Source organism: Heterodontus francisci, chromosome 6, assembly GCF_036365525.1.
Source record: "Heterodontus francisci isolate sHetFra1 chromosome 6, sHetFra1.hap1, whole genome shotgun sequence".
Classification (NCBI taxonomy): Eukaryota; Metazoa; Chordata; class Chondrichthyes; order Heterodontiformes; family Heterodontidae; genus Heterodontus; species Heterodontus francisci.
The window spans coordinates 67,423,909-67,546,021 of record NC_090376.1 but is presented as its reverse complement, the minus strand read 5'-3'; the positions used below and the strand labels follow the sequence as shown (position 1 = coordinate 67,546,021).

The window sequence follows — 122,113 nt, the reverse complement described above, 5'->3', positions numbered from 1 at the left end:
TAGTCTTTTGATGGGGTGTTGTCTTGACAAGTTGAGGGTTTCAATACCTTGTTCTGCAGGCATGGTGCCGAAGAGGTTTCATGTCAAATTATGCCTACATTGCTGTATCAATCAGGTATCCCCCTGACCTTCCTCCATTTCCTCATCATTATCACCATTCTCCTCCTCCAAATATAAGTAAAGAAGAAAGACTTCCATTTATCAAGCACCTCTCATGACCTCAGGCCATCACAAAGTACTTTATAACCAATGAAATTCTTTTGATGTGGTGTCATTGGGTAGAAAAGGATGCCTAATGGAAGGGACTTTGGAAGTTTGGCAGTGGGTATCAGATTCAAGAGATGAGAAAAGTAAATGCTATACCACCAGAGAACAAACTGTAGTCTGCAAAATCCAAGTTCAGCAATCCCTAGCACCACGAACCTCCATAGCAAATGGATGAATGAAGCTAAAGCATTTCAACTAGCATGTTTCAGTAGCACAGCCATAATTTTGTTATTGCTGGTTAATTTTCAGCAGGCAAAGTGGGGGAACGAGGAGCAGGGAAAATACCAAAGCCTTACTGCTGAACTCTAAATTGGGAATGAAGCTGGACTCTTCCTGGTCTGCTTATTATTGTGATGTCCTAGGGACTGGAGTGTGGTTTAGCCGAGTTTGATATGAGGCAAAGATAGAGAGACGAAGACTGCAGCAGTTGAACATAAAGGCTTCTCTTATATTCTGTCTTAGTTTTACTTATTCTTTGCCATTGTGTTCTACGGCAGTCTCTAGAGTACACAATTTACAATGCAATTGCGATTTCAAAACACTACACTACAATTGTCTTAACTATCTGAGTATTCATGGATTATTTCAACAAAATGTAATGCATGTTTCTTTTCAGGAACACTTGAATGGGAAAGAGAATTCAACTGGAATGAATCAATCGCTTCCTGTAAATAATCCCATTGCCCAGAATCAGAAACAATTTTATCATCGATTTAAACTAAATATCCACACAATCTTATTTATTGTGAGTACTAACATCTAAACAATTTAACATTTCTTACCCTTGTATTTACTCACCACTGGTCTCAGACTGTGTGGCACCAGTAACCATCTCAAATCTCCATAAATGACCATCTGTTGAGGTTGTTAGGACACATTCAAGACTGTGCCAGTGAGAGTCTCCCTCCCCTCACTTCCTCCATAATTGTGAGTATGTGTCTAGTCTACTTGTTGCCCATCATCATTGACACAACTGAAATCAGGTTGACAGCAGAAAGGGGAATTTAAGATTACTTCCCATGCCTAACTGGACTTCACTTGCCAGTTACTGCTGCTGTGCAATGTGGTACTGCACCATCTGTAAAATGATTAGATTTCCTGCCCTAGATAAATATGTAAGAAAGTAAACAGAGTAAATGTAGAGCACTGCTAGTTACTCATATCAATGTTTTTGCAACATTAGTAAAGACATACATTTTGACCCTTGAAACTTAGAAAAGTATGATTCAAATGAATGAAAGTATACTACTATAATGGCCTTACTGAATATGAAAGCTGTGAGCATATTTTCTGGTTAGCAGGATCATTCTCACCAGTGTGGAATGATCATACATGATTCAGGAAATTAGGCAGCGTCTATATCGTGTAATCTTGTATAAATTGGACAGAATTTCACCTTTGCAGCCAGGCTTGAGGACCAGCCTCATATAAATAAATGCAAGTTCTTTTGTTCTTCTAAAGCTATCACCACCAATGTAAGATAATGAAAATGAGGCTTAGGCTAGACTAAAGCCTAGCTGCGAAGATTACATTTTATCCAATTTAGTCTAGCCTAAAGCCTCATTTTCATTATCTTACATTGGTGGTGATAGCTTTAGAAGAACAAAAGAACTTGCATTTATTTATATGAGGCCGTAGAGTTAAAATGTCTCATGTCAGAAAGCCGGGGCAAGTGTCCACTGATGCATCAAGCAGGCCTTTCTGAGGCAACAAATATGTCAATTTTCCTGTGGAAAACAAAGAACAGTACAACACAGGAACAGGCCATTCGGCCCTCCAAGCCTGCGCCGATCTTGATGCCTGCCTAAACTAACACCTCCTCTTCCGGGGCCCATATCCCTCTATTCCCTTCCTATTCATGTATTTGTCAAGATGTCTCTTAAACGTCGCTATTGTACCTGCTTCCACCACTTCCCCTGGCAGCAAGTTCCAGGCACTCACCACCCTCTGTGTAAAAAAACTTTCCTCGCACATCCCCTCTAAACTTTGCCCCTCGCACCTTAAACCTATGTCCCCTAGTAACTGAATCTTCCACCCTGGGAAAAAGCTTCTGACTATCCACTCTGTCCATGCCGCTCATAACTTTGTAAACCTCTATCATGTCGTCCCTCCACCTCCGTCGTTCCAGTGAAAACAATCCGAGTTTTTCCAACCTCTCCTCATAGCTAATGCCCTCCAGACCAGGCAACATCCTGGTAAACCTCCTCTGTACCCTCTCCAAAGCCTCCACGTCCTTCTGGTAGTGTGGCGACCAGAAGTGCACGCAATATTCTAAGTGTGGCCTAACTAAGGTTCTGTACAGCTGCAACATGACTTGCCAATTTTTATACACTATGCTCCGACCGATGAAGGCAAGCATGCCGTACGCCTTCTTGACTACCTTATCCACCTGCGTTGCCACTTTCAGTGACCTGTGGACCTGTACGCCCAGATCTCTCTGCCTGTCAATACTCCTAAGGGTTCTGCCATTTACTGTATACCTCCCACCTGCATTAGACCTTCCAAAATGCATTACCTCATATTTGTCCGGATTAAACTCCATCTGCCATTTCTCCGCCCAAGTCTCCAACCGATCTATATCCTGCTGTATCCTCTGACAATCCTCATCATTATCCGCAACTCCACCAACCTTTGTGTCGTCCGCAAACTTACTAATCAGACCAGCTACATTTTCCTCCAAATCATTTGTTTATACTACAAACAGCAAAGGTCCCAGCACTGATCCCTGCGGAACACCACTAGTCACATTCCTCCATTCAGAAAAACACCCATCCACTGTTACCCTCTGTCTACTATGACTGAGCCAGTTCTGTATCCATCTTGCCAGCTTACCTCTGATCCCGTGTGACTTCACCTTTTGTACCAGTCTGCCATGCGGGACCTTGTCAAAGGCTTCACTAAAGAAGGAGTAAGTCAAGTGGGACAGCGCTGCTTACAGGTGGCTGGTTTCCCAAAATGTTGGACTACCTTTATGGCGCACAGTAACTAATAACACAGGCTAATAACTCCAACAATTACCTCATTTCACATATACATTTTGACGTTAGACTTACTGATCTATAATTCCCTAGAACTGTTTTATCTCCCCTTCAACCCGTTATATTCCAGTCCTCTAGATATAAAAACCAGCATTCCATTAGACTTCTTGATTACTTTCTGTACCTGTTCTTGGTATTTTAATGATCATCTCTTTGGACCTCTGCTACTTCTATTAATTTGCTATTTTGAATGTAACCTGTTCTATCTTTATGTTCAAGGGGATGGCCTAACATTTGCCTACATTGAAATCTATTTGCCCCAGTTTTGACCCTTAACTTAATTGATCAGTATTTCTTTAATTTTATGCTTCCATTTGTACTGCTTACAATGTCACCTATATTTGTGTCATCAGCAAATTTGGATACGTGACTTTCTATCCCATTATCTTAAGTTGTTAGTAAATATGTGAATAGTTGAAGTCCCAACAAAGAACCTGCAGCACACCACTAGTCACATCCTGCCAATACAGTCCCTGTGCATTATCTTGCCAGTCAGCCAATTTCCTTAGGTTAATCATTTGCCTTGAATTCCGTGTGCTTCAACTTTAGTTAACAGTCTCTGATGAGGGACTTCACCAAATGCTTTCTCGAAGTCCATATAAATAACATTCATAAACGTGTCCCTGTCTACCAATTTAGTCACCTCTGCAAACAATTGAATCAGGCATGACCGACCCTTTACAAATCTGTGTTGGCTGTCTCATCAGCTGAAAATTTTCAAGGTGTTCAGTTACCCTATCCTTAATTATAGACTCAAGCAATTTCCCAGTAACAGATGTTACACTAACTGGTCTTTACTACCCTGGTTTCCCTCTGTCACTTTTCTTCAATAACAGCGAGACATGAGCAGCTTTCCAATCTAAAGGAGTGATTCCGGAGTCAAGACAGCTTTGGAAGATTATAGTTATGGCATCCGCAACGTTCTCACCTATTTCCTTTAAACACCGGGATGCAACCCATCTAGCTATAGGGATTTTCACTCTTTAGTACCACTATTTTCTTCATTACGGTTATTTTGCTTAAGTTAATTTTGATGAGTTCCTGTCACTGATATAATATTAGTTTCCTTGGGATTTCCAACATGCTGATTACCTTATCTGTAAATACTGACACAAAGTAATTATTCAACATGCCAACCATTTCCTTATTTTCATTTGCAATATCAGTATCAGTTTCCAAGGGGCCCACATTGCTCCAGACCACCCTCTTATTTCCCAATATAATTGTGAAAAAGATGGTATTGATTTTGATATCCTTTGCGAGTTTCTTTTCATACTTCCTTTTTGGAGCACTTCCTGTCTGATATCACCCTTTCCAGTTCTGTGTATATTTCCCATTCTGTGCTTTTTTTTTTTTGCATTTTGTATGCTTTTTCTTTTAGTTTTATGTTGTCCCTTCCTTCTTCCTTCTTTGGCCTCCTTATCTCGAGAGACAATGGATATGCGCCTGGAGGTGGTCAGTGGTTTGTGAAGCAGCGCCTGGAGTGGCTATAAAGGCCAATTCTAGAGTGACAGGCTCTTCCACAGGTGCTGCAGAGAAATTTGTTTGTCGGGGCTGTTGCACAGTTGGCTCTCCCCTTGCGCCTCTGTCTTTTTTCCTGCCAACTACTAAGTCTCTTCGACTCGCCACGTTTTAGCCCCGTCTTTATGGCTGCCCGCCAGCTCTGGCGAATGCTGGCAACTGACTCCCACGACTTGTGATCAATGTCACAGGATTTCATGTCGCGTTTGCAGACGTCTTTAAAGCGGAGACATGGACGGCCGATGGGTCTGATACCAGTGGCGAGCTCGCTGTACAATGTGTCTTTGGGAATCCTGCCATCTTCCATGCGGCTCACATGGCCAAGCCATCTCAAGCGCCGCTGACTCAGTAGGGTGTACAAGCTGGGGATGTTGGCCGCCTCGAGGACTTCTGTGTTGGAGATACGGCCCTGCCACCTGATGCCAAGTATTCTCCGGAGGCAGCGAAGATGGAATGAATTGAGACGTTGCTCTTGGCTGACATACGTTGTCCAGGCCTCGCTGCCATAGAGCAAGGTACTGAGGACACAGGCCTGATACACTCGGACTTTTGTGTTCCGTGTCAGTGCGCCATTTTCCCACACTCTCTTGGCCAGTCTGGACATAGCAGTGGAAGCCTTTCCCATGCGCTTTTTGATTTCTGCATCTAGAGACAGGTTACTGGTGATAGTTGAGCCTAGGTAGGTGAACTCTTGAACCACTTCCAGAGCGTGGTCGCCAATATTGATGGATGGAGCATTTCTGATGTCCTGCCCCATGATGTTCGTTTTCTTGAGGCTGATGGTTAGGCCAAATTCGATGTAGGCAGCCGCAAACCTGTCGAGACTCTGCAGGCACTCTTCAGTGTGAGATGTTAAAGCAGCATCGTCAGCAAAGAGCAGTTCCCTGATGAGGACTTTCCGTACTTTGGACTTCGCTCTTAGACGGGCAAGGTTGAACAACCTGCCCCCTGATCTTGTGTGGAGGAAAATTCCTTCTTCAGAGGACTTGAACGCACGTGAAAGCAGCAGGGAGAAGAAAATCCCAAAAAGAGTGGGTGCGAGAACACAGCCCTGTTTCACGCCACTCAGGATAGGAAAGGGCTCTGATGAGGAGCCACCATGCTGAATTGTGCCTTTCATATTGTCATGGAATGAGGTGATGATACTTAGTAGCTTTGGTGGACATCCAATCTTTTCTAGTCGTCTGAAGAGACCATGTCTGCTGACGAGGTCAAAGGCTTTGGTGAGATCAATGAAAGCAATGTAGAGGGGCATCTGTTCACGGCATTTCTCCTGTATCTGACGAAGGGAGAACAGCATGTCAACGGTCGATCTCTCTGCACGAAAGCCACACTGTGCCTCAGGGTAGACGTGCTCGGCCAGCTTCTGGAGCCTGTTCAGAGCGACTCGAGCAAAGACTTTCCCCACTATGCTGAGCAGGGAGATTCCACGGTAGTTGTTGCAGTCACCGCGGTCACCTTTGTTCGTCGCTTATCTCTTTAGTTATCCATGGTTGTCTTTCTATCGTTCTTTGCCCATGAAGGGTATAAACTGATTCTGTATTAATTGGATTATTTTTTTGAACACCTCCCACTGATCTGTTGTTTTATCCACTTCGTAGGTTTGGACAGTTTCTGTCTCATCCCATTGAAGTGAGCCTTCCTTAAATCTAGAATCATATTCGCCATTTCGCGTTTCTCCCTTTCAAACATTATGTTGAGCTTGATCATATTATCACTATCAATTTTCATGCACTGACAGATTGTTAACTAATTCTGGCTCATTACTCATTACTGAATCTAATATGCCTGACCCCTTGTTGGTTCTCGGACATATTACTGCAGAAAACTATCCCAGACATAGTCAAGAAATTCGCTACCTTTCTGACATGTGCTAGACTGCTTATCCCACTGTATGTTGTTAGGGCCACGTGGTATTACGTGAGTGATTCCCACTGTTCAACTCCCCACCTGACCACAGCAAGTGTATTTGTATTAAGAGTTTAGCCCCTTGGTGTTTTATTTTTCAAATAAACAGACAGCAACATGTTTTCAAGTAGGTTTTAGAAAAAAAACAAAGTCAATTGTTTATTGATCAATACGCCTTATAACCTCACGCATTCACTTGCGCGTGTGCACACATACGTGAACGCACACGCAAATGCATGCAAACACGCATACAAACGTGCGCACAGGCACGCTAACGCTCACATGCACACAAACATGTACAAAGAAACAGATAGAGAAGGGAACCAGGTAGGCGGGTTTTAGCAGGGCAAGAAGGATTATGATAAACCTGTTGAATTCTCTTGAGATTGATGTTATAGAGGGTTGCAGCCCTGAGATGATTGCAGATTTCTCTCTCGATCTGAAAGTTCTGTTGAAAATGGTGGGCACTTCTAGTGCTCTCTCTGCTGTATGGTGTGGATGTCGGATTTTTCAGTAGGGCATGTGCTTTCTGGCTTGCTGGAATGCCAGCAGGAACAAGTAGTTTCAACTTCTGGGCCAGTCTCTCTTTTTTTTTCTCTCTCTCTTCTCTGTGTATGTGTGTGTCCCTCTCTCTCTCTCTTTCTTTTTCTGGCTGTCTTTTTGAAGGTAAAACTGTCACTTCTGACCTCTGTTAGGAGACTTTCTGGTTTCTCCCCCATGGTGATCGCACAATGTCCCAGGATGTGGCTTCTTCATGCCCCTTTTATTTTGGAAGAATACATTCAATTCTGGGATGTTCTTCGGATAGATGTGAGATGGGTTTCATTATCACCTTTTGGCTTTGAAGATTTGTCCTTTGTCTTTGTCAGACTATTTGAATACACCATAGGTCAATCCCCCTTTTTTCGGCCATTTTGGACCATTGTCCAATTTTTAAAGACAAAGTTCATTTATTCATAACTCTTCATAGTTACTCCATGAATGTTGTATCATCACACCTCCAATGTGCATGACAATATGAAAGTTAAAACCCCCATTAAATAACCCTGCCTTTGCTACATGGTTGCTTGTTCTCTGCATTCATATAATCTACCACTTCATAGCTGTGAACAGGGAGCCTATGCACAACTACTATGCACTACAATCTTAATTCCTTTTCTATTTCTTTTTTAAAATTCATTTCACAGGATGGGGTGTTGTTGGCTAGGCCAGCATTTATTGCCCTTGAGAAGGTGGTGGCGAGCCGCCTTCTTGAACTGCTGCAGTCCATATGGTGTAGATACAACCACTGTGCTTTTAGGAAGGGAGTTCCAGGATTTTGACCCAGCAACAGTGAGGGAATGATGATATAGTTCCAAGTCAGGATGGTATGTTGCTTGGAGGGCAACTTGCAGGTGGTGGTGTTCCCGTGCATGTGCTGCCCTTGTCCTCGGCGGTAGAGGTTGCAGGTTTGGAAGGTGCTGTCTAAGGAGCCTTGGTGAGTTGCTGCAGTGCATCTTGTAGATGGTATACTCTGCTACCACTGTGCATCAGTAATGGCTTTGCCATTGAATGTCAAAGGGAGATGGTTGGATTCTCTCTTGTTGGAGATGGTCATTGCCTGGCACTTGTGTGGCGCGAATGTAACTTGCCACTTATCCGCACAAGCCTGAATGTTGTCCAGGTCTGGCTGCATATGGACACGGACTGCTTCAGTGTCTGAGAAGTCGTGATTGGTGCTGAATATTGTGAAATCATCAGCGAACATCCCCACTTCTGACCTTATGATGGAGGGAATGGAGGGAAGGTCATTGATGAAGCAGCTGAAGATGGTTGGGCCTAGGGCACAGTGGCGCAGTGGTTGGCACCGCAGCCTCACAGCTCCAGCGACCCGGGTTCAATTTTGGGTACTGCCTGTGTGGAGTTTGCAAGTTCTCCCTGTGTCTGCGTGGGTTTCCTCCGGGCGCTCCGGTTTCCTCCCACATGCCAAAGACTTACAGGTTGATAGGTAAATTGGCCATTATAAAATTGCCCCTAGTATAAGTAGGTGGTAGGGAAATATAGGGACAGGTGGGGATGTGGTAGGAATATGGAATTAGTGTAGGATTAGTATAAATGGGCGGTTGATGGTCGGCACAGACTCGGTGGGCCGAAGGGCCTGTTTCAGTGCTGTATCTCTAAACTAAAAACTAAACCCTGAGGAACTCTTGCAGCGATGTCTTGGAACTGATGTGATAGACCTCCAACCACAACCATCTTCCTTTTTGCTAGGTATGACTAACCAGTGGAGAGTTTCCCCCCGATTCCCGTTGACTCCAGTTTTGCTAGGGCTCTTTGATGCTATACTTGGTTAAGTGCCTTGATGTCAAGGGCAGTCACTCTCATCTCAACTTGGCAATCAGCTCTTTTGTCCATGTTTGGATGAAAGCAGTAATGAGGTCAGGAGCTGAGTGGCCCTGGTGGAACCCAAACTAAGTGTCAGTGAGCAGGTTATTACTAAGTAAGTGGAGCTTGATAGCATTGTCGATGACACCTTCCATCGCTTTGCTGATGATCAGCAGTAGACTGATGGGGTGGTAATTAGCCGGGTCGGATTTGACCTGCTTTTTGCGTACAGGACATACCTGGGCAATTTTTCACATTGCTGGCCAGATGCCAGTGTTGTAGCTGTACTGGAACAGCTTGGCTAGGGGCATGGCTAGTTCTGGTGCACAAGTCTTCAGTACTACAGTTGGGATGTTGTCAGGGCCCATAGCCTTTGCAGTATCCAGTGCCTTCAGCCGTTTCTTGATATCACATGGAGTGGATCGAATTGTCTGACGACTGGCATCTGTGATGCTGGGGGCCTCAGGCGGAGGCCGAGATGGATGCTTGTGCTTCAGCCTTGTCATTTGCACTGATGTGCTGGGCTCCCCCATCATTGAGGATGAGGATATTTGTGAAGCCTCCTCCTCCTGTTAGTTGTTTGTTTGTCCATCACCATTCACGACTGGATGTGGCAGGACTGCAGAGCTTAGATTTGATCTGTTGGTTGTGGGATTGCTTAGCTCTGTCTATTGCATGCTGCTTCTGCTGTTTGGCATACATGTAGTCCTGTGTTGTAGCTTCAGCAGGGTGATACCTTATTTTTAGGTATGCCTGGTGCTGCTCCTGGTATGCCCTCTTGCCCTCTTCATTGAACCAGGGTTGGTCCCCCGGCTTGACGGTAATGGTAGAGTGGGGTTATGCCAGGCCATGAGGTTACAGATTGTGGTTGAATACAATTCTGCTGTTGCTGATGGCCCACAGTTAGAAATCTATCCCATTTAGCACAGTGGTAGTGCCACGCAACACAATGAAGGGTATCCTCAATGTGAAGACGGGACTTTGTCTCCACAAGGACTTTGTGGTGGTCATTCCTACCAATACTGTCATGGACAGATGCATCTACAACAGGTAGATTGGTGAGTACGAGGTTAAGTGGGTTTTTCCCTCTTGTTGGTCCCCTCACCACCTGCCACAGACCCAGTCTAGCATTTATGACCTTTAGGACTCTGCGAGCTCAGTCAGTAGTTGTGCGACTGAGCCACTCTTTTTGATGGACGTTGAAGTCCCCCACCCAGAGTACATTCTGTGCCCTTGCTACCCTCAGTGCTTCTTCCAACTGGTGTTCAACATGGAGGAGTACTGATGCATCAGCTGAGGGGTGGTGGTTGGTGGTAATCAGCAGGAGGTTTCTGTGCCCATATTTGACCTGATGCCATGAGACTTCATGGGATCCAGAGTCAATGTTGAGGACTCCCAGGGCAACTCCCTCCCTACTGTATACCACTATGCCGCTACCTCTAGTGGGTCTGACCTGTCGGTGGGATAGGATATACCTGGGGATGGTGGTGTCTGGGACATTTTCTGCAAGGTATGAGTATGACTGTGTCAGGCTGTTGCTTGACTAGTCTGTGGGACACATTTCCCAATCTTTGCACAAGCCCCCAGATGTTAGTAAGAGGAACTTTGCAGGGTCGACAGGGCTGCATGTGCCGTTGTCGTTTCCGGTGCCTAGGTCAATGCTGGCTGGTCTGACCTGTTTCATTGCTTTTAGACATTTATCCAGCAGTTTGGTACAACTGAATGGCATTTAAGAGTCAACCACATTGCTGTGGGTCTGGAGTCACGTGCAGGCCAGACCAGATAAGGACGGCAGATTTGCTTCCCTAAAGGATATTAGTGAACCAGAGCTATTTAGACAGTCCCACTCTACTGCTCGACTCTCATAGTCCTGCAAGTCTATTTCCTTCAAGTGGCCATCTAATTTCCATTTGAAGTCATTGATCTCTCTGTTTCCATCACCCTCATGGACAGAGAGTTCCAGATCGTTACCACCTGCTGCGTTTAAAAAAAAAAAGTTCTTCCTCATATTCCCCCTGCATCTTTTGCCCAAAGCCTTCAATCTGTGTCCCCTAGTTCTTGTATCATTAGTTAATGGGAACAGATTTTTCTTATCTAAGCCTGCCGCAATTTTGTACACTTCTGTTAAATCTCCCCTCAATCTCCTTTGTTCTGAGGACTGCAGTTTTTCCAACCTAACATGGTAACTCAAATTCCCCATCCCTGGAATCTTTCTGGTAAATCTCCTCTGCATCTTCCCAAGGGCCCTCACATCTTCCTAATTTATGATGGCCAAAACTGGACGCAATGCTCTAGTTGGGGCCAAACTAGAGCTTTATCAAGGTTCAGTATAACTTTCCTGCTTTTGTACTCAGTGCCTCTATTTATGAAGCTCAAGATCCCATTTGCTTTACTGACCACTCTCTCAATATGTCCTGCCACCTTCAAAGATCTATGCTCACGCACTGCCAGGCCCCTCAGTTCCTGCACACTCTTTAGAACTGTGTCATTAAGTATATATTGCCTCCCCCTATTCGTTCTGCCAAAATGCATCACCTCACACTTGTCAGTATTAAATTCTATCTGCCACCCTTCTGCCCATTCTGCTCGGCTACCCATGTCCTGTTGCAGTCAGTTCATATCATCCTCACTGTTTGCCACACCTCCAAGTTGGGTGTCATTGGCAAATTTGAGATTCTACTCTGTATTCCAAGATCCAAGTCATTTATATATAACAAAGAAACAGTAGGGCCAGCACTAACCCTTGGAGAACGCCACTGTCTACCATCTTTCAGTCTGAAAAATAACCATTTACTACGACTTGTTGTTTTCTGTTCTTAAGCCAATTTTTTTTTATCCAATTGGACACTGACCCTCCTATTCATGAGCCTCTATTTTGTTAACCAGCCTTTTATGTGGTACCTTGTCAAAAGCTTTCTTAAAATCCATATAAACAATCACTGCATTCCCTTCATCAACCATCTCTGTTACTTCATCAAATAATTCAATTAGGTTAATCAAGGATGATCGACCTTTTACAAATCCACGCTGGCCATCCTTAATTAATTTGAACCTCTAAGTGTGTGTGATTTTTTTTTCCCCCTTGATTATTGTTTCTAAAACCTTACCCACCACTGGTGTTAAATTAACTGGCCTGTAGTTGTTAGGACTGTCCTTATACCCTCTGTTCAACAAGGTGTCACATAGGAGCAGGCATAGGCCATTCAGCCCATCGAGCTTGCTCCGCCGTTCAATACGATCATGGCTGATCATCCGCTTCAATGCCCTTTTCCCACCCTATTCCCCATATCCCTTTATGTCATTGGTATTAGAAATCTGTCAATCTATACTTTAAACATACTCAATGACTGAGCTTCCACAGCCCTCTTGGGTAGAAAATTCCAAAGATTCACAACCCTCTGAGTAAAGAAATTTCTCCTCATCTCGGTCCTAACTGGCTTCCCCCTTTTTTTTGAAATTGTGTCCCCAACCAGGGAAAACATCTTACCTGTATCTACCCTGTCTGAAACCTACAAAATACTTAAAGGGATAATGAGATCACCTCTCATTCTTTGAGACTGTAGAGAATACAGGCGCAGTTTTCCCAGTCTCTCTTCATAGGATGAGGTTACTTTGTTATGACCAACCGCTCCAGTCAAAGCCCCCAATCAAAATATACGATTCTGATTGTGATGGGAGAAATGCACTGTAAATTCAATCTCGTTCCTCCACAGATCGCCTAACATATCATTTTAAACCTTCCAAATTAAAGAATGGCCCAGCCAAATTGTACCATCTATTAACCCCCGAATGAGGCTAACCAAACCAGGTGTCTTTAAATCAACAAATTAACTGTTTAATTAGAAAAAACAAATTCTTAAACACTATGAAGATATAAACAACATTTAAAATTGAAAAAATTAGAGTCCTTGCAAATTCACAGTCCAATGTTGCTTGAAGTCCTCCCTGCCGTCCGAAGGGGAGAAAAGGTTCTTCAGCAGTAAAACAGTCAGTAGTCTAATTCTAGTAGTAGGTGATGCTTTCTTTCTCCAGGGGTGGATTTCAACAATTAACAACTTGCAAACACTTTCAGTAGAATCAATCTGACTTTAGAGTTCTTGCGGGATAAAAGATTGTTACAGTCTAACTTCCCTTCCTTCAGTTTAAATTATCAGAGATCTTTTTTTTAAGTTTGACATTTTTAGAATTTTGAGAGATAATTAAACAGACTAAATTCTCTCCTTCAGTTTAAATGGGCTGAGAGCTCTTCTTTCAGGTGCTCACACCAGCTGTCTGTCTGAGTTCTGTTAGAATGGACTGTCTTCAACTAAAAGCCAGTTCAAAAAAATTGCAACATTGTATATCTGGTCCTGGGTCCCTGAATGTTTTTGCCACGTAACCAGGATTCATTCTCTGAAGCTGGTTGGTTTCCCCTCCATATGGTTGTATCCAACGGCAACCAAAATGCATTTTCGCTAACTCCTGAGGCTTGCTGGTTCTTAAAGCAGTACGGCTCCTTTTGCAGTCTTAGAGACACACCACATATTCCCCGGAGAAAAAAAACTACAGGACCATGACAACTTAAACACAACATAATTATGGTAAGCTAGGCACTTAACTGTTGAACCAATTGTTATCTTTAACTTTGTCAAGTTGTGATTATGGTTGCTTAGATATTTCCCTATGCATGTTTCTCTTATCTGTTCTGGTTCATTTCACACTATTAGATCCAGCAGTGATTCCGTTCTTGTTGGGTTTCTCGGGTACTGGGTGAGAAAGGAATCCAGTACACATGGCAAAATCTGAATTCCCTTTTCCATTTTCACTGCCTCCTCTTGCCAGTTTATTTGGGGGTAGCTGAAATCTCCTGTGTTTATCCAGGACAAACCAGCCCGCTTGATTGGCACCCTGTCCACAAACATTCACTCCTGCCACCACCAAGACACAGTGGCAGCAGTGTGTACCATCTACAAGATGCACTGCAGCACCATACCAAGGCTACTCAGGCAGCACCTTCCAAACCCACGACCTCTACCACCTGGAAGGACAAGGGAAGCAGATGAATGGGAACGCCATCACCTGCAGGTTCCCCTCCAAGTCACACACCATCCTGACTTGGAAATATATCGCTGTTCCTTCACTGTTGCTGGGTCAAAATCTTGGAACTCCCTTCTGAATAGCACTATGGGTGTACCTACCCCACATGAAGTGCAGCGATTCAAGAAGGCGGCCCACCACCACTTTCTCCTGGGCAATTAGGGATGGGCAATAAATGTTGGCCTGGCCAGCGATGCCCACATCCCATGAAACGAATAATAAAAAAAAAAATTCTGTGTCTTTCACTCATTTTTTAGATCTACCTACTTGTTTCTTCCACCACTTGCCTTTCATTGTTTGGTGTTCTGTAGTATACTCCTGTTAGTATGTTTGATGCCTCTCTTTTTTTTACTGCCATTATGTTATCTGTAATTAGTACAGCTATCCTGCCTTCCCTTCTTCCTTCCAAATACGTTTTCACCTTCAATATTTAACAATTCTTTTTTTATGTTGCCATATTTCAATTATTCCTATTACATCTGGTTTCCCTCTATGAATTATTGCCTCCAGTTTGCCCGTTTTGTTGCTGATCTGAGCACGTTGTTGTACAGACAGTTTAATTTACTTTTATTAATCATTCCTCTTGCCTTTTTAAGTTATTTTCTACTTGTATTCTGTTTATCTGTTCCATCACTGTTAATGCTACCCTTACTTCTTATCTTTATCTGACCTTTACTTTCATCTCCTATTTCTTTACAAGATCCCTACTCTCATCTTATGGCGGATAAGACATCCTTTGTGACTTTGACAAAGGTAAAATACCTGCCTTCATCCTTCTTGAACTGACTGCAGTCTTTGCTGCTACACCATCCTCCTCCAGTGCCTCTCCTCCATCATTCAATTGGGTGGGACTTCCCTTCCTTGGTTCCATTCTTATCCATCTGATTGTAATGTTATGACCAAGGTGGGAAGAGTGCACAGTCTTTCTCTAGTTCTACTTCTCCACAGGTCACAACATATATTTAAATGTTTACCCAGTTACCGATGCAGCCAATTATATACTCTATTTTAGTTTCAGAATAAAATCCACCAACCAGGGTCCTTTTGTAAACAACAGAAGTATCAATTTATTATAAAACAAGACTTAGTCAATAAAGATGCAAAGCTTTAACACAGTTTGTAATATGATAGTAAATATATACATTCCCTTCTAAATATCACACACACAAACAGATACTCTCATGCTTTGACCAAAGTACTTGTTAATTCTTGAAGAAAAGGGATATGTTATGTTCCAGATGGCATAGAGTCTGGCGTCCAAGTACCCGTAATCAGGTCACGGGGATCTTTTCAGAAGCAATTCGTTCAGGAGATATCGAGAGGAAGTCTTCCAGAAGCTTTTCAGGAGAAATGCGGCATCAGGCATTACAGCTATCACACACAGGATTTTTTTACAGGGTTTCTCAGAGAGGTGGAGAAAATATGAGCTGGTTGTTTTCTTTCAGAAGGCTACAAACCCAACTGACTCAAAACAGTATTCAAAAATGAAACCCAATCTTGAGACTTAGCTGTTCGAACGCATCCTCGGCTGGCCTCCCACATTCTACCTTCCCTAAACTTGACATCATCTAAAACTCTGCTGCCTGTGTCCTAACTTGCACCATGTCCCATTCACCTATTGCCCCTGTGCTTGCTGGCCTACATTGGCTCCTGGTAAAGCAACACCTTAATTTTAAAATTCTCTTCCTTGTTTTCAAATCCTCCATGACCTCGACCTTCCGTATCTCTCTCATCTCCTCCAGTCCCACAACCCTATGAGATACCGGCCCTCATCTAATTCTGGCCTCTTAAGCATCCCTGATTTTAATTGCTCCACCATTGGTGGCTGTGCTTTCTGCTGCCAAGGCTGTAAGCTCTGGAATTTGCTCCCTGAAACTCTCCTCTTCTCTACCTAATTTTTCTCCTTCAAGATGCTCCTTTTAGCCGACCTCTTTGACCAAGTCTGCCCTAATATCTCCTTATATGGCTGTGTCATATTTTGTTTTGTCAGTGTCCCTGCGAAGTACCTTGGAATGTTTTATGCAATGTGGTTGACTCTTACATGCCCTTGAAATGACCTAGCAAGCCACTCAGTTCAAGGGCAATTAGGGATAGGCAATAAATGCTGGCCTGGCCTGCGACGCCTACATCCCATGAATGAATAAAAAATAAAATCGTGTTAAGGTGCTATATAAATACAAGTTATTGTTGCACAAGGACATAAGACATCGGAGCTGGAGTAGACTGTATGGTCCCTCGCGCCTACTCCTCCATTCAGTAAGGTCATAGCTGACTTCTACTCAATCTCCTAATAGGAAAAATCTCTCATTCCAGGAATCAAGTTCCTGAACCTACAAGTTTAAAGTCTTATCCACAGCCTTATTTATGCTTTCCGCTAGGACCTTGGTCCCATTTCAATTCAGTGAGACCCTGTCCCAGTGGTGCAGCTCCTCCTGTCCCAGTGCTAGTGCCAGTGTACTGTGAAATGGAACCCGTCCTTGCCACACCACTTGTTCAGCCATGTATTCACTTTCCTGATCTGGTTGTGTCTTTGCTATCCGAGCCACATGCTAATTGGCAATCTCAAGATTACCACAACCTGTGTTCTGCTTTTTAATTTACTTTCTAGCTTCTGATATTACCTTAGCAGGACCTCATCTCTTTTCTTCCCTATGTCATTGCTCCTGACATGAGCCACAGTTGCTCTGAGATTTACTTTACCCTGACACCAGGTAGGCCACACACCCTCCTGGAATCTCAATCTTGACTCCAGAGGATGCTATCTATCTCCCTAAATAGCAAATCCAATGGGGATTATCTTCATTTCAGGGGCACTGAAATGCAATGAGGAGGTAGTTATGCTTCAGTAGTTTAGAGCCCTGGTCAGACCCCATCTGGAGTATCGCTTTCAATTCTAGGCACTGCACCCCCCAGGAGACATTTACTTTGGAGGGGTGCAGTACAGAATCCCTAGAATGATCCTGGGGGTTAAAAGGTTAAATTGAGTACAGGTTGCATAAACTTGTTTTCCCTTGAGTATAGAATAATGAGGGATGACCCAGTTGAGGTATTTAAAATGATAACAGCATTCAATAGGATAGAGAGAGAGATTTTAGTTCCACTGGTGGGGGAATGCAGAACAAGAAGGCATAATCTTAAAAAAAAATAGAACCAGGGCATTCAGGAGTGAAATCAGGAAGTACCTTCACATACAAAAGGTAATAGAAATCTGGTAATAAAACTCTGCCCCACTAGCCCCCACCCCCAGCCCAAATGGTTGTGGATGTTGTCCCAAATTAACCTTTTCAGACTGATCTCATTAAATCTTTGTATAGGTAAGGGTAGAAAGGAATATACATCAAAAGTCTGGAGTTGAGGTACAGATCAGCAATGATCTAACTGAGCTGTGGGACAGGCCTGAGGGGCTGAATAGCCTGCTTCTGTACCTATTTTCTGGAGTGTTTACGTGTGACTGAGTGAGTGACTAGGAGAGAAAAATAATAGGAAAAGGAGGGACCGTTCCCTCTGCGATAAGCTGGTCCACTCCTTAATCACCCCAAAATTCCCCTCCCTTTCCCATGGCACCTTTCCATGCAAGCACTAGAGATGCAGCATCTGCACTTTTAGCTCCTCTCTCCTCACCGTCCAAAGCCCCAAACACTCCCTCCAGGTGACATAGCAATTTATATGTTGTATTTTTAGTTTAGTGTACTGTATTCACTGCTTACACTGCAGTCTGATGTAAACTGAGGAGACCAAACACAGATTGGGTGACCACTCTGTTGAATACTTCCATTCAGTCCACAAGCATATCCTTGAGCTTCTGGTCACCTGTCATTTTAATTCTGCAACTGGCTTTCATGCTAATCTTTCTGTCCTCAGCCTCCTGCAGTGTTCCAATGAAGCTCAACGCAAGCTCAGGAACAGCACCTCATCTTTCAATTGGACAACTTACAGCCTTTTGGGCTCACAAGTTCAACAATTTCAGACCATAACCTCTGCCCCCATTTTGTTTATTTTTTTTCCTGCTGGTTTTAGTTTTGCTATCTTGTTTTTCATTTTTTGCTTTCAGATGATAGCTGTTGATCATTCTGCCATTCACACCTCCTCTAAATGCATCTTTTGTTTCTTTACTTGTCTAATAATAGTATTAATAATACTAATAAATTGTTTAAAATTGCAGGCCTTCCTCTTGTGAGGGCTTTCTCCTTCTTGTTGGCATATTGTTCTGAAACCATTGCAGTAATGTTATGATATTGAAAGAGAACATGGAGTGATGCCCAAGAGTCCACGCTGTTTTGTAGCTTGAGAGAATAAATGTACATGCATCATGCAGTTCAATTTTGTTGGAGCTTCTTATAGGGGCTCACCTTAACTAGTGCCCATGAGACAACAGTTCCAGTTTTAAGTTGCAGCCAAAAAGCTTGCTGTGTTGCACCAGGAGATGGAATGCTTTTCCTGTATCCTTAATCAAGTTGTAAGAGGTTGAGTATAAAATGACAGCAGCCCAGGAACATCCAGCGGGATCAGTACTCCTAATACATGAGTAAAAAACTCTCAGTACGCTGGTCCCACAAACTGAGCTTCAGATTGCAAAATGTCTCCATGTATTGACTAATAAATTCACTTTGTACAATACAGTGCACCAACCTACATTTTAAAATTATAATGCTAAGTTTCAGAAAGGAAAAATGACTGCAAATAAATGAACTGAAATGAATGACATAATACATATAAAAATAATTATTTCAGTGAATTTGTGTTGTATATGAACTAATGAATAGCTAATTTCCTTTTTGTATTGGGTGCTATTACAGAAGCAGCAGCAAGTGACTTACCATCATGAGGGTTTCTTCTGGAGGTGCTGGTTTACAGACCAGTGGGTAGAAGACACAATCTCAAAATTTATTTTCAGTGAGTGAAAACTTGTGTTTTGAAACTATGACACTGTCTCATTCAGTCGTTAAGGGGCTGATAATGTGATCACAGCTGTGCAGTTCCTGCTTTTCCATTTGCATGAGCTCATGACATTTAATTATTTTAGTTGTGTTTCCAGCCAATAGTGTATGAAGTGCTGGGAGAACTACAGAGATTGGTATCTCAGCTAGCAGCAAGAGTAAAGTGGTTGTCTACTGAGTGTTGCCATAATTTTGGCTTTGGTCCATTGTTGGACACTAGGGTCTTGAAATGCCAATAGGGCCCAGAGTGCAACCTGTGGGATTGTAATTCTGGATGGAATCTGGGTCCACAGGGATTCTGTCTCATTTACTGAGGCCAGCAATATTCTCATGGGGGTGAGGGTGAATCTTCTGCCTGTTTCCCCTCCCATATCAAATCGACCTGTCTGGGGTGTAGCCTGACTACACTGGGACTTCTGCACAATGCGCCCTCAAAGCCTGAACAGATCTCTTTCCAGCTGAACTTTTGAAGAGTTTCCAGGATTACAATTGTAACTGATTGTGGAGGAGAAGAGTTATTGTCTTCATTCAGCTATTTTAATCCATATGGTAAAAAGGAGCCTGCAAGCTGCTTCTTACTTGATAGTCAGTGCGTGTTGCACTAATGCGTGTCATGTTACCACCCCCCCCCCCCCCCCCCACAACCATGTGTTTCTCTTTGGTGGTAGAGGCTAAAGAACATTACTTTTTAAGCTAGTGCATCTATAGATTCAAAAATTGATCTATCTGCTTTTTCTTTTGAAAGTTAAGCTCAGATTTCAAGGCATTTTACTATTTTCTGGTGCTAATTGCAATCTGGCTGTACCTGACCCTTGAAATACCATCTGTTACAGTAAGAAAATGTTTGTCTTGTAGATTGCTTTAATGAGTAACAACAGTGTAAATTCAGCAAAATGAGATTTGCAGCATGGCTGAACGTTCAGGGGTTGGATTTTCACCTGGGGTTGTCACAATCATTGGCTGTATCTTGAGTCGAAGAATAGTGTGAGGTTAGGATGGAAATAGCTTTTGCATCGTTACGACCAAGGTGGGAAGAGTGCACTGTTTTTTCTAGTTCCATTTCTTCTCCACAGGTCACAACATATATTTAAATGTTTATAAAAAGCAAAATACTGCGGATGCTGGAAATCTGAAATAAAAACAAGAAATGCTGGAACCACTCAGCAGGTCTGGCAGCATCTGTGAAAAGAGAAGCAGAGTTAACGTTTCGGGTCAGTGACCCTTCATCGGAACTGACAAATATTAGAAAAGTCATAAGTTATAAGCAAGTGAGGTGGGGGTGGGACAAGAGATAACAAAGGAGAAGGTGCAGATTGGACCAGGCCACATAGCTGACCAAAAGGTCACGGAGCAAAGGAAAACAATATGTTAATGGTGTGTTGAAAGACAAAGCATTAGCACAGGTTAGGTGTTAATACACTGAATATTGAACAGCAGCAAGTGCAAACCTGAAAAAAAACAGTGGGTAAGCAAACTGAACAAACTAAGATGAAATGAAATAAATGCAAAAAAAAAATTGTAAAAAATGTAAAAAAGAATGTAAAACAAAAAGGAAGAAAAAATAACTAAAAATGAAAGTAAAATGGGGGGCTGTCATGCTCTGAAATTATTGAACTCCATGTTCAGTCCGGCAGGCTGTAGTGTGCCTAATCGGTAGATGAGATGCTGTTCCTTGAGCTTGTGTTGATGTTCACTGGAACACTGCAGCAATCCCAGGACAGAGATGTGAGCATGAGAGCAGGGGCCTTTGCGTGGGCTGCACCCTCCTGCTGTTTTGCCTGCGGAGCATATGGATCCTCAAGAACCGGATCAATTATATAAGGTGAACCATCCCCATCTCCAAGTTGCAATTAAATTCAGTTCCTTCACTTCTTCGAAGGTTCCTAACTGGGCAGGGATTGTTGTTGACTGGTACATCAGGTGCTTTCATGCATCAACTATGTGGCATGGCATTGCTCCTCTTAGCTTCCACTAAGAGTGGCGCAGCATGACCCCATTCAGATTGTAAACAGCTGCATCGATTGGCCCACCAGCCTGATAAACTTTACACACCTACCATTTCTGGTACCCTCCTCACACACGGTGACTGGCGTGCCATTGCTCCTTCAGTCACACAAAGAAACAATGGCACAGAGTGGCCACAGTTTAGAGGGAGGGTACGCAGTGCCCCACTTCATGCCTGCAGAATTGTGCTGCCAGTAATACCATCCCTCCTCCCACCTCCCTAAAAGTATGCAGAGTTGTGCCCCTGGTAATGCCATCCCCCCCCCTTCAACCTCCCTTCATGCCTGTAGAGCTGTGCCCCTGTCTACCAGAATTGTTTGGTACTGTCTCCGAAAATACAGACTTCTGCTGTCCCGCTAGCTTTGCCTAGCATGTGAGAGATGCTCGTTCGCAGAAAAATGCAGAATTGTGGACTGAGAGGCAGTGGGATGTATAATGAGGCAAGGTAAGTAGGGATTTTAGTATTAAAATTGGTGGGCCGCTACAAGGTCCCGCCGCCGCTGGTAAAATGAGGCGGGGCCTTCCCAGTGTTGGGGAGTTTGGCGGGCTACTCGCAGAAGTATTTTCCAGGCACCCCTGCCATGACCCCTGATGGGTGGGGTGGGGGGGTGCGGGCTGGTAAAATCCAGCCCAATCACTTGCAATGGCATTGCTTCCTGCTCCTGCACCTTTACCTCTGGTGTCCCCCAAGGATCTGTCCTTGGCCCCCTCCTAATTCTCACCTACATGCTGCCCGTTGACATCTGAAAGCACAGCATCAGTTTTCACATATACTCTGATGACACCCAGCTCTACTTCACCACCACTTCTCTTGACTCCTCCACTGTTGCTAAATTATCAAACTGCTTATCCCACATCTAGTACTGGATGTGCACAAATTTCCTCCAATTAAATATTGGCAAGACTGAAGCCATTGTTTTCTGTCCCCAATCCAAACTCCTTTTCTTAACTACATCCCTCTCCCTGGAAACAGTCTGAGATTACGCTAGTGTGTTTGCAACCTTGGTATCATGTTTGACGTTGATGAGCTTCCAACCTCACATTCGTGCCATCACCAAGATTGCCTATTTCCACCCCATAACATTGCCCTACTTCGCCTCTGTCTCAGCTCATCTGCTGAAACCTTCATTTATGCCTTTGTTACATCTAGACATGACTATTGCATTGCGCTCCTGGCTGATGTGTCTCATCCTACCCTCCATAAACTTGCGGTCATCCAAAACTCTGCTGCCAACATCTTAGCTTGGATAAAGTCCCATTCACCAACGCTCGCTGACCTACATTGCCTCCTGGTCAAGCAATGTTTTGCTTTTAAAATTCTCATCCTTGTTTTCAAATTCCTCCATGACCTCACCCCTCCCTACCTCTGTAATCTCCTCCACACCGCTCCAAGATATCTGCTTCCCCAATTTTAATCCCTCCACAATTGGTGGCCGCACCTTCAGTTGCCTAGACCCTAAACTCTGAAATACCCTCCCTACACCTCTCGCCTGTCTACCTTGCTTTCCGCCTTTAAGACACTATTTAAAACCTACCTCTTTGACTAAGCTTTTGGTCATCTGATCTAAATCTCCTTTTGTGACTCAGTTTTAATAATGCTCCTGTGAAGTGTCTTGGGACATTTTAATAAGTTGGAGGTGCTTTATAAATATCAATCGTTGTTGCCTTTAAGGCTGATGATGCACATTACTTTCCACCCATCCTTTTGGTAAGCTTCTGTTTACGTGCCCAAATTGAGCTTGATATCAGTTAAGGTTGGGCTGAATTTTATCTGGCCAGCAGATTTGGGGTTTGGGGGCATAGGGGGTTCTGAAAAATTGGGAGGGGTCACATTCGTCTGGAAACCTAATATCGTAACTCGGTTCCAGACTTTGTCAGCGCTGGGAAAGATCCAAGGCGGTATTGCCGCTATGACGCAGCTACAATTGCCGGACAGATATTTAGCATGTATTTGCATTGGCCTGACTCAGATTTTATGGGGGGTTTCCAATTTATTGAACGGTGCATGGGGTATCACGTGCCTTCAGGTCCCTGGTAGCTGAATGGTGGTGGCACGGAAGTGAATCCTCAGAGCTGCATGGGAAGGCAGCCATGGGGAGTGCTGGATGAATGCAGGAAGGGGAACAGGGGTGCAGCAGACATTGCCCATCAGCCCTCGTGGCAAGAGTGGACCCGAGGGGCTACAGTCCTCGAGGCAAGAGTAGGCCGAGGGGCTACAGTTTTCGAGACAAGAGTGGGCACAGAGGGGCTAGCGTGGGTGCAGAGGGGCTTCCACCCTTGAGGCTAGCGTGGGCTTCATCTCGGGTGGTGGGCTTTTGCAAGGGTGGGCGCTGAGGGGCATTAGCCCGTGTTCATGGGGAAGTGACAAGGGGAAGGTTCCAAAGGCCTTTCTCTCTCCTGCAACAGCGCACAGGATGGGGAGCGACCAACTGGCATGGGGCTTTGTAGATCCCTGGGCTCCGTAGCAGAGACTCAGAGGGAGGCAAGGCCTGGCAGCAGCTGGGCAAGCTGGTGAAGATCGACTAGGGGAGCCACAACAGCTGACAGCGCCAAGTAGGGCCGATCTGTGGCAGATTGTGTACTGGACCAGTGTCAGTTAAAGCCTGGCCACCCAACCTGAACCTGACTAGACCCGACTACATGTTTCGGGGTCGGGTCGGGTCTATATTCCGAGTCCAGCATTCAGGCTTGGATCGGTTCGGGCTGGACAGTGCTGCTTCCGGGAAGTCGCGGGATCAAGCTTACCCGTGATTCTCCACAACTCCAGCTGCAGGAATAGCCTGCTGCCGGAACAGATGAAGGAGATTCGTGTCGGGTGGGGCGTGAAAAGAAATTAAAGGGCTCGGGCCAGGGTCGGATTCAGATTGGCTGTAATCGGGTCGGGCCTGGTTTGGGTTTTAATATTATATCCGAGCCAGGCTTTAGTGTGAGTTATATCCAGATAGCCACTCGGCAGTGTTGGTGATGGCTGCGGCTCTCCAGGGAGGGCGTCACCGACTTGTGCGCCATGCTACAGGACAAGCTGCGACCCGTAGGCTTTGGTGGACACCCAATGCGTGTGGTTCTGAAGATCACTGTGGCACTCAACTTTTATGCATCTGGCTCTTTCCAGTAATCTACTAGGAACTTGTGGGGTGTTCCAGGCAGCTGCCCATTGTGCATCAAGCAGGTTACCAATGTCCTGTTCGTGAGGGCTGGCGACTATGTGCGATACTGAACTGACCCTGACAGTCGGGCGGAGAGAGCCATCTACTTTGGACCATTGCTAGATTCCCCCAGGTACAGGGTGCCATCGATTGCAAACATGTGGCCATCAAGGCTCCAAGGAAGCAGCCAGCTGCCTTTATCAACAGGAAGGGCTTCCATTCCATCAACATGCAACTGGTCTGTGACCACCGGAACCAAGTCCTGCAGGTCAGTGTGTGCCTGCTTCCCAGGAAACAGCCACGATGTTGACATACTTTGACAATTCCAGGTGCCACAGCTTTTTGGGCCTCCCCACTTGCTTTCAGGGATGGATTCTCGGGGTCAAGGGCTATCCCTTGCACTGCAGCGGAGAGGTACACTTGCCATGGCTACATCTGAGCGACCTTTGATCAGGTCATTGGGCTGCTGAAGATGAAATTCCGGTGCCTGGATCGATCCGGTGGAGCCTTGCAGTATACTCCAGTGAGGGTCTCGCCTATTGTGTTTGACTGCTGTGCTCTGTACATTCTAGCACTGGCCTGAAAAGGACATGATTGGTCACCACTCCTCATCTGACAAGGAGGATGCCGAGCAGGCAGCACGGGATGATAAGGCCCTTGTACCAAAGGTGAGGGCCATTGAGAGACGTGTAAGGGATGCTCAGGGCAGTCTTATACCTGGTTTCTGCCACTGTGTGTCGCCTCTTTCCTTTTGTACACCCGCGCCTTGTACCCAGGCTCACCAGGTGTATGTACAAAGCTCATATGCCCATATGCAGCCTGCCCCTGCATTGGCAATCCATTGAGGGGGCAAGTGTGAAGGTGGCATCTGACAGGGCAGCAGGAAAAGCATGAGAGATTCTCAGCAATGAAAATGATCTCCATTTATTGAAACATTCACAATACCCAATAACAAGACTAAGTTGCACGCACCCTTGAAACCTCTAGTATCCAGGTGCTCTTCCTCACGCTTCCATGTGCTCATACACAGTGCTCTCCCTGCGCTGGCAGCTGAGGTGGAGGCAGGCTACTGAACATGCTGCTTCGTGGCCTGGGATGATATTGGTGGGTGTCCTCTGGCTGCCTGAGGCCTTGAGGGCCCCGGTTGGCTGAGGGGTTCCTGCACAGGTGCAGGAGCCTCCTCAGTCGTTGCAGCTACTGTTTGCTGGCTGAGGAGCCACTGTCCACACGGAGTGCCTGAGGGGAGCCCCCAGATGTGGAGGTCAGCCTCTCTTCCTCCCTTTCAAGGCACACTTGTACCTCCCTGCTAACCTGAGAAAGGCGAGGAGCCTGGAGAAGACTCCAAGTGCCTCATCCTTCTCTCGCCTTGCCAGTGCTGTGTTGAACTCATGGCTAAGGTGAAGGCATGCAGGTCTGCACACATCTCTGGGATCTGGCTCTCCATCAGGTTCTCCAACCTCTTGATGGAGGAATCCATCCATGTCTCAGGTGTGCAAGCACATGGCTTCCTCCATCAAGAGATTGGAGAACCTGATGGAGATGCTTGCACACCTGAGACATGGATGGATTCCTCCATCGCCTGCTCATGACTGCACATTGTCTCGGGCTGCTCCGCCAGATATTCCCTTACCCCTCTCTGCAACAACTGCATGTTCTGTGCTGCTGACACCAGAGGCTCATCAGCCTGTGGCTGTCAGTGGTCGGCTGTCATGGCCTCTGCTGCTCAAATGCGTGTGTGGTGCTCTCACCTACTTGTGACCCTGCAACTAAGCCCGAATGCATACCCACCCAGGTGAGAGTATCTGCGCTGGTGGAAGTTGCCAGGGAATGGTGTGACAGTGTACCCTTTGAGAATTCTTCTTCCTCGTCCTCAGAGGATGATGGGATTCCAGCGGCGCCAGTAGACGATCTTCCTTCGGAGGTGCCAGAACCTGCATGAAAACAAACATTTAGAGGTTCAGCTTCATGGACCTGCATAGTGGCGCAGTGGTTAGCACCGCAACCTCACAGCTCCAGCGATCCGGGTTCAATTCTGGGTACTGCCTGTGTGGAGTTTGCAAGTTCTCCCTGTGTCTGCGTGGGTTTCCTCCGGATGCTCCGGTTTCCTCCCACATGCCAAAAGACTTGCAGGTTGATAGGTAAATTGGCCATTATAAATTGCCCCTAGTATAGGTAGGTGGTAGGGAAATATAGGGACAGGTGGGGATGTGGTAGGAATATGGAATTAGTGTAGTATTGGTATAAATGGGTGATTGATGGTCGGCACAGACTCGGTGGGCCGAAGGGCCTGTTTCAGTGCTGTATCTCTAACTAACTAAGACCAACCATGCATGATGTGGTTCTCTAGAAGGTCAGTGGTCGTCACATGACCACAATGCCCCCTCACTCTCTTGGGTGGATACTCCAGTCTCTCCATCTGCTATGGAGCACATTAGTTCCAGGGCCACCGCCTCTGCCGGGATCAGTTCTCGGATGCCCAGAATCCCACCTGCAGTCTTCACCCTTTCCCGAATGTTGTGGGCCTTTCTCTCCTGTGAACAGAAAGAAGCAGACTGTTAGTCTTCCCACAGAGACCAGCATGGCACTTGTTCTGGTGACAGTACTTTGGCCGCTGGTGGGGACTCCTGAATACCTCCTCTTCACATCCGCTCTAAAGGGATGTGCAGGGGGGCCGGCAAGTACAGAAGGCTGTCTTAATCTACTGTTGCCTGAGCCATTTACCACCCCCTTGGCAGCCACTACCTGACCATGTCACGCTCCCTCCAGTGTGGCCATATGCAAGCCCCAAAGATGGGCGGGAATGGAGGACTCACCTTGGCAGAGTGAAGGTGGTCATTGACCCTCTTGTGGCACTGGACCCAGTTTTGGAGGGTGACTCCATGGCTGCTGACCTCTACAGTCTTTGTCCAGGCTGCTTGGTCAGGCGGAAGGGTCTCTTCCTGCCATCCCTTGGGAAGAGAAGCTCTTGCCTTTCCCTTACAGCCTGGAGGAGAATCTGCAGGGAGGAATCGCTGAATTGTGGGGCCACCTGATGTCTTTTGCTTGACATGGTCCCTCTTGGCTCCCAGTCGGCTCCCGATCAGCTCCTGGCCCTTATGAGGCTTGATTTGCAGCAGAGGGTCTCCAGCCATGGGGTGTCTGCAGCACGGGGACTCCAGTCAGGGAGGTCAGCAGCACGGGGACTCCAGTCAGGGGGGGTCAGCAGCACGGGGACTCCAGTCGGGTGGGAGGGGTGGGGAATGTCAGCAGCACAGGGACTCCAGTCAGCAGCACAATGGCAAAGCAACAGCAAACTCACAAAGTGAAGCTGCAGTTCAAGCTGGGCTGACACTGCTTTAAATATGGTGCTAACAGCTGCGTTCATTTCAGCTGACGACGCCATTGGTGTTTCGTCGCGCGCTTCCACCCTCCAATGGGACGGGCCCCATGCCTGCTGCATTCAAATGGGCCAGCCACCGTGCAATCGCCACACACGTGGCAATGCCAGCCCCAACTGGTGCCGCAACCATGACGGGCTGATAAAATTCTGACTAACTTGATCGCATTTTTTGAGGAGGTAACAAGGAGAGTCGATGAGGATAACGCATTTATTGTATTCTGCATGGATTTTAGCATTGGCTTTTGAAAAGGTCCCACATGGTAGACTGTTCAGAAGTTTAAAACCCAAGGGAAATTGACAAGTTGTATCCAAATTTTGCTCAGACGCAAGAAACAAAGGGTGGCAGTTGGCAGGTGTTCTTATGACTACAAGGTGTTTTTCAGTGGAGTTCAACAGCGCTCATTATGAGGGTCCTTGCTTTTTGTGGTATATATCAATGATTTTGGACTTAAATGTAGGAATCATGATTGAGAAGTTTGCAGATGATACAAAAGTTAGCCATGTGATTGATGTTGAGGAAGAAAACTGTAGTCTGCAGGAGATATCAATGCACTGATCAGGTAGGCAGAAAAGTGACAATGGAATTCACTCCAGAGGTCATGCATTTGGGGAGGGCAAGCTAGGTAAGAGAATCCACGATAAATAAGTATAACGAAGCAGAGGGACCTTGGTGTACATATCCACAGACCCTTGAGGGGTCAGGTAAAGGACAGGTAGGTAAAGTGGTTAAGAAAGCATATGAGGTACTTTATCAGCTGATCATAGAATATAAGAGCAGGGAGATTTTGCTAGAACTATATGAAACCCTTCTTAGGCCATAGCTGGTGAACTGCGTACAGTTCTGGTCACCACGATCACCTCATTACCAAATGGATGTGATCACACTAGAGAGGGTGTGGCGGAGATTTAAGGATGTTGCCAGGACTGGGAAATATTAGCTATGAGGAAAGATTGGATAGACTGGGTTTGTTTTCTTTGGAACAGAGGAAGCTGAGGGGAGTTTTAATTGAGGTGTATAAAATATGAGGGACCTAGATAGAGTGGATAGGAAAGAACTATTTCCCTTAGTAAAGAGGCCAATAAGGGCAGGGTGGGGTGGGGTGGGTGGGTGCATAGGTTTGAAGCAATTGATAGAAGGAGTAGAGAGTAGTTGGGGTTTGGAACTCTGCTTGAAAGGATGGTAGAGGGAGAAATCCCTAATGCATTTAAAATGTACTTGAATGTGCACCTGAAATGCTTTAGGCTATGGACCAAAAACTCAAAAGTGGGATTTGGCTGGAAAGCTCTTTTTCGGTTGACTTAGATGCGATGGGCTGAATGGCCTCCTGTGTCATACATTTCTATGGGCTGGATTTTAAGAGAGATTGGCAGCGAGCTCAAAAAGCTGCTGCCCGCCTGTGCGGGCCACACGCCAAAGAGCCGCCGCAATCTCCCGCGCGGTGGCTCATTTAAATAGGTGGAGCGGCTCCATCCCACCAATCATGTGGAGGGGCGGGCTGTCCGTTGCCGGCACTGGCGCCATTTTTAGAGGGAAGTCAGTCTGCTGGCAAATTAAAATTTTTAAAGAAGTAATCCCCCAAATTAAATAAATACATTTCTAACACCCCTTTCCCACCCCACAATAACAATTACAGAAACTATTTACCCTCCCCCCCCCCCCCCCACCACTGTCTCCCCAAAACACCTACCTTTTACATCTGACCTTCCCACCACAAACTGCACAGAGTTTAAAATTTAACCCTTCACGTAGCCCCTACACTCATTACGTTTATTTAACCCCATTCCCCCCCCCCCCCCCCCCCCCCCCCCAGTGTGGTGCTGCATTTCCCCGGACGGGGATTTGAAGGTGCAGGAGCACTGGCAGCTGTGCTGAAGATCGGCTGGCCCTCAAGATCGCAGGTAAGTCTATTTGAATGCGGAGAGCTTGCCATGGAGCCTCGCTGCCGCCAGGAGGATTGGGCTGGTCCCTCACGGCATCGAGGTCCGTGGCGGGCCTCATCCAGAGCTATTTTCAGCAACCCCCCCCGCAGTACCCGAAGCCTGGGGGAGAACAGAATCCAGCCCTATGGTTCCAGTAAATAGCAGAGTTAGCCCTTCCCAATTCATTCAAATCCAAGGCTTGCACATTTTAGTCCTGCTATCTCAGGGCCAGAATAGAAAATTTCCAGCCTACCAACTCACAATAAACATTCGGGCATTTAGATGTCATCCCTCAAATTTTATAGACAACTAAAAGTCACGAAGAAATTGAATGCACCTCAATATGCAGAATGCTATCCAGATATATTAGACTCAAGCGATAGAGGACTATTGAATGGAGTAACAAATGTTCTATAGATGAGTAGAACTTGCCAGAAGTATTTGACAATTTTGGCAAAAACAAAATACTGCGGATGCTGGAAATCAGAAATAAAAGTAGAAAATGCTGGAGTACTCAGCCGATCTGTCAGCATCTGTAGAGAGAGAAACAATTAACATTTCTGATGAAGGATCATCTACCTGAAACGTTAACTTTCTCTCTCCACAAATGATGCCAGACCTGCTGAGTATTTCCAGTGTTTTCTGATTTTATTTAACAATTTTGGCCAGGTTATCTGCAGTATCTGTCCTCAACAACTTTTATTCATTTTTAAAGTTTTGGCACACACAATACAGCTTTCCTTTAAGGTACACCTTGGTCCACATTGAGTTCCAGATTGCCTAGGACACTGGGAGGTAGCTGGTAATATTAGAATGACTTTAGCCCCAAAGGTTCTGTCCAAGCAGCGTGGCAACCAAAAAAAAACTGTTGTTCCCGTCTCTTGCTCTGATCTGAAAACTAATTCTCAGCAATGTTTTCTTAAAAAATACACTGACTTCATGTCGCATGACTCATTTGTGTCATGTCTCAGTTAAACTTCTAATAGTCGATTCTTCAGTTTAGTTGTCAAAATATATGTATATTCAACAAACAAAATATATTATGGCACAGGTAGATGTGACTGATTTTGAAACTGTAATGTCTAGCCAAACTTTCAGTCGGTGCATCTAAGGGCCTTGACCTGAATATCATAAGAAATTCCTGGAAAATCCAATTTATTCCCTCTTGTGCTAGCCTTATAGCTCCTTTGGCTAGATGGCTAGAGTGTGATACAGAAAGACACCAACAGCATGGGTTCAATCCCCATTCTGGCTGCAGTAGTTCCTGGAGGCCTACTTCCTCGCCTTGCCTCACGCTTGTAGAGTGATGGCCCTCAAGTTCTAAATTACCAACTGTCTCTGTCTGTCTAATGGGGAGAGATGCCTATAGTACTTTGGGGCTACGGTTAGTCTTGTAATGGCTGGGAAAGACTGACCTGCCATGTCAAATTCCAATTCAGTTTTTTTAATTTGATAGTCTGCGAATGTTATTAATACATTGATTCAACTAAACAGATATTAACGTGTCTACGTTCTCTTTTTAGTTAACCAGCCCCCTTCAAAATGCTGTATACATGCCTATTATTCCCCATTTCCAAGCACCAAAGGGAAAACTTCCTCTGAATTTGAATCTGCGCAAGGTAAGCACTTTTCGAGTTGAGAATTACCATAGAATATATTATAGAAAGAAAGCATTTTATTATAATTACCCATTAACGTATTTGCTCACTCCAAGTTTTGGCAGATAGAACTAAATTTATGTATTTGCACTGTGTTTCTGTTTACAAAATGAATGTTTAAAAGTAGATTCAAGTGTGAATTAAGATGATTATCATCTCTAACAGTCTAATAAATGTAAGCAATTAATCTCATAGCTCAATATTGCCCCACCCTGAAAAACAAAAGACAACAATCTTGGCAATTTCACAATCTAACTCCTGGCTAAAACTAACAACGTACAGTCCATAATTGGGCTCTGTACAGCTTTTTGTTTGGGTGCCTCGAGGCTTGTTAAACTCCCAAAATGGCACCTATGGCATGCATCCACACTTCTGGTGGGGGGAATACTGGAAGTCATATATATAACGGGGCTAGCATGCACACACCTAACAACTGCCAGCAGCATGCAGCGCAGGCAGATCAAGATGTCAGTCAGCATGTAATACTGATCTGATGCCCACACTGTCACTTTGGAGCTCCATGCTCCATCCTACGACCTCTCATAGCTTTTCACAGCTGAACATGTATTCAACGGCATGAAGGAGGCCCGTCCCCCACAATCTGCTCTATTTAAAGGGATCATCGACTACTTGCTGGATTATTTCTTCAGGTAAAAATTGAGAGGGAGAAGGTACTGGAAAGGCTGGCTATGCTTGGGTAGATAAGTCACCTGGTCCGGATGCCATAATCTTCCAATCTTTCCTAGAGATGGAGAAAGTGCCAGAGGATTGCAGAGTGGCAAATGTGACACCCTTATTCCAGAAAGAGTTAAGGACAGCCTTGTTAAACTGACTGGCCTGTAATTAGTAGGAGTGGTGGGTAAGGTTTTAGAAACAATAATCGGGGAAAAATTCAGCAGGCGCTTGGAGAGGTTTGAGTTAATTAAGGATAGCCAGCATGGATTTGTAAAAGGCAGATCATGCTTGACTAATTGAATTTTTAATGAAGTAACAGAGAAGGTTGATGAAGGGACTGAGTTGGATGTTGTCCACAAAAGGCTGGTTAACAAAATTGAGGCTCCTGGAATAGGAGGGTCAGTGTCCAATTGGATAAAAAATTGGCTTAAGCTCAGAAAACTGGGAGTCATGGTAAATGGTTATTTTGCAGACTGGAGGATGGTAGACAGTGGTGTCCCCCAAGGCTCAGTGCTAGGACCATTACTTTTTTGTTATATACAAATGACTTGGATCTTGGAATACAGAGTAGAATTTCAAAATTTGCCAATGGTACCAAACTTGGAGGAGTGTCAAACAGTGAGGATGGTCCAAACTACCTGCAAAAGGGCATAGATAGGCTAGCGGAATGGGCAGATGAGTGGCAGATGGAGTTTAATACAGATAAATGTGAGTTGATGCATTTTGACAGAAGGGATAGGGTGAGGCAATATAGACTTAATGGCTTAGTTCTAAAGAGTATCCAGGAACAGAGGGATGTGGAGTGCATGTGCATTGATGTTTAAAGGTGGCAGGACATATTGAGAGAGTGGTTAGCAGAGCAAATGGGATCTTGGTTTGGTTTAGTTTAGTTTAGAGATACAGCACTGAAACAGGCCCTTCGGCCCACCGAGTCTGTGCCAACCATCAACCACCCATTTATACTAATCCTACACTAATTCCATATTCCTACCACATCCCCACCTGTCCCTATATTTCCCTACCACCTACCTATACTAGGGGCAATTGCTAATGGCCAATTTACCTATCAACCTGCAAGTCTTTGGCATGTGGGAGGAAACCGGAGCACCCGGAGGGAACCCACGCAGACACAGGGAGAACTTGCAAACTCCACACAGGCAGTACCCAGAATTGAACCTGGGTCACAGGAGCTGTGAGGCTGCAGTGCTAACCACTGCGCCACTGTGCCGCCCATAAATTGGGCTACATAAATAGATATATTGAATACAAAAGCAGGGAAGTAATTTATGTGAAATCTTTATAAAGCTTTATAAAGGCCCCAGCTGGAGTATTGCATCCAGATCTGGGCACCACACTTTAGGGAAGATGTGAAAGTACTTGAGCGGGTGCAGAGGACATTTACCAGAATGGTTCCAGGGATGGGGGATTTTAGTTACAAGGTTAGGTTGGAAAAGTTGGGATTGTTCTCCGTCCAGCAAAGGAGATTGAGGGGAGGTTTGATAGAGGTGTACAAGATTATGACAGACTTAGATAAGTTAGACAGGAAAAACTTTCCCATTAACTGATGGGACAAGAACTGGGGACACAGATTGAAGGCTTTGGGCAAGAGATGCAGGGGGAACATGAGGAAGAACATCTTCACGCAGTGAGTAGTTAAGACCTGGAACTCTGCCCATGAGCATGGTGGAAGTGGAGACAATCAGTGATTTCAAAAGGAAATTGGATGGACACTTGAAGGAACTAAACTTGCAGGTCTACAAGGATCGAGTGGGGGAGTGGGACTGACTGGATTGTTCTGGGCCGAATGGCCGTCTTCCATGCCGTAAATGGCTCTTTGGCTATTGTAGCAATTATATGCATTTCCATATTATTAAATTTTCATTAGTCTTCAAGGAGTGATCTGACTGGTGCTAAAGTACCTTTTTGATGTCCTAAAAGTTTGTGTATAAAGCAGTTCCTTACAGTCATGGGTTGCTCAGTGAAGCTTCCTCTTGACATTGAGCATGATTGGGAGAATAAGCAGAGGCCAGGTAGAGCAGGACAAGCTGCTAGAAGAGCGAGGAGGAGGGGAAAAGTGCTCTCTGCAGAGGGTTTTTAGAGAGCAGATCTTTTGGAGAATGGAGTGCTGTGATGTCCTGGAAGCCCCTTTGCACACTGGTATTTAGAGCTATGATGGCAGTTGTCTGGGCTTGCATGGCAGCAAGTTGATCCTGCATGATACCCGTCTGAGCTGTCACTGCACCTCTCAGACATTCCATGGAAGCTGCTTGTGCTGCAATGGAAGCTGAAGCTGTCAGAAGCTTCAGCATGGTTGGTTCCACAGATGTACTGCTGTAGGTAGCCAACTGCTCGTTGTTGGAAATGATGGGCTCCAAGCTCTGTGCAAAGTCCTGTGCCAAGTTGGTGTTGCATTCTTCCCTACTACTTGACATTGAATGCAGACTTTCTGGCAGGCTTTCCAGTGCACCAAGCATCTGGGTGTGTATGCCCATCAGCCTTGTTCTGTAAAAGCAAAATATTCCAGATGCTGGAATATTTGCCCTTCTGAAATAAAATCAAAAAGTGCTGGCAATACTCAGCAGGTCTGGCAGCATCTGAGGAGAGAGAAGCATAGAGTCATAAAGTCATAGAGTTATACAGCACAGAAACAGGCCCTTCGGCCCATCGTGCCCGTGCCGGCCATCAAGCACCTATCTATTCTAATCCCATTTTCCAGCACTTGGCCCATAGCCTTGTATGCTATGGCATTTCAAGTGCTCATCTAAATACTTCTTAGAGGCAGGTACCCTCAACCACCCCTTCAGGCAGTGTGTTCCAGATTCCAACCACCCTTGGGGTGAAAACGTTTTTCCTCAAATCCTCTCTAAACCTCCTGCCCCTTACCTTAAATCTATGCCCCCTGGTTATTGACACCTCCGCTAAGGGGAAAAGTTTTTTCCTACCTACGCTATCTATGTCCCTCATAATTTTGTGTACCTCAATCAGGTCCCGCCTCAGCCTTCTCTTCTTTAAGGAAAACAGCCCTAGCCTATCCAGTCTCTCTTCACAGCTGAAATTCTCCAGGTCAGGCAATATCCTGGTGAATCTCCACTGCACCTTCTCCAGTACAATCACATCCTTCCGACAGTGTGGCGACCAGAACTGTACACAGTACTCCAGCTGTGGCCTAACTAGCATTTTATACAGCTCCATCATAAGCTCCCTGCTCTTAAATTCTATGCTTCGGTTAATAAAGGCAAGTATCCCATATGCCTTCCTAACCACATTATCTACCTGTGCTGCTGCCTTCAGTGATCTATGGACAAGTAAACCAAGGTCCCTCTGACCCTCTGTAATTCCTAGGGTCCTACCATCCATTGTATGTTCCCTTGCCTTGTTAGTCCTCCCAAAATACATCACCTCACAATTCTCAGGATTAAATTCCATTTGCCACTGCTCCGCCCATCTTACCAGCCCATCTATATCGTCCTGTGATCTAAGGCTTTCCTCCTCACTATTTACGACACCACCAATTTTCGTGTCATCTGCGAACTTACTGATCATACCTCCTTTATTCACATCTAAATCTTTAATGTACACTACAACAGCAAGGGTCCCAGCACCAATATCTGTGGTACACCACTGGTCACAGGCTTCCAATTGCGAAAACAACCCTCGACCATCACCCTCTGCCTTCTGCCACTAAGCCAATTTTGGATCCAATTTGCCAAATTGCCCTGGATCCCAAGGGCTCTTACCTTCTCGACCAATCTCCCATGTGGGACCTTATCAAAAGCCTTACTGAAGTCCATGTAGACTACATCATCTGCTTTACCCTCATTTATACACCTGGTCTGTTTCAGGTCTGTGACCTTTCATCAGAGTTTTGCCTTCTATAGCCTGGTCTATCAAAGTCATTATCTGAGTCCTCTGCTGTATAACTGTGTGCGACCTCGCCCTCTGGTAAGCAAGTGCCTGTGCTTTCCCCCTTTCCAGGCTGCAGCAAACTTGTGCGCAGTGACACCACATGTAGATCTGCCTCTAAATAATGTGCAGTGTTAGTATCTGAGCTGATGTCTCCGACTATGCAACCGTCCCTATCTTCTTGCTCTTCCTCCACTGCCTGGGCAGATTGCTCTTCTTGAGTATCTGAAAGGAAAACTGGACAAGGGTAGGATGGTGCTGAAGGGTGAGGAGAAAGTAAGAAGTGCGTGCTTACACCATCAGCAATTTTTCAGTCAGAAGAGATTGTGCATGCTTCTCCTCTTCTGTTTAGGTCTTGCTGCCTCTGGTTGTGCGCCATGTTCCCCTGCAAGAGGGAGGGAAGTGTGTTAGAGTTCTGTACTGTGTTTGGGTGATGTAGCTGTCGTGGTTGAATCGCTGTCTGTGCGTGCAAGCTGTGTGATGTGGGTGTGAGGCTTGCAGCAGTGATAAGTGTGTGAGGGTGCACTGAAGCATATGAATGTTAGATATGAGTCCTGATTGATAGAGATTTGTGGTGGTGAGTGATGGGTTTGCGGTGAACTGAGCAGTGGCTGATGCTAGTGGTGCAGTTGGTAAGATGTGCCATTTGCAGATGCATTCTCTGACCACTTGTGTGAGATCATTTAACCTCTTTCTGCACAGCATCCATGTCCTTCGAGCTATATTCCTGGGATTGACCTCTGTTGCTATCTCTTGCCACTGCCTTCTGAGCAAAAGCCTCAAGGACTTCTTGTCACCTTGAGGATACAAGATATGTCTCTTCCGTTCCACCTTTTCAACCAAGACCTCCAGTACAGTGTCTGAAAACCATAGTGCACTCTCTCATCCATGACTAATCATTGTTGCTTGTTGCATAAACGATTATTCCCAAAGATCTCAGCACCTCCAGCAGTCACACTGCACATTCCTTTTAAGAGTTTAAATAGTGCTAGGCACACATGATATTGGGCCCCCGGCTGATGCGTGCTGCCAGTGAACAATGTGGGGAGCGTTGGCTGTACGCAGAAATCATGGTAATGTGCGGGTAGCACAAAGTTGACATCCTTCCTGCATTTCAGTCAAAGGTTGTGGATTAATTGCGCATTGCGATCCCTGCAATTTTTTGGGTTATCCAATTTAACTTCCCCCGCCCCCCCCACAAACCAATGTGTTCACTGAATGCTCCTCCCCACTGGCAGCTTAGGAGTATGGAATGGATGTTTTTAGTAGACCTAATACTTGAATCGCTGAGATCTTGGACTATGTTCCAAAGAAAGTTAGCGAGTGGTTATGTTGTGCAATGCGCTGCAAAAATTAGCTATCAATAAGGAGATGTATTTGCTTAAAGATGAGGGCCAACTGCAAGCCCTGGTAACCTAAGAGGAAGATAATGATGGGCAGAGGCAGAGCAGAAACTGCAGAAAGCAGCACTGTTCCCTAGACTGTGATTCAGGGGTCCTTTTCCTGAGGTAGGCCAACTAATTAATTGGGCGTCCTTTTCATAGTTTGTTTTCTAAAATTAGCTTTCCATTATTACTGTTTATTTGGTAAACATAAATTTAGAAGGAAGACCATGACTTCAGTGTTTGTGGGAAATTCAAGATATTGTCTTGTGTCCAACAGGAAAATAGCATGGATCTTATTTATATGGATTTCCAGAAGGCATTTGATAGAGTCCCTCATAAGAGATTGTTAACTAAAGTTAAAGCTCTTGGAATTGATTGCAAATTATCAACGTGGTTAGGAAATTAGCTGAGTATCAGGACACAGAGAGGAGGGATAATTGGTAGGCACTCTAATTGGAAGGATATGACTTGTGGTATGCCGCAAGGATCTGTGTTGAGGCTTTAACTATTTCACTGTAGTCAGCATTGTAGGCAATGTAAATGAATGCATAAAATTACAAAGAAATATTAATGGGCAAAGCTGTGGCAAATGAATCTCAATTTGGCAATTGTGAGTTCATCCCCTTTAGATCTGAAAGGGCTAGATAAGAGTACTTTCTAAGTGGTAAAAAGCTAGAAACAGTGGAGGTCCAAAGAGATTTGGTGGCCCATGTACTTGGATCATTAAAATGTCATGGACAGGTACAGAAAAGTTGGCCTTTCTATCAAGAGGGCTAGAATACAAGGGGGTTGAAGTTATGCATAGCCCTAGTTAAACCACACTTGCAGTACAATGCTGTGTTCTGGGCATCATACTTTAGGAAGGACATATTGGTCTTGGAGTAGGTGTAGCGTAGATTTGCGAGAATGAGACCAGTGCGCCAAGGTTTAAATTAGGAGGAGAGATAACACAAATTAGGGTTGTATTTTCTTGAATTTAGAAGGTTCAGGGGTGTTTTTAATCAAAGTTTTCAGAATATTAAAGGGATAGGGTAGATAGAGAGAAACTATTTCTGCTGGTTGGGGAGTCTAGGACAAGGGGGAGATGGCCTAAAAAATTACAGCCAGGAGTGAAATTAGGAAACTCTTCTATACGCAAAGGGTGAAAGAAGTTTGGAACTTCCTTCCACTAATCTAAGATTAATAGATTTTTGTCAACCAAAGGTATTAAGGGAGATGGGGCAAAGGCAAATATATGGAATTAGGTCACAGATCAGCCATGATCTCATTGAATGGTGGAACAGGCTCGATGGGCTAAATGGCCTCCTCCTGTTCCTATGTTCCTCAGAATGAAAGTAAATTGCATGTTTAATGTGATGCGTCACTATCTTTCTGTTGTGATAGACGTGTTGGTGCAACATGGTCTTTGCACTGTGGTACACCAGTAACCTGTCTGTCAATGTAGAAATCAACAAGCGCATGGGAAAGGCGTCCACTGCTATGTCCAGACTGGCCAAGAGAGTGTGGGAAAATGGCGCACTGACACAGAACACAAAAGTCCGAGTGTAACAAGCCTGTGTCCTCAGTACCTTGCTCTATGGCAGCGAGGCCTGGACAACGTATGTCAGCCAAGAGTGATGTCTCAATTCATTACATCTTCGCTGCCTCCGGAGAATCCTTGGCATCAGGTGGCAGGACCGTATCTCCAACACAGAAGTCCTCGAGGTGGCCAACATCCCCAGCATATACACCCTACTGAGCCAGCGGCGCTTGAGATGGCTTGGCCATGTGAGCCGCATGGAAGATGGCAGGATTCCCAAGGACGCATTGTACAGCGAGCTCGTCACTGGCATCAGACCCACTGGCCGTCCATGCTTTAAAGACATCTGCAAACGCCACGTGAAGTCCTGTGACATTGATCACAAGTCGTGGGAGTCAGTTGCCAGTGATCGCCAGAGCTGGCGGACAGCCATAAAAGCGGGGTTAAAGTGTGGCGAGTCGAAGAGACTTAGCTGTTGGCAGGAAAAAAGACAGAAGCGCAAGGGGAGAGCCAACTGTGTAACAGCCCCGACAACCAATTTTATCTGCAGCACCTGTGGAAGAGTCTGTCACTCTAGAATTGGCCTTTATAGCCACTCCAGGCACAGCTTCACAAATGACTGACCACCTCCAGGTGCTTACCCATTGTCTCTCGAGACAAAGAGGCCAAAGAGAAGACTTCTTGAGATGTCTTCATTTAATTAATTAACTTGATTATGTTATGATCCTGTCGTTTTTTTTTTCCAGGAAGAATGCTGTGTGCCTTTAAGGCCGGAAAAAGAGCCGTATTGCTTTAAGGCAGCAAGCTCTAAAGACTGTCAAAGAATGCATTCTCGTTGCCTTGGATACAGCAATTTGGAGACTGTGATTCAAAGGGTGCATTCTCGTTACCTTGGATAGAGCCACTCTAGATATTTGAATACATAATTACACTATCACCCCTGTGCTGTCCTGAATGCTGTTGTCTTTCAGCTGAGATGAGCACCGAGAGATACATTTGTTACAGTTTAATTTTGAACTGGCTTATAGTGCAAACAGCCTGTTCTAACAGAGGACACAGACAGGCAGCTGTGTGCCAGCCCATTTAAACTGAAGGAAGGGAATTTAGTCTGTTTATTTATTATTATTCTCTTAAAATTCTAAAAAGTCAAGCCAAAACAGAGATCTCTGATAAAAACTGAAGGAAGGGAAGTTAGAGTGTGACAATCTTTTATCCCTCAAAAATTCTAAAACCAGATTGTTTCTATTGAAAGTGGGTACGAGTTATTGATTTACTGTGGTCATTGCTGGAAGAAAGAGGCGTTTGAAACATGGGGTGTTGGACTGTTTTCCTTTCCTCATCGGACCCTGGAAGATTGCGTTTGGACTTTAATCAGAGGATTGTTCATCGGGAAGTGTAAATTTGCAAGGACTTTATTTTTTTTCTATTTTAAATGTTGTTTATATCTTTGTAGTGTTTATGAAATTAATTTTTCTAATTAAACAGTTAATTTGTTGATTTAAAGACACCTGGTTTGGTTAGCCTCATTTGGGGGTTAATAGACGATACAATTTGGTTGGGTCTTTAATTTAGAAAGTTTAAAATGATATGTTAGGCGATCTGTGGAAGGACAGAATTGAATTAACAGTGTGTTTCTCCCACCACAATCAGAATCGTATATTTTGATTGGGGGCTTTGACTGGAGTGGTTGGTCATAACGTAATAATTGTGGGCTCACTCGAGATTTGAATCACATATTCATTGGGTTCTTATCTGTGGATTTGAATCATATCTTAATTGGGGGCTTGCTCGCTGTTGAATCATATTTAATTCATCCAGCCTGCATGTTGTTTTGATATAGCACACAAAGCTTCTGCTAGTTCCCATTTTTTGTTTTATGCAAAGCTGACTTGAGAACCTGTAAGCAGCTAAAGTTCCTAGAATTAAAGGATGAGAAAAGGAGTTTGACCCATCAGGGAGCCAGTCCTCCAGGTACTCAGCGAGAGGATCAAAGGAGAAAAGGACAGCAGAATGCAAGGCAAGAATGGACCCCAGGGAAAGAAAAGGGGAGAAAGAGGGGAGACAAAGAAAAGGGGATAGTTAAGTTCGAGAATGAAAAGAGAATAAATGAACAAAGCTTTGGGGTAGGGTGTTGAGCAAAAGAATGCAAAGGTGACTGGGGGAAAGGAGGGGAGAATGGAGGGAAATTAGGACATTTTGCATGGCCTTGCTTGTGCAAGGGTGCTGTTTTTTATATATCAGGCTTATATTTTTTTGCAGTTTATTTGCAGTTAACTCACTGATTCCAGACATGTGTCTGGACCCCAGCTCCAAAAAGTTAAATGTTACTGCTATACAGTATGGTTAGTGCATGATCAGGGTTCCACCTCAGGCAGGCATAGGAATATACCATAAGCAAGAATAATAGTAATTCTCTATTTGATTGACTATTTTTTTTCTTTAAATTGAGGTGTCTTTTGAAATTAGAGTTGACCTTTATGCAAAATCTGGTGATATTCTTGTAAAATGTGCAATGAAACAAATATATAGGGGAGAATTTTAACCTGCCTGATCCACTAACAGCACAGGGAACCCAGAATATGGAGTTCCCTTGTATGCTACCGGGTTTAAACTCCACAGCTTGCAGGGAACTCTGACTTTCAACTTTTAATTCCACATTATGCGTGTGACATCAGGGACCGGTTGCCCGCCCAGAAGCCAGCCTGATTGACTGTTTTGGCTTTCAGTCGGGTGGGTAACAGTTTAGAGCAGGCCGCAGGACCATCTAAGTCCACACCCCAATTAGGGGTAGGGGTGGGAGGTTGATCTCTGGATGGGAGGGCCTTCGTGAGGTCTTGGTGTTGGGGAGGGTAGTTGGAGGCCTCGGTGTGGGGGGCGGTGGGTGGTGGCAGCGAGTTGGAGAGGAATTGAACGTCTCGGTTTGGGGAGCTTGTCAGGGGGTATCGGCGGCCTGGGTGATGGGGGGCAGTGGAGATTGGAAGGGGAAGGGGTATCCATGTGCGGGGGGCCCAACTAGGCACGATGGATCCAGCAGGTAAGTGCAAAGGCATTTACCTCCTGATCTAGCAGTCCTTCATCTCTTTAGATGTTGGGTTTCCCAAGGCAATAAATAACAATGAGGCACACAGCCTCATTATAATATTTAAAGTGCCAGCCCATGCCACCTTGGTGTGTGTTGTTCAGTCATGCCCCCATCTGGCCTCTTAAAGCTGGTAATGTGCGGGTTGGGGACGGGATTCAGACTTTTAACACTGATCTAAACTGCCATTTTTTGGGCGTTAAAATTTCTCCCATATATGCTTTTTGTGTTACATTTTTGTATGGTTTTCGAAGTGCTTGATGTGTAGAAAGGTCACTCTGAAAAGCAAAACGTTGTTGCATTAAACTACTGCACATACTGGGGAAAAAAATTACAGAATTGTTGTACAAATCTGTGTTTGCATTCAGTAGATGTTAGTGCAAGTTGCAAAGGTGATCTCCAGCAGCAGTGTTGTTAGATGAACCCCTTCAGCACAGTCAGAATGAGGACCTATATTTACATATGAGAAAAAATTATTAAATGTGATTAACTTGTATTATGTTTTTCCAGTTTATCGTCGTTGCTGGAGTGCATTGATGCTTGTGGCAGTAATATTTAATACAGTTGGATTCGTTGCCATCACTCTGAAAGCATTTTGTCAGAATTATAGGATGTATAAGGCTATGGGAATAATATTTTTGCTGTCTGGTAAGTAAAAATGTTTTAGTTCGGTGTGTTGCTTTATTTGCGCCACCTAATGTAGATTTTGGAACAGAAATAAAACACGGTGAACTTCATTGCTCATCAGCGATGAAGTCCAAAATAGTCTAAGTAACAGCCTCTCACAAAGCCACGCTAACTGGTGAGGATTGCACAATGTTTTATGTTCATATGCATGTCTTTTTAAATAAAATGAATTATGACTATTTGGTGATTTTGGAATGATAGACTTGGTTATGGAAAATAACTTCTGCTTTCTGACTGTCTTATTCAGTTTGAAATGGGGGAAGGAATGAATATTTAAAATTTTGGGATAGATTGTGTCCATGCTGTCTGGGCATTAGCTATTACTTGTGTAGAGCACAAGAGGAAAATTAGACTGGGGTAAAAATTCCAATAACATACCCTGTATGACTTTCTTTCTTTTCATATAAACAAAGAAAACATGTGGTATTATCCATTATGAGTGTGCAATCCTCCCAAACTGGTTTTCTGCTCTTTGCTGCACACCACCCAAGGATGTGCTTTACGTTCAGTCATAGAGACAAAAGACTATCCCTTCATGTTCTCTGTTTTTCCAGTGGACCACTTAGAGAACAGGTAGTTGACCTGCTCTGAGGCCACTATTTTTACCACAAGTTATGTTCAGTAGCCACTGATTTTATAGCTCCCTATCCTTGGAATTGCACCTCACTATTTGTCCTGGATGATATGACCATTGTTCATGGGTTGTGTGGAGTCTATCAAGTCAGGGATATCTTGAGGAGGTCATTGCTAAATTTTAGTCAGCAATAATAAATTTTACAGAGATGTAACTTTGTGGACTCCATGCAGCACATGAAAACATAAAGCTAAACTTCCTTTCATTCAGTTTCCCCACCCTATCACCTGTCTCACAAATTTCCCTTCTAATTCCCTCCGGCACTTTCCAAGCTCATCTTGACCATGAGACCTGCCTCACGCTCTATTGATTCCATTCCCACTAAATTCTTGATCACGCTGTGTCCCTTTGTGGTATCCATGCTAGCTGACATTAATATTCCCTGGTTTATTCTTCTTGATGGACATAATACAAGTCCAATAACATAAGCATAACACTACCACATACTGAGACCTGGAGTAAGAATCCTGAGAACATGACCTCAAATTCCAGCATGGAAGTTCAGGAATTTGGATTCATTTTTAAATAAATAAATACATCTAGAAATAAAAAAGCTGGTGTCAGTAATGTGACCATGAAGCTATCAGATTGTCATAAAAACCCAACTGGTTCGTTAATGTCCTTTAGTAAACGAAAGTGCCCATTCTTACGTGACCTGGGCTAGATCTGACTCCAGTCCAACATGAATGTAACTGTCCTCTGGCCACTCAATTGTATCAAACTGCTGCAAAGAATACTATAGTGGTTCAAGAACAAAGCACACCACCATCTTCTCGGGACAATGAGCAATAGACAATAAATGCTGGCCTTCCCAGTGATGCTGACATCCCTTTCAAAATTGGCATTATCACCATAATTCTCAAAAAACCCACCTTTGACCCCTCTGCCCTCGGAACGTGCCATTCCAAATGCAACCTCCCTTTCCTCTCAAGTCCTAGAACGTGTCACCTCCACGATCCTTGCCCAACTCTTCTGCAGCACCCTGTTTGAATGGCTCCAGTAAAGTTTCTGCCTCTCCTACAGCACTGAAACATCACTAACAAAAGTGATGAACAACATTCTCTGTGACAGTGGCAATAGTGCATAATCTCCCATTGTCCTCTTTGAGTTTTCTGTTGCCTCATCCATTAAGGTTTCTGCCGCCTCATCCATTAAGGGTTCTGCCTCTCCCAATTCAGTGGGACTAGCTTCATTTCATTTCACTCTTGCCTATCCAAATGAGGACAGAGTATCCCTAGCAATGACTTCTTTTCTACCCCAAACATTGTTACCTCTGGATCTATCCATGACCTCCTCTTCATCTTCATTTATATATTGCTCCTTTATGACATCATTTGCAGACAGGTCAACATCTCAGCTGCACCTGTCTACTAGCCTTCTCGATTCCTCCATGACATGCTGTCAGACTAATCATTGAACATACATTCATGGATATGCTGTGATTACCTTCATTAATGTTGGTGATCACATGAATACAATCAAGGCCCCAAATTGGCCGCCCTGATACATTAAAGAAAATAGGTGGGCAGCAAGAGCTGCTTGTGCTGCTCATTGGCAGCTAGCCTAGCAGCAAAGTGTCAATATTGCGCTTTATTGGAGCTTCCACCGTGTTGGAGCTCTAGAATAAGTAAATGAGCACACAAGGCAGCCACTAGAGGTTGCACAAAGATGATTTGTAGATGCGCATCAGTCATTTGTCGAATCAAGACTGGAGTCTTCTGAAATAAAATGTTTTATTTTCGTATAGCTGTTGATCGAAATCTTAGTGGCGTGTCAGGAGCATCCTTGCAGTTGTACTGTTGAGGGCATTGATATGATGGGTGTGAGGACTGGGTCAGATGAAAGGAAGGAGCGTTGGTCCTCTGGGAGGAGGAGGGATGGTTCAGGAGAATCTCTGCTCACTAATTTATTGCCTTACTGCTCTGGTAGCTCACTCCAGTTCTGGGCCTTGTTCTTCCTTTGCATCCTCTGATTCCTCATCCCCATCATCTTCCTGCTCCACTTTTTCTCACCTTAAGAAACTCTAAGGCACCTTTGCTGCATGCTGTGCAATAATACAATTCAAACAATTCTGAATATTAATGCTTAATGTGCACTGTACTGAAGGTCTGCTTCCAAGCTGTCCAGGCAATAGAACCATTGAACAAATCTTTGGCACCTTGAAACAATCAGAACCCTTGTTGCTGAATGGTTCTTGAGAGGGTCTCAGAGGGTCGTCTTTGGAACTCTCATCCTCAAAAGGCGATGGAAGTAGAGTCTTTGAATATTTTGAAGGCAGAGGTAGATAGATTCTTGATAAGCAAGGGATGAAAGGTTGTTGGGGGTAGGTGGGAATGTGGAGTTGAGGTTACAATCAGATCAGCCATGATATATTGAATGGCGGAGCAGGCTCAAGGGGCCGAGTGGTCGACTGCTGCTCCTAATTTGTATGTTCGTATGTTATCGGCACTTTACCTGTGCCCAGATTCCTTGAATCAGTTGGTGAGGGGATAGTACATGTGCCCCAGCAGCTAGAATGGTCGGGGTGGAACAGAGGGAGTATTGTGGAAGCCATCTCAGATGCTGCCACGAAATCAGAAACAGACCTGCATGACACAAACAGTAAAACATTGAGCAAATAGAAGTGCATCCTGTTGAGAAACATAGCTGTTACCTGATGGGGAGTATGTGGGGCTATGTATGAGCAGTCAATGAGGCCTGCACCTGTAGGAATCCTGCAATGCAGGCAAATTCCTGTGTTCGTTCTTCCTGTCGGTCAACTTGGTTGCGGGACAACTCAATCGCCACACAAGGAGACTCGGGTACAGGTTTCGATCGTTTATTCAAGAGTATGCAGGGAGAGACTATCTCGGGCAGTCTGAGCTAGCACTCTGATTTACACTCAAAGTTGTCAGTTTATATACATTTTGTGTCACACAATATGATTATACAATGAGTAGTTTATCATGTAGCTCTCTGATTAATCAGTTTTGTCTTTATCACATTAGCTAGACCTTCCACGACTTGTGGATTGTGCAGTCTGGGCCGCGTTCTGGTTTCAATCACTCCCTAATCTCGCCACTAGCAGCTTGTTTGTTTATTTCTCATCCTACCTGTTGTATATTCTGCTGAATTGCCTTTCTAACTCTCGTGTTATTTCTTCTTAACCCCTTCAACTTTCATGGGGGAAGCTAATGAATTGTTGTCACCTCACAAACTGTGCATCAAGCTGCAGGCATAAAGGTTTTGAGCCCCAGTGACCCAACAGGCAGTACAATGCAATATAAATCCCAGTGATGGGCCCCAGTTGTCTCAAAAGGTGGCATACATAAATGACTGTCGCCCTGTTGAATTGCAGCTGCTTTAAAGACTGTGTCTTTGAGGCTCAGGTATGAGGTTCTGTTCCTGAATACCCACATGCTGCCTGCACCCTTGCGCATTTATCCTCCTCTAACAACCTGTGCAGGTCTTTGCTGCAATCCTTGCTTCTAGTCCTTCTGATTTGGTAGGTCCAGCAGCTTTTGGATGTTCAGTAATTCAGAACACGAAAATCCTGTGAAAAAGTTCTCGAGCTCCACCAACTCACTCTGCAAAAGTATCTAAAAAAAACTTGTCAAAACAGCTAAAAACATTCTGGAAGCTTAATGGGACTAACTGGAGAATTTCCTTAATGGAGATGAGGATCCCTTTAAATGCTGCTTCCAAAAGCTGCTTGCCAGTTGTTCCTGTCAGGAGCAGAGCATGTATTAACATTTAAATATGGTGCCCGTATTTGTACTGGTGGCTACCAGGGAAGCCTACTGTGCGGCTGAATCCATTTGGCGAAAGGCATGCTTCCAACTCCGTTCCGATGCGGAGCATCACACTCCAGAAGTTGACTTTGTGGTACCAATTTTGGGGAATGAAAATTTGCAAAACATATACCAATTTCTACCTCCATATCTCTGCCACAGACTCCTGGTCAGTGTCTCAGGCTGATCCAGATCATTTACAATCTCGATGTTCTACTATTTTCCACCCCAGTCTAAGTTCCCATTACTAAGTAGTGCATTCTCTCCACTGCAAAAAGATCCTACACCCCCCTCTGCGACATTGCCCACTTCAGTCCCTACCTCAGCCTATCTGCTGCTGCTCTGAAATCCCTAACTATGTCATTTTTGCTGTTACAACCAGGTGCGAAGGGGTCTAGGGGGTTCCCTCTCAGCCTTTGCCTGGTTTAACTGTAACAGGGTTTAATTTTTAAACACCGTGTTTTTAGCTCCCCCTTAGTGAATCTTTGTTCACTGCTCCAATTTTAAGGCAAAGAAATGAAATAGGTTTCCTTAGATTTAAACAAGGAAGGTAGAAGTTTATTAATCTCAAAGTCTAATCCGGTTAATGGCTACAAATATGTGACACGACCACGCTAGCATGCATACGTGATAAACACATGCGCCAATAGAGACAGGAAAAGTAGAACATAAGAAATAGGAGCAGGAGTAGGCCATTTAGCCCATCAAGCCTGTCCCGCCATTCAATAAGATCATGGCTGATCTGTCCCAGGCCTCAACTCCTCTTTCGGGCCTGCCTCCCTCGACTCCCCGAGATTTCAAAAATCTGTTTACCTCCTCATTAAATACATTTAGTGACCTAGCCTCCACAACTTTCTGAGGTAGAGAATTCCAGAGATTCACCACCCTCTGAGAGAAGAAATTCCTTTGCATCTCAGTTTTAAATGTGTGACCCCTTATTCTGTAACTATGTCCCTTAGTTCGAGATTCCCCCACCAGTGGAAACATATTCTCAACATCTACCCTGTCAAGGCCCTTAGAATCTTATATGTTTCAATAAGATCATCTCTCATTCTTCTAAACTCTAATGAATAAAGGCCTAACCTGTTTAGCCATTCTTGATTAGACAACCTCTTCATCCCAGGAATCAGCCTAGTGAACCTTTTCTGAACTGCCTCCAATGCTAGTATATCCTTCCTTAAATACGGGGACCAAAACTGTACGCAGTACTCCAGGGGTGGCCTCACCAACACCCTGTACAGCTGTAACAAGACTTTCCTATTTTTAAACTCTAACCCCCTGACAATAAAGGCCAAAATTCCATTTGCCTTCCTAATTACTTGCTGCACCTGTATGCCAACGTTTCATGTACAAGAACACCCAGATCCCTCTGTACTGCAGTATTTTGTAGTTTTTTTTTAGAGATACAGCACTGAAACAGGCCCTTCGGCCCACCGAGTCTGTGCCGACCATCAACCACCCATTTATACTAATCCTACACTAATTCCATATTCCTACCATATCCCCACCTGTCCCTCTATTTCCCTACCACCTACCTATACTAGGGGGAATTGCTAATGGCCAATTTACCTATCAACCTGCAAGTCTTTGGCATGTGGGAGGAAACCGGAGCACCCGGAGGAAACCCACGCAGACACAGGGAGAACTTGCAAACTCCACACAGGCAGTACCCAGAATTGAACCCGGGTTACTGGAACTGTGAGGCTGCGGTGCTAACCACTGCGCCACTGTGTCTTTCTCCATCTAAATAATCTGACTTTTTATTCTTTCTACCAAAGTGGATGACCTCACACTTTCCCACATTGAAATTCAGCTGCTAAGTTTCTGCCCACTCACTTAACCTATCTATATCCCTTTGCAGATTCTTTGTGTCCTCATCACAACATGCCTTCCCACCTATTTTTGTATCATCAGCAAATTTGGATACACTACACTCTGTGCCTTCCTCCAAGTCATTAATATAGATAGTAAATAGTTGAGGCCCTAGGACCGATCCTTGTGGCACCCCACTAGTTACGGCTTTCCATAGTAGTACATTGTTCCAGCAAGGATAAAGAAAGTCCAACAAAGGATAGCAAATCCAAACCATGCTGAAAAATACCCATTAATCCCGACTTTCTGCCTTGAGTGTGTTAGCCAATCCTTAATCCAAGCCAACACATTACCCACAATACCCTGAGCTCTTATTTTGTGCAATAACCTTTTATGTGGCAGATTATCAAACACCTTCTGAAACTCCAAATACACTACATCTACTGGTTCCCCTTTACCCACTCTGCTTGTTATATCCTCAAAGAACTCTAACAAATTTGTCAAACATGATTTTCCTTTCATAAAACCATGTTGACTCTGTTTGATTGCTTTATGTTTTTCTAAATGTTCTGCTATTTCTTCCTTAATAATGGACTCCAGCATTTTCCTAATGACAGATGTTAAGCTAACTGGTCTCTAGTTTCCTGCTTTCTGCCTCCCTCCTTTCTTGAATAAGGGTGTCATATAAGCGATTTTCTAATCTGCTGGTACCCTACCGGAATCCAGTGAGTTTTGGAATATTACGACCAATGCCATCACTATCTCTGCAGCCACTTCTTTTAATACCCTTGGATGCAGGCCATCTGGTCCTGGCAACTTGTCTGTCTTTAGTCCCATCAGTTTGTCAAGCATCTTCTACCTTATGATAGAGATTGTTACAAGTTTCTCCCTCCCATTTACACCTTGCTCATCTATTATTATTGGGATGTTTATAGTGTCCTCCACCGTGAAGACCGATGCAAAATATTGGTTTAAATTATCTGCCATTTCCCTGTTCCCTATTATTAATTCCCCAGTCTCATCCTCTAAGGGTCCCACACTTACTTTAGCTACTCTCTTCCTTTTTCTATACCCATAGAGGCTCTTACTGTTTGTTTTTATATTTCTTGCAAATTTATTCACATAATTAATTTTCTCCCTCTTTATTAGTTTTTTAGTCATCCACTGCTGGTTTCTAAAAAATTACTAATCTTCTGGTCTGCCACTAACTTTCGCCGCTTTGTTTACCTTTGTTTTTGATTTGATACTCTCCTTAACTTCCTTTGTTATTCATGGGTGGTTCATCATTATTTTCGAGTCCTTCCTTCTGACCGGAATAAATGTTGGCTGAGTGTTATAAAAAGAAGGAATAAAGGGGAAAAGTTTGAGGCAAAATCTATTAGTTACAGTCCTTTAAGTCATGTGGAGTCTTTGGTTGCCGGTAAGTCTTGCAATTCGTTGGGGCCCAGTTCATGCTTCAACATGTTCCTATGTAGGAGTTTTTTCTGTCTTCAGGTTTATGTGTCTTCCGTGGGTCCGGTGGCTTAGGAGAAAGCGAGAGAGAGTGACAACCAGGCGAGAGCTTTGCTTGTTTTTCCTTCAGTTGCACAATGCCTACTGAATTCAAACTGTCCTGTGGCTAGTTCAAATAACCTGGACCAGCCTGTCAGTCATGTGACCAGCTGGTTTAACCAGTCCTGGCTCTGTGGATTGTATTATCTTAGGGCCTGGAATGTGCTTCCTTACACCTTCAATGTCTGGTGATCAAAATCCATTTGGGTTAATTGGAACAAGGAATAGCCTTTTGACTCCACAAGCAGCGAATCTTAGTATGCAAGTGTCCGTCCAGCCCACTGCCTGGTGATCTTCAAACAAGTCACTTCTTCACTCCAGCAACAGTTTAAACTCAATGTTCACATGACAAAATTAATATGCTTCATTCTTGGCAGGTGGGGGTCTGCATGACACCTCCACACACAGCGGAATGAAATGTGATTTTTAAGAAGAGCATTTCATTAAAAGGGATTAGAGAGAAGATAAGGACAGGCAAACATGCATGCATCTCTCTCATTCATTCAGAACCCTAACAATTGTTACAGCCTGTCTTTTCTGGGTAGTAGTGCTGCTTTAAACTGCCCTTTTGGCATCCCAATAAACATAGAAAAATTATAGCACAGAAGGCGTCAATGCCGGCCGAGAAGAAGAAAAAAAAATAGAAACTAGCCCCCCAGTCTAATCCCACCTTCCAGCACCTGGTCCGTAGCCTTGTAGGTTACAGCACTTCAGGTGCATGTCCAGGTACCTTGTCAAAGAATTGCAGGTTTGTGCCTCCATCACCATTCCTGGCAGTGAATTCCAGACACCCACCACCCTCTGGGTGAAAAAGGTTTTCCTCATGTCCTCTCTAATTCTTTTACCTTAAATCTGTGCCCCCTGGTAATTGACCTCTCCGCTAGGGGAAACAGGTCCTTCCTGTCTACTCTATCTAGGCCCCTCATAATTTTGTACACCTCAATTAAGTCACCCCTCAGTCTCCTCTTTTCTAAGGAAAACAAACCTAGCCTATCCAATCTTTCTTCATAGCTGCAACTTTCAAGCCCTGGCAACATTCTTGTAAATCTCCTCTGTACTCTCTCCAGAGCAATTATGTCGTTTCTGTAATGTGGTGACCAGAACTGTATGCAATACTCCAACTGTGGCCTAACCAGCGTTTTATACAGTTCCAGCATTACATCCCTGCTTTTGAATTCTATACCTCGGCCAATAAAGGAAAGCATTCCATATGCCTTCTTCACCACTCTATCTATCTCTCCTGCTGCCTTCAGGGATCTGTGGACATACACTCCAATGTCTCTCACTTCTTCTACTCCTCTCAATATCCTCCCATTTATTGTGTATTCCCTTGCTTTATTTGCTCTCCCCAAATGCATTATCTCACACTTCTCTGGATTGAATTCCATTTGCTATTTTTCCGCCCACTCAACCAAACCATTGATATCATTCTGGAGTCTACAGCTATCCTCTTCACTATCAACTCCACAACCAATTTTTGTGTTATCAGCAAATTTCCTAATCATGCCTCCCACATTTAAGTCCAAATCGTTAATAAATACCACAAACAGCAAGGGACCCAACACTGAGCCCTGTCGAACGCCACTGGAAACAGCTTTCCATTCACAAAAACGTCCATCGACTACTACCCTTTGTTTGCTGTCCCTAAGCCAATTCTGGATACAACCTGCCACATTCCCCTGAATCCCATGGGCTTTCATTTTACTGACCAGTCTGCTATGTGAGACCTTGTCAAATGCTTTACTAAAGTCTATGTAGACCACATCCACTGCACTACCCTCATCAATCCTTCTTGTTACATCCTCAAAAAACTCAGTTAAGTTAGTAAGACATGACCTTCCCTTAACAAATCCATGCTGACTCTCCCTGATTAATCCATGCCTTTCTAAGTGGCAGTTTATTCTATCCCTCAGAATAGATTCTAACAATTTACCCACCACCGAGGTCAGACTGACCAGCCTATAATTATTTGACCTATCCCTCACACACTTTTTAAACAATGGTTCAACAGTCGCAAACCTCCAATCGTCTGGTACCTCTCCTGTATCTAGTGAGGATTTGAAGATGTTTTTGGGGAAGTTCTTTTTTGCAGTTTGCACATTTCCATGACTGCCTAAGGGGTCTTTGTTCTTGTTGAGGTCTGCAGGGGCAGGGTTAGGTTTAATTAGCCCTAGGTGGGAGTTCTGCTCAGGGGCAGTGGGCGGTTCCACTCTGAACTCTCTTTCAGTGCTTCAGTGAGTCATTCAAGGGCTTTTCACCTCATGGGTTGGCCGGTTCCCTTTTTTCCTGGCTGTGGGGGTAGATTCTTTGCTAATCTTCCCTTTGTCCTCTGTGACACTTCTGCTTGCAGGTATTTGTCAAGATTCTACTGCACTCCCCTGTGGCACTTCGACTAGGTGAGGCATCACCCTCGGTTTCTCTGTCCTCTTGAGGACTTTCTTTGCCTGTGCAGGTGCAGGAAAATGCTGTTAGCAAATCTGGTGGGGTGCTTCTAGTGTCTGTATTTACATAAGAGGATGTGGGGTCCAATTTTTCAAACATTTCGGGTTGGCTGACCGGACAGTAGGGAGTTTCATCCGGGGTTCTTCCTGGACTTCCTTTGACCTGTTATCCTGGTCCCATTTTCCCCGTTCCTTTCTAACCTGGTGCCTGCCTGACCACTTTTGTTCTCGGCAGGGGTCCCTTACAGTTTACCAGCCCTCTGCTGGAGGTTCCTCCAAACACCGATATAGGACTTAGGGGTGCAGATTTCACTGTAGGTTGGGGTTTCCCCTCAACCTGGCACATGTGGCAACTCCTGCAGTACTCCACCACATCTTTGTGGAGTTTTGACCAGTCAAACTGCTGTCTTATGTGGGCTTTTAGTTTTAGTTTAGAGATACAGCACTGAAACAGGCCCTTCGGCCCACCTAGTCTGTGCCGACCATCAACCACCCATTTATACTAATCCTACACTAATTTCATATTCCTACCACGTCCCCACCTGTCCCTATATTTTTCCCTACCACCTACCTATACTAGGGGCAATTGCTAATGGCCAATTTACCTATCAACCTGCAAGTCTTTGGCATGTGGGAGGAAACCAGAGCACCCGGAGGAAACCCACGCAGACACAGGGAGAACTTGCAAACTCCACACAGGCAGTACCCGGAATTGACCCCGGGTCCCTGGAGCTGTGAGGCTGCAGTGCTAACCACTGCACCACTGTGCCGCCCTCATGTCTATCCCGACATGTACAGCCACTGTAATCTCATGGGCCATTCTTATTATTTCTCTCCGGTACCTCTGCAGCACTACGAGCTGGTGAACCACTGTCCACTCCTTGCTCTCAGGTCTGTGAGGAGAACTCCATTTCCTCATCAGTACCTCATTCCTTAAATATTAGGAATCAGGGACTCCCTCTGCTTCAGTTTCAGATTGGGCAGCCTGTGCTAATTCTCTCAATACTGGGTCAGCTCGCTGAGCCTCAGCTAGGGAAGATCCATTTAATTCATTCCCTGGGTCGTCTAGCTTTCCAAAGAAAGTCTCAGATGGATGGACCTCATGGCCATCTGCCTGCAGTGCCAATTCAGTCTCCTCTGGGGGAGCTGGTTTGATTATGGCCTGACCCACTACACATTCAGGGAAACTGCAGGGGACCGTCTCCTGCCACTGTTCTGTCTGTCTGACCACCTGCAGTCTCTCTTTCACTACTGGGGAAGCTACCATCTTCATCCCCGCCAGATCATTGCCTAGGAGCAGGTCAACCCCGTCCACAGGCAAACTAGGGACAATCCCTACGATCACCGGTCCCAAAACTAGGTCGCACTCCAAAGTACAGGCATACACTGCCCTTCAATACCATTCACCACCATTCTGGAGTTTACTGCACTTTCTGGGGAAAAGGTCAGACCTTTACCCAGTAAAAGGGATCTAGTGGCCCCTGTGTCCCTGAGGATTACGATGGGCTTGCTTGACCCACTCGAGGGTATGGGGTTACTCTCCCTTCCTTGTGTGCATAGAGAATCAGATGGGCGTCAACGATTCCATGTTATTGTTTGAAGAAGAGCAGAGAATTCTGTTACTGCCTTGGTCAATATTCCTTCCGGAACCATTATCTACTTAGTCATCTCATTGCGTTTTTGTGATATTCCTGTATAAAAATGACTCCCATGACAAGTAACTTATTGTTTTTAAGGTGTTTTTCTAAGAGATGTGGTAGCACGGTATAAGTGCGAGTCTTAATGTAAATTTAAGGAGGTTATTTAAATTAAATAATGATCACAGACCCATAGGGATTTTTTAAATCGGCAAGTCTAACTGGGATTAAAATTTACTAGAATTTTTATTATCAGCCACAGATATGTCGAAGACACAACTATCAGAAGCAGTTAATGATTTGTGGAAAGAGAATCTAGCAAAGGGAGACTGGTGTGACAGTAAACCTTGTGACTTTTAATCTCAAGATATTGTAGCGAAGCAGTTAAAAAATGTAAATAGACACATAACCAGAAGAGTAGATTACAAGTCGATAGAAGTAGTGCTGAGGTTTTATGATGCACTGGTATGAACTCACTTTTAGTACTGTGGAATTCTAATCAACACACTTCAAAAGAAACATACCTACATTGTGGAGGGTGAACAAAGAACAATACAGCACAGGAACAGGCCATTCGGCCCTCCAAGCCTGCGCCGATCTTGATGCCTACCTAAACTAACACCTTCTGCACTTCCGGGGCCCATATCCCTCTATTTCCTTCCTATTCATGTATTTGTCAAGATGTCTCTTAAACGTCGCTATCGTATCTGCTTCCACCACCTCCCCTGCTGGCAGCAAGTTCCAGGCACTCACCACTCTCTGTGTAAAAAAACTTGCCTCGCACATCCCCTCTAAACTTTGCCCCTCGCACCTTAAACCTATGTCCCCTAATAACTGACTCTTCCACCTGGGAAAAAGCTTCTGACTATCCACTCTGTCCATGCCGCTCATAACTTTGTAAACCTCTATCATGTCGCCCCCTCCACCTCCGTCATTCCAGTGAAAACAATCCGAGTTTTTCCAACCTCTCCTCATAGCTAATGCCCTCCAGACCAGGCAACATCCTGGTAAACCTCCTCTGTACCCTCTCCAAAGCCTCCACGTCCTTCTGGTAGTGTGGCGACCAGAATTGCACGCAATATTCTAAGTGTGGCCTAACTAAGGTTCTGTACAGCTGCAACATGACTTGCCAATTTTTATACTCTGTGCCCCGACCGATGAAGACAAGCGTGCCGTATGCCTTCTTGACTACCTTATCCACCTGTGTTGCCACTTTCAGTGACCTGTGGACCTGTATGCCCAGATCTCTCTGCCTGTCAATACTCCTAAGGGTTCTGCCATTTACTGTACACCTCCCACCTGCATTAGACCTTCCAAAATGCATTACCTCACATTTGTCCGGATTAAACTCCATCTGCCATTTCTCCGCCCAAGTCTCCAACCGATCTATATCCTGCTGTATCCTCTGACAATCCTCATCATATTCTGCAAACTCCACCAACCTTTGTGTCGTCCGCAAACTTACTAATCAGACCAGCTACATTTTCCTCCAAATCATTTATATATACTACAAACAGCAAAGGTCCCAGCACTGATCCCTGCAGAACACCACTACTCACATCCCTCCATTCAGAAAAGCACCCATCCACTGATACCCTCTGTCTTCTATGACCGAGCCAGTTCTGTATCCATCTTGCCAACTCACCTCTGATCCCGTGTGACTTCACCTTTTGTACCAGTCTGCCATACGGGACCTTGTCAAAGGCTTTACTAAAGTTCATATAGATAACATCCACTGCCCTTCCTTCATCAATCATCTTAGTCACTTACTCAAAAAACTCAATCAATTTAGTAAGACACGACCTCCCCTTAACAAAACCATGCTGTCTCTCGCTAATACGTTCGTTTGTTTCCAAATGGGAATAAATCCTGTCCTGAATAATCCTCTCTAATAGTTTCCCTACCACTGACACAAGGCTCACCGGCCTGTAATTTCCTGGATTATCCTTGCAACCCTTCTTAAACAAAGGAACAACATTGGCTATTCTCCAGTCCTCTGGGACCTCACCTGTAGCCAATGAGAATGCAAAGATTTCTGTCAAGACCCCAGCAATTTCTTCCCTTGCCTCCCTCAGTATTCTAGGGTAGATCCCATCAGGCCCTGGGGACTTATCTACCTTAATGCTTTGCAAGACACCCAACACCTCCTCCTTTTTGATAATGAGATGACTGAGACTATCTGCACTCCCTTCCCTAGGCTCATCATCCACCAAGTCCTTCTCTTTGATGAATACTGATGCAAAGTACTCATTTAGTACCTCGCCCATTTCCTCTGGCTCCACACATAGATTCCCATCTCTGTCCTTGAGTGGGCCAACCCTTTCCCTGGTTACCCTCTTGCTCTTTATATATGTATAAAAAGCCTTGGGATTTTCCTTAATCCTGTTTGCCAATGACTTTTCATGACCCCTTTTAGCCCTCCTAACTCCTTGCTTAAGTTCCTTCCTACTGTCTTTATATTCCTCAAGTGCTTCGTCTGTCCCTAGCCTTCCAGCCCTTACAAATGCTTCCTTTTTCTTTTTGACTAGGCTCACAATATCCCGTGTTATCCAAGCTTCCCGAAACTTGCCAAACTTGCCTTTCTTCCTCACAGGAACATGCTGGTCCTGGATTCTAATCAGCTGACGTTTGAAAGACTCCCACATGTCAGATGTTGATTTACCCTCAAGCAGCCGCCCCCAATCTAAATTCTTCAGTTTCTGCCTGATATTGTTATAATTAGCCTTCCCCCAATTTAGCACCTTCACCCGAGGACTACTCTTATCCTTATCCACAAGTACCTTAAAACTTACGGAATTATGGTCACTGCTCCCGAAATGCTCCCCCACTGAAACTTCGACCACCTGGCTGGGCTCATTCCCCAATACCAGGTCCAGAATGGCCCCATCCCTAGTTGGACTATCTACATACTGTTTCAAGAAGCCCTCTTGGATGCTCCTCACAAATTCTGCCCCATCCAAGCCCCTAGCACTAAGTGAGTCCCAGTCAATATAGGGGAAGTTAAAATCACCCACCACCACAACCCTGTTACCTTTACATCTTTCCAAAATCTGTCCACATATCTGCTCCTGTACCTCCCGCTGACTGTTGGGAGGCCTGTAGTAAACCCCCAACACCGTGACTGCACCCTTCCTATTCCTGAGCTCCGCCCATATTGCCTCGCTGCATGACCCCTCTGAGGTATCCTCCCGCAGTACAGCTGTGATATTCTCCTTAACCAGTAATGCAACTCCCCCACCCATTTTACATCCCCCTCTATCCCGCCTGAAGCTTCTAAAGCCTGGAACATTTAGCTGCCAATCCTGCCCTTCCCTCAACCTAGTCTCTGTAATAGCAACAACATCATATTTCCAAGTACTAATCCAAGCTCTAAGTTCATCTGCCTTACCTGTTATACTTCTCGCATTGAAACAAATGCACTTCAGACCACCAGTCCCGCTGTGCTCAGCAACATCTCCCTGCCTGCTCTTCCACTTAGTCCTACTGGCCTTATTTACTATGTCCTCCTCCTCATTTATTTCACCAGCTATCCTACTGCTCTGGTTCCCACCCCCCTGCCATACTAGTTTAAACCCTCCCGAGTGACGCTAACAAACCTTGCAGCCAGGATATTAGTGCCCCTCCAGTTTAGATGCAACCCGTCGTTCTTGTACGGGTCCCATCTGTCCCTGAAGAGAGCCCAATGGTCCAGATATCTGAAATCCTCCCTTCTACGCCAGCTGCTCAGCCACGTGTTTAGCTGCACTATCTTCCTATTTCTAGCCTCACTGGCACGTGGCACAGGGAGCAATCCAGAGATTACAACCCTGGAGGTCCTGTTTTTTAATTTACTACCTAACTCCCTAAACACCCCTGCAGGACCTCCTCACTCTTCCTGCCTATGTCATTGGTACCGATGTGTACCACAACCTCTGGCTGTTCACCCTCCCCCTTCAGAATGCCCCCTGTCCATTCAGAGACATCCTTGACCCTGGCATCAGGGAGGCAACATACCATCCTGGAGTCTCTTTCACGTCCACAGAAGCGCCTATCTGTGCCCCTGACTATAGAGTCCCCTATAACTATTGCTCTTCTGCACTTTGTCCCTCCCTGCTGAACAACAGTGCCAGCCGTGGTGCCATTGCTCTGGCTGCTGCTGTTTTCCCCTGATAGGCCATCCCCCCCAACAGTATCCAAAACGGTATACTTGTTAGAGAGGGGGATAGTGCAAGGATTTCTAAGAAGAATAACCATGCGAGATGAACATGCAGGGTTACGGGGAAAAGGCGAGAGAATGACACTAAGTAAATTGCTTTTTCGGAGAGCCGGTGCAGACACGATGGGCCAAATGGCCTCCTTCTGCGCTGTAACAATTCTGAAACTTGATAATTCGATGAAATTTTCCTGCACTTGCAGCAGTAGACTTCCTGGGTCTCATGTTTGCGGCAGTTAAGGCCACAGCTTGTTCAGCTGTGCTTTCCATCAGGGTCCCTTTACTGAGAGGATGTGCTCTGCTTAACCCTACAGGTTTCCCTTTAGTTTCCAGCAGTCAGCTCTTAAATGTCCTGCTTTATTACAATGGAATCACGCATGTCTCCGGGTCTCACTGCTACTTATAGCACCTTCCTTTTTGGCTGGGGAGGGCCCCCTGTGTCTCCTGCTCTTCTTCCCCTCCCAGGGCTTCTATCACCTTCCCACCCTTTGTCCTTTTTGGATTTGTGGGGGTGATTAGGAAAGGTTCTCCCCTGGGAATCCAACTTATAAATGAAAGCAAACTCATTGGCCAGGACTGATGCCTACCGGGCTCTAGGAGCCTTCTGCTTTTCTGCCTGTGTCTTTATGGAGATTGGGAGAGAGTTTTTAAATTCCTCTAATGAGATTACTTCTCTGAGATTTTCATAGCTGAGCTGTACTTTAAGAGCCCTCATCCACGGGTGAAAAACCAGCTGCTTATTTCTCTCAAACTCCAGGTAAGGGAGAGAGTAGGTCCCCTTAAGGATCAGTGTGGTAATCTATGTGTGGAGCCACGGGAAATGGGTGAGGTCTTAAATGAATACTTCTCGGCTGTATTTACAGTGGAGAAGGTCATGGAAGCTAGTGAGTTCAAGGGAGGGACCAGCAATATCCTGGAGCATATCAACATTACAAAGGAGGAGCTGTTGGAGGTTTTGAAGCGTATTAAGGTGGATAAATCCCCAGGGCCTGACCAGGTGTATCCTTGGATGCTATGGGAAGCAAGGGATGAGATTGCTTGGGCCCTGGCAGAGATTTTTGTATCATCCTTAGCCACGGGTGAGGTACCGGAAGACTGGGGGATAGCTAATGTTGTGCCTTTATTTAAGAAGGGCAGCAGGGATAAGCCAGGGAACTACAGGCCGGTGAGCCTTACATCAGTGGTGGGAAAGTTATTGGAAGGGATTCTGAGAGACAGGATTTATATGCATTTGGAAAGGCATGGTCTGATTAGGGATATTCAGCATGGCTTTGTGCATGGGAAATCATGTCTCACGAATTTGAATGAGTTTCTTGAGGAGGTGACCAAGAGCATTGATGAGGGCGGGGCAATGGACGTTGTCTACATGGACTTTAGCAAGGCCTTTGACAAGGTCCCGCATGGTAGGCTGGTCCAGAAGGTTCGAACACATGGGATCCAGGGTGAGCTAGCAAATTGGATACAAAATTGGCTTGGTGATAGGAGGCAGAGGGTGGTCGTGGAGGGTTGTTTTTCAGATTGGAGGCCGGTGACCAGTGGTGTGCCGCAGGGATCAGTGCTGGGCCCTCTGTTGTTCGTCATATATATTAATGACTTGGATGTGAATGTAGGGGTCATGATTAGTAAGTTTGCAGATGACACCAAAATTGGTGGTGTGGTGGACAGTGAAGAAGTTTGTCTAAGGTGACAACAGGATATAGATCAACTGGGAAAGTGGGCAAGGGATTGGCAAATGGAATTTAACGCAGACAAGTGCGAAGTGATGCATTTTGGGAAGTTAAATCAGGGCAGGACATATACAGTGAATGGCAGGGCCCTGGGGAGTGTTGTTGAGCAGAGAGACCTTGGGGTACAAGTACATAGCTCCCTGAAAGTGGCAACACAGGTGGACAGGGTGGTGAAAAAGGCATATGGCATGCTTGCCTTCATCAGCCAAGGCATTGAGTACAAGAGTTGGGATGTCATGTTAAAGTTGTACATAACATTGGTTTGGCCATATTTGGAGTACTGTGTGCAGTTCTGTTCGCCGCACTACAGGAAAGATGTGATTAAACTAGAGAGGGTGCAGAAAAGATTCACAAGGCTGTTGCCTGGTTTGGAGGGCTTGAGTTATAAAGAGAGATTGGATAGGCTGAGTCTGTTTTCCCTGGAGCGAAGGAGGCTGAGAGGGGACATAATAGAGGTATATAAAATTATGAAAAGCATAGATAGGGTAGATAGCCAGCGTCTGTTTCCCATGGTAGGGGTGACTAAAACTAGAAGGCATAGATTTAAAGTGAGAGGGAGGAGGTTTAAAGTGGATCAAAGGGGTAGATTTTTCACACAAAGAATAGTGGGTATCTGGAATGAGCTGCCAGAGGAGGTGGTGGAGGCAGGAACAGTAGCAACATTTAAGAGGCATCTAGACAGGTGCTTGAATGAGCAAGGCATAGAGGGATATGGAATTAATGCAGGCTGGTGGGATTTGTATAGATAGGCATTATGATCGGCATGGACGCGGTGGGCCGAAGGGCCTGTTTCTATGCTATACGACTCTATGACTCTATAAGTTTGATCAGCTTGCTTCTTGAGGGTTCTAAACTTTTTGCGATAGGCTTCCGGTACTAACTCATATTCCCCGAGGATAGCATATTTTGTCAGTTCCTAATTTGATGAACTCTCGTCTGGCAACATGGAATAAACCTCATGGGCTTTTCCAGCTAATTTACTCTGTAACAGCAGAGTCCAAGCCTCAGCTGGTCACTTTAACTGCCTTGCCAGTTTTTCAAAAGACACAAAAAATGGTTCCATGTCTTCCTCATTGAATTTAGGGATCAGTTGGGAGAGTTTTAACAATTCTCTACCCAGCCCTGAATTCCACTTCTCCATATTGACCATGCTTTCACTGGGGTTACTCTGTCACCCCCTAGTTAACTCAAGCTGCCTTAGCGCTCTCTTTTCGCATGCTTTTTGCAAAGTTCTTTCTCTTTCTCTCTCTCTCTCTTTCTTCTAATTCCAGTTTCCTCTGTTCCAATTGTATCTTTGCTAGCAATGCCCTGTCAGAGTCTACTTCTAATCCTGTTTCTCCTTCAGATTCAAGGGAAAAATGGTTGGCCACTAGTCGTAGGATTTCAGACTTCTTAGCCTTGCTACATAGTGATTCCGCACTGCTCAGCCATTTTCCTCAACTCCTCCATAGACAGTGCTGTTAACTTATCCCAAGTTACTTCACCCTGGCTTGGGGATCTACTAGCTTCAGTTGTATACATGTTAGTATTCTAACACACACAACCACAAGAAAACCTGTATTGAAATCTTTTCTCTTGTTTGATTGGGAACAATTTGACTTCCCACTTCCAATTTCTTGTTTGTCTGTAGGTAAAATCTTGGACGCTAGCCCCCAAATTTCTGTTATGATGAGGCGAGAAGGGGTCTAGGGGTTCCCTCTCAGCCTTTGCCTGGTTTAACCGTAACAGGGTTTAATTTTTAAACTGTGTTTTTAGCTCCCCCTTAGTGAATCCTTGTTCATGCTCCAATTGTAAGGCAAAGAAATCGAACAGGTTTCCTTAGATTTAAACAAGAAAGATAGAAGTTTATTAATCTTAAAGACTAATCTGGTTAACGACTATGAATTTGCGCACAACCACACTAGCATGCATAAACACACACGCTGATAGTGACAGAAAAAGTAGGTGGAATAAAGGGGAAACGTTTGAGGCAATATCTGGTAGTTACAGTCCTTTAAGTTTGATGTTGAGTCTTTGGTTGCTGGTAAGTGTTGCAATTCATTGGGGCCCAGTTCACACTTCAACCTGTTCCGATGTAGGAGTCTTTTCTTTCTTGAGCTTTATGTGTCTTCCATGGGTCCGGTGGCTTGGGGGAAAGCGAGAGAGAGAGACAACCAGGCGAGAGCCTTGCTTGTTATTTCTTCAGTTGCACCACTGCTTTCTGAATTCAAACTGTCCTGCGGCTGGTTCTAAAGCCCTGGGCCATCCAATTAGTCATGTGACCAGCTGGTTTAACCAGGCCTGGCTCTGTGGATTGTATCATCTTAGCAGGGCCTGGAATGCGCTTCCTTACACCTTCACTGTCTGGTGATCAACATTCATTTGGGTTAATTGGAGCAGGGAATAGTCCTTTGTCTCTACAAGCAGTGTTTCTTCGTCTGAAAATGTCTGTCCAGCCCAGTGTCTTGTGATCTTCAAGCAAGTCATTTCTTCACTCCAGCAACAGTTTAAAATCAATGTTCATATGACAAAATTAATATGCTCATTCTTGGCAGGTGGGGGGTCTGCATGACAGTCGCATTCAAATTCAAGTATTCCAGTGCTGTCCTTGTTGGGCTGCTGAACTCAATATTCTGTAAACTTCAACTGATGCTAAAATATTCTGCTGTTTGTATCCTATCCCACAGCACGTGCAGTTCACCGATTGCCACTGTTCTTCGGGATCTCTGTTGGCTCCCAGTCCTCTAATGCCTCAATTTAAAAATTATTATCCTTGTGTTTAAATTCTTTCTATTTCTGTAGCCTCTTCCAGTGCTACTATTGAAACAGTCAAGATTGAGATCAATGGGTTTTTGTGGATAAATGCATTGGGGAACTTCGAGAAAAGGTGGGTGAATGGAGTTGAGGTACAGATCAACCATGATCTAATGGAATGGTTGAACAAGCTTGAAGGGCTAAATGACCTGATCCTGATCCTATGTTCCTATCCTCCATGAACTCTGGTCTCTTGTGATTTTCCCCCTTTGCCCCAACATTAGTGGCCCTGCATTCAGCCACTTAGGCTCTACACTCTGGAATTCACTAACTAAACCCCACCTCTTTCTCATTCTTTAAGTCCCTCCTTAAAACCCATTTCTTTTACCAAGCTTCTCATCACTTCTAATCTTTTCAGCTTTGGCTTGGTGTGTATTTTTCCATGAAAAGATATAATAATGTAAGTTCTGCAGAAATAAATAAATAACTTTCTAATATCCCAAATAAACTCTCAAAGAGGAGGAAAAATAATTTCTTGGAAAATATACTAGACTGCTTAACAATGAAAAGTCTTCATATTCAACAGAGATGTCTACTGGGTCAGTCAAAATGAACTGCTTAAAATTTATCTGAAAGCAAAATGCACTTTTTTTTAAACAGAGTAAGCTGTTTTGAATTGTGAGAAGATTTAATAAAGTCTAAAAATGAAATGTTTTAATTTAATTCTAATCCTCACTCTTTTATTCAGGTGCTTTGTTCACACTGTCAATTATCATGTATACCTGCTGGATATCAGCTGTTTCTCAAATGCAAGAAATTACAGATTTTGACCTTGGAAAGTTCGAAGTGAAGTATGGCTGGTCGTTCATGACAGCTCCTATTGGGATATTCTTCTCTCTCATTGCAGGCTTGTTGTTCATTAAAGTAGCTGGTACTGCTGATCAGGGAGGAATAAGCATCATTTAAATGTATATACTGCACAACCAATCGCAAAATGTGAAAAATGCCATTATTGCGATAAAAAAGCATTAACTTGATAATCTGACAGCTTGTAATCATAACTGCTCTCAGCATGCAGCTTCAGGATTTTAACTGCATTCTCCATTCTTAATGTGTCATTAACGAAATGTTTGATGTTGCTAAAAAGAGATAGCTGATATGATTTGCTTCAGTTGTCTTTTTTAATTCTTAAGATCATGCTTTAGGGGATCATAACATTGCATTAAAATTCTGTTGTAAGCAGCTAAACAGTAATTTGAATTATCAGATTTCAGCACAGTTGCTGTGTATGTAAATTCATCAGTAACTTTTTGAGTTGACAGCAAATAAAAAGGATAATTCAGAAATGGATAGCTGTCAAAGTATAGAATAGGAAACAATGTACACAGGAAAAGAACCACTGGAATTTCAAACAAAGGCAAGAATGTTCCCCACTTGAAAAGTTTTCAGGGGGCAGGTCCATTTCCAGGTCCTGATTCCGCTGGTTTCTGCAGTCTAGCCACCAGCATGATCTTACAGGAGCTGGTCAATTAACAGGCTGTCTCCACATTTACCATCCAATTAGGGACAGCAGGTGGCACACGGATGTGGGAGGGCCAATTGGAGGAACCCTAAGGAGGGCCAGCCAGCAGCCTCACTGGGAAAGGTGGTCTCTGGAGAGTGAAAGGGTGTCACACAATGGAGGCGCTCGTCTAAAGGTCCAAATGACATCGTATGAATAATGATCAGAACCATCTCAGGGATCAGTATTTGGTGCCGTTTGCCCAGCATACATGTGGATGCGCAGCTTACAGCCTTTTCGGCTCATTTTTACTGATTCTGAAAGATTGTATGCTGGCACTCAAACCTCCCACTGTCAGGCTGCCTCTGATGCATTGCTAAATTCCTGATAAAATGGTGGGCCTATGCACTGTTGGTAATATTTCAATGCATTGCCAGAATAGGTGCTTATTGTCCTATTAATTACTTTAATTGGCTACCTGCTGCTGCCAGGTGGGCAGCTATTGCCTCCAGGAAAAGGGCAAGGTGGTGGGAACACGGGGAGCTGGCCCAACCCATGCTGCATTCCAAATTTTCACACCCATCCACCCCCCCTCCCCCATCCCTCCGCCCCCCTCCCCACGTCTCCACCAAAAGCTGCCTCCAGCTAGAGTTGCCTACATTGAGCTATTTTGGGCAAATTGTTGCATCCCCAAAATTTGACAACTGTGAATAATTTCAGGTGGACTTGCCCTTTGGAAGCTGTACACATGGATATGCATTTTAAGCTCTTCTGCCTACAAATCAGAGGAACTATTGCACCAAAGCAAAATACTGTGGATACTGAAAGTGTGAAATAAAGGCTGAACATGCTGGAAATACTCCGCAGATCTGGCAGCATCTATGGAGAGAGAACAGAATTAACGTTTCAAGTCTATGAATGGAAAAGATTCGAGATGTAGCAGGTTTTAAGGAAGAGGCAGGGAAAGGGGTGGAGGGAAAGAACAAAAGGAAAGGTCTGTGGTAGGATGGAAGGAAGGAGAGATTAAATGGCAAAAGGGATGATGTTGCAAGGCAAAAGGAGATGGTAGTGGGACAGTGGTGCAGTGGTTAGCACCGCAGCCTCTCAGCTCCAGTGACCCGGGGTTAATTCTGGGTACTGTCTGTGCGGAGTTTGCAAGTTCTCCCTGTGACCGCGTGGATTTTCGCCGGGTGCTCCGGTTTCCTCCTGCAGCCAAAGACTTGCAGGTGATAGGTAAATTGGCCATTGTAAATTGCCCCTAGTGTAGGTAGGTGATAAGGAATATGGGATTACTCTAGGGTTAGTATAAATGGGTGGTCGTTGGTCGGCACAGACTTGGTGGGCCGAAGGGCCTGTTTCAGTGCTGTATCTCTAAATTAAAAAAAATGTTAAAAAAGTGTTATGTTGTTTTCCTGGGTGCCCAAGGAAGGGAATTGTTTTCTCACTTGCGCTTCGCATTTGATATAGAAAACAATTTTCAAACACAATGTAATTTTCTAACTGTGAGCTTTGTATTATCTACTTTGATAACATAGCTGGATTTTATTTTGATACAATTTCATTGTGATAATTTTTTTTCCTTATAACGGTTAATATTGTACAACTAAATAAACTAACATTAATGTTGCCATTGTATCATGCTTTATTGAGCTAAAATGTCAGAAAACTCTTCTCAACAAATTATTTTGAAAGTGCAATTAGTGTTATATGGGCTAACATGGCACCCATTCTGCAATAGTAGTAACTGATAAACAATCTTGAAATGAGTGATTAGATTTTGGGATAGTATTGGCTAAGAGAGAAGTATTGGCCATGGCACTTGGAGAACTTCCTGCACTTCTTTAATACCATGTCTGGCACGAGGGAAAAAGTGTAACTCATGCTTAAGGATGAATCACTTCGTAAAGATGTGCAGGTCATCGAAGAAGACAGCTTTGTCAGTTCGACACGTGGTGGAACCTATTCTGGAGACCAAAATATGGCATGTGTATACTATCCTGGACAGTAAAGTGCCCAGTCCTATGTTCGAGGAGTCACATCAAGAATTGCGCATGTAGGTAGTTTGGGGTGGTGAGAATTCACTTTACTTCACCATTTACTTTATTTATTCTGATGCTAACACATTAGTAAAGGAGTCAGCTATATTTTATATTCTATACCAATCAGTCACAATTAATCCTAGAACCTTAATTAAGTTAAGCATGTATTGTTTAAGTTACAGGCGTGATCAGCTTATGTATAAGTTTAAACATTCCGTTCTTTTGTAATCTGCTGTGGTCAGAAGAGCTGGCCATCCATGTTAAGTGAGGCATTATGAGCTCCAAGTAACCCTTCGTTAGTTCAAGGCTGAGAAGCCTTCACAGGCAACATTAATCAGATGGTATCTCTGAAAATGAATGAAGTTTTGTGCAGAAGAAAATATTTCAGCCAAAGTGTGTGGGCCTTTAGACAGTAGGAGTACTCCTTTTATCATGTTGCTGAGGTGTCTTATCTCAATTTGAAGATGTAATTCATAGTCAATCTAATTAGGTTAGTAACAGATGGAGCCAATTACTAGGTCAGCTTGTCTCTGTTTGCTAAGGGGTATGATGATCAAAAAGAGGTTAAAACAGGAGTCACATTAGCTTTCGATGCGCAGAAACAATAGAAGACTTCAGAGACAGAACCACGGACCGAAAAACAAAGAACTTCTCCACGTGACGAAGGATCAAGACCAAGAAAGAGAGAGGACCTTTGCGTCGATCTGCAACCAAAACTCGACCACGAAGTGCAGCTGCAAGAGCTGTAAGGTTATCTTCCTAAGTTTAAGTATAAATTTACTTCTATTAAACTTTCCGGACTACTATCCAAGTATCCTGTTGGATTAATTGGTTAAGTCATTCTAATGCTATATCTACTCTGTTGCTCCTTTGGTCTCACCTCAACATCATAACTATCCACGCGAGCATTGCCAAGGGGACATCTCCAAGGACTGGAACCCGCTTGCAGATGCTCACCAACATCAAACGGTGCAGTTTGGAAATCCAAAAACAGCACAACTATACTGTGCCTTCACTTCTGTTCTCTGGAGAATCGCTAGCACCACAACAAACCAGAATGGACAGGTACCCCCATGAGACCAAGTACTCCTTCCCCAACAAATCCTCGACCTTGAGCCCCAGACCTTCAGACGCAGAGGATGAGGAGAGGCAAAGGACACACAATGTCCTGAAGAGGCAAAGGAGGAATGAGTTGAAGCAATGTCTGTTGGCTCTTCGAGATGAGGTGCCGGAACTCTCCAAGAATGACAAGGCCTCAAAAAAGGAGGCAGTGGCGTAGTGGTAATGTCACTGGACTAGTAATCCAGAGGCCCAAGCTAGTGCTCTGGGGGCATGAGTTTGAATCCCACCATGGCAGACGGTGAAATTCAAATTCAATTAATAAATCTGGATTTGGTCTAATTGTGACCATTAAACCATTGTTGATTGTTGTAAAACCCATCTGGTTCACTCATGTCCTTTAGGGAAGGAAATCTGCCATCCTTACCTGGTCTGGCCTACAAGTGACTCCAGACCTACAACAATGGTTGACTCTTAAATGTCTTCTTAAATGGCCTAGCAAGCAAGTTCAAGGGCAGAGATGGGCAATAAATGCTGGCCTTGCCAGTGACACCCACATCCCATGAACAAATAATAGAAAAGTGGTGATCTTGAGAACAGCAACAGGCTGAAGGCAGAGAGGGAGAAACTTCAGAAAAAAACAGCAACAGCTTAGACTCAAACTCTCTGTCAAACCATTGGAACGATATGTGGACTCTTAAGCTTCTGCATGTGTAAAATTTCACAATCTCTATCCATGTCTAAATAATTTGGATGCGATCCAATGTTATATATTTTTACTTTTAGCATACAAGACTTATCTTTGAAAAGAAATGGGATGTTGTATGATTGCCTTTAAGAATGATGTCCCTTTAAGATCTTAGTATGCTAATGAGCCAAGCAGCTGGATGTATTCATGTGACTCAGAGCCAGAGTCACACTGCAACACCCAGAGTAAGGTTCTGTAAATAGTTTGTACTTTATATAATAGTTTAGCTGTAATAAACCTGTTTGAGGTCTTCAGCATAACTGGACTCCATGCATCTCATTTATATTGTATCAGACAACATAAAGAACTCATTACAATGTGCAGATCCCAACTTTATCCTATACACTAAGGTACGTGCAGTGCCAGTATCTGAGCTGATGGCTGCAAGTTTCCGATCAAGTGAGAGTGCTTCTTCCTCAGAGATCTGTAGCAGCTCTTATCCTTTCTCATGAGGATTTAGTGACTGGCCAGGCAGCAGTTTGTGGATTTCTGAAAGCAGAAATGCAGAAGAGGGAGGTTGGTGTGAGGGAAGGGGGCTGGACGGAAAGCGAGAGGTCCCTGCTTACACTACAACAACTTATATTTATAAAGCACCCGTACCATAATATAACGTCCCAAGGCACTTCACAGGAGCATGAGAAAACAAAATATGACACTGAGTTACATAAGGAGATCATAGGCAAGATGACCAAAAGCTTGGTCAAAGAGATAGGTTTTAAGGTGTGCCTTAAAGGAGGAAAGCGAGGTAGAGAGGCTGAGAGGTGTAGGGAGGGAATTCCAAAGCTTGGGCCTAGGCAACTGAAGGCTTGTCCGCCAATGGTGGAGTGATTAAAATCGGAGAGTTCACGATGCCAGAATTCGATTAGCACAGATGTCTTGGGGGGTTGTGGGACTGGAGGAGATTCCACAGATAGTGATTTGAAAACAAATATGAGAATTTTAAACTCAAGATGTTGCTTGACTGGATGCTAATTTAGATCAATGAGCACAGGGCTGATATGTGAACGGCACTTGGTGCAAGTTAAGATGCAGACAGCAGAGTTTTGGATGAACTCAGGTTTGTTGAGGGTAGAATATGGGAGACCAGTCAGGTGTACATTGGAATAGTCAAGTCAAGAATTAACAAAGGTATGAATGAGGGTTTCAGCAGCAGATAAGCTGATAAAGGGGCAAAGTCGGGCGATGTTGTGGAGGTAGAAATAGGCAGTCTTAGTGATGGTGTGGATATGAGGTTGGAAGCTCAGCTTTGGTTCAGATAAGACACAAAGGCTTTGAGTAGACTGTTTAATCTCAGACTGTTGCCCAGGGAGAGGGATGGAGTTGGTAGCTAGGGAATGGAGTTTGGAGTGGGGACCGAAAATGATGGTTTCAGTCTTCCCAATATTTAATTGGAGGAAATTTATGCTCATCCAGTACTGGATGTCAGTAAGCATCTGATAATTTAACAACAATGGAGGAGTCAAGAGAGGTGGTGGTGGGTAGAACTGGATGTTGTCAGTGTACATGTGAAAATTAACGTTGTGCTTTTGGATGATGTCGCCAATGCACAGCATGTAGATGAGAAGTAGGAAGGGGCCAAGGATAGATTCTTGGGGGATACCAGAGGTAACAGTGTGGGAGTGGGAAGAGAAGCCATTGCAAGTGATACTCTGGCTATGATTAGATAAAGAATGGAACCAGGTGAGAGCAGTCCCACTGAGCTGAACAGCAGTGGAGAGGCATTGGAGGAGGATGGTGTGATCAAATGTGTCAAAGGCTGCAGACAGGTCAAGAAGGATGAGGAGGGATAGTTTACCTGTGTCAGTCACATAGGATGTCATTTGTGACCTTGATGAGCTGTTTTGGTACTGTGGCAGGGACGGAAACCTGATTGGAGGGATTCAAATATAGAGTTCCAGAAAAGATGGGCATGGATTTGCAAGGTGGCAGTATATTCAAGGACAAAAACACGAAATGCTGGATTCACTCAGCAGGTCTGGCAGCATCTGTGGAAAGAGAAGCAGAGTTAACGTTTCGGGTCAGTGACCCTTCTTCGGAACTGACAAATATTAGAAAAGTCACAGATTATAAACAAGTGAGGTGGGGGTTGGGCAAGAGATAACAAAGGAGAAGGTGCAGATTGGACCAGGCCACATAGCTGACCAAAAGGTCACGGAGCAAAGGCAAACAATATGTTGACCAAAAATAGTATATTCAAGGACTTTGGAGAGGAAAAAAAAGGTTGGAGATAGGGCAGTAGTTTGCAAGGATATTTTTTGAGCAGAGGGTTGATGATGACAGATTTAATGGACAAAGGGACAATACCTGAAGAGAGAGAAACGTTAATAATATCAGCTAACATGGGGACCAGGAGGGGAAGTTGAGTGGTCAGCAATTTAGTGGGAATAGGGTCGAGGGAACAAGAGATGGAACTCATTGAGAAGATGAGCTCGGAGAGGGTATGAGGGGAAATAGGAGAGAAACTAGAGAAGGAATTGAGCTTAGGGCTAGGGCTGGCGGGGGTGTTGGGGGGGGAGAGTACTTTATAGACAGTTTGGCCCTTTGGGCTAGTGGAAGTGAGGGATGTGGCAGATACAGCTGATTGGATGGTCGTGATCTCAGTGACAAAACAGTTCCTGAGCAAATTGCACTTATTGTTGGAGGAGTGAGGGGAGAAGGGTTTAAGAAGACAGTTTGCTACAGAGAAAAGAGGTTGGAGGGGTTACCTTTGCATGTCAGGATGATCCTGATATAGTGATCAGCTTTAGCAGGACTTTATATGGTCCAGCCAGATCTGGCGGTGGATGGTTAAACCAGTTGTCTGTCATATCAACACTATCTGCACTTTCACTATCTACACTTTCACTTCATGCAAGATGAAGTGAGGTGTGTTATGGCTAAGTGAGGAAGGGGGGGGGGGGGGGGGTCACAGTCGCACCCTTTCCCTTCCTCTTATTTGACCACAACAGGGTTTATCCCTTTTAAACAGTGGTTGTGCTTACCACCTCTGTGAGTGTTTTACCTTTTACCTTTACTGTGATCATGAAAGAACCAATCGGACAGGTTTTCTTGAATTTAAACAGGGAAGAGGTGAATTTATCATGCTTAACACTCTAACCCCAATTTAAATATAATAAAAAATACACAAGACATTCACACACACATTCACACAAGAATCACACACACACACAAAGTGGAAAGTAGGTTTTTGATTAGATTAAAGCCCAGAATAAATAAAATTTAAATACACAGTTTGAGGTTGGATGATTCAGTGATTGTCCAGCTGGAGTTGTACTCTTAAAGTCCTTGTTTGGTCAAAGCGCACTTTGTGATTGGCCTGCTTTGCTCAGGGATTTCTTGAAGGCAGACTGGTAGGTAGCTCTCTTCCCCTGGTCTCTGGCTGTAGCAGTCTGTAGGCTTTGAGGGTCCACAGTCACAGACGATTTTCAAACTTGATGTTTTCTAGAGAGAGAGAGAGGGGGGGAGAGAGAGAAAGAGAGAGAGAGAAAGAGAAGCACGGAGCCTTCTCTGCTGCTGCACATTCAGTTACTGCTTGTCTTCTATGAGTGTAACAAAACTCCCAGTTTTTTCAGAGATGGACAGATGGATCCCTCAATTCCCTTTGTTTTTAATTTGGTCCAAAGTCCAAAACCCAAAACCTCTGTTCGGTGGGGTTGTCATTGTTCAACCTCTGGAGGGACATCTCCACTTATTTTTGCCTCAAGATAGCTTTGACTGTCCTGCTAATGAAGACGATTTGCAAAAGATACTCAGTTAGCCAAAGCATTGTTCTGGCTGGGATTCTTGTTAGACTTTTGTCTGCAGTTCAATCTCCTGGCATTTCAGATGCAAATTGCAGTGGTCATCTTGGCTGCTAGTTTTTTAAAAGGTAACTGTAGGATGTTTTCCATTAAAAGTTTAAAGCGAGTTTCTAACCAATGATTAGCTTTGGGGTCAGGCCCTGATCATTGGGTTATTCAATTGGTAGATCCACCCTGACCTCACTTTTAGCTTTCTGGTGAGTCACATAAGTGTCGTTTATTTTAGGGCATTTTAGTTTCCCTTTCCCCTTTATTGTGGGGAAGGTCTCTTTGCTAATCTGCCCCATGTCCTCTGGGACATTCCTGCTCGCAGATGTCTGTACAACTTTCACTGCACTCCCCAGCGGCAGTTCAACGAGGTGAGGCATCACCCTCATTGTTAGTTTGCCTTTTTGGGAACTTTCCTTTTCCCTGCAGGTTTCTGTAAATGCTGTTAGCTGCCTTGATAAGGTGCCACTTTGGCTGGCATTTATGTGGGAGAGCGTGGGGTCTAATTCTTCCAACATTTCAAGATTGGCTAACCAGATCATTGAGGATTCCATTTGGGAATCCTCCCGGCCCTCCTCTAACCAGTCCTTACTGTCCTTTTCGTCCCCTTCCTCCGTAACTGTCTAACCAACCTGTGTCTGTCTCCTTTTGTTTTTGGCAGGAGTCCCACACAATCCACCAGTACACTCCTGGAGAGTTCCCCAAAAGCCAGTATGGGAATTAGAGGTTCAGGTTTTATTGCAGGTTGGGGCTTCCCTGCAACCTAGCATGTGTAGCAAGTTGTACAGAATTCCACTGGATCTTTGTGGAGTTTTGGCCAGTCAAAATGCTGTCTTATGCAGGCTTCGTTTTTTCATACACCGACATGTCCAGCCATTGGAAGCTCGTGGGCCATTATTAATATTTCTTTATGGTACTTATGTAGCACCACTATCTGGTGAACCACTGTCCACTCTTTGTCCGCGGGTCTGTGAGGAGGTCGCCACTTCCTTATCAGTACCTCGTTCTTTAAACAGTAGCACTCAGGAATTCCTTTGCTTCAATTTTGGTTTGGACAGTCTGTGCTAACCTCTTTCATACTGGAGTGGCTTGCTGAGCCTCAACGAGGGAAGATCTATCTAACCCATCCTTTGGGTCCTCTAACTTCCCAAAGAAGGGTTCAGATAACCGGACAGTAGGGTCACCTGTCTGCAGTGCCAGTTTAGTTTCCTCTGAGGGAGCTTGTTTGGCAATAGACTGAGTCACTTTTCCTTGGGAAACAAAATCCTGGTAACTTTCAGGGATTTTGTTACATTTTCCCACACTTACAGCGGGAGGTTTACTGGTCTTACTGCTGCAGTTAAAGCCACAGACTGCTCTGCTGTTCTTTCCATCAGGACCCCTTCTCCTGTACTAGTCTGGTGTGCCCTGATTAATCCTACAGGTTTTCCCCAGTCAGCTCGGAGGTGACCTGCCTTGTTACAGTGGAAACACCCAGGTCTTCAGATGTCGTTCCTGCTCTCAGTACCGTCTTTTTTGGCTTGAGGAGGGCCCCCTGTGTGTCCAGCTTCCCATTCTCACCCAAAGCTGCTCGGGCTCCTATCACCCTCCCGCCTTTTATCATTTTTGAGGTTGTGTGGGTGACTAAGGAAGGGTTTCCCTTGGGGTAAGGACTTGTGTACAAGGGTAAATTTATCAGCCAGGATTGCGGCTTGCCTGACTCTTTGAACCTTTTGTTCCTCTATGTGGATTTTAATAGAAAGAGGAAGTGAGTTTTTAAATTCGTCGAGAAGGATCACCTGTCTGAGGTTTTCATATGTGGCTCTACCTTAAGTGCCTTTATTCACTGGTCAAAAGAAAACTGCTTAACTCTTTCAAACTCGAGGTGAGTTTGGTCAGGCTGCTTCTGGAGGGTTTGGAATTTCTTGCGGTATGCTCTGGTACTAGCTCAAATGTCCCCAGGATAGCATTTTTAGTCATCTCATAATCTGATGAACTTTCATCTGGCATCTATGAATAAACCTCATGGGCTTTTCCTGTTCACTTGCTTTGTAACAACAACATCCAGCTCTCGGCTGGCCATTTCAGCTGTCTTGCAAGCTTTTCAAAAGTGACGAAAAATGCTTCCACATCCCCCTCATTGAACTTTGGAATCAACAGGCAGAACTTTAAGAGCACAGCACACGGCCCTGAGCTAGGGGTAGCTCCCTCCCTAGCCACGCTTTCACGGGGGGTATTGGGTCGCCTCCTAGTTAGTTCTAGTTGCCTTAACTCCCTTTGGAAAGCTCTTTCTTTTTCCCTTTCTTGATACTCTCTCTGCTCTATCTCTCTCTGGAATTCTAACTTGAGTCTCTTCTACTCTAATTGTATTTTTGCTAACATTCCTCACCTCTTATAGATAGGGCCTTAACCTATCTTAAGTTACTTCACCCCGGCTTGGGAAACTACTGGCCTCGGATGTGGACATGTTAGTACACTAGCAGCAAAAACCACAAGAAAACCTGTATTAAAGTTTGTAAATTTTGATAGGGATCAATTTGGTTCCCCACTTCCAATTGCTCATTTGTCATTGGGTTACGATCCCAGAATCTAGCCCCCAAATTTCTGTTACAGCCAAGTGAGGAGGGAATCACAGTTGACCCTCTTGCCCTTCCTCTTATTTTACTGCAGCAGGGTCTATTCCTTATAAACAGTGGTTGTGCTTACCACCTCTGAGTATTTTACCTTTTACCTTTACTGTGACCGTGAAAGAACCAATCGGACATGTTTTCTTGAGTTTAAACAGGAAAGAGGTAAATTTATTGTGCTTAACACTCTAACCCCGATTTTAAAATAATAAAAAATACGCAACACATTCACACACACATTCACACGGGAATCACACACACACAAAGTGGAAAGTAGGTTTTTGATTAGATTAAAGCCCAGAATAAATAAAGTTAAATACACAGTTTGAGGTTGGATGATTCAGTGATTGTCCAGCTAGAGTTACACTCTTGAAGTCCTTGGTTGGTCAAAGTGCACCTCGTGATTAGCCTGCTTTGTTCAGGGATTTCTTGAATGGTAGGTAGCTCTCTTCCCCTGGTCTCTGGCTGTAGCAGTCTGTAGGCTTTGAGGGTCCACAGTCACAGACGATTTTCAAACTTGATGTTTTCTAGAGAGAGAGAGAGAGAGGGAGAGGGAGAGAGAGAGAAAGAGAGAGAGAGAAAGGGAAGCACGGAGCCTTCTCTGCTGCTGCACATTCAGTTACTGCTTGTCCCCTGTGAAACTCCCAGTTTTTTCAGAGATGGACAAACATAGTTCTCTCAATTCCCTTTGTTTTTAATTTGGTCCAAAGTCTAAAACCCAAAACCTCTCTTCAGTGGGGTTATCATTATTTACCTTCTGGAGGGACGTCTCTACTTATGTATGCCTCAGGATGACTTTGAATGTCCTGCTGACGAGGATGATCTGCATGATCTACTCAGTTAGCCAAAGCATTGTTCTGGCTGGGGTTCTTGTTAGACTTTTGTCTCCAGTTCAGCCTCCTGGTATTTCAGATGCAAATTGCAGTGAACATCTTGGCTGCTCGTTTTTTAAAAGTTAATGGTCGGATTTTTTCCATTAAAAGTCTAAGGCAAGTTTCCAACCGATGAAATTAATATTTCTCATTTGGCATTTGTGGTTTTCTTGACCAGTGGGATTTCAGGATCATAGAATGATAAAGTGGTTTCAGCACAGAAAGAGGCCATTCAGCCCGTCGTGTCTGTGCTGACTCTCTGCAAGAGCATCTCACCTAAACCCACTCCCATGCCTTTCCACGTAGCTCTGCAATTTTTTTCTCTATATAATCATTCAATTCTCTTTTGAAGGTCTCGATTGAATCTGCTTCCATCACACTCTCAGGCAGTGCATTCCTGATCCTAACAACGCGCAGTTTAAAAAATGTTTTCCTCATGTCACCATTCCTTTTTTTCTCAATCACCTGAAATCATTGTCCTCTAGTTCTCGATCCTTCCACCAATAGGAAAAGTTTCTACCTGTCTACTCACAAGAACAGACAAGAAATAGGAGCAGAAGTAGACAATCTGGCGCATCGAGACTGCTCCGCCATTCAATACGATCATGGCGATCTTGTGCTTTACTTCCATTTTCCTGCCCATTCCCTTTATCCCTTGATTCCCTGTGAGACCAAAAATCTATCTATCCCAGTCTTAAATATATTCAATGATGGAGCATCCACAACCCTCTGGGGTAGAGCATTCCAAAGATTCACAATCCTTTGAGTGTAGTAATTTCTCCTCATCTCAGTCCTGAATGATTGGCCCCTTATCCTGAGACTGTGTCTTCATGTTTTAGATTCCCTGACCAGTGGGAACAATCTCTCAGCTTCTACCCTGTCAAGCCCTTTCAGCATCTTGTATTTTTCAATTAGATCGCCTTTCATTCTTCTAAACTTCAGAGAATATAGGCCCAATTTACTCGGCCTCTCATCAAAGGACAACCCCCTCATCCCAGGGACCAATTTAGTAAATCTTTGCTGCACTGCCTCCAGGGCAAGTATATCTTTTCTTAAATGTGGAGACCAAAACTGCACATAGTATTCCAGGTGTGGTCTCACCAAAGCCCTGTACAATTTTACTAAGACTTCTTTATTCCTGTACTTCAATCCCCTTGCAATAAAGGCCAACATGCCATTTGCCTTCCTAATAGCCTGCTGCACCTTCATGTTAACTTTGTGCATTCCTTTGACGAGTACCCCCAAGTCTCTCTGAACATCAACATTTATCAGTTTCACACCTTTTAAAAAATATTTTGCTTTTCTAATTTTACACCCAAAGTGAACAACTTCACACTCCCCTACATTATACTCCATTTTCCATCTTGTTGCCCACTCACTTAACTTGTCTACATATCTTTGCAGCCTCTCTACATCCTCCCCGCAATTTACCTTTCCACCAAGCTTTGTCCCATCAGCAAACTTAGACACTCTGTCTCTTCATCCAATTCATTAATATAGAGTGTAACTAGCTGAGGCCCCAGCACTGATCCTTGCGGCAGTCCACTGTTCACTGCCTGCCAACTGAAAATGCCCCATTTATGCCCACTCTCTGCTTCCTGTCTGTTAACCAATCCTCTATCCACATTAATATATTACCTCCAACACCATGAGCCCTTATCTTGCCTATTAATTTTTAATGTGGCACCTTATTGAATGCCTTTTGAAAATCCAGGTATACTACATCTACTGGTTCCCCTTTATCTAACCTACTAGTTACATCGTCAAAAACTGGAATAAATTTGTCAAACAGGATCTCCCTTGAGTAAAACCATGCTGACTTGTTCTAATCATACTATGCTTTTCCAAGTGCAGTGTTAAGACTTCTTTAATAATAGTTTCCAGCATCTTCCCAACGACTGATGTTAGGCTAACTGGCCTGTATTTTCCTGTTTTTTCTCTACCCCCTTTCTTGAAAAGTGGCATAACATTTGCCAACTTCCAATCTGATGGGACCATTCCTGAATCTAAGGAATTCTGGAAAATCATCCAGTATCTCTGCAGCTAACTCTTTTAGAACCCTAGGATATAGGCCATCTGGTCCCAGGAACTTGTCAGATTTTAGTCCCTCAAGTTTCTCCAATACCTTTTCTTGGCTAATATCAATATCCTTAATTTCCTCACTCTTTTTAGCCCTTATGTTACTGCCTATTTCTGGTACTTGCTGCCTTTTTCTCTTGATTTTGAATATCTCTACCAAATCTCCTCTTAAGCTTCTCTTCTCCAAGGAGAACAGACCCAGTTTCTCCAATCTATCCACATAAGTGAAGTTCCTCATCCCTGGAACCATTCTCGTGAAACTTTTCTGCACCCTCTTTAATGCCTTCACATCCTTCCTGAAATGTGGTGCCCAGACGTGGACACAATACCCCAGTTGAGGCTCAACAAGTGTTTTATACAGGTTTATCATAACTTACTTGCTTTTGTACACTATGCCCCTATTTAGAAACCCCAGGATCCTGCTGGCTTTATTAAACGCTTTCTCAACCTGTTCTACTACCTTCAATAATTTATGCACATACACCTTCAGATCCCTCTGCTCCTGCACCCCTTTACATTTGTACCCTTTATTTTATATTGCCTCTCCTCATTTTTCTACCAAAATGAATCACCTCATACTTCTCTGCATTAAATATCATCTGCCACTTGTCCACCCATTCCACCATCCTATGTATGTCCTCTTGATACTTATCACTATCCTCCTCACAGATTAAAATAGTAACAAGTTTTGTGTCATCTACAAATTTTAAAATGTTGCCATGTATACCCAAGTCCAGGTCTTTAATATGTATCAAGAAAAGTAGGGGTCTTAACACCAACCCCTGGGGAAATCCACATCATCCTGCTGTCCAAAAGCAACTGTTCACCACTACTCTGTTTCCTATCATTCAATCAATTTCCTATTCATGCTGCTACTGTTCCTTTTATTCCTTGGGTACTAACTTTACTGACAAGTCTGTTGTGTGGCACTTTATCAGATACCTTTTGGATACACCACATCACCTGCATTACCCTCATCAGCCCTCTCTGCTACCTGTTATGATCCTGTTTTTTGGGGTGGAGATAAGCAATGTGTCTTTCAGACAGCAAAGGATCAGTACTGCTTTAAGACAGCCAGCTTCAGAAAGTGCATCTTGGCTGCCCCAGATACAGCCATTCAGAGACCGAGAACAAGATGTACAATGTTGCAATTGACTTTTGAAACCAGCTGTAAAACTGGCTTTTGGAGAGAAACAGACACAGACTGTTCTGCCAGCGTGTACTGAAGGAAATAGGAGAGCTCTCCCTTGGTCTATTTAAACCCTATTCATTATGCTTTCAGAATTCTGAAAAGTCAAGCCAGATTAATTGTTAAAAAAAATTGTTGATAGGTGTTCATTGTTGGAAAAGGAAGAGTGGCACTTCAGCTGCTGAACTGGACTGCTGGGTTTCCTATGTTTGAGGAACTTGTTTTTTTTCCCATTGGACATGTGCAAGGACTTCAAGCAACTTTGGGAAGTTCCACATTGGAAGATTCCACTTCGTCAGAAGTGTAACTCAGCAAGGACTTTACTGTTTTATTTTTTGATATTGGTTTATCTTGGTAGTGTTTAAGACTTTTAGTTTTTTCTAATGAACAGTTAATTTGTTGATCTAAAGATACCTGGTATGGTTTGCCTCATTTGGGGATTAGTAAATTGTTCAATATGGCTGTGGCTTTCTTTAATTTTGAAAGTTTAAAGCAATATGCTATGCGACCTGTGGAGTGATGGGATTGAATTGACAGTGTATTGCTCCCACCGCAATCAGAATCATATATTTTGATTGGGGGCTTTGTCGTGATCGGTCATGTCATAACATACCTCATCAAAAAATTCAATCAAGTTAGTTAATCACAATTTGCCCTTAACAAGTCCATGCTCACTTTCCTTAATCAATCCACATTTGTCCAAGTGACTATTAATTTTGTCCTGAATTATCACTTCTAGAAGCTTTCCCACCACCGAGGTTAAACTGACTGACCTGTAGTTGCTGGGCTTCTCCTTACACCCTTTTTTGAACAAGGATGTAACATTTGCAATTCTCCAGTCCTCTGGTACCACCCTAGTACCTAAGGAAATTGGAATATTATGGCCATTGCATCCTCAATTTTCACCCTCCCTTCCCTCAGTATCCTTGGATGCATCTCATCTGGTCCTGGTGACTTATAGACTGGAATTTTACGCCTTTCCCCCCATCGTGGGCAGGTTGGGAGGTGGGGGCAGTTCGTAAAATTGGGTGGGAATGGCGGGAGGTGCTGTTCCCGTCACCTACCCACCTCCACTTGTATTTTACCAGCAGTGCTGGAGGTGGTGGGTGGCCCTTAAGCCAATTAAGGCCCTTAAGTGGCCAATCAATGGCCACTTAAGGGCCTCTACCAGTTACTGCTGGTGTTTTACTAGTCGCAGATGGGCACTTCATCACTTGGGGAGGCCACCCAGAAAAACCTGGTGACCTCTTTGCAGGCTAAGGAGAGGGGTCCCTACTGATCGGGCACCCTGTTCCCTATGGATTGTCCCCCAGCGGCACTGGCTGTCCCCACTGGAAGATCCCTCTGGCCTCATGATTGACCATCCTCCCCCTTGCCGGGGCCTGGCTGATTGGTCCTGGCGAGCTCCAACCCCACTTACCTTCTCATCCAGCCTCCATCACTGGCCGGGTCCAGGGACTGCTACAGTCACCGCTCCCAGTGGTGCTGCTGGGACTGAAGAGCTGTCAGCCTGCTCTTGGAAGTGGGATATCCAGTCTCAGAGGTCCAGTAGCCATGACCTCAGGCAATTGCCTGAGCCACATAAAATAGCGTTGTAGCTTCCAGGACTGGTGGAGGCTGACTCACCCCGACTTTCCAACCTGTGGGCGGGGCCACTGCCTCTTCATTAAATCCTGGTCATAAACTTTAAGTACAGCTAGTATAATTAATATCTCCTCTTTATCAATTTTTAGCTCATCAGTGTCTCAACAACCTCCTCTTTCACTATCTCTTGGGCAGCATCTTCTTCCTTGATGAAGACAGATGCAAAGTATTCATTTAGTTCCTTCACCATGCCCCCTGCCTTCATGTGTAAATCCCCTTTTAGGTCCATAATCGGACATTGCTACTATTTATTTGTCTATAGAAGACTTTTGGATTCCCTTATATGTTAATTGCCAGTCTCTTTTCATACTCTCTTTTTGTTTCTGTTATTTGCTTTTTGGCTTCTCCTCTGAACCTTCTATATTCAGCCTGGTTCTGTTATATGCACCCTTTTTATGCTTCATCTCACTCTCTATCTCATTCATCATCGAAGGAGCTCTGGATTTGTTTGCTGTACCTTTTCCCCTCATGGGAATGCATCTTGACTATACCCAAACTCCCTCCTCTTTAAAGACAGCCCATTGCTCCATTATAGATTTACCTGTCAATCTTTCATTCCAATTTATCTGGCCAGGTGAAGTTGGCCTCGCCTAATTAATTATTGTTACTCTGGATTGCTCCTTGTCCTTTTCCATAGCCAACCTAAACCTTATGACATTATGATCACTGTCCTCTAAATGTTCCCCTACTGACACTTGATTCACTCAATCCATCTCACTCCCCAGAACCAGATCCAGCAATGCCTCCTTCCTCGTTTGACTGGAAACATACTTATGTACAAAATTTTCTTGAACACACTCCAGAAACTTTTGCCCCTCTCTGCCCTTTACACTATTACTATCCCAGTCTATATTGGGATAAAGTCCCCCATTATAACTATTCTATAATTCTTGCACCCCTCTGTAATTTCCTTGCAAATTTGTTCCTTGATATCTTTCCCATTATTTGGTGGCCTATAGAATACACCCATCAAAGTAATGGTACCTCTATTTGTTTCTTAGCTCTAACTAAATAGATTCTGTCCTTGACCCTTTGAGGACATCCTCTCTCCAGCATTGAAATGTTCTCCTTAATCAATACTGCTACCCCTCCTCCTTTCTTTCCTTCCTTATCTTTTGTGAACACCTTGTATCCAGGAATATTTAGTACCCAGTACTGTTATTTTTTTGAGCCAGGTCTCCATTATCTCCACAACATCACACTGCGGCACAGTGGCACAGTGGTTAGCACCGCAGCCTCACAGCTCCAGCGACCCGGGTTCAATTCTGGGTACTGCCTGTGTGGAGTTTGCAAGGTCTCCCTGTGTCTGCGTGGGTTTTCTCCGGGTGCTCCGGTTTCCTCCCACAAGCCAAAAGACTTACAGGTTGGTAGGTAAATTGGCTGTTATAAATTGCCCCTAGTATAGGAAGGTGGTAGGGAAATATAGGGACAGGTGGGGATGTGGTAAGAATGTGGGATTAGTGTAGGATTAGTATACATGGGTGGTTGATGGTCGGCACAGACTCGGTGGGCCGAAGGGCCTGTTTCAGTGCTGTATCTCTAAAAAAACTAAAACTTCCATGTGGCTATCTGCACCTGCATCTCACCATCTTTATTTACCAAACTGTGCATTAACATACATGCACAGTAAACTTAATTTAGACTTTATTATCTTCCTTCTTACTCTGACCCCGACAAATACCTTGCTATTTCCTACTCTAGTCCTATCTGTCTCTCTCAGTTCTCTGTGCACCTTGGTTTTCCTCTCTAATATTACCTCCTATTTCCCACACCAGTGCTGTAAGTTTAAACCATCTCTCAATTCTTTTTTTCTTTTGGGCCTCCTTATCTCGAGAGACAATGGATACGCGCCTGGAGGTGGTCAGTGGTTTGTGAAGCAGCGCCTGGAGTGGCTATAAAGGCCAATTCTGGAGTGACAGGCTCTTCCACAGGTGCTGCAGAGAAATTTGTTTGTTGGGGCTGTTGCACAGTTGGCTCTCCCCTTGCGCCTCTGTCTTTTTTCCTGCCAACTACTAAGTCTCTTCGACTCGCCACAATTTAGCCCTGTCTTTATGGCTGCCCGCCAGCTCTGGCGAATGCTGGCAACTGACTCCCACGACTTGTGATCAATGTCACACGATTTCATGTCGCGTTTGCAGACGTCTTTATAACGGAGACATGGACGGCCGGTGGGTCTGATACCAGTGGCGAGCTCGCTGTACAATGTGTCTTTGGGGATCCTGCCATCTTCCATGCGGCTCATATGGCCAAGCCATCTCAAGCGCCGCTGACTCAGTAGTGTGTATAAGCTGGGGGTGTTGGCCGCTTCAAGGACTTCTGTGTTGGAGATATAGTCCTGCCACCTGATGCCAAGTATTCACCGAAGGCAGCGAAGATGGAATGAATTGAGACGTCGCTCTTGGCTGGCATACGTTGTCCAGGCCTCGCTGCCGTAGAGCAAGGTACTGAGGACACAGGCCTGATACACTCGGACTTTTGTGTTCCGTGTCAGTGCGCCATTTTCCCACACTCTCTTGGCCAGTCTGGACATAGCAGTGGAAGCCTTACCCATGCGCTTGTTGATTTCTACATCTAGAGACAGGTTACTGGTGATAGTTGAGCCTAGGTAGGTGAACTCTTGAACCACTTCCAGAGCGTGGTCGCCAATATTGATGGATGGAGCATTTCTGACATTCTGCCCCATGATGTTCGTTTTCTTGAGGCTGATGGTTAGGCCAAATTCATTGCAGGCAGACGCAAACCTGTCGATGAGACTCTGCAGGCATTCTTCAGTGTGAGATGTTAAAGCAGCATCGTCAGCAAAGAGGAGTTCTCTGATGAGGACTTTCCGTACTTTGGACTTCGCTCTTAGACGGGCAAGGTTGAACAACCTGCCCCCTGATCTTGTGTGGAGGAAAATTCCTTCTTCAGAGGATTTGAACGCATGTGAAAGCAGCAGGGAGAAGAAAATCCCAAAAAGTGTGGGTGCGAGAACACAGCCCTGTTTCACACCACTCAGGATAGGAAAGGGCTCTGATGAGGAGCCACCATGTTGAATTGTGCCTTTCATATTGTCATGGAATGAGGTGATGATACTTAGTAGCTTTGGTGGACATCCGATCTTTTCTAGTAGTCTGAAGAGACCACGTCTGCTGACGAGGTCAAAGGCTTTGGTGAGATCAATGAAAGCAATGTAGAGGGGCATCTGTTGTTCACGGCATTTCTCCTGTATCTGACGAAGGGAGAACAGCATGTCAATAGTCGATCTCTCTGCACGAAAGCCACACTGTGCCTCAGGGTAGACGCGCTCGGCCAGCTTCTGGAGCCTGTTCAGAGCGACTCGAGCAAAGACTTTCCCCACTATGCTGAGCAGGGAGATTCCACGGTAGTTGTTGCAGTCACCGCGGTCACCTTTGTTTTTATAGAGGGTGATGATGTTGGCATCGCGCATGTCCTGGGGTACTGCTCCCTCGTCCCAGCACAGGCATAGCAGTTCATGTAGTGCTGAGAGTATAGCAGGCTTGGCACTCTTGATTATTTCAGGGGTAATGCTGTCCTTCCCAGGGGCTTTTCCGCTGGCTAGGGAATCAATGGCATCACTGAGTTCCGATTTTGTTGGCTGTATGTCCAGCTCATCCATGACTGGTAGAGGCTGGGCTGCATTGAGGGCAGTCTCAGTGACAGCATTCTCCCTGGAGTACAGTTCTAGGTAGTGCTCAACCCAGCGGTCCATCTGTTTGCGTTGGTCAGTGATTATGTCCCCCGATTTAGATTTGAGGGGGGTGATCTTCTTGATGGTTGGCCCAAGAGCTCTCTTCATGCCATCATACATTCCTCTGATGTTTCCGGTGTCTGAGGCCAGCTGAATATGACTGCATAGGTGTTGCCAGTAGTCGTTTGCGCAACGCCTAGCTGTTCTTTGTGCAGTACTTCTGGCTGCTTTAAGTGCTGCGGATGTTAAATCGCTGGGGGCTTTCTTGTAGTTCAAAAGTGCAATGCGCTTAGCGGCTATGACAGGTTCCAGCTCTTCATTATGAGATTGAAACCAGTCTGCATTTCTCTTCGCACTTTTGCCGTAGGTGGTCAAAGCTGACTCATAGATGGCGTCTCTGATGATAGGAAGGTGGTAAGGAAATATAGGGACAGGTGGGGATGTGGTAAGAATGTGGGATTAGTGTAGGATTAGTATACATGGGTGGTTGATGGTCGGCACAGACTCGGTGGGCCGAAGGGCCTGTTTCAGTGCTGTATCTCTAAAAAAACTAAAACTTCCATGTGGCTATCTGCACCTGCATCTCACCATCTTTATTTACCAAACTGTGCATTAACATACATGCACAGTAAACTTAATTTAGACTTTATTATCTTCCTTCTTACTCTGATCCCGACAAATACCTTGCTATTTCCTACTCTAGTCCTATCTGTCTCTCTCAGTTCTCTGTGCACCTTGGTTTTCCTCTCTAATATTACCTCCTATTTCCCACACCAGTGCTGTAAGTTTAAACCATCTCTCAATAGCACTATTAAATCACCCCACAAGGACATTGGTCCTGGTTCTGTTCAGTCACATCCCGTCTGGCCTGTACAGATCCTTATCCATCTTTCTACCTATGTCATTGGTAGTGATGGGGACCACAACTGTAGGCTGTTCACTTTCCTCCCTCAGACTGTTCTATAGCTGTTCAGTGATGTCGTTGGCGCTGGATCAAGGGAGGCAACATACCATCACATCTGCGGCTGCAGAATTGCCTGTCTGTTCCCCGAAGTATTGAATCCTCTATCACTATTGTTGTTAGTTTAAACCCTCTCTCAATAACACTATCAAATCACCCCAATCTTCCTCCTGCCCGCCTGTACAGCTGAGTCAGCTAAGGTGCCATGGACTTGGTTCAGGCTGCACGCCCCAGAGCAACTATCACTCTCTTTAGTATTCAGAACTGAATACTGGTTGAACAGTGGGATGCATTCAGGGAACTCCTCCATTACCTGACTGGTCCTCCTTGACTGCCTGGTGGTCACTTATTCGCTCTCTGCCTGCACACCCTTATGCTGTGGGGTGACCACATCTATAAACGTGTTATCCATGAAACTTTCAACCTCGCAGATGCGCCACACTGACGCCAGCTGCTGCTCATCTCCAAAACCCAGAGCTCGAGCTGTTGCAGCTAATGATGTGCTAATGGGGAAGTGGTGGCAAGTTGGTAATGTCACTGGAATAGTAATCCACAGGCCCAGAATAATGCTCTCGGGACATGGGTTCAAATCACACCATGTCAAATAGTGAAATTTAAATTCAATTAATAAAAATCTGCAATTAAAAGCTAGTCTAATGGTTACCATCTGCTTTGCTAATGTCCTTCAGGGAAGGAAATCTGCTGTCCTTATTTGGTCTGGCCTACATATGACTCCAGACCCACAGCAATGTCGTTGACTCTTAACTGTCCTCTGAAATGGCCGAGCAAGCCACTCGGTTCAAAGGCAATTAGGGATGGGCAATAAATGTGGGCCTAGTCAATGATGCCCACATGCCATGAATGACAAAAAAAACTTCCAGCGCATGTGATTATCCAGGACATGAGAAGCATCCTGGAGTTACCACATGGCACAAGGTCTGAGCCTCCCTGCCATTACTCTATTTATTAGATTAACTCACTTAACTGATATAATCAATATAGTCTTATTATTAATATACTTACTAATCAACTACCTGTGTTCCTCAGGTACAGGTGGGTTGCTCAGTTGTCTATTTCTAGCCTTCAATCTATTTGATAACCTTCAAGCTATTTATCTTAGGTATACACTTTTATCACTGGAAGGTAATTTAGACCAAACCCCTAACTCTGGAAAAAGGAAAACAAAGCTGCAATCAAGGGCGGCACAGTGGCGCAGTGGTTAGCACCGCAGCCTCACAGCTCCAGGGACCTGGGTTCGATTCCGGGTACTGCCTGTGTGGAGTTTGCAAGTTCTCCCTGTGTCTGCGTGGGTTTTCTCCGGGTGCTCCGGTTTCCTCCCACAAGCCAAAAGACTTGCAGGTTGATAGGTAAATTGGCCATTATAAAGTGTCACTAGTATAGGTAGGTGGTAGGGAAATATAGGGACAGGTGGGGATGTTTGGTAGGAATATGGGATTAGTGTAGGATTAGTATAAATGGGTGGTTGATGTTCGGCACAGACTCGGTGGGCCGAAGGGCCTGTTTCAGTGCTGTATCTCTAATCTAATCTAAAAAAAAAAACTCACGGCCTTCCTGTGATGTCACACTTTGATTTTTTTTTCCCCTCACTTTTTCAAACTTGTGTGCACACTGGTCCACTTCTGCTGCTGACTCTCTCTCCAGGTATGTGATAGGCCCTGATATTGGGCTTCAATTTATCCTCTCCCTATTGCTCCCACTTCCTCTCAGGTCCAGTCCTGCTGTCAACTCACTCACCAGGTAACTGATAGACCCTGAGCCTGGCTTCAATTCACCCTCTCCCGGCTGCTCCCACTTCATCTCAGGTCTACTCCTGTTGCTGACTCTCTCTCCAGGTAAGTTGAAGTAAATGACGGAGCATAGGACAGGAACATACCCTCATCCTGAATGTTTTCAGCGCTGCTGGATCTGTCACAGCTATCCCATGATGTGGATCACTGCCTCCTCCAGGGAGCTCAGGTGATGCAGATATGCCTTCCCACTTTGGTTCCCCTCTACTCTCTCCGATTGTATGCTATCTTGTCCTGCAAGAGAGAGGGAAGACTGTCAATGATTGTGTTGCAATGTGTTTTGATGATGTGCCTGTTGTGATGGAAACCACACCTGCCAAAATGAGACATATTAATTTTGTCATATGGAACATTATTTGTGAATTGTTGCTGGACATTGAAATAACTTAATTAAAAAGACCAGAAAACAGTGGCTGAAAACATGGCTTCACATTTGCATTCTAAAAGACAGTTGCATGAAGAGACAATGGGAGTCCTCCCTGATTCAGTTAGCCAGAAGGGTTTTGTCAATAGTGATGATCAAGAGACATTGAATGTGTAAGAGCCAGCATTCCACCTTCCTCTCCCCACTCACTGAGAGTGTCTGGTAAGCTTGGAGGAATCCACAAACCTTGTAGGAGAAGCTGCTTCAAACAGGGAGTAGTCACATTACTAACCTGCTGGCCAACTTGAGGCTTTTTGAATTGTGCCTGACACAGAAATTGTGCCTGCAATTGAACTTCAAGAAGAGAGTACCTCTCTCTCTTTCTCTCACGCAAAGTTCCAGGGACCCACGGAAGTAACTTAAGCCTCAAGACAGAAGACCAGCGAAACAAATTTGAAAGTGTGCACTGGGCTCCAATGAGAACTGCAAGACTTAACTTCAATCAAAGACTTTGCATCCAACCCAAATCCAGTAACTGAATTTCCATCTACCACTTTAAACTTTCCCCCCTTTAATTCTTTCTTCTTCTCTGTATCGATTTGCGTGTGTGTTTGTCGTGTATGCATGCTAGTGTGGCCGCGTCACGTATTCATAGTAGTTTTAACTGAATTAGAGATTTAAGGTTAATAAACGTACACCTTTCCTGTTTAAATCTGAGAAAACCCATCTTGTTGATTTCTTTGCATTTACAATTAGAGAGCAGAGAGCAAGGACTCACTGAGGGGAAGCTAAAAACACGGTGTCTTATAAGTTAAACCTTGTTATGGTCAAACCAGGAAAAGGCTGAGAGGGGAGCCTTAGACCCCTTTCTCACCTGGTCGTAACAGAAATTTGGGAGCTAGCTTCCTGGATTGGACCCACAGACAAACGAGAAATTGGAAGTAGGAAGTCATATTGATCCAATCAAAAGGAGAAAAGATTTCAATACAGGTTTACTTGTGGTTGTGTGTGCTAGAATACTAACATGTCTGTGACCAAAGCCAGGGTGAAGTAATAAAAACAAGAAATGCTGGAAATACTCAGCAGGTCTGGCAGCATCTGTGGAAAGAGAAGCAGAGTTAACGTTTCGGGTCAGTGACCCTTCTTCGGAACTTCACTCCACATGATATCAACAAATGGCTGAGTGCACTGAAAATAGGAAAGGCTATGGGCCCAATGGCATCATGGCTGTAGCATTGAATACTTGTGCTCCAGAACTAGCCGCGCTTTTAGTCCAGCTGTTCTGGTACAGCTAAAACATTGTCATCTTACCGACAAAGTGGAAAATTGCTCAGTTTCACAAAGCAGGACAAATCCAATTCAGCCAACTACCTCCCCATCAGCCCACTGTCGATCACCAGCAAAGTGATGGATGGGGTTGTCAACAGTGCTATCCAGTGGCACTTACACAGCAATAACCTGCTCACTGATGTTCAGTTTGATTTCATCCAGGACCACTTGGTCCCAGACCTCATTACAGCCTTGGTCCAAACATGGACAAAAGAGCTGAATTACAGAGGTGAGGTGAGAGTGACTGCCCTTGACATCAAGGCAGCATTTTAATGAGTGTGGCATGTGGCATCAAGGAGCCCTAGCAAAATTGAAGTCAATGGGAATTGGGGGAAACCTCTCCACTGGGTGGATTCATACCTAGCACAAAGGAATGTGGTTGTGGCTGTTGGAGGCCAATCATCTCAGCCCAGGGCATCGCTGGAGGAGTTCTTCAAGGCAGTGTCCTAGCTGCTTCATCGATGATTTTTTGTCTATCATAAGGTCAGAAGTGGGGATATTTGCTAATGATTGCACGGTGTTTAGTTCCATTCACAACTCCTCAGATAATGAAGAAATCTGTGCCTGCATGCAGCAAGACCTGGCTTGGGCTGATAAATGAAAAGTAACATTCACACCATGCAATGGCTATCTCCAACACAAGAGAGTCTAACCACCTTGATGGCATTACCATTGTTGAATCCATCATTGACAGCCTGGGGGTCACCACAGACCAGAAACTGAACTGGACCAGCTGCATAAATACTGTGGCTACAAGAGAGGGTCAGAGGCTGGGGATTCTGTGTCGAGTAACTCACCTTCTGACTCCCTAAAGCATGTCCACCATCAATAAGGCAAACCCAAAGAAACCCAATTAATACGTGATTCAAATCTTGAGCGAGCCCCCAATTAATATGTTATTCAAATCACGGACAAGCCCCCAGTATATATGTTACGACTGACCGCTCCAGTCAAAGCCCCCAATCAAAAAATATGTTTCTGATAGTGGTGGGAGAAACGCACTGTTAATTCAATCCCGTTACTCCACCAGTCGCCTAACATATCATTTAAAACTTTCCAAATAAAAGAAAGACCCAGCCAAATTGTCCCATCTATTAAACCCCGAATGAGGCTAACCTGGAGTTTGTTGTTACAGCCTTATCATTTAAAAATTGTACATATTTTGGGAAAAAGTGTTATCGCTGATGCTTTATCAGGAATTTAACCATGCTAAGTTATATGGATGGCGGTGGCACCAAGAAAATTCTGTAAATTATCAGTAGGGTGAATGGGTGCATGAATGTGGAAAATGTTAGTGTTTTTTCCCAGTTTCTATTTTTTTGCTTTGTAATGAAATGCATTTTTAGAATGGCTTTTAAGACTCTGTTTGAAAACAGTGTACCTTGAAGAATGTTTCGATTTGACTGTATGTAACAACTGGCTATAAACGGTCTGATCCAGACACCAGCGCAGCGTGCTTACTGAAGGAAAGAGTTGTCTATTTCTCTCAGCAGAAATTCTACAATAAGCTACAGGCCAGTTTAATTGTCTAAGGTGGAAAAAAGCCTTTGAAGAGACCATTTGTATTGCTGGAGTAAAGTTTCAACTGAGGGACTGTCAGTTTTAAAATCTGAGTGGACCCATTGCTACATTCCTTGTTTAAGAACTGTTTGATGCCTGCTGCAGCCGAAGTTCTTTGAATGCCTATCAAGAACAGACTGTTTCATCAAATCCGTGTGATGACTTCAAGAGGCATTTGATTAATTTTACACTAGGATACCTCACTCATCAGGAATGTAACCCACAAAGACTTACTTATTTATTTATGCTTAAGAAACAGCTAATTTTTAAGAGCACCACTTTTAAAATGGTTAACTATTGACTTTTGAGTGTATATGTGTGAATGGAGGAATTAGGTTAAAATAAGAAGTTATAAGGTCTTTAACATAGATTTATCTTAATAGTGTTTAAGATTTAGTTTTTTAATAAATAGTTAATTTGTTGTTGTCTAAAGATACCTGGTTTGGTCTACTTTATTCTGGGGGTTACTTGAGTGTTTAATTTGGCTGTTTTTCTGGTTGGGTGGGAAAGCTTTAATAACATGCTGCGACCTGTGGAGTGACGGGACTGAATTGATGGTGCATAGATCCTGCCTCGTTTGTAGCACTTATTCATGATCTACATAGCAAGTGGCCGAAAGTTGCTACAACGAATTCCATAACTACTACTTCAGTCATTGACATTCTAGACAAGTTGATAGAAAGTGGGGTTTGCCAAAGACTATCACTACAGACAATGAACCGTATCTTGTTTCCAGTCAGTTCACTGAGTTTCTAGCAAGCTACAGAATTCACCACCATCTGAAATACAACCCGCAATCAAATGATAGTGTCGACCATTTCAAGAGGGTGATCAAGGACAGTTTGAGAGCTAGCATGTTGGAGGGGAAACGTTTGAACAATCCATTCATATGCTACTTCACACAAATCAATCCACCCCATACTCTCTGACCGGAAAGACACTGGCTGAACTTATGATTGGTCGTAACATTCACAGAATGCTGACCATTCTTCAGTCGATCACTGCCATCTGGCGTGAATGTTGGAGCGAAAGCAGAAGAAATTCTGTAGTGACAAGGCAAAGTAAAAGCGTACTCTGATAAGCGAACATGCGCAAGGAAACCATGATCTGCAGTCAGAGATTGAGTTTGCATCAAACATCCAAATCACAACCACAGCTCACGTTGTCTTGATCGCGACCTAAGAAGATGAAGCGGATGCTCAGTATCAACGCTTATCTCTTGGATGACAACACCAAGTGGAACATGAGACGCTTGATTGCGGACAGACCTGAAAAGTTCGACAATCGTGACTACACGGAGACATTTCCTTTTCTGATTAACGATCATGATGTTGATTATCTACCTCATCAAGATGATCGCATGGAACCACAACCACATCTTTATCAATTTCAGTGTCATTAAAGGCAACCTCCATATCTCGAAGATTATTTGTGTACTTAGAGGAACAAATGAACTATAAGGAATGACTCAATATACACCTGTTTGATGCTTATGAAGGTTTAATTCAAAATAAGCTCCTTAGTCTACAAGGAGCAAAATTATGTTGTGTTTGATTGCTCAGTGATTGATTGCTCTGTGCTGTGTTTGTGATCACAGAAATCATGAGTCTAGTTTCTTCATTCTTGAGATACGAAGCGTAACACACTGGTCCCACAAATTGAGCTCTGGATTGGAAAATGTCTCCATCTAGTGACTAATGAATTCACAGTGACTAATGAATATACAGTGCATCAACCTACATTTTAAAATTATGTTAGGTTCCAGAAAGGAAAAAAAAAGACTGCAAATAAATAAACTGAAATGAATGACATAATACATATAAAAATAATTATTTCAGTGAATTTGTGTTGTATATGAACTAATAAGTAGCTTATTTACTTTTTGTTTTGAGTGATATTACAGAAGCAGCAAGCAGAGTGTGACTTACCATCATGAGGGTTTCTTCTGGAGGTGCTGGTTTACAGACCAGTGGGTAGAAGACACAATCTTAAAATTTATTTTCAGTGAGTGAAAACTTGTTTTTTGGAACTATGACACTGTCTCATTCAGTTGTTAAGGGGCTGATAATGTGATCACAGCTGTGCAGTTCCTGCTTTTCCATTTGCATGAGCTCATGACATTTAATTATTTTAGTTGTGTTTCCAGCCAATAGTGTATGAAGTGCTGGGAGAACTACAGAGATTGGTATCTCAGCCAGCAGCAAGAGTAAAGTGGTTGTCTGCTGAGTGTTGCCATAATTTTGGCTTTGGTCCATTGTTGGACACTAGGGTCTTGAAATGCCAATAAGGCCCAGAGTGCAACCTGTGGGATTGTAATTCTGGATGGAATCAGGGTCCACAGGGATTCTGTCCCATTTACTGAGGCCAGCAAAATTCTCATGGGGGTGAGGGTGAATCTTCTGCCTGTTTCCCCACCCATATCAAATCGACCTGCCTGGGGTGTGGCCTGACTACACTGGGAGTTCTGCACAATGTGCCCTCAAAGCCCGAACAGATCTCTTTCCAGCTGAATTTTTGAACAGTTTCCAAGATTGCAAGTGTAACTGATCGTGGAGGAGAAGAAGTATCATCTTTATTCAGCCTTGTAATTCATATGGTAAAAAGAAGCCTGCAAGCTTCTTCTATTCTTTGGTCAACTCTTCCTATCCCAGCAGACTGGTGTGGTGTCACTCTGATTTTCTGCACTGCTGTGAGGGTGGGTTCTTTCTGAGGCACTGTTACAAGTGCAGCCAAGCAATTCCTGACTATGGCCAGATTTGGGAAGGGGGTCTGCATCTCTTTCACTGGATGTATTGGAGTACTGCTCAAATCCATTTATACCAGCAGGGACTGACCCCAGAACATTCAGACTGTGGTCATTGAAGGCTGATTGCAAAAGCAGTGGTAAAGAGTAATATCACTAAATTTAGGAACAGGTCACTCAGTAGCAAAGCGTACCTTTCTCTGGCCTCCCATGAAGCATTCATTTCAAAAGAGTCTACTTGTAGTGCAACTCAATCTTGATGACCTTTGTACATATTTGTGCACAGACTGCAAGACTGGAAAAGAGTGTAAGAATAAAATGGCAGTCAACATAAAAGTGAACCCAAAAATCTTCCACCGATATATAAATATTAAATGGGTAGTAAGAGGTGAAGTGGGGCCTTTTACAAACAAACAGGGTAATGCATGCTTAAAGGCACAGGGCAAGGCTAAAATACTTAATGAATGCTTTGTATCAGTGTTCTCAAAGGAAGAGGAATCTGAAAAATTATCAGTAAAAACGAAGAGAGTAGAGGCAATGAATAGAGTAAACAGTGAGAGTGAGGAGGTACTGGAAAGGCTAGCTATGCTTAGGGTAGATAAGTCACCTGGTCCGGATGGCTTGTATCCTAGGTTGCTAAAGGAAGTGGGGGTGAAGATAGGCAAAGGGCTTTCCATAATCTTCCAATCTTCCCTAGATACTGGGGAGGTGCCAGAGGATTGGAGAGTGGCAAATGTGACACCCTTATTCAAGAAGGGTTGTAAGGACAGTTGTAGTAACTATAGGCCTGTTCGTTGAACATCAGTGGTGGGTAAGATTTTGGAAGCAATAATCATGGAAAAAAATCAACAGGCACTTGGAGAGGTTTGAGTTAATTAAGGATAGCCAGCATGGATTTGTGAAAGGCAGATCATGCTTGACTCGTCTAATTGAAATTTTTGATGAAGTAACATGGATGGTTGAAGAAGGCAATGAGGTGGATGTTGTCGATATAGATTTTAAGAAAGAATTTGATAAAGTAGCACATAAAAGGCCAGTTAACAAAAGTGAGGCTCATGGAATAGGGGGGTCAGTGTCCAATTGGATAAAACAATTAGCTTAAGGACAGAAAACAGTGAATTGTGATCAATGGTTGTTTTTCAGACTAGGAGCAGTAGACAAGGGTCAGTGCTAGGACAATTGTTTTTTTTTGCTATATATAAATGACTTGGATCTTGGAATACAGAGTAGAATCTCAAAATTTGCCAATGTTACCACACTTGGAGGTACGGCAAACAGTAAGGATGATATGAACTGCCAGCAAAAGGACATAGATAGGCTAGTAGAATTGGCAGACAAGGAGCAGATGGAGTTTAATGCAGACATGTTTGAGGTGGTGCATTTTGGCAGAAGGGATAGTGTGAGACAATAGAGACATAATGCTGCAGTTCTAAGGAGTATGCAGGAACAGAGAGACCTTAGGGTGCATGTACATTGATCTTTGAAGGTAGCAGGATAGACTGAGAGAGTTGTTAGTAAAGCATATGGGATCTTGGGCTTCATATATAGAGGCATTGAGTACAAAAGCAGGGAGGTTGTGCTGAACCTTTATAAAGCTCTGGTTAGGCCCCAACTGGCGTTTTGCATCTAGTTCTGGTCACCACACTTTAGGAAGGATGTGAGAGTCCATGACAGGATACAGAGGAGATTTACCAGAATAGTTCAAGGTGCGGGAGATTTTAGTTAAAAGGTTAGGTTGGAAAAGCTGGGATTGTTCTCCATGGAGCAAAGGAGATTGAGGGAGATTTGATAGAGCTGTACAAGATTGACAGGCTTAGATAAGTTAGATAAGGACAACCTATACCCATTAACTTATGGTACAAGGACTAAGGGATGCAAATTGGCCAGTCGTGTTGCATGTGCTAAGTGCATTGAGCCACTGGTAAGGCTCAGGTAAGTATACCTTTAGTCATCACCTAATACTCATTTGTGCAACATTCTCAGGCTTTTATATGTATTTCCCTTTGATGGGGATGAGGGTGGGGGGTTTGGCGGTGGTGAAGAACTTTACTTTGTAAGCAAATGCATTGATTGATTATAAAATTGATCTATCAGCTTTTACTTTTGAAAGTTAAGCTCTGAAATTTCAATGCATTTTACTATTTTCTGGTGTTAATTGCAATGTTTCAACACCTGACCCTTGAAATAACATCTGTCTCAGTAGGAAAATGTTTGTCTTGTAGATTGCTTTAACTAGTAACAACACTGTAAATTCAGAGTTCTAGGGCCCCCATCCCCCACCCATAATAGGCCAGAGAAGATTGGGGTGGGGCGTTAAACTGTGAAATGATTCGAACACGACCCCAACTCATTGCCCACACCATACGGTGGTGGATCAGGGTGTCCATGTGTCCCTCATGGAGATGTGGCATGCTTATTAATATATTTAAATCTGGCTCCGACAGTGTAATTGGGAGCCCAACTGGATGTGAATTTGTGCTTCACTGGTTTCCTGGGGTCGGGAAACTTGTCAGTGAAACTGTAGGCAGGAGCTGTTTCAGTACTCTTTGTGAGCTCGGAGGACCAGGATGGGCCTCTCATGGAAGCCTTCGGCCTCCCCCAGCCATCCCAATCAGAACCCTCTTCTCCCCCCTGCACGTCACGATTCCCAATCCTCCCCCACCTGCCCCCCACCCCCGTGCCCCCCAACCCAGCCCACAACCCTGATCACAGGCCTCAGTTTGCCCATCCACTTGGTAATTAGTAGATTTGGGTAGCCTTACAGTGGCATGATCTTTTGTATCTGTTCACAGATCCTGCTAGTGGTGTGTGTAGCGTTAATGCTTCCTGTTACCTGCCAAGCATGCTGCACTGCTGTCCTTTATAAAGGGCACACTCAAGTGTCAAGTTGGGAATCCTCTTCTTACCCATCTCAGGCAGCAGTGTCTTCACTTCGACAGACACCAAACAGATCTGGTTGATTTGCTGGCTCATAATATGTCCACAGACTCTGTTTCTTGCCTTTAAATTTGTTTTCCTTCTCATTGATGGAAAACTAAGGTTAAACTATTTTTGTTTTTGGTAAGGGACAGTATATTTTCTGTCTTTCTTTAAGTGGTATAATTTAACCTGTTGGCTGTAGCCCTTTAAGGCGAAAGACGCACATTATTTTCCACCCAGCCCTTTGGCAAGCTCCTGTCTACATAAAGAAAGGTTTGCTCTTATATAGTGCATCTCACAACCTCAGGACGTCCCAAAGCATTTTTTAACTTTTGTCGTGTAGTCACAGTTATCTTGTAGGAAACATTGTGCAAATTGAGCTCACTTTGTTATTAAATGACTTAGTAAATAGTAGCAGAGTTAGTCCTTCCCAACTCATACAAGTGCACGGCTCGCAGCATTCTAGTCCTGTCATCTCAGTGCCAGGATAGAAAATCTGTAGCCTACAATGAGAAAGGTTCAAATCAAATTGGACATTTTGATGTTGAGTCGTCAAATTCTGTAAATAATAGAAAGTCACGAAGAATTTGGATGTACTCCAATGTGCAGAATGCTATCCAGATATATTAGACTCAAATGATAGGACATTGAATAGAGTAATGAATGTTGTATAGCTTGTGGCAAGACCAAACATAAACTGACATAAAACAAGGTTGCTATTCTTGAAAAATTACTGGAAAGACCCTGAAAATACTGGGGGCTAAAAATTCGATTAGGTCTGTTAATAGCGCAGGGATTGCAATGCAAGATTATCCTGCCTCTAGTTGAGGTGATGCAGGTGGTACGCAAACTTCCTGCTGCTGGCTCTTCTCAATGATTGTAGCATGCAGCCCAGCATGAAACACACTGCTAACTGGCTGCACACTCAGTAGGGGAACGAGGTGCTTTCCTGGCTAGCATGACTTAGAGCTTGACTGCACTTTTTAAAGGCAGCCTGCCCCTTTAAAAGGGGAGGTGCATTCAGGCTGCAGCAGCTGGTGGAACTGTTTCTGAGAGACCTTGAGGGAAGGAAGAAGACTACCAATGGAGCAACAGGCCAGAGAGAGGGCTTCCAGGTTCTCCAGCACTGGAGGCCTGAGTCCAGGAAGTTGAAATATTGTGTTTCTGCAGTGGGCCAGGAGGCCATTAGGACATACCCTTTGAAGTAAATGGGAGCAGGTTGCCAGGGAGGTTTGGCCCTGAGGACCTGGCTAAGTGCCAGAAAAAGGTCAGTGACCATAGGATAATGCCGATGGACATGCACACAAAGTTGCTTGGTGCATTGGCAGGCCTGCCAGAGAGCCTGTTGTCACTGTCAAGGAGCATGGAGGAATCTGGCTCCAACTTGGTACTGGGCTTTGCACAAAGCTTGGACCCCGTCCTTTTCAGGGTTGAAATGGCGGCCAACTCCATGACAGCATTTACAGAGCCAGCTGTGATGCACTGTCTGGTGGTTGATGGCTCAGCTTCCACTGCAGCACAGGCAGAAGCCACCAAATGTCTCAGTGCTGCAGTGGAAGCTCAGTCTGAGGTCATGTGATCTATGCTTGTTGGCATGCAGTCTCAGACTGCCGCTGTCATGGCTGCAGATACCAGTTCTCAAAGGGGCTTGCAGACTTTCAAGGATGTCCAGCAACCTGTGCTCCAACAGATTGTTAAGATGGTTGAGGCACTGCCCTGGAGAGTAGCAGTGGCTACATGGTATACAAAACTTCTGTACTCTACCAGGATGGCATTTGTGTTCACACCACTGCCATACTGCCAGCTTTGCTGTTGCCTTTCAGCCATTCGGCCCAGTTTGCTGCTACCCATTCCAGGATGGTACAGTCTAAAGCCAGGCGCACAAGGCCGAGCGCTGCTTGAAGGTGTCGTGCAAGGCCATCTGCAGTTTCCTCCAGTGAAAGACAGTAGCCTTCCACCAGCCATGTTGCAGCCACTAGGGTAACAGTGTGTAGGAGCATTAGACCAGGCAAAGACGCTCGAAAGATGGGCACCAAGAGAATGCACAATGGTGAATAGTTCAGTTTTGCATGTATTATTGGACGTGTTGTTGGATAAAGTTGTTATGGAATTTTTTTGTGGTGTCTTTTATTTCAGGATTTTGACAAAGAGGTTGGAAAGATGAGGAATTGTGCAGCAGCAGTGATGTGTGGATGAAATTTTAGGGGAACCAGAGTCTGAGTAGCCACTCACCGACAGCCCGTCCAGAGTGAAGAGATCCTGGATGCCTCCCCCCTTTCGCCTTCTCTTACTCTTCCTGCTCCTCTTTCTCCTCCCGAGGGGCTTGCCAAAGGTCCAGTTGGCGAGGCCTGCAAGGCCTCATAAGGATGAGGTTGTGGAGGATGCAGCAGACCACCACGAATTTGGAGACATACTCTGGCAAGTACTAAAGGGCTACCCTGAGGTGTCCAGGCAGTGGAACTGTTGCTTCAGAACAACAATGCCTTTTTCTATGACATTCCTGGTGGCAGCATGGCTCTCATTGTAGGCACACTGTCCACGCGTGGTTGGGTGGCGGAGGGGAGTCATGAGCTAGGTGTAAAGCGGTAACGTTATCAAGTAGCCAGCCGTTGGTTCGGTGTGGTGGCTCAAAAATGGCAGGAACACCTGAATGGCCTAGGATGAAAACATTGTGGCTGCTACCAGGATAGAGGCATTCACTGCCATGATGTTCTGTTTATGGTTGTAACAAACTGCACTTTCAAAGAGTGGTAGTCCTTGCAGTTGCAATACATCTCCCTATTAACATGATGGAAGGTGTCATCGACAGTGCCATCAAGCAACACTTACACAGCAATAACCTGCTCACCAATGCTCTGTTTGGGTTCTGCCAGGGTCACGCGACTCCAGACCTCATTACAGCCTTCCAAACCTGGTCAAAAGAGTTGAATTCAAAGTTGAGGTGAGAGTGACTGCCCTTGATATCAAGACAGCATTTGACCAAGTATGGCATCAAGAAGCCCTAGCAAAATTGAAGTCAATGGGAATTGGGGGAAAATGCTCCTAGTACAAAGGAAGATGGTTGTGGTTGTTGGAGGCCAAACATTTAAGTCCCAGGACATCATTGCAGGAGTTCCACAGGGCATTGACATAGGCCCAAGCATCTTTAGCTGCTTCATCAATGATCTTCCCTCCATCATAAGGTCAGAATTGTGATGTTTACTGATGATTGCACAATGTTCAGTACCATTCGTGACTCCTCAGATACTGAAGCAGGCCGTGTCCACATGGAGTAAGATCTAGACAACATTCAGGCTTGGGCTGATAAGTGGCAATTTCCGTTCATGCCACACAATTGCCAGGCATTGACCATCTCAAACAAAAGAGAATCTGACCATCTCTCCTTGACATTCAATGGCATTACGATCGCTGAATTCTCCACCATCAACATCTTGCAGGTTACCATTGACCAGAAACTGAACTGGACCAGCCATATAAACACTTTGGCTACAGGAACAGGTCAGAGGCTGGGAATTCTGTGGTGAGTAACCCATCTCCTGACACCCCAAAGCTTGCCACCATCTACAAGGTACAAGTCAGGGGTATGATGGAATACTCACCACTTGTCTGGATGAGTGCAGCTCTAATAATGCTGAAGAAGTTTGGCACCATCCAGGACAAAGCAGCCCACTTGATTGAGACCCCATCCAGCACCTTATATATTCACTCCCTCCACCATTGGCACACAGTGACAGCAGTATGTACCATATACAAAATTCAATGCAGCAACTTGCCAAGGCTCCTTTGACAGCACTTTTCAAACGCATGACCTGTACCATCTAGAAGGACAAGGGCAGCAGATGCGTGAGAATACCAACAGCATGTTCCCCTCCCAGCCACACACCATCCTGACTTGGAACTATATCGCCTTTGCTTCACTGTCTCTGGGTCAAAATCCTGGAACTCCTTCCCTACAGCACTGTGGGTGTACCTATACCAGATGAACTGCAGCAGTTCAAGAAGGCAGCTCACCACCACCTTCTCAATTGGGGATGGGCCTTGCAGCGATGCTCACATCCCATGGAAGAATAAAAATAAATGTGGCACCTGCTGAGCCATGTGCAGAAGTTGATGGCTCCCTGTGCTATTGAGAATCCACAGCGAACTGTAATATGTTGTCAGTGTCACCAACTCCCACCTGGAAGGATCCACTGGCATAGAACATCAGGGTGACCGTGATCTTCACAACCACTGACAACACCATGCTTGCCCTGCTGTACAGCTGTAGGTCCAGTTGCAGGAGGTGGTGCCAGTTCAGAGACCACCTCCTTGGTGAATCGTAGCCAGACACTGCTCCTGGGTGAGGTGAAAGTAGGAGAAGTACTCTCTGGTGGGTATAGCCTTCTATTGAGAACCCTCCTCCTCCTCCCTCTGTGCACAGCTTCCCCTCTCTGCTTGAATCCAAACATACCGTTTGCCTTTGCTCCATGACCTTTTGGTCAGTTATTTTCTGTGACCCTCTGTCCTATCAACACCTTGCCTTTTGTTATCTCTTGCCCTACCCCCGCTTTATTTGCTTAAAACCTATCACATTTCTAACATTTGCCAGTTCTGATGAAGGGTCACTGACCTGAAATTTTAACGTTACTTCTCTCTCCACAGATGCTGCCAGACCTGCTGAGCATTTTCAGCATTTCTTGTTTTTGTTTCAGATTTCCAGCATCTGTAGTATTTTGCTTTTATTCCCCTCTCTGCTGCCTGTTCTCCATGTCCTGGCATGCTGTTGCCCATGAGGGATTGTAATTACAGTCCCCTTTATTGAGGGCAGGCTTTCTGCTCACAGGCCTTCAGACTCCACTGACCTCCTTGGAAAAGTCCAGCCCCACTCCCTTTTGAATCCAACAACTTTTCCAAACTCCTCCAACACTGAATTTCCACCCTGCAGCAAAAGAAAGTCAAATGCATTGCACCTTGATGTCCCATGCTAAAGCCTTTAAATAGCACTAGTAGGGGTCCTCATGCAGCTGAGCACATATTCAGCTGGGAGTGTTTAAGAGAAGGTGTTGACAGGACCTGTTTGGTCCTAAGCGGCAGGTCGGGTGCATAATCAGCATTAGAGACGCTGCTTGACATTGTTTTTATATTCTTTCATGGGATGTCGGCGTCACTGGCAGGATAGCATTTGTTGCCCATCCCTAATTGCCCTTGAACTGAGTTTCTTGCTTGGCCAGCCCTCCTCTGTGGGCATCTGTGCCAGAAAACAACCCACCTCCCTGGATCCCCTTCCCCATGTACACAGTGGCCACCTCCCTCCCCCGCCCCATCGCTGTGGCCTGCCAGATAGGCCCCAGCAACCCTGCCTCACTTAACTCAGGTCTGGGTCTCCAGCACTAGGCCTGGGTCTAAGGCCTGGTACAGTACTGGCAGTGGCCACTGCTCCCAGTGGCACAGCCGATAATACTGAGCTGTCAGCCCTTTGATTGGCCAGCAGCTCTTGGAGGCGGGATCCCCGTCTTTAAAGGGATGGGGATCCCAGCGCTGGGTACTTAAGTGCTTGAGTGCGGTTATATAGGGCCGGGGGTGGGCTTCAAATGGCCAAGTTGGGATTCCCCGCGCCTTTTCGTCCCAGTGCCAGGAGTCCCGCTGGCACCACTAAATTCAGCCCTTGGTGTGCCTCAAGTATTTTTTGTAGGTGAGGAGTGCAAATTCATCCAATAAACCATGAAACTCAAGGAGAGGATTGTGTGGTCATTGAGATGAGGCAGTAGAAAAATCAGCAATAGGAAGACAGACCATTTCTCACACTGCTATTGTCACAGAACAATTTAACCCATGATGGTCAATATTTGTACAACTTCTCCACCTGCTTGTAATATGTGTCTGAGGCCAACAAAAGGGCAGTGATCTCTAAATCAGGAGAATTTTATACAACGGAGTGGATGGTACTTCAGAAGAGTCATGTAAAACAGAAAAGCAGAGTGAAACAGGAAGGGACAGAGATTAACGGGAGGAAGCCAAGACTAGTTTATTCATCTTGACAGGCTGTACAGCCAGGTCCTGGATTCTAAAATATAGAAATAACACAATCTCTCATGGACAAAATGTCATTTACTCACCAAAGTTAGTGACAACTTTAGGGGCTGCACAGTGGCGCAGTGGTTAGCACCGCAGCCTCACAGATCCAGCGACTTGGGTTCAATTCTGGGTACTGCCTGTGTGGAGTTTGCAAGTTCTCCCTGTGTCTGCGTGGGTTTCCTTCGGGTGCTCCGGTTTCCTCCCATAGCCAAAAGACTTGCAGGTTGATAGGTAAATTGGCCAATATAAATTGCCCCTAGTATAGGTAGCTGGTAGGGGAATGTAGGGACAGGTGAGGATGTGATAGGAATATGGGATTAGTGTAGGATTAGTATAAACGGGTGGTTAATGGTCGGCACAGACTCGGTGGGCCGAAGGGCCTGTTTCAGTGCTGTATCTCTAAATCTAAATCTAAAAAAAAAATTAGATAAACACATTTACAAATAAAGAGTGCCTTCAGTTCCTTCAATAAAGCTACTCACTTAAATTCATTTTTGTCTGTATCGCAGTCTATCACTGTCGATTCTGATTCAGCTCTGACAAGATAATAATTAACAAAAAGCTTTTCTACAAAAGGTTGAGTGCTTGTTATTGCATGTATTATTCAATCACAAACTGTTCAGTTACTATCTGTAAGATTGTACTCCAGACTAACCAATTTATGCCCAAGCCAAATCTCTTACCTATTAGCAAAGGTGCACTTCTAATGTAATTATATGATACAGACAACTTTCAAATGACATTAGCCACTCAGATTATCTGCCCTCAAACTGGGTAGTAAATGATGCACATTGCAGTTACTGATCTTTGACATACTTGTAAAACTTGTCCTTGAATCCAAATCACAGCAAAAAACAAAAAATCAGTTATTGACTGTTTGTAACATGGTCATTGAAACATAATAAATTTTACTATGTCTTCCTGACAGTTTTTAAAACTGCAAATGCATCATGGATTTTGTTAAGGAATTGTAGACAGTTCATCATAGATTAAGGTTTATTAAAGATATCCGTTACAATGTATTTGCTAACTATTGTATATGGGTCAGCATCAGTTTGTTTTTGCAGCATTACATCGTACTCTTGTATTCACGTGGAACCTACAGTTTATCCGTGCAGGGGGCAGGGGTGGGAGCGGGTGGGGAGAGTTAAATTAGCACCATGGATGTAGGGGATGGTGGGAAGGGTTGTATATGAAAGTTTGTGCAGTTTGGGGTGGAAGGTCAGATGTTGAAGATAAGTGTTTTGGGGGGAAAGGTCAAATTAGTAATTTAATTTTTATTGGGGGGTTGGGAGAGAGCAAAAATAGATATATTTATTTTTAAAATCCCATTTAACTTTAACTATTGAAATTTCCTGGTAGGGCTGACAGGCCTTTAAAAATGGCATCAGCATCTGCGCACAGGCAGCTGATACCATTGCCGGGGATGGACAGCCCACCCCCTCCACATAATCGGCGAGGGAGGTCTGCCCCAGCTATTTAAATGAGCTGCCATGCTTGGAATTGCAGCGGCTCTTTGCTGCTAGCCACCATTTTTAAAAATTAAATTCAACCCATAGTGGGGGACAGAATGAGTGATAGGGGCAGAGATAGAGAGGGGGAGGGGGGAGAGAGAGAGGGGTGTCCAAACTTTTTCAGTGGGGTGGGGGGCATGTTACAATTTCTGTTTTACATAGGGGGCTGGCGACAATTTTGGAAAGATAAAGCCATTAAAAATATATCTTACCCTTAACCAAAACATCAACAAATGCGCATTTTTCTGAAGAAGCTTTAGATGAGAGGACTAATTTATTGACTTACTTTCTCATCACTATGTTGGGCACTGATTTAGTGAGATACCTAGCTTTTTTTTTTGCTTGCACAAGTAGTCAATGTCTGCCTGCACACTTGTTGTAAGTGATGTGGAGTATTCCGGATAGACCTCCATCTGTCAGGAGTGATCTTGATCGCTCTCTCTCCCACTGTGCTGTCCCCCACTGTGTTGTCCCCCCTCTCGGTGTCATTTCCCCCTCTCTGTCTTCCCACTGTTTAGTTCCCACTCTCTCTCTGTCCCCTGTCTTTCACTGTCCACCTGCTGTTACTCTCTCTCTGTCCCCATTCTCTCTCTTTCTCTGTTCCTACCTCTCTCTCCCCCCTTTCTCTCTGTCCTCTCTCTCTCCCCACTCTGTCTCTCTCTATCCCCGCTCTCTCTCTCTGTCCCTCTCTCTCATTCTCTCTGTCCCCGCTCTCTTTCTCTCTCTGTCCCTCTTTCTGTTCCCCCACTCCCTCTCTCTCTATCCCTCCTCTGTCTCTCTGCCCCTCCCTCTCTCTCTGTCCCACCTCTTTATCTCCCCCTCTCTCTTCTCTCTCTGTCCTTCTCTCCTCTCTCTGTCCCTCTCTCTTTTCTCTCTGTCCCTCTCTTCTCTCTCTGTCTCTCTTTTCTCTCTGCCCTCTCTTCTCTCTCTGTCCCTCTCTCTTCTCTCAGTCCCTCTGACTTCCCACTCTCTCTCTGTGTCACCGTTCTCTCTCTCTCACTCACTGTCCTCCGCTACCCCTTCTCTCTCTCTCTGTCCCCCCGAACTCTCTCTCTCTGTCCTCCCATACCCTCTCTCTCTCTTTGTCCCCTCTCTATCTATCTCTGTCCCCGCTCTCTCTCTCTCTAACATTCCCTGCTCTCTCTCTCTAACTGTCCCTGTTCTCTCTCTCTCTCTGTCCCCGCTCTCTCTCTCTCTCTGTCCCCTCTCTCTCTCACTGTCGCCCCCTCTCTCTCACTCTGTCCCCCTCTCTCTCTCTCTGTCCCCCCTCCCTCTCTGTCCCCACTCTCTCTCTCTCCCCCTCTCCCCCCCCTCTCTTTCCCTCATCTCTCTCTCTGTCCCTCCTCTTCTCACTCTGTCCCCCCTCTCTCTCTTTGTCCCCCCTCTCTCTCTCTCTGTTCCCCCTGTCTCTCGTCCCGCCTCTCTTCCTCTGTTCTCCCCACCATTCCCTCTGTCCGCCATACTCTCTCCCTCTCTCTCTCTGTCTGCCCCCACCACTCTCTCTCTGTCTATCACCCTGCTCTCTCTCCCTGTGCTGCTCACTCTCTCTTTCTCTCTCTCTCTCTGCCCCTCTCTCTCTCTATCCTCTTTCTCTGTCCCCATTCTCTCTCTCTGTCCCCGCTCTCTCTCTCTGTCCCCTGCTCTCTCTCTTTTCCTCATCTCTCTCTCTGTCCCCCCGTCTCTCATTCTGTCCCCTCTCTCTCTATCCCCCTCTCTCTCTCTCTGTCCCCCCTCTCTCTCTCTGACCTGTCTCTCTCTCTTTGTCCCCCCTCTCTCTCTCTGTCCCCCCTCTCTCCCTCTGTTCCACCCTCTCTCACTCTGTCCGCCATGCTCTCTCTCTCTCTCTCTCTCTCTGTCCCCGCTCCCTCTCTCTCTTTCCCCGCTCTCTCTCTCTGCCTGTCCCCCTGCTCTCTCCCTGTCCTCCTCACTCTCTCTTTCTCTGTCCCCACTCTTTCTCTTTGTCCCCCCTCACTCTGTCCCTCTCTCTCTCTCTCTGTTGCCCCCACCTCTCTGTCCCCCTCTCTCTCTCTCTGTTACTCTCTCTCTCTGCCCCACACCTCCCACCCCATTCTCTCCCTCTGACCATTGCTGAGAGCGGGAACAGCGCTTCCGAACTTCCAACAGATTTGGGGCTTTCTGGTGGATTCTGATTTTTTTTAAAAGCCTGCCGGAAAACCTTGAAACTATCCAAAGTTTGGAAGTGCTGTTCCTGTTCTCAGCACGTGACAGCTCTCCGGTGAGTTCTGATTTTTTTTTTTTAAAGCCTGTAGGAAAACCCTGAAGCTGTCGAAAGTTCGAAAACGCTGCCCCTGTTCTCTGCTCCATTCCTGCTCTCAGCACTTGTCAGCTCTCCAGCGGTTCTGATTTTTTTTAAAGCCTGTCTGGTCTAAAGAAGAAGCCAATCGGCTGATCCCCGAAATTACCAGTTGCAACCTCAGATTTTACCACCCTGGACACTGGTGTCCGTGTACAGACACGTAGCCGACCCCTGATTGATAGATCAAGTGAATGGGCAAAACTGTGGCAAATGGAGTTCAATGTAAGCAAATGTGAGGTGATTATACTTTGAACCTAAAAAGGATAGAACAGAGTACTTTCTGAACGGTGAGAAGCTAGAAACAGTGAACTTGGGGGTTCAGGTACACAGATCATTAAAATGTCATGAACAGATACCAAAACTAATCAGAAAGGCTATTGGAATGCTGACCTTTATATCTGGAGGACTAGAATACAAGGGGTAGAAGTCATGCTTCAGCTATACAAAGCCCTGATTTGATAACACATGGAGTACTGTGAACAGATCTGGACACCACACTTTAGGATGGATATACTGGACTTGGAGGGAGTGCAGCGTAGATTTACCTGAATGGTATCTGGACTCCAAGGGTTAAATTATGAGAGATTACACAAACTAGGGTTGTGTTTCCTGGAATCTAGAAGGTTAAGGAGTGATTTTATTGAAGTTTTCATAATTTAAGGGGAACAGATAAGATTGCTAGTGAGAAACCATTGCCACTGGTTGGGGAGTCAAAAACTGGTCTAAAAAATTAGAGCCATAGAGTCAGAGAGTCATTGAGTTATACAGCACAGAAACAGGCCATTTGGCCCAAGATGTCTGCGCGGGCCATCAAGCCTATTTGTTCTAATCCCATTTTCCAGCACTTGGCCCGTAACCTTGTATGCTATGGCGTTTCAAGTGCTCATTAGATACTTAAATGTTGTGAGGGTTCCTGCCTTGACCACCTCTTCAGGCAGTGTGTTCCAGATTCCAACCACCCTCTGGGTGAAAACTTTTTTCCTCAAATCCCCTCTAAACCTCCTGCTCCTTACCTTAAATCTATGCCCCCTAGTTATTGACAATTCCGTTAAAGGAAAAAGTTTCTTCCTATCTACCCTGTCTATGCCCCTTATAATTTTGTATACCTCAATCAGGTCTCCCCTCAGCCTTCTCTGCTCTAAGGAAAACAACCCTAGCCTATCCAGTCTCTCTTCATAGCTGAAATGCTCCAGCCCAGGCAACATCCTGGTGAATCTCCTCTGCACCCTCTCCAGTGCAATCACATCCTTCCTACCGTACACAGTACTCCAGCTGTGGCCTAACTGGTGTTTTATATAGCTCCATCATAGCCTCCCTGCTCTTATATTCTATGCCTCGGCTAATAAAGGCAAGTCGCCCATATGCATTCCTAACCACCTTTTCTACCTGTGCTGCTGCCTTCAATGATCTATGGACAAGTACACTAAGGTCTCTCTGACTCTCTGTACTTCTGAGAGTCCTATCATCCATTGTATATTCCCTTGCCTTGTTAGTCCTCTCAAAATGCATCACCTCACACTTCTCAGGATTAAATTCCATTTGCCACTGCTCCGCCCATTTTACCAGCCCATCTATATCATCCTGTAATCTAAGGCTTTCTGCATCACTATTTACGACACTACCAATTTTTGTGTCATCTGCGAACTTACTGATCATACCTCCAATATTCACGTCTAAATCATAATGTACACTACAAATAGCAAAGGTCCCAGCACCGATCCCTGCGGTACACCACTGGTCACAGGCTTCCAATCGCAAAAACAACCCTCGATTGTCACCCTCTGCCTCCTTCCACTAAGCCAATTTTGGATCCAATTTGCCAAATTGCTCTGGATCCCAAGGGCTCTTACCTTCTTAACTAATCTCCCATGCGGGACCTTATCAAAAGCCTTACTGAAGTCCATGTAGACTACATCAACTGCTTTACCCTCATCTACACATCTCGTCACCTCCTTGTAAAATTCAATCAAATTTGTAAGACATGATCTCCCCCTGACAAAGCCATGCTGACGATTCTTGATGAATCCCTGCCTGTCCAAGTGGAGATTAATCCTGCCCCTCAGAATTTTTTCCATTAATTTTCCTACCACTGATGTTAGACCAACCACCCTGTAATTACCTGGTTTATCCCTGCTACCTTTCTTAAATAATGGTACCATATTCACTCTCCTCCAGTCCTCTGGCACCTCTCCTGTGGCGAGAGAGGATTTGAAAATTTGTGTCAGAGCCCCTGCTATCTCCTCCCTTGCCTCACATAACAGCCTGGGATACATCTCATGTGGGCCTGGGGATTTATCCACTTTTAAGCCCGCTAAAACCACTAATACCTCCTCCCTTTCAATGCTAATTTGTTCGATTATATCACAATCCCCGGCCCTGATCTTTATACCGACATCGCCCTTCTCCATAGTGAACACAGATGAAAAGTAATCATTTAAAACCTCACCTACATCCTCTGGCTCCACACACACATTGCCACTTTGGTCCCTAATAGGCCCTACTCTTTCCCTGGTTATCCTATTGCCCTTAATAGACTTATAAAACACATTGGGATTTTCCTTTATCTTGCCCGCCAGTGTTTTTTCATGCCCCCTCTTCGCTCTCCTAATTACTTTTTTAAGTACCCCCTGCCCCCCACCCCACTTCCTATAGTCCTCTCAGGCCTCCGCTGTTTTCAGCCCCCTGAACCTGCCATAAGCCTCCTTTTTTTCCCTTATCCAATCCTCTATATCCCTTGACATTCAGGGTTCCCTGGACTTGTTGGTCCTACCCTTCACCTTTACGGGAACATGTTGGCCCTGAACTCTCACTATTTCCTTTTGAATGACTCCCACTGGTCTGATGTAGACTTTTCTACAAGTAGCTGTTCCCAGGCCACTTTGGCCAGATCCTGTTTTATCATATTGAAATTAGAGTCAGAACTGTCAGGAGTGAAATGAGGAAACACTTCTACAAAGGGTGGTAAAGTTTGAAACTCTCTTCTGTAAATGGCAATTGGTGCTAGATCAACTGACAATTTTAAATCTGATAGATTTTTGTTAACCAAAGGTATTTAGGAATATGGGGCAAGGGTGGGTATATGGAGTTAAGGCCACAATCAGCCATGACCTTATTGAATTGTGGAACAGGCTCAAGGGGATAAACGGCCTTCTCCTGTTCCTCAGTTCCTCTGTGCCTATGTTGCTATGTTTAATTGGGGTACCAAAGTCCAGCCCACATCCTCACCATGGAACCTGGGCAATGAGTAAGAAAGGGTTGATCAAAACAGGGTGAAGTAGGGCTTGAATTTTTATGTCCTAGTCTGCTTCAGTTACCATGACACCCTGTTAGGAACCCTAGAAATACTTAGCAGACGGGGCTCTGGCAAACCAGAACTCAATGGTAGAGCAGGCAGAGGAAGATGTGCATTTTTTGACTTGACAAAGGCCTTCGACACTGTAAATCGTGAGGCAATCTGGAAGATCCTGTTGAAGTATGGATCTCCTCCAAAATTTGTCACCATCCTTTGCCTCATGATGATATGTGAGCGGTGATCCTTAGCAATGGAACCCCTTGAGGTTAAGACAGGAGTTAACCAAGGTTGTGTCATCGCCCCAACTCTTTTTTTTTTTGATCTTCCTAGCAGCCGTGCTCCGTCTGACTCGAGACGAGCTCCCTGCTGGGGTGCAGCTTATTTATCGAATGGACGGTAAACTATTTAATCTCAGACAACTCCAATCAAAAATTAAGACCGCCCCGACTTCAGTCATTGAGCTCCAATATGCTAATGATACTGCACTAAGTGCTGTATTGGAAAAGAATCTTCAGAGAATCATCAATGTATTTGCAGATACAAATGAGAAGATGGGATTTACACTTAACATTCAGAAGACTGAAGTCCTCCATCAGCAAGCTCCAGCCCCATTGTTTAGGATTCATGATGAGTTCCTGGAAAATGTGGAACACTTCCAATGTCTTGGAAGTTATCTTTCACAGAAGGCTGACATTGATGAAAAAATCCAGCATCACCTGAAATCTGCTGGTGCAGCCTTTGGCCACTTGAGGAAGTGAGTGTTTGAAGATCACGACATCAAAACTGAAACCAAACTCATGGTCTTCCATGCAGTCGTGATCCTTACCTTGTAGTACAGGGATGAAACATGGACAACATATAGGAAGCACCTCAAAGCACTGGAGTCATTTCATCAACGCTGCCTGCGAAGATCCTACATATCAAGTGGGAGAACAGGCGAATCAACATCAGTGTCCTCTCACAAGCAGGCACCACAAGCATCGAGCCTATGATTATCCACCATCAGCTTAGTTGGGTCAGTCATATAGTTCGGATGTCAGATACCAGGTTCCCAAAGCAGGTCTTCTTTTCCCAGCTCAGGCAGGGCAGACGCACTCGAGGAGGACAAAAGAAACTCTTCAACGATGTGCTGAAAGGCAACATGAGGAAATGCAACATTGCCGTCAACTGTTGGGAGACCATTGCCCTGGACCGAACCAGATGGAGGCAGAGTCTCTGGGAAGGATCTCAGCATTTTAAGACCCAACGATGACAAAATTAAGAGGAAAAGCGAGAGCAGCAGAAAGAACAAGCCATGACCAGATTAATAATACACGATCAGACATCCGACATGATAACAAATGCCCGATGTGCCATAAAGTCTGTAGATCCCGAATCAGCCTCATCAGCCATCTTCAGACTCACAGAAGACAATCATCCTCATCTGTGAGGGTTAGGAAACAAAAATGCTAATGTTTAATTGACCCAACATCCACAGCATTTTGGGTTAGTGATTTAAAAGTTTCCTTTTTGTGAAAACATGCTTCATGATTTCACTCCTAAATGGTCTAGTTCTGATTTTATGATTAGGCCACCTTGTTATGGATTCCCCCACCAGAGGAAATAATGGGCCCCATAGTCACACTTTGTTATCTCAGGGGAGTTAATTACCACCTAAGTCAAGGTAACACACTGACAATAGTTCACAAATGATAATTACAGAACATGCAGTACAGAAATAGGTTATTTGGCCCAACAAGTCTAAGCTGGTGTTTTTCATCATGTGAACCACCTAGTCTAATTCCACACTCTTGTTTGTCCTCTATATCCTTTAGCATTCCTCTGTTTCAAGAAAGTGATGAATACTATACTGAAGATATTTACATTTTCTTTCTGAAGTACTTTAATTGCAGAATAATGTAGGTGGTTCCTGAAAATTATAACAGGAAGTAATACATATCTCATGAAGACGATGAAAGGTTCAGATAAGTTTCAAAATGCATTTCAACTGTCGACTGTCTTGTTTTCAGCTAAAAACAGTACTTTTTAATTTGCTCTATTGCTACCCTGAAAAGTATGTTAATTTTTTTGTAGCTATTTTGCATCACAACAGTGTTAATGACGAGTCTCTGCTTTTTTTAGATTTTAGATTTTCAGCATTGGCAATTTATTTTGATCTCTACACCATTAATGTTGTTCTGGATAGTCTTGCACCCATGTCATGACCTTTATGAAACACTGGTTAGGCCTCAGCCAGAGTAACATGGCCAAATCTGGATACCAAACTTTAGAAAGGATGTCAAGCCCTTAGACAGAGTGCAGAGGAGATTTATTAGAATGGCACCAGGATTAAAAGACTTCAGTTACATGGAGAGACTAGAGGAACTGGGTTTGTTCTCCTTGGAACAGAGAAGGTTAAGCAGAGATTTGATAGGGGTGTTCAAAATGTTGAAAGTTTTTACTGCGAGTAAACAAGGAGCAACTGTTTCCGGTCGCTGAAGGCTCAGTAACCAGAGGACACAGATTTAAAGTAATTGGCAAAGGAGCTATTAGCAACAAGAAAAAAATTAATGCAGTGAATTGTTATGACAGGGAATGCACTGCCTGAAAGGGTGGTGGAAACAGATTCAATAACTTTCGACAGGAAATTGGAAAAATTGGCTTGGCTTTGGGAAAGAGCAGAGGAGTGGGAATAATTGACTAGCTCTTTCAAAGAGGCACAGATGGCTCCTTCTGTACTGTATCATTCTATGATTCTCTGGCCTGATTAAGGATCAAATGAGTTTCCCCTTTCCTGTATGAGTGTCAACTTCCATGAATAACATAGTGCCATGTCCCTGCACAATGAATTTCAATACAGTAATAAAAAGGACATACAATCACCCTATTCCTTTCTAAAACCATGCTTGTCCTGGGTGCCGACATGTGCCTTTCTATCAACTAATTTGGTGCTCTTTCCTAGTGGCACCTAAGGGAAGGTTCCTTGGCTCCTCATGCTGTACAGAAGGGTTATGGAACTGAAGAGGCCCTTGTCTCATCTCTGTTTGCTGTGGGCTCCCAGCTTCCACTGGGATAATGCTGGAAAGGGGATGGTTGAAGATCTGGCATGTGTCACTGTCCTGAGAGATGGTAGTGTTATGTAGCTGCAGCTCCTGGGTGGCTTAATCCTCATCATCTCTTTGATCACCATCACTATCTCCCTTCTCCTGTGCCATCCATTGGTGTGGTGGATTTGCAAGGAAGGAAGGTACCTCCTTTTCAATTAAGCAGATAGAGAAGGGGAAGGAAGATTGTTTATATGTGGTGCTGCACAGAGATGCCAGGACAACAATGTAGGAGCTAAGTCAGTAATCCGACACAGGAACGATGTTGCCAAACTTGCCATCTCCCAAGACAAGTGCTAAATGCATTGCTTTATAGGGGGTAAGATAATTAATGATGGTGAAGTCCCTCAAGCTTTCTGTCGCTTGCAGGAACTGTGTGATTATGTTTCAGGCAAGATAATAGAGTTAAATGGGGCAAGGCTAGCAATTGTGCAATATGTACCAAGAGGCATAGGAGAGCTGAAGTAAGAGATGTGAAAGTTTGAGTCCATTGAATTGGAGGAAAGGTCTCCTTTAGGCCTGCTCATCAATGTGCTCTTAAGAAGAAGGTGAAGGTGATCAGACAAATCTGTCAATTCTACAGCTAAATAGGTATTATCTCTAGTTCAAGAGTATGTTATTTGGGTGAGCCTGCAAAGGAGAGAGTATGGTAGAGTCTTTTTTTTCTTGTTTTCTTTCCACACCTGGTGACAGTTAAGTGACTGAACAGAGCAGTTTAATGGGGTTGAAAAAATAAAATCTTGGAAGATAAACTATTGGAAAGTTTGAAGGAGTTTTAAAGAGGTTAATTCTAAATCTTGCCAATTGGAATTTTTCAATGTGTGCTTACAATCCTGGTGAACACTGCCCTCTATAGTTTGGCTCTGTCAGGTATGAATACAGACTTGTTCACAGCGTGACCTATTAAGAGTCATTCAGATAGATGCTGACAATTCTGACATAGTTGCCCTAACACCAACAAGTGATGACAGGTTGTCCTCAAGTACACAAATGTTGGTGTAATGTAAAATTACAAGCCATCAATTAAACAGTTGCCAGTTGCCAACATACATAGCTACTTATGTCTTTTATAATGAAATGGTGACTGACCCAGAAGAGGCCCACTCATAATTTGCTCATCTATTCACTCACCAGTACACACCAGCAATACATTCACAACAAACTTCATTTGTGTTGCATTAAGCCTGTCAGAAATAATTGTTATGTAGCAAGTTAAAAAGAAAGACTAATTTAGGCCAATCAAGATTTAATAATGCAACATGCTGTCAATTAACCTTCAAGTCATAAGTCTTTATGATTTAAACAAAAAATCTCGACAAGGAAATCCAGGAGCAGGGAAATGTAGGGCTATATTTTCCTCTGTGGGTAAAATTGGACAAAAAACACATGATTTACAGGTGAGCAAGACTAATAGAAAGTGGAAACGTAATTTTTTTGTGCTTTACCAAAGCTCCAGAGTCTTGCTCCATGATCAAGCATATTCAAGAAACCCACCAAAAAATAAGTACTTTTGTTTGTTAAGGACTGTTAAGTTGTTGATGACGAACAGTTGTATAAGTATTCCTCAGAAAGGGATAAGTACAAAGATGAGTTCATTGTGATAGTCATATCAGCAAAGGCAGGAATGCCTTAGGTTTATTTTTCAATTTATGCTGATGAAAACCTGCTTATAGTATGGCTTGGGATATTGATTTGACATATCTTTGGCCTCAGGTTTAGATCTGTTTCCGATCACCACTTTCATTCAATCCAGAGACGCAACAAACAAGTTCTCAAAACCCGAGCAGTCAATCTTCAGGTTGGAAAACAGCTTCCATTAATTTAAATAAACTAGAACTCAACCATAATCCCGTACAGTGTGTTACGGTATAATGTATGTTAGTAGCAAATTTCAACTTTTACACACTTTGTATCCTATCTCTATATTTGTTTTTTATGGGAATTTCTGATATGGAATGTTATAATAGAACATGGATTACAGTCTTCTTTCTTGCCTGGTCACTGTGTTGGGATCATGATTCATCGTGACATGATTTTTCCAGGACTTACAATACTGTGAATCGCCTTTTATCTTTATCTCATTATCCCCCACAATCTACTCATCTAAACGATATTCTTGGTTTCCAATGAATTTCTGCTGAAGTCATAGTTGTGCAGCAGGAGAAACCCAAAGAAAATTCCAGGTGTACTTAATGATTTACCCCATCTCTTTTACTCTTAATAGATAATGGGCCATCCCATCAACTAGATGTCTCAATAAAAACAATTTGTTTTTTAGTCTGATTGAATTTTCACCTCAATGCTGAAATGCTACTTCAGAACAAAGATTGTGTCTTCCTTACCCAGTCTGGCCTATATCTGACTCCAGATCCACAGCAATGTGATTGACTCTTAACTGCCCTCTGAAATGACCTAACAAGCCATACAGTTAAGGACAATTAGGGAAATAAATGCTGGCCTTGCAAGCGACAGCTAGGTCCTGGGAATGAATTTAAAAAAAGCAAGTATTTAAATGACTATTGCAACAATTCTATTTTCAGCCACTTGAGGGCACCCTCATTACACATAGATGTAAAAAGAACAAGGTAAGTCATATACCAAGGCCTAGAAATTTGATTCCACCTGAAAATGGATGCGGAGGGTCTAGGATGTTTGCTGCACATGCCTGTTCATATGAACGTAAGGGCAACTTGAAATTCATGTAGACACTCATTATAGTTAGTGAGACATGTTGCTTATTGGCTGCACAGCTGTTTGAGGTATGGGAAATAAAGCTTCACCGTCCCCTTTTAAAGGCAGCCAGCATCTCTTAAAGGAGAGATGTACTCTGGCTGCAGACAGCAGGAAAACTTCACAATTGGAGAAATGGTAGAGGCTTTCTGATGCCATGGTCCAGGATGTGAACAGGAGGAGGGAGAGCCTGTTTTCTATGGTGGGGATGGGGGGGGGGCGGGCGGCAACACCATCGCCAATGGAAAAAGGTCGCTGGAGAGGCCAATGCCAGATGATTAGCTCCCAGCCTGCAGCTGCAATGCCAGAAAAAAGTTAAGTGGAAAAAGTCCAGTGACCTCACCAGAGTTGATAAGGTGAGATTCTTATCTCTCAACTCAACTACTCTCACCTCACACCTGGCAGTACCTGGAATCACACAACTCACAGCACTCCCTTTTCCCAATTCCCTTCACCTTTCCTACCAGCATTGCACCACATTTCATTCCAACTCCTGCTCCTCCTACTTACGTACTCTGAACTCCCTTCTCTCACCACTATCACTCACTTCCTCACACCTCACATCTTATATCCAACATATAAATTATTTGATCATGACAGGCACGTTCTCAGAACAATTGACAGGGCTGTCACTAACGCACTCCTTTCTTACGGAGAAAGTTGCACACATGAGGCAGCAGGAAATTTCTAGGCCCACCGGTCTAAGACAGTCAGTAATATTTTTTGACAAAGAACTAAATATTGCTGTGGCAGGATGTGGGCTTGCATTCATAATTCTCAATCTCATTGAGTGAAAAGTAAAAGTTTCAATGCTGAGCTCCCAGCGGAGAGAAGCAGTGGGAGAGGAGAGCATTCAAAAAGCAGGCCAGAACCTCGGAGATTCATGCTTGTGCTTGGGGCCGAGGCTGTTCATTTTTCTGTCAAATGACACCCTCTCTGTACTAACGCTTTGTTTTTCACCACACCATTAACATACCGTTTTCCTTTGCTCCATGACCTTTTTCCGGTACATTGATGACTGTATTGGTGCCATTTCCTGCTCCCGCACGGAACTAGAAAACTTTATTAACTTTGCTTCTAATTTCCACCCTTCTCTCACCTTTACATGGTCCATCTCCGACACTTCCCTTCCCGTCCTTGACTTCTCTGTCTCCATCTCTGGGGATAGGCTCTCTACTAATATTCATTATTAGCCCACTGACTCCCACAGCTGCCTCAACTACACTTCTTGCTTCTTCATACCCTGCCTCCTGTAAGGACTCCATTCCATTTTCCCAGTTTCTCCGTCTCCGACGCATCTGGGCGGCACAGTGGCGCAGTTGTTAGCACCGCAGCCTCACAACTCCAGCGACCCGGGTTCAATTCCGGGTACTGCCTGTGTGGAGTTTGCAAGTTCATCCTGTGTCTGCATGGGTTTCCTCCGGGTGCTCCGGTTTCCTCCCACAGCCAAAAGACTTGCAGGTTGATAGGTAAATTGGCCATTATAAATTGCCCCTAGTATAGGTAGGTGGTAGGGGAATATAGGGACAGGTGAGGATGTGGTAGGAATATGGGATTAGTGTAGGATTAGTATAAATGGGTGGTTAATGGTCGGCACAGACTCGGTGGGCCGAAGGGCCTGTTTCAGTTCTGTATCTCTAAATCTAAATCTAAAATCTGCTCTGATGATGCAACCTTTTATGACAACGCTTCTGATATGTCTTCCTTTTCCCTCAACTGAGGATTGCCCCCACTGTGGTGGACAGGGCCCGCAACCGTATCCAGCCCATTTCCCGCATCTCTACCCTCACATCTCTTCCCCTCCCTCCCAGAACCGTGACAGGCTTCTCCTTGTCCTCACTTTCCACCCCACCAGCCTCCACATCCAAAGGATCTTCCTCCACCATTTCTGCCACATCCAGCGTGATGCCACTACCAAACGCATCTACCCCTCCCTTCCCGTCAGCATTCTGAAGGGATCATTCCTTCCGCGACACCCTCGTCCACTCCTCCATTACCCACACCATCTTGTCCCCTTCCCACGGCACCTTCCCATGCAATTGAAGGAGGTGTAATACCTGCCCATTTACCTCCTCTCTCCTCACTATCCAAGGCCCCAAACACTCCTTTCAGGTGAAGCAGCGATTTACTTGTAATTCTTTCAATGTAGTATACTGTATTCACTGCTCACAATGTGACCTCCTCTACATTGGGGAGACCAAACGCAGATTGGGTGACCGCTTTGTGGAACATCTCTGCTCAGTCCGTAAGCATGACCACGAGCTTCCGGTTGCTTGCCATTTCAACACACCCCCTGCTCTCATTCCCACATCTCTGTCCTAAGCTTTCTAAAGTATTCCAGTAAACATCAACGCAAGCTCGAGGAACAGCACCTCATTTACCGATTAGGCACACTACAGCCTGCCGGACTGAACATTGAATTCAATAATTTCAGAGCATAACTGCCCACCTTTTTTATTTTTAGTTATTTTTTTTTCCTTTTTTCTTTTTTCTTTGTTTTAGTTTGTTTAGTTTCTACTGTGCCTACCCACTGTTTTTTTTCATGTTTGTCCTTGGGGCCAGGGCTGTTCATTTTGCTGTCAATTGATGCCCTCTCTGTACTAACACTTTGTCTTTCACCACATCATTAACATACTGTTTGCCTTTGTTCCATGACCTTCTCTGTGACCTTGTCCTATCAACACCTCTTTTGTTATCTCTTGCCCACCCCCACTTTACTTGCTTAAAACCTTTTATATTTCTAATATTTGTCAGTTCTGATGAAGGGTCACTGACCTGAAATGTTAACTCTGCTTCTCTCTCCACAGATGCTGCCAGACCTGTTGAGTATTTCCAGCATTTCTTGTTTTTATATAAAATAAGACTTGTTCGATTCATTCGTATAAAAATGAAAAACTAAGGCAGATTTTTGAGTTTACCATATGTAGGGAGAGAGGGGGACAGCAGGGAGGGTATTGGTTCAAATTAGGAGCTGGGTAATTAATTTTTTTTCAATTGTGATAGTGTAACAGTAGGTGTATAAACACAGAGCAGGCCTAGAAGTATTAATTACAATGGATTGTTTAAACAAATACTTTTAATTTAATTTAATTTAAATCAAATATAGCATCAAACATCCAAATATTTAACATCCAAATTAATTAATTAAATAGAATAGAGATGGCTAGGCAGGCGATGTGTTACAGCTGTCGTATGTGGGAGCTGGTGGACACCAGTGCGATCCACGGTGACCACATCTGCAGCAAGTGTTGGCTGCTTGAGGACCTTCGGCTCAGTGTTGATGAGCTTGAGTCCAAGCTGCGGACACTGCATCACATCAGGGAGGGGGGGAGTTACATGGACACTGTGTTTCAGTATCAGTCACACTCCTCAGATTAATTACTGGTCAGGGCCTGGAGGGTGTGACTGTGAATGAGGCAAGTATGGGGGATCCAGAATTTAGCTTTGGAGGCGCCTCAGCCAGTCCCTTATCCAATAGTTACGAGATTCTTGCTCCCGGTGTGGATGAAGGCACAGACTGCAGGGAGGATGAGTGAACTGACCACAGCACTGTGGTTCAGAGTGCCAGTCAATTGATGGGAAAAAAGAGAAATGTAGTAGTAATAGAAGAAAGCATTGTTAGGGGAATAGATATGGTTCTCTGCAGCAAAGACAGGGAGTCTCGAAGGCTGTGTTGCCTACCTGGTGCCAAGTTTAAGGACATCTCTTCTGGGCTGGAGATGAACTTGGAGTGGGAGTCCACGTAAGTACCAACGACATAGATAGGACTAGGAAAAAGGATCTGCTGAGAGACTATGAGCAGCTCGGGGCCAAATTATAAAGCAGAACTACAAAGGTAATAATCTCCGGATTACTGCCTCAGCCACGTGCAAATTAGCATAGGGTAAATAAGATTAGAGAGGTAAACACGTAGCTCAAAGACTGGTGTGGGAGAAATGAGTTCCGATTCAAAGAACAAAGAACAGTACAGCACAGGAACAGGCCGTTCGGCCCTCCAAGCCTGCGCTGATCATGATGCCTGTCTAAACTAAAACCTTCTTCACTTCCTGGGTCCGTATCCCTCTATTCCCATCCTACTCATGTATTTGTCAAGAAGCCTCTTAAACGTTGCTATCATACCTGCTTCCACCACCTCCCCCGGCAGCAAGTTCCAGGCACTCACCACCCTCTGTGTAAAAAACTTGCCTCGCACATCCCCTCTAAACTTTGCCCCTCTCACCTTAAACCTATGTCCCCTAGTAACTGACTCTTCCACCCTGGGAAAAAGCTTCTGACTATCCACTCTGTCCATGCCACTCATAACTTTGTAAACCTCTATCAGGTCGCCCTGCCACCTCCGTCATTCCAGTGAAAACAATCCGAGTTTATCCAACCTCTCCTCATAGCTAATGCCCTCCAGACCAGGCACCATCCTGGTAAACCTCTTCTGTACCCTTTCCCAAGCATCCACATCCTTCTGGTAGTGTGGCGGCCAGAATTGTACGCAATATTCCAAGTGTGGCCTAACTAAGATTCCGTACAGCTGTAGCATGACTTGCCAATTTTTATACTCAATGCCCCAACCGCAAGCATGCCGTATGCCTTCTTGACTACCTTATCCACCTGCGTTGCCACTTTCAGTGATCTGTGGACCTGTACCCCCAGATCTCTCTGCCTGTCAATACTCCTAAGGGTTCTGCCATTTACTGTCTACTTCCAACCTATATTAGACCTTCCAAAATGCATTACCTCACATTTGTCTAGATTAAGCTCCATCTGCCATTTCTCTGCCCAAGTCTCCAACCGGTCTATATCCTGCTGTATCCTCTGACAATCCTCATCACTATCCGCAACTCCACCAACCATTGTGTCGTCCGCAAACTTATGAATCAACCAGCTACCTTTTCCTCCAAATCATTTATATATACAACAAAGAGCAAAGGTCCCAGCACTGATCCCTGCGGAACACGACTAGTCACAGCCCTCCATTCAGAAAAGCACCCTTCTACTGCTACCCTCTGTCTTCCATGACTGAGCCAGTTCGATATCCATCTTGCCAGCTCACCTCTGATCCTGTATGACTTTACCTTTTGTACCAGTCTGCCATGAGGGACCTTGTCAAAGGCTTTACTGAAGTCCATATAGACAACATCCACTGCCCTTCCTTCATCAATCATCTTCATCACTTCCTCAAAAAACTTGATTAAGTTAGTGAGACATGACCTCCCCTTCACAAAACCATGCTGCCTCTCGCTAATAAGTTCATTTGTTTCCAAATGGGAGTAAATCCTTACTGACGTAAGGCTCACCGGACTGTAATTTCCTAGATTATCCTTTCTACCCTTCTTAAACAAAGGAACAACATTAGCTATTCTCCAGTCCTCTGGGACCTCACCTGTAGCCAATGAGATACAAAGATTTCTGTCAAGGCCCCAGCAATTTCCTCCCTTGCCTCCCTCAGTATTCTGAGGGAGATCACATCAGGCCCTGGGGACATATCTACCTTGTTTTTCAAGATGCCCAACACCTCCTCCTTTTTGATATCGACATGACCCTTCACCTAGACTCATCATCCACCAAGTTCTTCTCTTTGATGAATACTGATGCAAAATACTCATTTAGCACCTCGCCCCTTTCCTCTGGCTCCACACATAGATTCCCTCCTCTGTCCTTGAGTGGGCCAACCCTTTCCCTGGCTACCCTCTTGCTCTTTATATACGTATGAAAAGCCTTGGGATTCTCCTTAATCCTGTTTGTCAATGACTTTTCGTGACCCATTTTAGCCCTCCTGACTCCTTGCTTAAGATCCTTCCTACTTTCTTTATATTCCTCAAGTGCTTCGTCTGTTCCCAGCCTTCTAGCCCTTACAAATGCTTCCTTTTTCTTTTTGACTAGGCTCACAATATCCTTCATTATCCATGGTTCCCGAAACTTGCCAAACTTATCCTTCATCCTCACAGGAACATGCCGGTCCTGGATTCTAATCAACTGACGTTTGAAAGACTCCCACATGTCAGATGTTGATTTAACCTCAAACAGCCGCCCTCCCATCTAAATTCTTCAGTTCCTGCCTAATATTGTTATAATTAGCCTTTCCCCAATTTAGCACCTTCACCCGAGGACTTCTCTTATCCTTATCCACAAGTACCTTAAAACTTATGGAATTATGGTCACTGTTCCTGAAATGCTCCCCTACTGAGACTTCGACCACCTGGCCGGGCTCATTCCCCAATACCAGGTCCAGTACGGCCCCTTCCCTCGTTGGACTATCTACATATTGTTTCAAGAAGCCCTCCTGGATGCTCCTTACAAATTCTGCCCCATCCAAGCCCCTAGCACGAAGTGAGTCCCAGTCAATATAGGGGAAGTTAAAATCACCCACCACAACAACCCTGTTGCTTTTACATCTTTCCAAAATATGTCTATATATCTGCTCCTCTATCTCCCATTGGCTGTTGGAAGGCCTATAGTAAACCCCCAACATTGTGACTGCACCCTTCCTATTCCTGAGCTCTATCCATATTGCCTCGCTGCATGACCCTTCCGGGGTGTCCTTCCACAGTACAGCTGTGATATTCTCCTTAACCAGTAATGCAACTCCCCCACCTCTATTCCATCCCCCTCTATTCCACCTGAAGCATCTAAATCCCAGAACATTTAGCTGCCAATCCTGTCCTTTCCTCAACCAAGACTCTGTAATAGCTAATCCAAGCTAATCCAGCAAATACTAATCCAAGCTCTATGTTCATCTGCCTTACCTGTTATACTTCTCGTATTGAAACAAATGCACTTCAGACCACCAGTCCCACTGTGCTCAGCAACATCTCCCTGCCTGCTCTTCCTTTTAGTCTTACTGGCCTTATTCACTAGTTCCCCCTCAGTTATTTCACCTGCTGACCTACTGCTCTGGTTCCCATCCCCCCTGCTGCACTAGTTTAAACCCTCCCGAGTGACACTAGCAAACCTCGCAGCCAGGATATTTGTGCCCCTCCAGTTTAGATGCACCACGTCCTTCTTGTACAGGTCCCACCTGTCCCGGAAGAGATCCAGATATCTGAAACCCTCCCTCCTACACCAGCTGTTTAGCCACGTGTTTAGCTGCACTATCTTCCTATTTCTAGCCTCACTGGCACGTGGCACAGGGAATAATCCTGAGATTACAACCCTAGAGGTCCTATTTTTTAACTTACTACCTAACTCCCTGAACTCCCCCTGCAGGACCTCGTCACTCTTCCTGCCAATGCCATTGGTACCGATGTGTACCAAAACCTCTGGCTGTTC

The 122,113-nt window shown here is 44.5% G+C and overlaps 1 protein-coding gene across 1 annotated transcript; it reads left to right on the top strand.

Annotated features, from left to right (window-relative positions):
- The first annotated feature begins 887 nt into the window (after positions 1-887).
- LOC137371360 (transmembrane protein 182-like) lies at positions 888-66,090 on the top strand. The gene is made up of 5 exons (XM_068033827.1): positions 888-1,012; positions 18,971-19,067; positions 31,084-31,179; positions 42,290-42,427; positions 63,712-66,090. Exons 1-5 carry the CDS (start codon positions 917-919, stop codon positions 63,927-63,929), a joined length of 645 nt encoding a protein of 214 aa, XP_067889928.1. The 5' UTR covers positions 888-916; the 3' UTR covers positions 63,930-66,090.
- Positions 66,091-122,113: the final 56,023 nt, after the last annotated feature.

Coding starts and splice junctions, on each gene's coding strand:
- LOC137371360 (XM_068033827.1), top strand. CDS start 917: ATGAATCAATCGCTTCCTGTAAATAATCCCATTGCCCAGAATCAGAAA. Junction 31,180..42,289: donor TGAATTTGAATCTGCGCAAG/GTAAGCACTTTT, acceptor ATGTTTTTCCAG/TTTATCGTCGTTGCTGGAGT. Junction 42,428..63,711: donor AATAATATTTTTGCTGTCTG/GTAAGTAAAAAT, acceptor TCTTTTATTCAG/GTGCTTTGTTCACACTGTCA.